Below are 144,179 nucleotides of genomic sequence, written 5' to 3' on the forward strand. Positions count from 1 at the left end.
TTCTATTAATTATTCAGCATGTAAAATACTTTTACAAAAATTTGAGCCCTAAATTTAAAAATTAGGAGAGATTATTTGTGGAATCTTAATAATTTTCTGAAATTGCTGCAAGGCATTTACCATCTATAGTCCACTATTTGGGTAAAAAATTCAAAACAGTAATTAGAACCAAACTATAAAAGGTGACAAAGATTTAAACAGTCAAAGAGAATTATAATCTAAAGCAGAGAAAAAAATTGGTTTAGTGGAAATAAAATTATAGGATGCACATACGGATTGTTTGGAACTGAAGTTTGGTTACATTCAAGACATTTTTCTTGATACAGGGTTTTTCTGTAGCCTTGGAACATGTACTTGACGTAGCTCTTGTAGACCAGGCTGGCCTCAAACTCCACCTGCCTCTACCATCCAAGTGCTGGGATTAAAGGCATGAGCCACCACCTCATGGTCTTCATTCTAGGCATTTTAACCTCTATGCATTCCCCTATAGGAATTTTACTGCAGAGGAATGATATTATTTTAAAATCAATATTGTTACCATATAAACAGACAAAAAGCTATAAAGTTATGTGGAAAAACTCTGCATTGATATTAAAAAGAAAACTGAAACTTCATCTATTAGCAAGAATTGACCAAGGTTAAATTATAGACTGTTTTACTAATGTTAAAATTGAATCATAATGGACAGCAAGTAAACACTGGCAAAGTGCTTGCAGTAACTTCTTGGTAGAGATTAACAACAAATATCTCTTTTGCCATAATATTAATAATCATAATGATCATTCTGAGTCATTTCAGACTTAAGGAAGCCCTTTGAGTTCAAGCATGCCTGCTGTACTTCTTCCAGTAAACTTGAGGGCTGTGAATAACATCTGCGTTAGCCAACAGAAAAAGCATTTTGCCCAGCTGAAAGAGTCCATTTTTTCTATTAAGATTTGGGCTAGTGCAGGCCAGCCAAGGGCACTCCTTGTTAATGATTAGAAGCTGCTTAGCTGAATCAGATAATGCACAGGTTTGAACTGCCTCCAAGCACAGTGCAGGGAGGTGGGGAGCTGGCTATACTGCTTTTTGATCTGCTTTTTGGCTATATTTAGTATATATGCTGGCTGAGAAATAAACTCAGGCTGTTTTCTATTGACCTTTCATCCTCTAGGTCTAACCTATGATTCTGTCTTCATTTCTATTAATCTAACTTTTCCTAAGACTCAGCATCCCCTCCAAGGGAACCCTAGGTGAATTTTGCTAGACTGATTAAATGGGGTATAATGTCCCTGTAAGTCCTCAGACTGAATGCTGTTTCTACAAAACACTCAACCCTCAGCTCCTGTCTCGTACCACCTTATATTCCTCTCCGTGTCCAGACATGTCACTTCCTATCTGCAACTCCTTAGTGATAGGATTAAAGAAATGAGACACCAGCATTTGACTCTACAACAAACTAGTGTGACTACTGGGATTAAAGCTAAGTGTCAGCCTTGCCTGTGGTGTAAGGCTGGCCATGGCATCTGTTTTACTTCATGATCTTCAGGCAAGCTTTATTATTAAAATATAAATGAAAAAATAAAATTAAATAATTAGAAGCAAGCATCTGAGATCAAGAAGAGAAATGTAGAACTGTTTATCACCAAAGAGTATAAGAAATATTCTGAGTACAAATTGGTGAAGGTCCATCATTTTCAAAGACAGTGCATGATATGATTAAATTATAGTTCACAAAATCAGCAATATAGATGACACGATTGACAAACCAAGAGACAAACACAAATATATAAACATATACATATATATGTTTCTTTTTTTGGTTTTTTTTTTTTTGTTGTTGTTGTTGTTTTTCGAGACAGGGTTTCTCTGTGGTTTTGGAGCCTGTCCTGGAACTAGCTCTTGTAGACCAGGCTGGTCTCGAACTCACAGAGATCCGCCTGCCTCTGCCTCCCGAGTGCTGGGATTAAAGGCGTGTGCCACCACCGCCTGGCCTTTTTTTGGTTTTTTGAGACAGTGTTTCTCTCATATATATGTTTCTTAAAGTAGAATTATATATATATATATGTGTGTGTGTGTGTGTGTGTGTGTGTGTGTGTGTTTCTTAAAGAAGTACTGTAAGATTCAAATCAAAATCAATTCCCAAGAAATCACTGGCCATCATGCATCCTGTACACTCTTGTTCCCTCCTTTTTTTTTTTGTTTTTGGTTTTGGAGTAGAGACAGGGTTTCTCTGTGGTTTTGGAGTCTGTCCTGGACCTAACTCTTGTAGACCAGGCTGATCTGGAACTCACAGAGATCCGCCTGCCTCTGCCTCCCGAGTGCTGGGATTAAAGGCTTGCGCCACCACTGCCCGGCTCCTGTTCTCTCCTTTACCAATAATAGAAAATGGGTTTGGTGAAAAGGACTGTTTCACCAAAATTTACAATATTCTCTTTTTTTTAAATATTTATTTATTTATTTATTTATTTATTTATTATGTATACAATATTCTGTCTGTATGCCTGAAGGCCAGAAGAGGGCACCAGACCTCATTACAGAGGGTTGTGAGCCACCATGTGGTTGCCGGGAATTGAACTCAGGACCTTTGGAAGAGCAGGCAATGCTCTTAACCACTGAGCCATCTCTCCAGCCCCCTACAATATTCTCTTGAAGTCTTCTGATGTTTTTACTTTACAGAAAATAGTTTTGATTACTGAAAGCATCTCATTCTCTAATGATGAGGAAAATGATGTCTGTTAGGCTCACTACCATGTGGTTTCCTACAATTAGTGATTGAATCCAAGTCTGCACCACAGTGAGGAAATGAATTCTTTTAAAATGGAATTTCAAGAGAACAAATGTTTAAAGAATCAGTGTACGTGTAAAGCAACTTGCTTTACTCCAAATACTCTATAAGTCCCAAGCACTTTTGAAAATAAGGTTACTGATATTTTTGTGTGTTTGTGCATGACAGAGAATATCATACACATACACACTCACACACACAAACAGGTGACATACAGGAATGAAGGTTGCTGAATTGGGAATATTAGAGATTTGTTAACTGTAGGCCCATATTTATGTATGGTGTAGCAGCCAAGCATAAAAGCCATAGGCCTGGTATGAGCTGATCACGTAGCTCATCAGACAAGCTGTCTCTGTGTAACAATAGCAAGATTGTTTAGTTCCTTTCTTCTTTTGTTAGAAATGTAGATCTCCCGAGGAGAGGTGTTGGCTGAAACTTGTCAGGATATTTGGTGCCTATTTCTTGGAAATTTGGAGGAAGTCTATTTTTTTGTTTGTTTGTTTTTCGAGACAGGGTTTCTCTGTGGTTTTGGTTCCTGTCCTGAAACTAGCTCTTTTTTTTTGTGGTTTTTCAAGACAGGGTTTCTCTGTGGCTTTGGAGCCTGTCCTGAAACTAGCTCTGTAGACCAGGCTGGTCTCGAACTCACAGAGATCCGCCTGCCTCTGCCTCCCGAGTGCTGGGATTAAAGGCGTGCGCCACCACTGCCCGGCGAAAAACAGTGTTTTGAAAATAACTCCCATGCACTTTGTGCCTCCTGCAGGCAAGTATATTTTCTCATTTCTTCTCTCTTGGCTGTTGAGATCGTGATTTTGGGTAGTAAAACTGACTACCTCTGGGATTACCTAAAAATTGATTATGCCTGAGAGAGATTTTACTTAACGGTTTTTAAATGGGAAAACCTCCATTAATCTGTATAATTTGAGATGATAGGACCACCTTTAGCTGCTTGGTGGCAGTGCTCACTTTCAACACCATGACAATCATCTTCTTTCGTGACCTTAAAATTCTCTTCAGCTCTTAATATTTTTCCCTCTGGGACAGGAAATCACTCCACCAACCTAGATAAGCACAGTGCATAGTACAAGCCAGCTAGCCACATTGTGTCCTGGAGGAAAAAGGGAAAGTTCCTATGGAGTACATGATTGTGACATTGTCAGCCAGGCGATGGTGGCGCACGCCTTTAATCCCAGTACTCGGGAAGCAGAGGCAGGTGGATCTCTGTGAGTTTGAGACCAGCCTGGTCTACAAGAGCTAGTTCCAGGACAGGCTCCAAAGCCACCGAGAAACCCTGTCTGGAAAAAACAAAAAACAAAAAAAAAAACAAAAAAAAAAAAGATTGTGACATTGTCTGCTTTTGTAGCCAAGGGCTAGTGCTATTGAAATGCTTACCTTGGCCTATCTAGAAAAGATCTTTGAATGGGGTGAGAGGAATGGTCAGGAACCACTGTACTGAGTATTTAAGCACACTGTAGCCCTGTGGACAGTGTGCTTGTCATTCAGACTGCACTAGCCAATCAGGCCGTCCAGGTGACCTGCCAGTCAGCAACAGTGCAGGGCTCTTCCGGGAAGCCAAGTTCCAAGTCGGCTTTGCAGAGATGCTGTTTTCAGTGGTTTCGTGTGCTGGAAATTGATGAGCTGAGAGCTTTGGCGACCTGAGGAACCACAACATGGTGAGCGAGGGAATGCTGTCTCCAGATGGGGAGGAGCAGAGGGTGAGGTGCGGGAGACAGCATGGTGCGTCCTCCTGGGATCTGTGTGGGAACCTGCCGCCAGATTCTCTGTGCTGTGAAGTCCCATGTGGTCTTTGTTAATTCTTAGACCTAGGAACAGGCCTCTGTATAACTTTGCTCCTTGGGCTTGATTTGTTTAGAGAATTGGAAGCTGGGCACTGTGTGTACAAATGTTTTTTCTTGTCAACTTCAATATGTCATACTTAGAGAAGCCTAGTTTCTCCAGTATCTTCTTGAAATTGAGCACTTTGCCTTTAACCTTCGCACACAATCTCCATTTGTGTTTAACTATGTGGACGGTATCAAGGCATCTCACCTGTTGGGTAGCGCTGCACTTCTAAGCCGCAACGTAGAAGAGTTTCCAATGCCTTGGAAATAGTTCAGTCTCACAAAGTAGAATTAGCTGAGGGAGGACTGCCTCTAAATCACCCAGAAAATAAATGTGTTTTAATCAGGGCTGTTAGAGATTAGGATGCTAGGGCACACTTTGTTCAACTGGATTGTCCAGATATTTAGCTCCAAACTACTACAGAGAAGCCACCACGCCACCACTGATTTAAAACCAGACACCAGGCACATCCCCATATGAAAAAAAAAAAAAAAAAAAAAAACCTCTAACAAGCTTTTCAAGGAGGCTCTACAGGTTCCTAACCTACTTTAAGGCCTGATGTCGCTTAACCTTCCAGTTTTCTATTTGAGGAAAACACAGTTTTTCCACATTTGCAATATGCCACCAGGTGACATATACCTATTATCCAGTCAGAAAGTTTTATCATAATTTAGTGTTTTGGTTGTATCTCCACTAACAAAATATTTAACCCCTAAAGCAGTAGTCATTTATAGCAACTCTGGTACCAACATCAAAGGGGAAAACTGGTTTAAAAAATGGTGCAAAAGCTATTCTGGACTATAGAACAACATATCACAGAAGAGAATGAATACAAGTTTTGTGATTTTATATATATGTACTCCAAGAAGTTTATCAGTACTCAAATTATTTTTATTGCTGGATTAGCAATGAATTTTTGGGGATATATTCTCACTGGTCATATAAAATAGATTCGGGGAATATATTAAATTGGATTTCTAGATTAAATGTTTCATTTAAAGAATTATCTACAACAAATTTCATGTTTATGTATGAAAAGTTATCTAACCTTATATGAAAATGTCATGAAGTATTTTTCTACACTATACTAAATGTATTTCCCAAGAGGGAAAAATTAAAATATCTAAAATATACTAGATTAAGATTACAAGACCATTATAGATCTTATAAACATGCATCTGTTTACAGAATTAACCCTATACAAAATGTATTTTTCATTAGAGATCACAAAGAAATGAGTTGGGGACAATCATCCTTACACCACATTATCAACTCACTTTAACCACAAGTGTGTCCTTGGTATGTGAGTAGAAGAAATAGGTTCATTTACTCCTCATCAAATCTTCCACAGATTTACATAGAAGGTGAAAGTGCAGAAATGTGAAATATGTTACATGTATTTTCTTTCTTTCTTTCAAACCACATAGGAGCCTGAAATTACAAAATACTTAACTGGGCTTTAGTTATCTATACAGACTGCATGAATGTGAATTAAGTTCCCAAATTAGCACATCAAATAACAAAACCAGCCACAAAGCAGGCAGAAACATTAAACATTTTATATATGAGTTTTAAATCATTTAATTTCTATAGAACAATTTTATTCACAATATAATATGACAGAAATCACCACAGGATTGATAGACTGATTGCAATAGTATTGTATGCAGCAGCAGCAGCTTTGCATTTTTATAACTATTATTTGTTTATAAAAATTAGGCCTCTCCAGTCATGCTTCCCACATTTTTAGGTTTGCAGTGTAAGTTAACAGGGAATACACATAGTTCAAAGAGAAAATGTCTCATCATTTTGAATGTGGATTATCTCTATGAAAAATGAAATATACTACTAAACCCTGAAACATGCATGTCTAGATTTGCTTTTGTCCAATTTCAGGCCGTTTGCAGTCACATTCTATTTATATAATAGCAAGAGGATCTGTCACAATTGTGGTTGAATGAGCTGCGGTTGTAATGGTGGTGGCAACTGAAGTGGTACCATTGACTCCACCAATTGTCCTGGATTTGTGAGTGGGGCAGGAGCCACAGTGTTCATAGTTTCTACAATTTCTCCATTGGAAAAGAAAAACTGACACTGTTTCAAGGACAGGTTGATGGATTATAGTGGTAGACAGGAACTCCCGATTTTCAAAATCAGGTCTCATCAAAGTTGGCCAAAAGCAGATGGATAAGTTGTCTGCTGTCATTAGGTTTGATTTTATTTTGCTGACTAACCCTGTCCAAATGTGTTTAACCTTTTCAATTTTGTGGAGAACAGCTTTTTTTTTTGTAGTATATGTTTATTTCTTCCTTGACCCAGGGGTAGTTTAATAGAGCACTATTCAATTTCCACTATTCAATTTTGTGATTAGTGTTGTTGTTAAATTATAACATTAAAACATAGTGATCTGATAAAACCCAGGGGGTTATTCCAATTTTGTGTGTGTGTGTGTGTGTGTGTCAAGGGTTGCCTTGTTACCATGATCGTGGTCCATTTTAGAGAAGATACTACGAGGTGCTGAGAAGAAATTATATTTTGCGCTTGGGTGGAATATTCTGTAGATGTCTGTTGAGTCCATTTAAGTCAAGAAATCTGTTAGTTGTCTCATTTTTCTGTTATGTTTCTGTTTAATTGACCTGTTCATTGGGGAGAGTAGGGTGTTGAAGTCTCCTACTAGTAAGATGTGGGATTTGATGTGCATTTTAAGCTTTAGGAATGTTTCTTTTACATGTGTGGGTGTTCTTATATTCGGGGCATAGATGTTCAGGATTGAGACTTTATCTTAATGCATGGTTCCTGTTATGAATATGAAGTGTCCATCTTTCTGATTGACTTTACTTTGCAGTCTGTTTTGTTCACTATTATGATACCTATACTTGTGTGTTGCTTAGGTCCATATGATTTGAAAAACTTTTCCCAACACTTTACTCTTAGGCAATGTTTGTCTTTGAGGGTTAGGTTTGTTTTCTTTATATAGCAAAGTGATGGATCTTGCTTTCGGATCCATTCTCTAAGATTGTGCCTTTAAAAAAATATTTATTTATTTATTATGTATACAATATTCTGTCTGTGTGTATGCCTGCAGGCCAGAAGAGGGCACCAGACCTCATTACAGATGGTTGTGAGCCACCCTGTGGTTGCTGGGAATTGAACTCAGGACCTTTGGAAGAGCAGGCAATGCTCTTAACCTCTGAGCCAACTCTCCAGCCCAGCTTGTGCCTTTTTATAGTCAAATTGGGTCTATTGATAGTAAGAGATATAAATGACCAGTGATTGCTAGTTCCAGCTATGTTTCAGTAGTAGTGTTTGTATGTTTGCCTTCTTTGGTGTTTGCAGATGTAAGGTTATCTGTTGCCTGTGTTTACAGTTAGCTTCCTTGGTAAGTCCCTCTAGTACTTTCTGTATGACTGGACTTGTTAGGATAAGTATTGTTTAAATCTGGTTTTGTCATGGAATACATTGTTTTCTCCATTGATGGTGGCTGAAAGCTTTGCTGGGTATAGTAGTCTGGTTGGAAGCTTTGGTGGGTAGAGTAGTGTCCATGGTCTCTTAGTGTCTTCAGCACATCTGTCCAGGGCCTTCATGCTTTCAAAGTTTCCATGAAGAATTTGGGTGTTATTCTGATATGTCTGCTTTATATTGTACTTGGCCATTATCCTTTGCAGCTCTTAATAGTCTTTCTTCATTTTCTGTTTTGCATTTTGATCATTATATGTTGGGGGTACTTTTTTTGTCCAGTCTATCTGGTATTCCCTAAGCTTCTTATACCGTCATAGGTGTATCCTTTTTTGGGTTGGAAACATTTTCTTCTATGATTTTTTTTTGTTGTTACATATATTTTCTGTGCTTTGGAGTTAGTGTTCTTATCTTTCTTCTATTCCTATTATTCTTAGGTTTGGATTTTTCATGGTGTCCCAGAAATAATGTTTTGTGTAAGGAATTTTTGGATTTATTGTTTTCTTTGACCAATGATTCGATTTCTTCTATAGAATCTTCAGCACCTGAGATTCTCTCTTCTATCTCTTGTATTCTGTTGGTTACACTTCTCGCTGTGGATCCCATTTGTTTACCCAGATTTTCCATATACAACATTCCCTTTGTCTGTGGTTTCTTTATTGCTTCTATTTCAGTCTTCAAGTCTAGATTTGCTTGTTTCAATCAAATATTGATTTTTTTTTTCTTGGTTTCTTGGGTTTCTTTGAGAAATTTATTTATTTATTTATTTATTTATTTATTTATTTATTATGGACACACTATTCTGTTTGCATATATGTCTGTAGGACAGAAGAGGACACCAGCCCTCATTACAGATGGTTGTGAGCCACCATGTGGTTGCTGGGAATCGAACTCGGGTCCTTTGGAAGAGCAGGCAATGCTCTTAACCTCTGAGCCATCTCTCCAGCCCCTTTGAGAAATTTATTGATGTCTTCCATTCTTTTGCTTATGTTTTCCTCAATTTCTTTAAGGGGATTTTCATTTCCTCATCATCCTCACAAAGTTACACTAGAAATCATTTTCTTTCTTTTTTTTTTTTTTTTTTGGTTTTTTTGAGACAGGGTTTTACTGTGGTTTTGGAGCCTGTCCTGGAACTAGCTCTTGTAGACCAGGCTGGTCTCGAACTCACAGAGATCCGCCTGCCTCTGCCTGGGATTAAAGGCGTGCGCCACCACCCAGTTTGTTTTTGAGACCTGTTCTTGGCCTACTCTGTGTTTCAGAAAGCCACACCTCTGAGGTGTGTCTTTGCCCTCTGTCTTGGCCTGCTCTTTTGGTCTGCTCTCCTGGGTCACTCTCTTGGTCCAGTCTGTGCATTTAATTTAATGAACCATTTCCCAGAAAAGATCATGTTTCTCTCCTTGCTGTCCTTTCAATTTCCTATGAACCTTCAGTAAAAAAGGCTTTTCAAGATGAAATTCCTCATTGTATGTGATGAGTCTCAATATCCTTAACTAATTTTCTGACTTTTATGTCTACTGTGTTGTGGTTGGAATTAATCAGCCAACTTCCCACTTACACTGAAATGCTTTTATCATCATTATAGGCTTGATCTGTAAATCACCGAAAATAAAGAAGAAACAGTTGCTGTTCAGGGCTAAGGAGTTTTGTAGCCTGTAGTTTTAATTGTTTTGTTTGCTTGTCTGAGTAACCTTTGATGTGTGGCTCCAAATTCCTCAAAGTAAAATGAGGGGGGCTTCATTCATGGCTTTGTTTTTATGTTGTTGGATGATGACCCTGAATGTAGGCTTTTTAAATGTCAAGCATATGCTGCTGTGCTCAGCTTCTTACATATCTTAAATTTTAAATTTGACAGAGGGTTTCATTCTGATCCCCAGGATGCCATGTATTCATGACATTAATACTGCCTGAGCATCCTGAGTCAGTGAATTGCCGGTGCATGAACTTCTTCCTGCTTGATTAGCTTGCTTTTAATTTTTCACTCAATTTGACTATTTTATGGGTCTGCATGGATATGTACCATATGGGTACTTGGTCATCAGAGTGATCAAAGCTTCTCAGAAATCCTGAACTTAGAATAATAAATAATTGTGATCCCCATGTAAGTACTGACAATTGTGCCTACCTCTTTCAAGACCAGGAAGAGCTCAGTAGTACTCAGCCATATTTCCAGAACTGTGTTAATTTGTTATGCCCAACATTTATATTGCTAATGTTTTCATCTGTCCATTTATAATTATTTTAAACATAAAGTACCTTTTCATAAAATGTTTGTGGTATTGCAGTTTAAAATAGGACACTTCAGCTGTCTGGAAGATGAACACAGAACTGGAGTGAATGCATAATTCTTTGTAGGAACTTCAGTACACAGCTCTGAATTCTTTCTGTGTGATTTGTTTATTTCACTGATTTTTTTAAGGTTTATTTAATTATTATATATATACAATGTTCTGCCTATATGTCTGCCTGCAGGCCAGAAGAGGGCACCAGATCTCATTGCAGATGGTTGTGAGCCACCATATGGTTGCTGGGAACTGAACCCAGGACCTCTGCAAGAAGGATCAGTGCTCCAAACTGCCAAGCCATCTTTACAGCCCTGTTTCACTGATTTTTGCAATGGAGACAGGGTCTTAATGTGTACTTCCACCTGTCCTGGACATGATTTCATAGACTTGGCTGGCACTCATCTCAGAGACAAATCTACACACCTCTGCTTTATGAGTGTTTTGCTTAAAGGCATGAGTCAACATACCCAGTTTGTCCACCGTATTTTTTTCTATTTTGTAATTAGTATTTCTTCATACAATTTTCTTCATACAATTTTCTGAGTGATTCCTGTTGATCCGTTTCCTTGACTATCTTTATTAATAGACAGTTCTTTTGTTGTTGATATCCCATTCGAAGGGTACAAAAATAACAGACATGACTCTTCTATTCAATTTCCTTCTAAAGTGTCTGCTTCGGAGCTGGAGAGATGGCTCAGAGGTTAAGAGCATTGCCTGTTCTTCCAAAAGGTACTGAGTTCAATTCCCAGCAACAACATGGTAGATCACAACCATCTGTAATGAGGTCTGGTGCCCTCTTCTGGCCTGCAGGCATACACATAGACAGAATGTTGTATACATTATAAATAAATAAATAAATATATATATATATTTTTAAAAAGTGTCTGTCTCTGTCATGGAATAATAGTGGGGAACATCAGAATTTTATGACTATAGTGTTAAAGAAGTATGCATTTACAATGTTGTCACCATCATGCTTCTCTTATACACATGAATGAACTATTTTAGAGGGCAGTGACCTATGATGATGTGCATATCAGCTTCAGTCAGGAAGAGTGGAATTTGCTGGATCCTTCCCAGAAGAATCTCTACAAAGATGTGATGCTGGAGAACTACAGGAACCTTGCTACTATAGGTGAAATTAAATTTCCTTCATGATTCAAAATAAGGGGATAATTTTTTCTTGGTTAATGATGTTCTTCTGTAATTTTATTTAGAAAGAATAAGAATTAGTTGAATAGAGCAGACATAGTTCTAAGGGTCCCTTCATATAACATCTTAAATACTTGGGGGCTGGAGAGATGGCTCAGTGGTTAAGAGCATCGCCTGCTCTTCCAAAGGTCCTGAGTTCAATTCCCAGCAACCACATGGTGGCTCACAACCATCTGTAATGAGGTCTGGTGCCCTCTTCTGGCCTGGAGACGTACACACAGACAGAATATTGTACACATAATAAATAAATAAATATTTAAAAAAAAAAAACATCTTAAATACTGCACAATTTTTAATAATATAACATACATTTACTGGCATTATATTTTAGGATGTAATTGGGAAGACCATAACAGTGAAGAGCATTGTCAATTTTCTAGAAGACCTGAAAGGTAATTTTCATATACAAGCAGATAACAATGTGCCTCTGATGAAATTTTTATGTGTCTTAAAAGTTTTAGTTTAAAGCAATACTGATAACATGTACAGTTTTATCAAATTCTCACAAATCCCTATTTCATATATGTGAATTGCATTTGAATGACATTCTTTTAAGAAAGAAGTCAAGAAAACAATAGCTATAAAGATAACATCTTTTGAGGCATAGCACCATGAGAGCTTTGTTGTAGATCTGCAAATAAATTTCTTTCTTGCTACTCATAATACAAAAGTATATACATTGAAGAGATTATAAGTATATCTGTAAAACTTTGTACTAAGCCAATAGCCCATAGTAAATCTTTTATTACTTGTAATTTCTTGTGACTGTACTAACTTTAGTGAGAGAAGCAGTTAGAGCTGAGTCAAGTGGCAGTTGTTTTCGAGTAACCTTGATATCTATACCACAAGATTGTGAGGAACAGCAGGTCAAACCCTGAGAATTCAATGTGGAAATCTCTTATTTGTAATTCTTCTTTACTATGGATACCATACATTGCTCTTGATACAAGTGTATTAGCACAGGGATATGGAGAGATGTAGGATACCACTCTCTAAGAACAATTAGATAACTGGTAGTCCCCATGTTGAGTATACTTGTTGAATTTTAATTAAGTATACAAGTAACTGGTTTTCCACCCTTATTGTTAATACATGAACAAATTCAAACTGCAAAAAAGCCCTATAAGTTCTAGAAATGTGCAAATAATTCTGAGTGTTCTAGTCCACATAGCATATGCAATATGATTCACAGTAAAGGAGAAGTTATGAATATAAAAGCTCTGGGTTTATCCAGTTCTCTTCATATATATATATATATATATATATATATATAATCATATAGAAAAAAGATTCTGGATTCTGTAAAGGTAAAAAGGTAAGCCATAAAATAAAGGAATTGACCATTGGAGGTATCTTCCAAGTGGCAAAACAGTGCCTAATTAAAGAGCAAAACATGAGTTTAGACACAGTTATAAAAACTTAGTATCTGAATCCTCTTTATAATTGGAACATATTATAAAATTAATTCATACAAATGTGTAGCCACAACAGCGTATTGAATATGGTGAAGTTTTTATATGTGCCAATTATCTTTGCAGGATTGAAAGAACTCAAGCTGGAGAAAAACTTTCAGTAGATATTCAATGTTCTGAAGCCTTCACACATGCCAGTCACCTTAAATGGAATGAAAGAACACATACTGGAGAGAAATCCTATGAATGTAATCAGTGTGGGAATGCCTTTGCAGCTCAGAGTCATCTTCAAAACCATAAAAGAACACACACTGGAGAGAAACCCTATGAATGTAATCAGTGTGGTAAGGCCTTTGCAGTTCAGAGTTATGTTCAAATCCATAAAAGAACACATACTGGATAGAAACCCTATCAATGTAATCAGTGTGGTAAGGCCTTTGCATGGTACACTGGTCTTCAATACCATGGAAGAACACACACTGGAGAGAAACCATATGAATGTAATCAGTGTGGTAAGGCCTTTGCAGGTCAGAGTAATGTTCAAATCCATAAAAGAACACATACTGGAGAGAAACCCTATCAATGTAATCAGTGTGGTGAGGCCTTTGCATGGCACACTGCTCTTCAATACCATGAAAGAACACATACTGGAGAGAAACCCTATGAATGTAATCAGTGTGGTAAGGCCTTTGCTCAACACAGTAATCTTCAAACACATAAAAGATCACATATTGGAGAGAAACCATATGATTGTAATTATTGTGGTAAGACATTTGTAGATCAGAGTAATCTTCAAAACCATAAAAGAACACATACTGGAGAGAAACCCTATGAATGTAATCAGTGTGGTAAGACCTTTGCTCGGTATAATACTCTTAAATCCCATGGAAGAACACATACTGGAGATAAACCCTGTAAATGTAGTCAGTGTGGTAAGGCCTTTGCCCAACACAGTAGTCTTCAAAAACATAAAAGAACACATTCTGGAGAGAAACCATATGAATGTAATCAGTGTGGTAAGGCATTTTCAGCTTTAAGTAATCTTAAAAGGCATAAAAGATCTCACCCTAGGTAGGAACTCTTTGAATGTAATCAGTGGGGTAAGAGCTTTGCACAGCACAGTGATCTTCAAAAACATAAACAAATCTACAAAAGAGAGAAACTCCATGGATGTATTCAGTGTAGTAATGCCTTTGCAGTAATCTTCAAAGGCTTAAAAGTAACAGAAATAGTATTAATGAAATCAGTGTGTTAAAGCCCTTTCATGTCTTATTCATCTTCAAATGCAGGAATGTACACATACAGAAGAATAACCATGAATTGGATCTGTGTGGTAAATCCTTTGTCACAATAATCTCCAAATACATTAAACCATTCAGGATAGAAACTGTGAATTTGATGAATGTAGACTTCAAAAACATTACAAAAATCATACCCCAGTGAAACTCTATGAATAAATTCAATGTGATATTTTGTAATTTATACAGGAGTAAAACTTTTTGTGTGTAATCAATCTGATAAAGCTTTTGCAAATTACAATATCCTTTGGATACCTGAAGAACAACCCGAGGGCTTATTCTAAATTGTTTTTCAAGATCCTAAGCCAATACATTTACAGTCAGATAACTAACAGCATTCATTCTGTAGAAAAAAAGCTGATAGTGTCAATAATCTGTTCAATATGATAACACTTTAGTTTATTTGCACCAGCAAACTAATGGAAAAAACATATTATTTGGAGTTATGAAGTCCTACAGGCAGGAAAATCAGCCAGTCAAAGAATCACACCCTGTAATTGAAATGAGATCCAAGGGAAAACACTTTGTCCCTGAATCTAGAGCTAGTTATAAGAACATCACCCTAAAACAGAGCCAAAAAGTTAAAAAGAGCCAGTGAAGGAAACACACTTTGGCTCTCAAACCAGAGCCAAAGAAACACACTCTTCCCTTGTTCAAATGAGCACCAAAGCAACCAATCTCTGAGCACAAAATCCAGCCCATCTCTCTGGTTGTTCAAGCAGAGGGATTGAAATCTGACCAGTTCCCACCTTCAAAATCTCCTTAGAAGAGATCTGGTTTTAAGAAACCCTATGTGAACCCGGGCAATGGTGGCGCACGCCTTTAATCCCAGCACTCGGGAGGCAGAGGCAGGCGGATCTCTGTGAGTTCGAGGCCAGCTTGGTCTAGAAGAGCTAGTTCCAGGACAGGAACCAAAAAAAAAAAGCTACAGACAAACCCTGTCTCGAAAAAATATAAAAAAAATATTTTAATTGTTTTTATGTGGTGTGTGTGTGTGTGTGTGTGTGTGTGTGTGTGTGTGAGAGAGAGAGAGAGAGAGAGAGAGAGAGAGAGAGAGAAGAGAGAGAGAGAGAGAGAGAGAGAGAGAGAATGAGAGAGAGAATTTTTGGATTGATATTTTGTATCTTTAGAAAATTAAGACTTTGGGCCGGGTGGTGGTGGCGCACGCCTTTAATCCCAGCACTTGGGAGGCAGAGGCAGGCGAATCTCTGTGAGTTCAAGACCAGCCTGGTCTACAAGAGCTAGTTCCAGGACAGGCTCCAAAACCACAGAGAAACCCTGTCTCGAAAAAAAAAAAAATTAAGACTTTGGGTCTTCTTATACCAGGAATTACAGCAAACTTTTAAAAATCTGATCTTAGTCTTGGGAATGAATATTTCTTCGTCACCTCGCCATGACTTAGTGCTATAAATGTTTTAAATTCTATTTAGAACACTTTTAAGTCTGCAATAGGAAAGAAGTCATGAAGAAATTCCTATTCATGAAAAAATTTTAATGACATTAAACATCACCGATTTCTTCAGCTTCATGAAAAAATATTTTTTATCATAGCATTGAAAGAAGTAAATTACATACCACGTTCAGTCAAGACAGATGGAGGAGATCATTGTATTGTGGTTTCTATTTTAAAGTATTTGAGGGAGTCACTAACGTGTGCTGTATATGTGGCAAATCCATTAGTGAGGTTTATTTTGTAGACCTTATATTACTTCTATGACTTTAGTTTATCTTCTATTCTGTCTGTACCTAGTGATAGGTATTTTTCTACTGTAATGTATATAATGGAGCCTCCATCATATAATTTTTCCCATTGGTTATTTAAATACCAGGCCATGTTTGATCATGATTTACTCATAAGGGTGGTGGTTTGTGTTTCTGGTTTTGATTTTCATCTTTTCACAAATTCCCTTGAGATTTTGTTATTTGTTGTTCATCTTACCTTGGATGTCAGTAATGACTCAGGGATACATTTGAACTCAGGATGCTCATTTGTCTTCTGCTTGAGTACTAGTCCAGGGGTAGATGATGAACTTCCAATGTGCTGGGTTTTCAAGAGAATTTAACAATGTATATGTTAAAATGAGTAACAAAAGAAATTATAAGAAACATTAAATAATTCATGTGTGTATTAAAAGATTTTCATTTATCTGATATGGATGTACTAATGTATGAGAATCAGTAAACAACTGTGTATCTAATACCACAGCTTGATGTTCTATAGAAATTGAGGATAGGTTTCTAGTCTTACACACAACAGTCCTTTCCCCCTGAGCCATTTCAGTGGTGCTCAATTTCAATTTGAGGAAATATTACAAGCAAATTTGTTCGTTTTGAGGACTATGCATTTATTTATAACACTCTTAGAACCAAAATTATACACCAGAAAATTGCCACATTTAGTAAAGTTCATTGCTGCTATGTCTGACCTGGGTTCTATCTCTGCGTTATGCACCATACTTCAACAAATTTTCTCATATTTCTTCACTTCACAAGAAGTGCCATTGAGGTCATGTGCAGTCAAATAACTCCAAAGGTTTAATCACGAGAACTCACAAAGCAGAAGTAGATCATAGACCCCTGTTGGTTTTCCTGTCAGTGCTACATACACATCATGGCACGGGTGTATTCACACAGTCACACTTCAAACATTTATAAATGGGTGTAATTAACAATGCAAAGAAAATAACCTGTTATTGAGAACATATGAAATGATTTGGTCATTTAAATTATAGAATTTTGCGAAAAGTTACTATCCATCAAAACAATGATGCTCCTTTTTAAATCTTATTTTATTATTTTTTTCTCTGACTCAATGATAAGTCCTTTAGAAACACATATTTCAACTGGACTTACAGGTGTATGGCTATAATTATAGCACACCAGAGTGTTGGTGGGCCTGATCATAGTGAGGCCAGCTTCTTCCCCATCATAAATTCATGCCATCCATGGCTATGAGGAAGTATCCTGTCTCAAAAATTCTAAAAGAAAGAGCCTATCTCAAATAATATAACCTTTTGCTAATAAAATCTGGCTGGACTCAGACTGATTTCAACCAACTTTTTAGTATCTTTACTCACATAAAAAAAACTGATAACAATAACATAAGCATTATAGATATTCCATTCACATTCAATCCATTTTATCTTTTGACAACCATCTAGAGGGCATTTATGTGCTAAGACACAGAAGGAACAGTGGGACACCTTCACCTTCCACATTATAATGACATATGTGGTAACTGGACAGTTGTCTCAAAGTACTGCTCCTCTTGGGTACCCGAGTTTGGTTTATAGCCCCACAACCCAGGTACCAGTGGTGATAAAAAGGTGGTGTCTAATGCTCTGTCTGGAGTTACAGACAGCTGTGGGTACGTAGTATCAATGTTAGGCCCTGTGGATGAGTATCCAGTGTTCTAAATGCTGAGTCTTCAGCCTCATGAGCATGTCATTAATAATAGTGAGGTGGGAAAGGCTGATATAATAAGTTTATCTTTTCATCACCCTTCATGACCCAGAAGAACTAAAGATTGATAGTCCCAGAATCTAACTTAGACTTGGTTCTTTTAGAATTTCTGATCATTATGCATGATCAAAAAGATAGTTTTGCTCTGTAAATCTCCATCTGCCTAAGTGGTTTGATGTGCCTTTTTCTTTGTTGTTGTTGTTAGTTTTCTGTTTTGTTCTGTTTTTCAAGACAGGATTTCTCTGTAGCTTTAGATCCTGTCCTGATCTAGCTCTTATAGACCAGGCTGGCCTTGAAGTCACAGAGATCCACCTGCCTCTGCTTCCAAAGTGCTGGGAGTAAAGGCATGTGCAACCACTGCCTAGGTCCTCTTGTTCCTTTTTAAATTGTTCAGAGTATAACCTTGGGTCTGAACACAAAAGAGACTTAAAAATGACATTTTATATGGTATGCAAAATTTTTTTTCCAGGCTGGCTCCTCTTTTAAAAATTAACCACCCCAGGTGCATGCAGTTTTTAAAGAGATTTTTTTTATTAAACTTAATTTTGTGGAATAATTTATCCAGAGGAAGGTGCATTAATTTTAGAACATAAGTATCTCCAGTTTGTAGAATAATGTTTCTGAATCAAAAGTTCTTATTTTGGATCAAGTTCCCTTGATCCCACTCCATTGTTCCCCAGGGGAATGACCTTGTTCTCATGATTAAACCAACTAAATTTTTAGATTAAACAACTCATTCACCACTTAGTCATACAATTAAAAATTTGAGTCATATGGTCAACTTTCCATTTCAGTAATAGAAAAAGGATTTGTGTGTGGAGCATGATTTTTGCCTTCATACCATAATAGGTGGAATAGTTTACTGTGTACACTATAGGGGAAACACTGAAGTCAAACAGTTGTGGAGTCACCATTATGAAAGAAGACATGATTGTAGATGGATATGTGATTTTATTTTTTCCCAACATGTATTGATCCACGGCATGTCAATGAAGTCAGACCAGATTTCTGTATACATTGTGGGAAGGTTTATTGAGCCAAAGAATATGGAATTTGCGAGAAGGAACTCTCATACAGATGTGTTCAATCTTGCTGTCATTGTTCCGTCCATTCGCTGTAACTGCATGTGTCAGCTGACAGGTCTCAGCAGCTGACGGTACACATGAGCACAGGCTGAAGTAATAGCTTATTACTGCCGTTCCCTCAGTGCAGGGATTATTTTAACTTTTGGAAAGTCAATAGAGCTATGTTTTTTTAATTATATATTTTTTTAAAAAAACAATTGTGAGTTTTAATTTTTAAATTTGAATTCCTTTAAATTTATCCTTGCTCTAATCTCTTATTTCTTTCTGTCCCCCATTGTTTCCAGGTCATTAAGAATTTCTTTCTTGTGTTTACAAGTTATGTTGATTATTTATTTCTGTTTAGAGCAATGCCTCCTGTAGAGTAGGCTTGCCTTACACTATGCAGTTGAGAATTTTATTGAACTCACTATCCTTCTGCTCCCCAGCACCGGATAGAAAGTCCTTCAACTGCTTCAACACTGTGCCTCATCTGGTCAGTTAGAAAAAAATATATACCAGTAAATGAGTGCCCCCTTGTGTAAGAACTGAATTTAAAGGTCAACTTTAAACCATGTGCAGTCCAAGCACAAAAAGTTATAGACAGAAAGGAGCACAAATATTTCCATCTTTTGAAAGTAGTACACTTTAGAAATAAGTAGTTAAGATGATTGCTTGATGCATGGCCCTAATTAGTATTGTTAATAAAATCCCAGAGAAGATATTGGGGAACAGCTGTCAGAAGAGAGAAGCAACCAGCAGTCAAATTCACTTTCTACCTCTCCAAATCATCAGACCAAATGGGGGATGAGATCCTGTCTCCACCCACCTTATATTCCTGTCTTTATCTCCCAAATGCTAGAATTAATAGCATGAGCCACTTTCTGTCAGATCCTGTCATCCAATAGTGGTTACCTCCAGCCTCTAATCTCCAGGCAAGCTTTATTTATTAGAACAAACACAAAATATATTGTAATTGATAAATGTTCTGACTTGTCATTTCTAGATTACACAGACCAGGGACTTGAGAGTTTAGGTAAAGAATGGAACTTATTATGGAACCAAATTTCAGAAGGTCCACTAGTGTGAACAAAATAGACCTGGATAAAATGCTGTGAGCCTGCCTAAAAGAACTCTTATATTACAGGTTTAAGATGAACATTTTGAGAGAAAATGTATGGCTAAAACTTGTGCTCTAATATGAATCTTTCAACTCTAGGGCACATGGCCATAAAACCTATTTCAACTTTTTTTTAAAAAAATATTTATTTATTTATTTATTTATTTGCTCTGTATACAATATTCTGTCTGTGTTTATGTCTGCTGGCCAGAAGAGGGCATCAGACCTCATTACAAATGGTTGTGAGCCACCATGTGGTTGCCGGGAATTGAACTCAGGACCTTTGGAAGAGCAGGCAATGCTCTTAACCACTGAGCCATCTCTCCAGCCCCCCTATTTCAACTTTTTAAAATAAGTTTTTGGAGATAACAATTGCTTAGTTTCCCTCTGCTTCATCCTTCTTCTAAGCCCTTCCATAGCTTCTTCATTGTTTTCTAATTCATGGCCTCTTTTTGCTTTAACAGAAGTTACTGTTTAAATATGACCTTTGTTTGGCATCAGGATTTAGGAGTTACTATGCAGAGGATATTCTGCACTGAACATTGAGTGTGTAGTAGATTATGCACACAAGGAACACTGTATCTTGAAAAATAACAGGAAGTGCACTGAGAGACTGACAAGAGTTTCTACTAAAATACAAACTTTCTTGATGAGACTCCTGTCTTCCCCTAGGGTCTAAGGCCATAGCTGGAAAGCCTGTGCAGTCTAATCATTTGATCTCTGCTCATCTAGTAGGGGAGCTGCTATTTTCCTGAGGCCCAGAAGGGTGATTGTAAGAGGCACCATTGGGAAGTAGATTTTGGTATTCTTGCTTTCTCCTCTTATGGTGCTCTAGTTATGATGCTCTGGGGGAAATGTGAGGGAGACCGTAAGTCATGCCATGGTAAGTAGTGGTGCATTGCCTTCTGAACAGGAAAAGCAGGTTGGCTGAGCTGCCAGATCTGGGAGTTTGATGGCTCATAAGACAGTGTGGTTCTGTTCATTCATGTGCTGATCATGCACCCTGGACTCTAAACATTCTTGCGTGTGGATTTGGAAAATAGTGTAAAGAGACATAGAACGAAGACTGCAGTATAAGATAGTGACAAAGAATACATTCTTATTTTCATCTAAAAGATTCTACACTCAGTATTATGTAATGGAGAAAACAAACAGTGAAAATAATGCACGTTCCACAATTTAACAATGAATCTGAATGTGACATGAGATTGTGTAATATCATGGGAAATAGACTCTGATAGCAGGAGGTTGGGATTTCCCACAGATATCAACTAAAATTAAGTGACATCATGTTGTATTGTTAGAGTTGATGAAAATTACACATATTTAGTGTGTGTATTCTGGAGCTTTTGGACATACACCCCCATGGCCAGCACCTTTACCATAGGAAACACAGTGACTTGTAATGCCTAGACATTCTCTTTATATTCCTGTGTTTATGTGTCTTCATAATATACAGAGTACTCATAAAATGACATAAATTACTGTAGATCACAGCAATCTCCTCAGCATATTATGCATATTATTGAAATTAGAATGAAGAAGTATTCCTATACTTCTCATGTTTATGGCAGGTATTTCTGTGGTGGCTTAAATGTACAAATGACCTAAATGTTCGCATATAGAGGAACAGTGCTGTGCATGAGGTCACTGTGCTAAACCAAAATGAATGATGACAACAATGGTCAAAAAGCTCAGGCACTCCTAAAGTACTGTCACAGTCTGTATTGCGTTCATCATAAAACAAAATGTAATTACAGCTTAGGCTATGTCAAACCACCTATTTCTTCCATCTGCTTTTAATCAACTAGTGCAGTCTCATAAATCAGATGGAAGTGAGAGCTTCAGCAATGAAAAATGAGGGGCAGAAAAAAATAAATCTAGCTGCGGCAATCACTTTTAAATAGTTTTCTAATGTTCATTTAGTCAGTATGTGGAGAACAAAAGTATCAAGATTTTTGTAGAAATGTTTGTTATAAAGATGAGCTGCAAATGTGCTATTGTAATGTAAAAATGCAGGAAATTGCTTAATTTTGTTAGTTTGAGAAATTTTTGCCAGTGATTTATACTATACAAGAAGTAAAAACAAAGTTAAGAAACAGAATGTCTGTTTTGTTTGAATTTAAATAATGACAATAATTATAGTTTGACAAAAATATGCTAATCTTATACATTGAGTCTTTGTTTTCTTTTGTTGAAATAACCCACCTTAAACAGTAATCCTTTCATTTATGCTTTGTATACTGTTTAAATAATTAATATTTTAATGTATCAGTTAATAAATGATTAAAATATAATTAGCCTAGCAATACATAATACCATTACACATGCTTTTATATTATTTAAATAGTTACTCAAATAGTATTTCTCCTTAGAGGGAAGCAAGAGTATTCTTTTGGAATTAAATGAACAGTGACCTCTATAATATTCCACAATTCAAACAAGTAGAAGATAACACAAGAAAATGGCCTTGGGTTTGGTTCCGACATGATTTAACCCTCACATTGCTGAACTTGTACAAAGATATTACATTTGCCGGTGGTGCATGTTTAAGAAACAAATAAGTTCCAGCTGATTGCTTTTAAATCATCTGCAGTACTCCAAAGGAAGCTTTCTTATGCAGTCATTTCAGACTACCAACTGATTTGTAAGCCTTTGGGAGATCTTGCTGTCTTACTTCAATCCCTTGCCTCAATTTAATTAAGGTCTTTATCTGCACAAGTACACTTTATGTCACATTGTGAAGACCAGTGACATCATTTCTTTCATGTGCACATATTCTTGGATATATGCACGTATTTATTCATGTGCCACACTAGGTTATAGGTGGTTTATAATTGGCCAGTCTGAACAGCCACATTGTTTTCATTTATTGGTGGCACCACCTCGTGGTGTCAGTAAAGAAATCACTTTTGTAGGCTGACACATCAAAAATTTCTTTTATCCTTTCTTTTATTTATAGACTATTTATCCATCATGCATTTAACTAACTCATCATTTTGAACTATCAATAAATTGGACACAAAATTAGAAGTGCAAGAAATACTATTCCAGGGGCTGGAGAGATGGCTCAGCGGTTAAGAGCATTGCCTGCTCTTCCAAAGGTCCTGAGTTCAATTCCCAGCAACCACATGGTGGCTCACAACCATCTGTAAAGAGGTCTGGCACCCTCTTCTGGCCTTCAGGCATACAGACAGAATATTGTATACATAATAAATAAATATTTAAAAAAAAAGAAAAAAAGAAATACTATTCCACAGTAGAAGTCAGCAATCCTATCTTTGGCCCCAGAACTTTGTGGTAAATTTTAATAGGTTATACTGAATGTAACCAAATAGATCGGTGTACTGACTAAGAAAAGACATTTCTGGAAAGGATTTGAAGGTAATTCCCCATAATGGTGCCCAGAAACTATTCAAGAGGCAGCCATATTGAACAAAAGACCAGAGAGGGAGAGCAGCCACTTGTAAATTAATGGCCTTCACACCAGAGAGAGTCTGTCTTAGAGAATCAAATCAGGCTCCACACATTCTTTCAATTACAGAAATACAGGGAGAGCAGCCAGCAGGATCATAGCCTGGGCCCTCAGGTCAGGCGGAGAAAGAGGACACATAAGCACCAAATTAGGATCTCTTAAAAGAGCTGCCTTATCTGTCACCAATGCTGAGACAGGAAGCCCTCTGTTAAAGGGGACAAGCCTCTGGTCACTGCTATCAAACACAGCCCACCAAAAAAGGCAGTTACAAAGAAGCTGTGTTTGACTATGCTTTTAGGGTGTTTAGAATCTTTTCCCAAGTTATTTCAGATTTTTTTTTATTTATTATGTATACAATATTCCTTCTATGTATGCTCGCATGCCAGAAGAGGGCACCAGATATCAATACAGATGGTTGTGAGCCACCATGTGGTTGCTGGAACTTCAACTCAGGACCTCTGGAAGAGCAGTCAGTGCTCTTAACCTCTGAGCCATCTCTCCAGCCCCGTTACTTCAGATTTTATGTGAAAATTTTGCCTACGCATTGAAGGGTCATTTTTTTTAAATCTATTTTTATTGAGACCTGCATTTTTCTCTGCTCCCCTCCCCTTCGACTCTCTCCCAAGACCCCCATGCTCCCAATTTACTCAGGAGAATTTGTCTTTTTCTACTTCTCATGTATATTTCTCTTAGGGTCCTCATTGTTGTTGAGGCTCTCTGGAATTATGATTTGTAGACTGTGTTTCTTTGTTTTATGCATAAAAACCACTTATGAGTGAGTGCATGTGATAATTTTATTTCTGGATCTGGGTTACCTCACTCAAAATGATGTTTTCTAGTTTGATGCATTTGCTCACAAAATTCAAGACATTGTTATTTTCTGCTGTGTAGTACTCCATTGTATAAATGTACCACATTTTCCTTGTCCATTTTTTGGTTGGGGGATATTTAGTTTGTTTCCAGTATGTGAATGGAGAAGGTACCTTAGAGTAGGTACCCCACCAGTGGAGGAGTTTGAACTGGGAGGTGATGGTTAAGGAGAAAGGGCTTGCCATGAAGCAACTCAAAAAAGCTCAGGTCCGTAGGGGAATGTGGGGTGGCCCTGAGGCGAGAGCCAAGATAACCTGAGTTCAGTGAAGAGCTTGGTTAGTTGTTGTTTGATGAGTCCCATTGTCCAGGAGATGTTGAGAGCTTCTGACACTAGCTCCATGACCCTGAGCCACCGCATCTGCTGTTTCCCTGGAGACTGAAAACACTCCTATCCATCCTGTAAAAGCGTAAAATTGGTAAGGGAAACTTAAGGCCCGAGTGAGAATAAAAGTAATGGACTTACCCGCGACTTGTATCATGACCCTAGGCTAGGTGAAGGTTACGGGATAAACCAAATCTGGGCAGCCTCTGCAAGGCTCAGACGTTTGAAGGCCTGCACAGCTTCACTTGCCGATAGTGATGAGGCTGAACCTCCATGGCTTGGCATAGAGGACAAGCCTGTATTGTGGCATTGTGATTTCCAGTGTCCAGGTTGCTAGCAGATAGGGCAGAACCTCGGAGCAGGTGTAGTGCAATATCATGCCACAAGACCATTTAGGCCACACTTGATACAGCCATATGATTGGCTTCCCTTATCCCCCTTCCTGTGACCATAGGGCAGTTGCTAAGGCCTGGGCCTGTAGATTGTTGTAGCTTTGTCTGTCGGGAAGACTCAGCTGATTCTTCTCAGGCATTAAAAACTTTAAAGGCCATTTTCACTAATTCCCATATAGGAGTTTGGGGACCATCCTCAACTTTTTTTCCCTAATATCTGGTTCTGACTGAGGAAGCAGAATTATTAGTAGAAAAGGAAAGCAGCTACTTTTCTTTTTTTAAAAAAATATTTATTTATTTATTTATTATGTATACAATATTCTGTGTGTCTGCCTGCAGGCCAGAAGAGGGCATCAAATCTCATTTCAGATGGTTGTGAGCTACCATGTGGTTGCTGGGAATTGAACTCAGGACCTTTGGAAGAGCAGGCAATGCTCTTAACCACTGAGCCATCTCTCCAGCCCAAGCAGCTACTTTTCTACCTGATAGATTTGGAAGAGAAAAGGGAACAGGGGAGGGACTAGCCCAGTGTGCATAAGGGATCCAGGAGTGCAGAGAGGTGGGAGGGGGAGGGGGAGGTTGAAATTGACCTTGAACCTCTGAATTGGGAAAGGGAGGGGGAAAGAATGTTGCTCCATGGGAGGGGTTGGGAAGTGTGGGTTTCAGGGAGTTGGAGAGGGGCCAGTGCCTCTGGCACTGTGGTGCTGAGAGACACTGGCTACTAAGTGGGGGAGGGGGGGCAAGAGTGCAGAGGCCAAAAATCATGGACATATATATGTAAGCTCTGTTTATTTGTATCAGACAAGCTCAATTTAAAAAGATCTTTGTAAGAGGCTCATAGGGGCAACAACAGACCTGGCTTTGAACTGTAAGTGTCCATTTTAGTCTATGCCCAACCACGTGGCCTAAGTCCATTTTAGCATGTCCTCAACTGTATATTGGATGCCTGGTGTCCCAGGACAGACAGATCTCCAACTCAGCCAAGCCTGATCCCACGGGATTGACTGCCACCTGACTTGACTTCCCGGTGTGAGTTCATGACTTCAGCGGGAATCCGAAAACGACAAAAATAAGTATGAATGGGTCCCCTAGAACTCTATAGCATAGATAAGAAAAGGGACTCATCAAGACGCCGCTGTGGCCCAGAAGCCATTTGTCAGCGTGGTGTAGAGAGCTCAAACTATAGAGTAGGGGCCTTCCAACACATGGCCTGCGAAGTGGAAAGGGCCTGGCCTAGCTTGGCGGGAACCTCCAAAATGTTAGGAATATTCATTTTTTAAAAAATGTATTTATTTACTTTATTATGTACACAATTGTCTGTGTGTATGCCTGCAGGCCAGAAGAGGGCACCAGACCTCATTACAAGTGGTTGTGAGCCTCCAAGTGATTGCCAGGAATTGAACTCAGGACCTTTGGAAGAGCAGGCAATGCTCTTAACCACTGAGCCATCTCTCCAGCCCCTAGGAATATTTCTTACTACTAGCTCCCTGCCGACGCAAAATTCCCAATCAAGCCAAATCAAAACAAGCCAAATTAAGAAATATCCAGGTTTAATGGGCGATCTGTGCTCTCAGGGGGCCCTGAGCGGGAACCAGGAAGCCGCAGAAATGCTACCCCCAGGAGGAAGAGAGGGAGACCACGTGTTCCTCTTTTGGGGAATCACTTAAAGACCCTGCAGAGTGGTCCTGACCCATCCCTGGGGGTGGGGTCAGGACCTGGCCAGCTGGGAATTAGTGTCCAGACCAGGCCTGGGGGCTGGGATAGATGCGAGGAACTGGGGTCTACGCTCCCAACTTGACAGTTGTGTTTTGAGAGTGTGTTTCTTTCACTGGCACATTTTAATGTTTGGGCTGTTTTCAGGGAGATGATGTTTCTTTAACTAGTTCGAGATTCAGAGAAAAAGTGCTTTCCTTTGGCTCTGCTTTCAGGTCCAAGGTGTATTTCTTTGAGTAGCCATTTCTCTTACCCAAAAGGCTTCAAAAAAAGGTTTTGGCCATTAGTTTGCTGGTTCAAACAAAATAAAGAGATATCATAGTGCTTGAACAGATTTTTACACTATCCATTTTTATCTACACAATAACTGCTATTGGCTAACTGACTATATGTGTGTGGGCTTAAGATCTTTAAAAAATAAGTTATAAAAAGCCCTCCGTTTCTTCCACAGGTCCAAATGATTAGGGTAATATGCATAAGCTTTCTCAGATTGATTACACACAAAAGTCTTACTCCTGTATGAAGTACAAAACATTAAAACACTAAATTCACTTAGAGTTTCACTATAGTATGAGTTTTCTCATATTTTTGAAGAATACACACACCGAGTTCATAGTTTTCTGCAAGATGGTTTATTTTATGCATTTGGAGATGGTTGTGACAAAGGATTTACCACAGACTCCATTCACAGTTATCTCCCCTGTCTGTGTTCTTTTATGCATTTGAAGATAAGATGTGAATAGGCTTTCTCACACTACTATACATTCATAACGTTTTCCTCTACTGTGTGTTCTTTTATTACCTTGAAGAGTACAGTGGTCTCCAAAGGCCTAATCACACTGACTACATTCATAGGGGTTCTATCTAGTCTGTGATGTTTTGTATTTTTGAAGATGGCTGTTTTGTGCAACGGACTTACCAAAAATATTACAATCATAGGATTTCTCTCTAGAATGTGTTCTTCTATGCAATTGAGGATTACTGTGATGTGCATGGCCTTACAACACTGATTACATTCATAGAGTTTCTTTCTCTCCAGTAGTTTTCTTTTATGCAATTGAAGACTATTTTGATACGCAAAGGCCTTACCACATTCATTACATTCATAGGGTTTCTCTCCAGTATGTGTTCTTTTATGCAAATGAAGATGAGTATGTCGTGCAAAGGCTTTACCACACTGATACATTTATGAGGTTTTTCTCCAGTATGTATTCTTTTATGCTTTTGAAGACTACTGTTGTCAGCAAAGACCTTACCTCACTGATTACATTCATAGGGTTTCTCTCCACTATGTATTCTTTTATGCTTTTGAAGATTACTCTGATCTGCAAAGGCCTTACCACACTGATTACATTCATAGGGTTTCTCTCCAGTATGTGTTCTTTTATGCTTGTGAAGAGTACCATTTTCAGCAAAGGCCTTACCACACTGATTACATTCATAGGGTTTCTCTCCTGCATGTGTTTTCTTCTGCTTTTGAAGATCAGTTTGACATGCATAGGCCTTACCACACTGATTGCATTCATAGGGTTTCTCTCCAGTATCTGTTCTCTTATGCTTTTGAAAATCAGTTTGACATGCATAGGCCTTACCACCCTGATTGCATTCATAGTCTTTCTCTCCCGTATGTGTTCTTTTATGACTTTGATGAGTCTCATAAAGAACAAAGTCTTTATCACCTTGACGATATTCATAGGGTTTTTTTCCAGTGTGTTTTCTAAGCACTTGAATATGACTGTGATAAGCAAAGGCTTTACTGCATTGCTTACTTTTAGAGGGTTTTGCTCCATTATATGGGTTTCATTCCTTAGCAGGTCAGTGTCATAAGACAAGACTTTAACACCGTGAGTATACACTGAAAGTTTCTTCTCTCCATTTTGATTTTCTTCAATCCTACAAGGATAATTGGCACATTTAAAAGCTTTGCTACATTCAATACACTGCTGAACCTTGGTATTTGTATGAATTAATTTTATAACTTGTTCCAATTCTAAAATGGAATTAGTTATTAAGGTTTTATAACTCTGTATAAAATCATGCTTTCTTTTTAATTAGGGTTCAGTTTGCATCTAGGAAAATAAGTATAATGATCAATTCCTTTGTTTCATGGTTTACCTTTTGACATTTACAAAAACATTTTATATGTTATTATTCATATTTTAAAAGACAACTGATTAAACTGAGAGCTTTAAAAACTTTACTGCATTCATAAATTTTACTATACTTGAATCATATTATATTTGCTAAGTGAACTAGGACATTCAGAAGTATTTGCACAGACCTATAATTCATGGGGAATTTTTGTAATGTTTATATATTAATAATGATGGTAGAAAACCTTCATTATTGCATACTTGAATGAAATTCAACAAGTATACTCTACATGGGAACTACTGCTTATCTTCTTTTTGTTCTTAAGGAGAGGTATGTTAAATCTTTCCATATCCCTATGCTCATAAGCTTATATCAAGGGTACTGTATGATACACCTAGTAAAGGAAGAATAATTCACATACATGAAATGGAGGTATATGGATTTGTGAGGATTTAATAACCATCTATGCACTTATCTGTGCTTATTTGCACTGCTGCTTTTGTTTAAAAGTTCTAGGAGAAAGTGCGATCTCATCAGAGGCACATTGTTATCAACTTGCACATGAAAATTACCTTGCATGTCTTCTAGAACATTGCCAATGTTCTTCAGTGTAATGGTCTTCCCCAATGTATCCTAAAATACAGGACCAGAATATATGTTATATCATTGAACAATGTGCACGATTTAGCTTATTATCTTAAGTGCACCTAAGAACTATGACTGCTGTATTCACCTCATTCTTTTTCTAAATGAAATTGCAGAACAAAATCCTTAACCAAGGAAAAGTTGCTTCCATATTTTATTTTATTTTTTATTTTTTGGTTTTTTGAGACAGGGTTTCTCTGTGGTTTTGGAGCCTGTCCTGGAACTAGCTCTTGTAGACCAGGCTGGTCTCAAACTCACAGAGATCCGCCTGCCTCTGCCTCCCGAGTGCTGGGATTAAAGGCGTGCACCACCACTGCCCGGATGCTTCCATATTTTAAAACATGAAGGAAATTCATTTTTACCTATAGAAATGAGGTTCTTGTAGGTTTCCAGCATTACATCTTTATAGAGATTCTTCTGGGAAGGATTGAGCAAATTCCACTCTTCCCGGGTGAAGTTGATATGCACATCATCATAGGTCACTGTCTCCTAAAATATACCATAAATGTTCAAAATGGAAAGCATGACAGTGACAATGTTAGAAACATACTTCTTTTACAGTATAGTCATATGATTCTGGTGTTCCCCACTCTTATTCCATGACTTAGACAGTCACTTTAGAGGAAAATTGAAAAGCAGAGTGAACTCTGTCATTTCTGTACCCTTTGTATGGGATACCACCCCATAAGAGCAACATCTATTGTGAGGAAGAGGTATTGAAAAAGATCAACAGAAAAAAAAAAAAAAAGATCAACTGTATATAGTATGCATGAGAAAATTGTATAAAGAGTTACAGACCACACAAAAAAAGTAATATGGACACACTGGGTGTATTGGTGTATTGTGCCTTTAACCACAACACTCAGAAAACAGAGGTGGGTATATTTCTCTCTGAGTTGAATGCCAGTCAAGTCTAAGCAATCAGGTCCAGGACAGGTAGAAGTACACATTAAATTGTCTCCATTGCAAAAAACAGTGAAACAAAAAAACAAATGGGATAGAAATAACTTAAAGGTTGTTACTGAAGTTCTTACAAGTAATTTTGCATTTACTCCAGTTCTGTATTCATCTTCCAGACATCTGAAGTGCCATAATTTAAACTGTCATACCAATAACCAAAGCAGTTAAAATGGACAGATGAAAACACTAGAAATATAAATGTTGGTCACAAATAATCAACAGAGAGCTGGAGAAAAGGCAGAGGAATTCAGAGATCTTGCTGGTCATGAATGGAGGTGGGCACATTTTCCAGTACTTACATGGGGATCACAACTTTCCTTTGTTCCATGAACAGGAATTCTGAGATCTTTTGATCACTTCGGTGACTAGATACCCATGTAATGAATATCCATGCAGACATATAAAATAGTCATATTTGATTTAAGAAAAATCAAATCAAGCATAACCATCCAGAAGAAATTCATGCACCTCCAATAACTGACTCAGAATTCTAAGGCAGTGTTAATGCCATAAATACATGGTATCCTGGGAATCAGAGTGAAACCCTCTTTCAAATTTTAAAATCCAAGATATGCATGAGGCACTGCACAGCAGCATATAGTTGACATATAAAAAAACCTATATTACAAGGCTATCACCCAATAATATAAAAATGTATAGAGCCAGAAATGATGCCCCTCTCTACTTTCAGGAATATGGAGCCACACAGTAAGGGCTACTTCAACAAGCAAAGAAAAAAATTAAAATAGCAGGTTGCCAAACTCCTTAATAGCAACTGTTTCTGCTATATCTTATTTTAACCTATAGAATATAGGTAATATATAGAATATAGAAATCAAGCCTATAATCATGGCAAAAATATTTTAGTATAAGACGGAAATTGTCTAATTAATGACAAGCACAAAACAGTAGATACAAATATCAGGAAATTAGTTGAGTTTATTGAGACTCATCACATACAAAGAGGAATTTCATCTAGACAGGCTTCTCTTACTAAAGATCCACAGGAAATTGAAAGGAAGCCACAAAGGAAAGAAACTTTTTCAAATACATGATCTTTTCTGGGAGGTTGTTCATTCAATCAAGTACATTCTGACCCCGGCCACTATTGGCTCAAGGTCAACAATGGAAAAATTGCAGTTAGTCATTTCAAGGATAGACATTTAATGATCCTCATCTGCAATGGTCCCTACACTGTCCAAATGTGTAATGTCTCCTCTGGCACTCAAGACAATCTGTTGACAGCAACATCTTATAAAACCTGAAAACCTCTTTCTAACATCAGTGGCACAAAATACCATTAACATCCCAAAAGAGAAAAATAAAGACACAGTAAGGGAAGTTTGAACCAAGACTGAAGCAGAGCAGGATAAACATCAAATCCTGTAGCTCTCTTGTCAGATGTATGGCTTCAGTTTCAAATGACTTAAATGGCCCTATCCTTGCAACTTCTCATGCATTTCTCTCTTTGGTAACTTCCACTCACTATAAGCAGCTAGGTCTCCATGGAAGTTGTGTCATAACTTAGGTATCTTAACATCTTTGGGCTCAAAATGTAACCCAGGATGTTGTGAAATAACATTTTTAAGTGTGTTTTATTTATTTAAGCTGTGGAAAATTGTTTTAATGATGCAAGGAATTGCTGCATTGGTTTAGCTCTGTGAAGTTTTGATGCTTTGCCTATTTAAAATACCTGGTTGGTGTAAAAAAAAAGATTGAATGACCAATCGCATGGCAAGAAAGGACAAGCAGGGCTGCCAGGAAAAGAGAATACATGGGAAGGGAAATCTGGGAGGAAAACAGAAAGAAGAGGCAACAGGAGGAGAAAACAACAGGAACCTTTAATCCAACTACACAGCAAGCCATGGAGTAAGAAACAAAGAGAGGAATACAGAATAAAGATAAAGGCCAGGGGGAAATTGTAGAGAGAACAATTAAGTTAAATCAACATGCCTTGAAACAAATCAAAGTCAAGCATTTATAAGAAAAAAAATAAGCCTCCATGTGTGAAATTTAATTGAGAACTGGGTGGCAGGCCCTAAAGGAACAAGAGAGGAAAAGATACCACACCACACCCAGCTTCGATCCTCACAGCTTCGTGCAATGAACTCTCACTGTCTCCTCATTGGGCTTCTGACTCTGCCAAACACAGATGCCTGCAACAATGGTAAACTGTAACCATAAACTAAAAATCCATGATCTTAAATTGTGATTCTCTCATGTTCCCAAGACCAATACATTACTGGTGATGCTGAGAAATTAGATCTCTTAATTGCAAAGAACACTAACGAGCTTGGACCACAAGTGCAGACAGTTTTGAATGAAGTAGCTTCCTGAGACTATGAGTCACATTGCTACCCTAAAGTGAAGGTTTAAGTGTATGGAGTCTTACCCTTAGGGCACCTTGATAAGCTTCCACTGCAGAGTAATGGCTTTTCTTTAATGATAATTAACTCTTGGAAAATTCCTGCCTGCTTTAACACAAAATGCCCTTTGAAACTATCTTTTTATTTTCTTTTATTTCTGCCCTACTTGGATTTTTTTACTGTGCACCTAAATGAGTCATGAATGATAACCATTGAACAGCTTCAATATTCCGTTTAAGACATTAACCCATTACTTTTGAATTTGGCATTACTAAAGTTCTAGTGCATAGGCAGAAGAAGAAAAATTGTGGAGCCAAAATATCACACAAAAGTCTGGATGGTCATGACACACGCCTTTAATCCCAGCACTGGGGAGGCAGAAGCAGGTGAATCCCTCTGAATTTGAGGCCAGCCTGGTCTACAAGAACTAGTTCCAGAACAATAGGACTGTTTCACTGGGAAACCCTGTCTTGAAAAACCAAAAAGAAAAAAAATCAGACAAAAGTCCTCAGGATTGTTTTTTTTTTTATCAAGTTTATTTTCAACTGAAATCCTATGATCTCAATACCCATCTCTGCCATTACATTTTAATTTTCCTGGTCCTATAAGAACAGTTAATTATGTTCATGTTTCTTTTTTGTGTCACATAAAAATCTTGATATTTTCCACATTGTGGCAAAAGTCATCATTCCTATATTCTACTGACAAACAAAATCAACTTTTGTGTTGTAATTGTTTGTGCTGCCTGCTTTTATGCTACTGTGATTAAATACTCCAACTGAAAGCATCTCAGGCAGTAAATGGGATTATTTCATTGATTGTGTCAAATCACACTCAATCATTTTGGAAATGTAGGAGAAACTGCACGCTAACAATTGAAGGCAAAACACATTTGCAAAGACTGTTTACAGCCTTTCTCTTTTGCCTAGTCTCTACCTCATGCTCAGAATGCTCCATATCCCAGCACAGGTCCACCTTCTTAGGGGCTTCCTACATCAATCATCAATCAACACCATCTCTCACGGACACAGCAGTTTCTGGCTATTATGAACAGAGTCGAGCAAATGTCCTTGTGCTGGGATGGAAGAGCGAGTTTTGGGAATATGCGCAAGAGGGGGATACCTGAGTCATGGGGTAGATTGACTCTCAATATTCTGAGGATTTTTGCATATTGATTTTCACAGTGGCTGGATTTTTACAATTTTGCACCGCAAGAGCAATGAGTCCCCTTGCTCCACATCCTTGAAGCCTTAGCTGTCACTTGTGTTGTTGAACTTATCCTTTCTGTCAGGTTTATGATGAAATCTCCTGATGGCTAATGATACTGAACATATTTTAAATGTGTCTCATCTATTTTAGATTCCTCTACTGAAAATTCCATTTAGAGGTGTACCACACCGTATCTGAATTATTTGGTTGCTGTGTTGTTGCATGACTATTTTTTACCCTGAGTGAGGCAACCCAGAAGCACATAAATCAAAATGGTTTACTCAGTTATAAGTGGATATGAGCAGGTAAGTAAAGTACAACCATAGTAATCACAGTCAATCACAGTACAAGCCATAGATGCAGAAAGGCTAAGTAACAAGAACTGCTCTGGGGGACATGCATGGATTTCTCTGGGAAGACAGAATAGAATAGATTTTGTGGGTGCACTGGAGGCAGGTGGGGATGGGAACAAGAAAGATCAAGTAAGCAAGGGACAGAGATGACGTATAGGAGGGAGAGATGATAGGAATAATGGAGCTTTTTGCAGGAGGTATGGAAAGAGTACACTGCAAACTTCCAGAACTACAAGAAAGACACTATTGAAGATTCCTAGTAGTGAGGAATACAGAGGCTGAACCAGCCTTATTCTGTAATACATACGGCTCCCATTGGTGGGATTGGGACACAAAGTCAGTCACTAAACTGAGAACTATACTTGTTCTGCTAGCAAGATTCACTGGGGAAAAAGTGGCTTAGAGTTTGTGAAGTGAACAACCAATGACTGATCTTTTAGTCCAAGCTGTGAGAGGAAGCCAATGTCTGATACTGCCAGGATGGCCAGGAACCAGAGCTTGATGGCTTCCAGAATTAGGGTAGAACCAAATACAACTAAACAAGAAAAAAAAAATAAAATGATTCATATCTAAAATCATAGATAGATTCCCAGGAAAAATGCCACCAGAGAGAATTCTTCCAGCAGCTGATGGTTACACATGCACAGATCCCTACCCAAACATTACCTTGAGTTCTTGGAATCCTGTGGAAGGAAGGGGTAAAAAATGTAGGATCTGGGGGGTTTGTGGATCCCAGGAAAACCAAAGCTACAGAATCAACAAAACAAGTCTCATAGGGTCTCAGACAAAATGAAGTGAGAATCATGGAACATGAACAGCTCTGTGCATGCCCTGTGCATGCATGCTTTGGTTGTTAGCTTGGGGTGTTTGTGTGATTACTAACTGTAGAACTCTTGGTATCTCTTACTCTTGCCAATTTTTGTGACCTTTTCATTCCTATTCACTTGCTTTGTCCAGTTTTGATAAGGGATTTTTACCTAATTTTCTTGAACATTTTTTTAAAGATTTATTTATTTATTATCTATACAACATTCTGCCTCGATGTATGCCCGCACACCAGAGGAGGGTGCCAGATCTCAGTACAGATGGTTGTGAGCCACCATATGGTTGCTGGGAATTGAACTCAGGACCTCTGGAAGAGCAGCCAGTGCTCCTAACCTCTGAGCCATCTCTCCAGCCCTTTCTTGAACAATTTTATGAAGGGTTTCTTTGATATCCCTTGGAGGCCTTCTATTTTATGACAGATGAAAAAGGAGCAATGGACCTGGGGGAATGAGGACTGTGGAAAACTGGAAGTGGTGGAGGAACTGGACGCAGCAGTCAATATGTATTGTATGAGAAAAGAATAAATAAAAGAGAAAATAAAAAAATTAAATGCATTTAGTCTGAGTTTTTTGAGCTTCATAATCTGTAATAACCCAAAAAGCACAAATGTCTATAAACTCTTCTGGAATTCCAGCCAACCTCTTGTCTGACACATTTTGAAATTTCAAGTAACAAATTAAGGATTTCCAACATGCAATGGCATAGGATAAACTCCCATTCAGAAAAAGGAATATAGTTGTGCTTCAGCCCCAAATTCAAGCAGAAAATCCTTGCTCATGTGCACATCATCCCAGCCAGAAGAACAGGTAGGCAGTCCACCAATCTATGAAACTAACACACTCACTAAATTCCCAGATACAATCCCCAACAAGCTAGGGCTTGTTTGTCTGGAGGAGATTATATATTGTGGAATCATAATTCCATGAGTATGTGAACTTAGAGATAATATTAATAAAGCTCAAAATATGCCTGTCTAGGGTTGTAGAGCTGGCTCAGTAGTTTGGAGCACTGACTGCTCTTCCAGAGGACCTGGGTTCAATTCCCAGCATTCATGTGGCAGCTCACAACTGTCTGAAGATCCAGTTGCAGGGGATCTGACACCTTCACACCAATGCACATAAAATAAAGTTAAATAAACCATAAAAAACTTTAAATGCCTATTAAGTTTGACATGCAAGCAGGAGAAGGTGATTGTAAAGACTTAGATCATCAGTTGAAATTTGACATGGCAGTATATGCTCAACTTAATATTACAGCAAAAAAAAAGTCCTGGTACAAATTACCTTGCACTGGAAAGAAAACAAAAAAATTGTCTAAGATGAAACAGAAACCTGATGAATTGTTTCAAGATTTTGTTTCTCAATTGATGACAACTGTAGGGAGACAATTAAGAGATTCAGAGACTGAACATTACTTGAAAACAGTATATATGCTGTCTGAGAAATAAACTCGGAGCTGTTTGGTACTGGCCTTCAGTCCTATGGCCTTCAGTGGTTTAACCTATGTTTGTGTCTTCATTTCTCTTGATCTAAATTTTCCTCAGTCTCAGTGTCCTTTCCCAGGGAACCCTAACTGAATTCTGCTGGACAGACCATATGGAGTATTCTACCAAGCTTGAACAAAATTGACTACAGGTTCTGTATGATGTTGCCCTGAGATAAGGAATTTTGTTGCATATGCCTTCTATAAATAAAGAGATTAGCTAGATACATTCTACACTGTAAGGTACATTGCTTGGCTTTCAATGCAGAGCAAGGGTCTTCCGTTTAATGGTGTAAAATCCTTGAAAATCTCTCTTTTTCACCACTGGACTGTCATCTGAAATTACCTAATGCTTTTCTTTCTTTTCATTCCTTTCTATGTGTTTCTTTTTGACTGTAGACCTAATGCAGTCAGCAGTAATAACTATCCAACAGAAATAATATTTTTCTAAGATATCAGTCTATTACTCTATAATTGTGCCTTAATAACCTTCTTGGCATATAAAAATGTTAAGAAAGATTTGGGGCCAAAGAATCACAAAAATAATCTCTAGGAAAATTTTTATAAAGTCTTCTAAGCACCTGTAGTTACTTACCAGAACAATATCACCTAATAAACCCACAAGGAAAGAGGACAGACTTGGGCTGGAGGGACCAGAGCTAGATGATGCTAAGAAGCTTATTGACAGCAATCAGAATTTTTATATATTTATCAAGAACTGAAGTTAATGGCAATTTCTGGGCTCAAGACATTTATGGTTCCCCCAGATGCCATGAAGATTGTAAGCTATACAGGGAATACAAGTTCATTGTCTCAGACCAGTTGCCCTATAAAGCTTCTGAGCTTCCTTGACTACTAAGGGATTATAAAGAGAAACACAAATTAGCCTGAATGCCTCTGTGAGTGAGTCCATCAATCTGTCAGGAACTGGAAGTCACGCTGTGCCCCAGTAGCCATTGACTTAACCTGAAAACCCTGAGACACAGATCTCTCAGGACTGATAGTCCAGATCAACTCCTTTTTGCCCATTAAAATCCTATGACCCTGCCCTCCACTGCCTGCCAGCACTGTCAACGTTCCAGGCTTTCAGGTCCTACAAGAACAGTCAGTTACGCTCTGTGTAGAGCTTTCCTTGACTTTTGGATTTTTGCCATCTAAAGTCTCGATATCTTCAAAATTCTTCCTAAGTCCATATTTCCAAATCCATTGCAGCAACAAAATCCCTGTTGAGGCACCATTTTTTGTTGCTACTTTCATCTCTGTTGCTATAATTAAATTATCTAACCAAAAGAACTGTGGAAATGAACGGGTTTATTGGGTTGTTATGCCTAAGTCAGAGTACACCACTGTGGGAGTTTAGTATCAAAACTCAAGTTAATCACTGAAGGCAAAACATGCAGAACCATTGTTGCCTAATTTTCTCTTTTGCCTTGTCACTGTCTTGTGCTCAGCTAGCTCTCTTCATCAGACCAGGCCCACTTGCTTAGAGACATTGCCAACTCAGTGGAAGATCTTCCAACATCAATTGTCAATCGACACAGTGTATATCAGACACAGATCAGACATTCTGATCTGAGCACATGCCTAATTGATGTGCCCTCAGGGGAACCTTGGCTTTGTCATGTTGACAGCTGAGGCTGATAAGCACACAGACACAATATATGAGAAGGTTTTAGAGAACCAAAGACAATGTATTAGTCTAGTCAATGAGCTAAACAGCAAAGACTCAAACATGAAGACAGCAGCAACTAGAAAGCACAGACATGCCAGGAAATGGAAAGGGGTTAGCATCTAAGATCAATAAGAGAAAACTAAAACTGTTTATCCCAGAAACTATTATAAATGAACAATTAAGGATCAAATAGCATAAGCAATATTCTGAATACAAATTGGTGAAGGTCTATAATTTTCAAGAAAATGAATGATGTAATAAGTTTACGGTTCAAAAAAATAAAAAAATATAGATGACACCATTATAAAATACAATACAAGCACAGATCTACAAATATATATGTTATGTCCATTAAACATGAACTACAAGATATTCATCAAAATCAACCTCCAAGAAATCACTGGCATCCTATAGACTCCAGTTCTCTCCTTTAGCAATGATAGAAAATGGCTTGGGTGAGAAGGGCTGTTCTAAAAAAGTCAGAAGCTTCACTTGAAGTCTTCTGATGGTTTTACTTTGTAGAAAATAGTTTTGCTTATTAAAACATTTCATTCTCTTATGATAAAAAAATAATGTGTCTCAGGATAACTTAGATAACATTTTGTTACCTACAATTGGTGAATGAATGTAAGTCTGCATCCCAGTGAGGAAATAAAAACTTTTTAATAGAAATTTCAAGAGAACAGATTTTTGAAGAATCAGGGTACATGTAAAGCAAATTCCTTTGCCCTGACTTTAAGACACAAGCACCTTTGCAAACAAGGTTATTGCTATTTCTTGTGTATGTTTGTGTATGGGAGACAATGTCTTGCATATGTATACAGGTGACACACAGAAAAGGAGGTTGTCAGATCTGCTGGATTGGGAATAGTAGAGATTTATAAACCTCCCATCTTGAGTGTAACTATCTGAACTCAGGTTACTCACAAAAAGAATATGTGCTGAGCCACTTGCCAAGACACATGAAATCTTATATCCAATAAGTCAAGTCTATTAATATTGATAAAAACAAGAAAAACAAATCATAAATAAAGAAATAAAAAATGATCCTTAGGAAGATGATGCATCAAAATTAAGATTTTGTGTCTGGTAAATTTTCACAATTAAATGAATGGAATCCAATGAGTTTGTCCAACAATTTACAGCAGGAAAGCTGAATACAAAGCTACATCCACAGTGGAAACACAAAGAACACCCAAAGAGATTATGTATTGTTCATACCAACACTTAGGTAGCAAAGACTCAAATATGAAGATAGCAACATCTATAAAACACAGATACACCAGGAAATGGAAAGAGGCAAGCATCTAAGATAAAAAAAAAATGAGCCTCTCCAGGTAAACTATTCCCAAAACCAAAACTTAAGACTGATCACAGAAAATACTTTCTGAATAAAATTGGTGAAGGTCTACCATTTTAAAGAAAATGAATAATATAGTTAAATTACAGTCATACATTACAGAAAAAACCAGGTTCATATGACTTCTTTACTTTCCACAAATTCACATCAATCAAGAATGTTTATAAAATTTGTGAAAGAATAAGAGGGTTGGAGAGAAACAAAGAACAGAAGCAGTGAAATATTGTCAAGTTTAAATCAAAAGACCAAGGAAAACTTAGGTAAGGAAAAGTGTGAACTTGACCAATGTTACCCAGCTGCCTTTGATAAGAAGTGAACAGAAATTAAATAATCACAAACTTCACAACTTTCACAAAGGTTTTTCAAAGTGATCCTTAAACTGTTATTTCTGACCCCTAAGTTACTGATGTCTTCCAAAGAAAGAAGCCTCATGATATAAATGCTGTATTTCCAATGGGGGAGATTTCTTTCAATGGCTCTCCTGCCCATCATGCTTTCTTCTGGTTTCTGGGAAAGGCAGCCCTACTGATGACCAATCCCAAAACAAGCATAAAATGATTTAAAATGGATTCCTGCTACATGGAATATGGCAGGAGATGTGGATTGTGTACTATCTAATTGTCTAACACGATGCACACCTGAGAAGTTTCTGCACATCAGAAATTCCTTTTGTCTTCTGGAACTAAGCTTCACTGTATGGTACATCATTGTGGCTAGTAGCAACATCATGTTAAAAGCCTACAATACACGTATCGCTGTAAAATGTTTAATATCATCCTTTTCCTAGCAGGTACCAAAATATTTAAAACCTTTATAACACAAACCTGAAATTAGAATTAGATGAAAACTTCTGGAATCTAGACATTCAGTTTTTTAATCTCACTTCCCACTGCACAACAAAAGCAGTGACTATGTGGATACTCTGGAGAGTGATACAACCTGCATCATATTCTTCATTTCCAGGGCTCCAGAGTCTCCCTTTACCCTGTAAATCTCTAAAAAGGGAGGCTCAGAGAACAAGGGCCCCTTCCACCATGAACCACATGGACCAACATGACTACAGTCTGTCTCATGGTCCATTCAAGTCACAGCAGAAATGACAGTTCAACAGACCTGCTCTGAACACCTTCCACTCAACATGGTATAGCTTTTGGTCTTCCTACAACAGAGGCAGAAGAGAAACATGGAAAGAACCCAAACCTGCCACTAGTACTCCTGATTGCTAACCCTTCTCAGAATTCCTAATTGGCTAGGGTCAACTAACTGGGCCTCAGGATACTAGCAGCTCCTGTACAGGATGACTAGAGATTAAATGACTCAGACAGCACAGTTTTTTCAGTTCTGCCCTCCCAGCCCAGAAGACAGTTCCCTAGTTCACTTTGTATTTTAGTACACATTATTCCCCTCTCCTAGAGCAAATTCTGTTCCTCATCCAAAATAGAAGATCTGGGTAAAATGTTTTGGTCCCGCCAAACAGAACTGTTACTTTTCTGGATTAAGATTTTCATCTTTAGAGAAAATATATAGGACATCTTTAATGGGCTGTAATAAAAATCCCTAGTTTCTGGAACATATGGCCAAAATGTCGGTTTCAACTTTTGAAAATGAGTTTTGAGATTAAACCTGTATCATATTCACATTGTCTTTGCTCCCTCCAAGCCCTAACATGACCCCAATTGTTTTCTAATTCATGGTCTGCTCTTTAACAACAGTTACACATTAATAGTAGTTATTTTATGAATGTGATACTATAGATATAGCAATTAGGTTTAAAATAAGGTCTGTAACTTACCCAGATTCTTGATTGCCATGGTCTGTGCACATCAAACAATGGTCAATCAGAATAATCATACCGCATCTACAACGGACTGCTGATTCCACATAGTTAATCTCAACTACTGTTGAAGGAGGAAAGCTCTAACCCTCCATCTCTCCTCTGCCTTTCTGCACTGTGTCTCCACAGCTTCACAGTTGGTCAATGAGCTCAATCCTTGCACAGGTCCCTCTTCTTCTTAGTCCCCAATAAAAGTCAGAAAGATCAGCAGACACTCATTAACTCTTCTATTTTTCTTTCTCATTGCTAGTCAAGGCCAAACCTGGAAGAAGTTGCAGGTTTGTTTTCCCAGCACCGGGCAGCAGAGGCAGGATTACATGTTCAAAATGATTCTCAGTTACCTAACATGAGGCAAGCCTAAACTATAGGAGACATTTATCTACAAAGAAATCCAGTCAACATCATGAGAGAAATGAAATGAAACTAGTCATGACTTAGAAACATTGGAGAACAGAAACAAACAGAGATAAGAGCAGCAATACACTGAAATTAAATATTTGAAAATGATTCCAATAAGTGATTTCTAAATTGATAAAAATATTACACTTTTAAGATTAAAAAATCTTTGTATATTGACTTTGAAAAAGAGTAGGCCCTTCCCTAAGAGAGAACATCATTAATAAGAGATAGATTGATGTTGCCCATATGTAGGTGTTGGCTGCTGAGATAGGAAACCTTGACAAGAAGAGTTACAATAGTCACAATCAATGGCTTCTTTTCCAAATCTCTGAGCAGAAACAACTGTGTCAAGCAAGATCATTCATGTCTTCATAGGATTGTTTCCTAATTGCAAATTCAATGTTCATTGGCTCATGATAACCTTCCCAAAATGTTCACCACTCACCATCTGTTCTGTATACATTAACATGGCATTAATTAAAATAAACCATACTGGGAAATTACAAAATCACTCCCTGTACCACAGTCCAGTCCTTTTTCATAATGGTGGCACCAACACCTGATTGCCTATGCTGTGTCCCCTGCAGTATACAGAATAATCTATTCCTCCTATTGTGGTCTGAAGACAGAAGGAGTGCTCCATATGCAAATCCTTTTCCTGTGACTGCATAGAATAGTCAACTACATGACTCAAATGGATAATTTTAAAACTGGGAGGTGGAACAGTCTTTTTATTTAAGAATTTTGAAAATGTAATATAGAGAACAGCAAGGTCATTGCCCTGGACAGCAACAGACCAAGGCCACCTAAGTCAATATAACAGAAGTTGTCTCAGAAACAATTTTTCTAACAAGATGGAAATGCAGCTGTTCCATAGGACTGATATGCCTTTGCATTGAGAAACCACTTCACTCACTTAGGAAATTAATAAAGAAAAATCCGTTTAATGATGGCATGCATCCATCACTGGCTAATGCTCAAAGAGGAGCAAACTAAGAGAGATTTTGAGTTCCACATATGCTATTATCCTTGAGTGTCCTTTAGGTTCAGGCTCCAGGTTACACCTTGAACAACTGAAATAAAAACAGAAAACTTGCCAGGCTAGACATTTAGGCAGACAGGAGAGCTACACGACATGGTTATTCTCAGAATAATTTCTTAAGTACAAGGGTGACCTGAGACAGCAGGGAATTCTTCACTGACAGTGTTCTGACGTGAAGGTCACAGGGGATGAGAAAGACAGGACAAGTACAATGTAAAAAGGATAGAAGCTAGGTTAAGGTGGACTTGGAGAAGATATGGCCTATGCTTTGTAAGCTTCTTAAGAAAAGTAGTATCTTCCCAGGCAATGGTGGCACAGGCCTTTAATCCCAAGACTCAGGAGGCAGAACCAAGTAATCTCTGTGACTTTAAAGCAAGCCTGGTCTACAGAGATTGTTCTAGAATAGTCAAGACAGTCTAGGATAGTCAGGTCAGACCTACAGAGAAACTCTGTCCTAAAAAACAAAAAAACAAAAACAAAATAAAAAAGAGAGAAGAAGAAAAGCATACTGTATCTCGTATACTTCCAGGGAGTAAATGGAAAGAAATGGAAGAATTTTATGAAGTCAGTAGAAACTATTACACAATGGGAAAAATTTAGGAGGAGGCTAGTCAAACAATTCTACACAACAGGAATACAGGGCATCTCAAGAACTTTCCTACGTGCAGAGTTGGCTTGGGGACTGAAAATCATAGCTCCATATGCTAGGAAGAGTTGGTTTCTAAGAACCAGAAGAAACTTCTCCACAAAGGGCTTATCGCCAGACCATTACCAGTGCTTCCAAACATATTCCTGGTTTTAGATAAGGGGCTTTGTTTTATTATCAATACATCGGGCCCTAAGGGAAGGCTTCCAAGAATGTTCTTTCTCTCTGCCTGAGGTCCTAAATGAAAGCCTTGATTGACCAGGTCAGTCCGTACCAAACAGTATTTTGCTTTTCAAATATTTGTCAGCTGATGTCATTTTGCCCATCTGGTAGAACTATGCTTTTCTTACAAAGAAAGGGGAACTTTAAGGCACACCAGGCCTTAAGGTTGGTTGTGACCCTCTAATGCCTCCTTGAACAGCTTGTTAGAGGCCTGTTTTTTGACATGAGGAAGAACCAAGAAGTTTAAATGGCTTCTTTGAAATATACCTTCTTCTCAGTACCTCACTGATCCTTTCTAACATGGACCACAAACATGTTAACAAAGCAAACCTTGACACACAAAAAATGGAATAACCCCCTGTGTCTTACCAGATCACTATGTTTTAAAGTTAGGATTTAACAACACTAATCATAGAAAGCCTAAAACCTCATGGAAATTGAACAGTGATCTATTAAACCACCCCTAGGTCAAGGAAGAAATAAAGAAAGAAATTAAATACTTTGTAGAATTAAACAAAAATGATGGGACAGAATACCCAAATCTATGGACACTATGAAAGCAGTGCTAAGATGAAAGGTCATAGCGCTAAGTGCCTACATAAAGAAAGTGGAGAAAACTCACACCAGTTACTTACCAGCACACCTGAAAGCTCTAGAACAAAAAGAAGCAGACTCACCCAGGAGGAGTAGAGGATAGGAAATAATCAAATTGAGGGCTGAAGTCAATAAAATACCAAAATTAAATCAAGACCAGATGAACAATTCAAGTGAGCTTATAACCTGCAAGGAAAGAGAAGAAGTAATCAAAAGCCTTCCAACCAAAAAGAGCCCATGGAAAGACAGTTTCAGTTCAGAATTCTGTCAGAACCAAGAAGTAATAACTATACTCCTCAAAGGGTTCCACATAATAGAAACAGAAATAAGATTGCCAAACCCTTTTTATGAAGCTACAGTTACCCTTATACCAAACCACACAAAGATTCAAACAAGGAGAATTCCAGACCCATCTCACTGATGAACATACATGCAAAACTACTCAATAAAATACTAGCAAATCAAATCCAAGGACACATCAAAAAAATCGTCTACCATGATGAAGTCATCCTTCATCTCACAGATGCAAGGATGGTTCAACATACAAAAATCTATTCAGGGTCCTGCCCTCTTTAAGTTCCTACCATGACATCCTTTAATAGTGAACAACAATATGGCAGTATAAGCCAAATTATCTCTTTTCTCCCAATCTTGCATTTTGGTCATCGTGTTTCATCACAACAGAAACCCTAATTAAGACACCACATTCGGTTGATATGTATGAGAGACCTGCTCTTCTCTAAAGTTAAACAAAGAAGAGAGATTTGGGGGAAGGTTGGGACAGAGAGCAATGGTGGGAGGAAACACTGCAATCAAGATGAAAGAAGAATAAATAAAAGACAAATGAAAGAGAGGAATGAGGAAAACTGAGGGAAGATTGGGTCAAGGAAAGATGAAAACTTAGCAGGGCAAATGACAAATCTTGTGGCTCTATCTCAGGTATATGGGCTTTATTTCCAAAGGGTTTAGAAAGTTCTGTCCCTGCTGAAGCATTAGTCTAATTGACATTTAACAATAAGAAATCAGGAGTCAGAGAGCAGGGTAAGAAACTGAAAGATCAGAGAAGCAGTTAACCAGCAACTTGTGACTACCACCTCTTCAGTCTCTCCATGTTAGTAAAGTGCTAATATTCTCTTAGGCCTGCCTTAGGAATCCTGACTCCTATCTGTCCAGAGTCCTCCAAACCTCTATGGTAAATTTTGGTCAGGTAGTGATTAGCTCTGCTGTAATGCTAAGCAAGCTTTATTATCAGAATATAATCAAAATATCACGCATTTCCCTATTTGTCTAATTAAAAATGAAGGTTTTAACTAACACAGTAAAGCTATATACACTAAATACATTAACTATATATAAGATATAAAGGGGAGAATTATACTAACAATGTCCAATCCATTTGCATTTGGTAAATTTAGAGAAAATGTTTGATCATCTATCCTATCTTAGTAAGCCCAAGGTGTTGTACCTAAAGTACTTTTTATCCTAACTGGTATTACTAACCTTAAATAATGTTTCTGCCTCTTAGCCTTATATACATTATACATTTTTTAATTCATTTTTTTTCAATTTGTTAACATGCATAATTACAATTATTGAGCTTTTAGCTCCATCAGAGAACTCAGAGGGATATAATATTCCCTGAGTAAACAGGAAGTATAAAGCAAACAACATTTAAAATGAAGAAACAACACCACCTGTGTATGTAAAATAAATTTTTGTCAGGCTATAGTGGTGCATGCCTTTAATTCCAGCACTTTCACAGCAGAGGCAGATATATCTCACTAAGTTAGAGGCCAGCCTGTTCTACAAAGTGAATTCCAGGAAAGCCAGAGGAATGTGTCTTTAAAAAAAAAAAAGGAAACAAAATGTCTTTTTGTTTCACCTTGAAAACACACCTAACATGATTATAATAAGTGACTGTTAGGCCAATTTATTCTTTTGAAGAGGATATTTTATTTGGATGATGTGTTATTATTTAGATACCTCGGTTGTCTAGTGGTTTTTAGATTCCTTAGTTCAATGTTTTCATACTTTTGTAAAGACAAAACAAAACTCTGCCGGAACCCTACCTTTATGAAGATTTATTGTTGGAAATTATATTTAATCAAAAGGAAGACATCTGGTAATCTTACGAATTAGGTAAGATTGAATGGTAATGCTCTCTGATGAACTACTGTTTCTTTTACTCAAGGGATTTTTTATTTATTTATTTATTTATTTATTTACTTAATTATTAAAGATTTCTGTCTCCTCCCTGCCACCACCTCCCATTTCCCTCCCCCCCCCCAGTCAACTCCCCCTCCATCATCAGCCCGAAGAGCAGTCTCAAGAGATCTTTTTGTTTGAAGTTAATCTTTAAGGATTGAAGTGGTATCTATAACTTTATTCCCCAATTTAATTCATATCTTGGTTTTTATTCTGAATGCAATGTATCTTTAAACCATACAGGTTGGTTTAATTTAGCAGGGCTTTTTTATTATCTAATGTCTCCCCACAGCTGTTGTTTCCTTTTTACTAGCATTTAAAACTGTAAAAATTAATAATCTATTCTGTAACCTATCTTTATGGCCTTAATTCCTCCTTTCTGCTAACTGAGCATATATTTTAAGATGCCTGATGAAGTGTTAATCTAATTAATCTTTTCAATCCCAAAACAACCTAAAAATGGTTTAAAATCTGCTTTCTGCTACATGGCATAGAGCAGAATATGTGGATTGTGCCCTATCTACCTGTCTACCACACTGCACACCTGAGAAATCTCTGCACATCAGAAACTCCTTTTGTCCCCTGGAACTAAGCTTCACTGGATCCCACCATTGCAGCTAGTGGTAACACCATGTTAAAAGCACTCTACTCTACTATTGCTCTACCAGGTCCTAAACAATTTGTAATCTTTATAACACAAACCTGAAACTGGAATGCAATATTCAGAACTTCTAGAAACTAAACCTTCAGTTTTCTAATCTCTCTTCCCACTGCACAGCAAAAGCAGTGCCCATGTGTGTACTCTGGACAGAGATACAACCAGCATCATTTCCTTCCATTCCAGGGCTGCAGTATTTCTATACACAAAGAGGCTCAGAGAACAAGCACCACTGCCTACATGAACCACATGGACCAACATAACTGCAGTCTATCTCATGGTACTTCCCAGTCTCAGCAGAAATGACATTTCAACAGAACTGCTCTGAACATGCCCCACTCATTACAGGATTGCTTATGGTCTTCCTTACCACCCCCTACAGCAGAGACAGAAGAGAATCATGGAAAGAACTGACAAACTGTCTGCCCACTAGTACTCTTGATGTCTAACCCTGCTCAGAATTCCTCACTGGATAGGGCCACCTAGCCTAGCCTCTCACTATTAGCAGCTCCTCTACAGGAGGATCAGAGATCAAATGACTCAGACAGCACAATCCTTCCATCCAGTTCTGCCCTCCCAGCCCAGCAGACAGGGCCCCAGTTTAGACAGTTTGTATTAAGTACACATTTTTCCACTCTACTAGAGCACATCCTCTTTCTCATCTAAAGCACAGGGTCCTTTGTGTGCACATTCCATTACATATCCACTTTCCAGTTCAGCATCCCATTGGCTCAGAGATGGAAAATCCTACAGACAAACAGGTCACATTCATAACGTAACTACTGTTAGAGTGTAACTGTGGTTACTCTATAACTGTTGTTAAAATAGAATAGACCAGGAATTAAAAAACAATCCAGGGATCTTAGGGCTTGGAGGCAGCAAGGAGAATGTAAATATGATGTAGTTGTCATCTCAAAAACTATTTTGAAATCTTGGGACAGACTTTATGGTCATATACTGCAGAGACTAGGGATTTGTATTAGAGCACAGTAAAAATTTTTCATGTATTTTCTCTAAAGATCAATGTCTTAATAGAGAAAAGTCCTGTTAAGTAGAGCCACAACATTTTGCCCAGATCTTCTATTGTAGATGAACTACTGTAAGTATAGCAATTAGGTTTAAAGATAAGGTCACTCCCTTTCCCAGTTTCCTTTTGGCACTGGTCTGTGGACTGCAAACAATGGTCAATCAGGACATTCATAGAGCATCTACAGTTGACTACCTGATTTCACATAGCTAACCTCAACTACTTATGAAGGAGGAAAGTTTTCACCCTCAGTCCAGCCTCTCCTTTTCTGCACTGTGTCTCCACCAGCTTCAATAAACTCTTCCTCCTACTGTAGTCTGAGGACAGAAGGAATGCTCCACATGCAAATCCTTTCCCTGCAACTGCAATGCATAGTCAACTACATGACTCTCATTTATAATTTTAAAACTGTGAGGTGGTGCAATCATTTTTAAAGGAGTTTTGAAAGTCTAGTGTACAGGACAGCAAGGTCATTGCCCTGGACAGCAGCAGACCAAGGCCACCTGCATCAACATAAGAGAACTTGTTTCAGAAACTATTTTTCTAACAGGGTGGAAATGCAGCTGTTCTAGAATTAATATAACTTTCATTGAGAAATCACTTCACACACTGACAGTGGCAAACTGTAATGCCTCCTTGAAAGGCTTGATAAAGGTTGTTCTTTGATATCTGGAATCAACAGTGGATTCTTTGTAATAGTTTGGAGCCAAATATCTGGACAACCCAGTTGAGCAAAGTGTACCCTAGCATCCTAAACTCTAACAGCCCTGAATAAAACACATTTATCTTTTGGGTTATTAAGAGGCAGTCCTCCCTCAGCTAATTCTACTTTGTGAGACTGAACTATTTCCAAGGCATTGGCAAATCCTTTATATCACCAATTCTCCTCTTCTACGTTGCAGCTAAAAGTGCTGCGCTACCCAACTGGTGAGATGCCTTGATACCATCCACATAGTTAAACTTAAATGGAGATTGTATGTAAAGTTAAATGCAAAGTGCGCAATATCGAGAAGATTCTGAAGAACCTAGGCTTCACTGACTTTGGCATATTGAAGTTGACAAGATGTTTGTACACACAGCACCCTGCTCCCAATTCTTTAAGCGGATTAAACCCAAAGCGTAAAGTTATTCAGAGGTCTGTCCCTAGGTCTAGGAATTAACAGGACCACGTGGGACTTCACAATGCAGAGAATCTGGCGGCAGGTTCCCACGCGTATCCTGGGAGGATGCACCATGCTGTCTCCCGCACCTCACCCTCTGCTCCTCCCCATCTGGAGACAGCGTTCCCCTGCTCACCATGTTGTGGTTTCTCAGCTCGCCAAAGCTCTCAGTTTATCAACTTCCTGCAGCAGTAACTTCACCGGAACACAGAAAACAAATGGCGCCAGCTCCTCTGCAAAATCGAGACTGAATGCGGTGCCCGGAAGAGCCCTGCACAACATCTGACTGGCAGGTCACCTGGAGGGCCTGATTGGCTAGTGAGGGAGGCCTGAGTGACAAGAACACCTCCCACAGGACTGAAGTGCGCTTCACAAGACAGCACAGAGACTTTGGGCCTCTCCAGCCACCTGAGTCAAAGATCTTTTCTTGATTGGCCGAGATATGCATTTCAATAGCACTTGCCCTGGCTATGGAAGCCGACACCATCATAATCTTGCACTCCACAGGAACTTTCCCTTTTACCTCCAGAATACGACCTGGCCAGTTAGCTTGTACAGTGCATATGCATTTCAATAGCACTTGCCCCGGTTATAAAAGCCGACACCATCATAATCTTGCACTCCACAGGAACTTTCCCTTTTACCTCCAGAATACGACCTGGCCAGTTAGCTTGTACAGTGCACTGTGCTGTGCTAGGTGGGTGTAGGGATTCCCTGTCCCACAGGGGAAAGATGCCCAGAACATTAACAGCTAAAGAGAGTTTTAAGGTCACAAAAGGAGATGTTAGTTCTGTGGCTTCATGCTGAGGTCAGATAAACTGAAGATACTTTTTACATGGTTTTCACAGGGATTCACACAACGGAAAAGAGAAAAGGAGGAACCAGATCTCAAACAAGATGACTGATCTTTCCCCCATCAGAAGGCTGGATGATGGCTCCATTGCTTTATGGGTTTTATTACTGGAATTTGAAGCAAACTTCAGGAAAATGAATAATAATAAAAAGAGTAGTGTTCATGGAAATGGGAATATGTAGAGAATAATGGCGCTAGAAGGAACTGCAGTATTCAAGATTCTCTACATGAACAGGATTGGTAGAATGAATCTCAACATGTATGTAAAAAGTGGGCTTAGTATAATGTTTCACAAGCTGTGTTTCAGGTTGTCTAAAAATAGCTACTTAAAAATGACAATTAAAGAATTCCGTAGATTGCTTCTCAGCCTTTTCCCAAAGATCAAGTGAAGAATCCAGTAGTTGTTCAGCCCATGAGGCTTGATGTCTCAACTGATTTTAAGTATTCACCGAAATTTCAAAGAAGTAGTCTCTAGTACTAGTAAAGGAATGAGCTTGGTAGCCAGAGCAAGTTGATAAAAAAGAGACTTTTCTACTTCAATGTACTTTATATGCAATTGCTGCTACCAGAAGGTGAGAAGGTTAAAATTAGATCATAATCTTGTTTGATTCAGATTTTCTTCCTTTTGTGATTTCAAGACAGGTTTTTCTGTGTAGGTGTGGAACTCATTCGGTAGGCCAGACTGGTCTCAAACTCAGAAAATCCCAGTGCCTCTTGTTGTGCCCAGATTATGACCACCAGAGAGAGACCACCAGATAGGTCCAGACTGTAATAAGCAAGGTTTAATCAGCATAATGCAAACATGTTTGGAACTCATCTCCACCCCCATTACAGCAAGGTAGAGAGGAGTTGTATCTCCTCTGTGGGGTAAGCTTTTAAAGCCTTAACTACAAAGAGAATCTTTGATGTTGCCTTAGCATGGGTACAAGGACTTTTGCTTCCTCCCATTCTGTAAAGTCAGCTTTCTCCTTGTTCTTAGAGCAAGGCCACTGTCCTTGAGATAGGCCATCTTTAACAGCCTGTACCAGGTGGCTGGCTCGGCTGACCTAGGTGACCTTCTGCTTGGAATCTTGCAGGTGGGAGAGGGGAATTCCACTATCTTCCTGAGAAAACATTCTGCTAGGAAATTTCTTCTCTTCCCTTTGATAATAAGGGGTGAGGGTCCCACACCTCTTGCTCCTGTGTCAAGGTGTTAAAGGTGTGCATGCCCACCAAGCAGCTAAAGGTGGGTCCTATTATTTCAAGCTATCCAGATTAGTGGAGGATTTTCCCATTCCAAAATCTTTAAGTAAAATCTCTCTCAGGTATAATTAATTCTTTGTGTATTGATTAATTCCAGAGGTAGTCAGTTTGACCACCAAAAATAGCCATTTCTACAGCCAAGACAAAAGAAATGAAAACAAAATTATTCTTGCTGGAGGCACAAAGTGCAAGGGAGTTATTTTCAAAATAGTGTTTTTCCTCAACAAAGGAAGAATGGGGATTTTCCTTAGGATGTCTGAACACACTCATGATATGTTCTCCCTTTTCTTAAGCATGCTAAATTAACAAATCCACTAGTGAACATGATTCCAATGTAAAAACAGATATTTAGGAAATCTTACCACGAAGTCTTGTAGGAACATACGTAAATTAGACAAATGACGGAAAGAACTGTCTCTGGCATGTTTATATTTTACCATAAGGTCTTAGTTGAAAATCAAGTAGATGACATTGTGAAAAGTAGATTGTCAATCTTGATGATCAATCTAAAAGATAACTGTACCAACACCGTATATCTCACAGACACAAAAGATAGAGAACACAAAACCAGAAAACTTCAAGGAAAAGTCACCTAAAAGCCCTCTATACAGTGCTCCTGGATGAACGGTTATGATGATCTCTGTTACTCTCAGAGCAAAGCTGGTTTTGCTCTGAGCAGGGTGGCAAGACAGAAGGCCACAGCTGCTTCCATGCAAGGTAAGAAGGAGTCCATTTTAACTAGACCTGGCTTGCTGTCTGTCTCGGGGTCAGGACATCACTGTAGAGAATTTCATTTTTTTCTTTTCTCTAACCTTAAAAAAATCTTTAGTTATACAGTGTTTTGCTTGCATGTGCCTCTGCACAGTACCTACAGAGGGCAGAAGAAGGGATGAGATACCTGGGACTTGAATCAGAACAAATGGTGTGCTAGCATGCAGGGTCCAGGAATGGAATCAGGGTCCTCTGTGAAAACACCCAGTGATGAGCCATCTATCTAGCCCCTCTTTTTAATTTAAAATTAATCTTTAAAATTTGTTAATCAAAAGAAAATACATCATTTTTTTATTTCCTTATTCCATCCCTGCCACAATTCCCTTCCAACTTCATCCTTGTTAAGTGTGGGTAAATATGTATGCTGAAATACATAAATATGTTATACCCAAATCTGCAAAGTCTCCAAAAAGCCAACAAGGAGATCACGTCCTATACATAAAAGCAAAGAGCCTTTATTTTATGCAAGTTTGCAAACTCGGTCTCTCTGCATGTCCTGTGTATTGGAATAACTGGAGAGCTCTGAACTGAGTTAGAGTTTGGTTTTTATAGTAGTCAAGGTGGGGATGAGGAGTTTCTAAGGTTCAGGACCCCTGATTGGTTGACATTTACCTAGGGGTGTCCTGGTGAGTGTGTGCTGGCAGGTGATCCTATCTAAAATGGTTGGAATGTTAAGCATTTCCTTTGGATGGTCTATTTTTGGGTGGTGCTTGGGTAATCTCAGTTTATATTGATATAGATTTTTGTAAATTGATACAAATTTACAGTTGTTTTGTTAGAAAATTATATATATATATACATATATTTGTTTTTAATCTCAATCAAAGTATTGTACCTATATACCTTATATAACAATTCAATGCAAATGTGTAGGCCTTTAAAGTTATTATATCAACTAATTAGAATATCATGAAATATAAATTAGTAGTCATCAATTATAATCCATCTTGTAGTTATATTAGGTATATTTTCAAGGTCAAGCTGAGATATATTTTAGATAGTCTATGACAATTGGGCATGACTTACCATGGGTATGTTTTTCTCTGTAAATATGACCAAAAAAAGGGAGTAGAAGTTTATGTTCTCTCTTTGTTAGTCAGAACTGGTGCAATCCTGGCTGTTGGTCATCATAGCTCTTGGGAGAATTACAGGACAGGAGCATCTAGAACAGTGGCATCTACCTAGTTCTCTATTTCTGAGTTTATTTTTCCTTTGAACCCTGAATAGTTAAATACACTTTTGTGGTTTCTCACTTCAATAGGTAGCATGGTGGTGTGCACGCAGACTTGGTACTAAAGAAAGAGCTGAGAGCGCTACATCCAAATCACCAGGCAGCAGGTAGTGAAAAATACTTATATGTCCCTTGACCCAAGAATGAACAAGGAAAGGGGGCTACATTTACATAACTGAGTACTTCACAGTAAAATAATGACATCTTGAAATTTGCAGGCAAATGGATGGATCTAGAACACACTATATTGATTGAGGTAACCCAGACCCAGAAAGAAATATTGTATGTATTCACTCATAAGTAACATTTAGACATAAAGCGAAGAAACACCAGCCTAAAATTCACAATTCCAGAGAACCTAGACAACATGAGGACCCTAAAGAGGCATACATGAATCTAATATACAGGGGAAGTAGAAAAAGACAAAGTCATGACATCTGTTAGTTCTCAAACACAGTGGTGTTTGTTATACAGCTTGTTCCCACGCAATAGAAAAGAACTTTTTCTTTTTTTAATATTTATTTATTTATTATGTATACAATGTTCTGTCTGTGTGTATGCCGGCAGGCCAGAAGAGGGCACCAGACCTCATTCCAGATGGTTGTGAGCCACCATGTGGTTGCTGGGAATTGAAATCACGACCTTTGGAAGAGCAGGCAATGCTCTTAACCTCTGAGCCATCTCTCCAGCTCCTGGAAAAGAACTTTTTCAATCCTGCTATTGACATGATATTTTTATGAATTCTGATGTCATCATCACATTTCCAAACAATAATTATTTAGTTTCTACATTTCCTTATGCTAGAGGACCTGACAGACCCATATGGGATCTAATGTGTGCTATATATATATAAGACAAAGCCTATTCCTGATTATATCTTGAACCTGAAAAAACAATGGAGTCAATTCTACATCATCTGGTATTAATTATGTGGTTTCAATATCCAAAGTTACTTTTTCTGCATATTGCAAATCAATAACTTTGTTGAGAAGTCCTTTAAAATCCCTTAGTACAGAAAATAGAACGCTAAGACAAATAACTATTAAAGGGACTAAAGATAATCTAAGATAAACTATAATTATGCTCTAAACCTACATCATCCAAACCTCTCCAGAATCACAAAAGTTCTAATCAATTGATTATTCTTGCAGAAGGCCCAGTGTAGGTGTGGCATTCTTCTGGGAACAACTGTTCACAGTTGTTTAGTCCTGTGCCATTAGGCAGAAATTCACAATGACTGGAAAGGTTACCGAGAAGTTTCTTTATGTCATGGGGACTAGAAAGCAGAGAGAAGGAATACACGAAAGGCCAGGGAAATATATAACTTGCACGGCACATCTCCAGTGACCTACTTCCTCCAACTATACTCTAAAGATCACACTAACCCCAAATGGTACCACCATCTGGGAAAAACAAGTCAATAAGCATGTGAACTATGGGCTCAATTCAATTTCAAACTCTAACCATGGCAATGAACTCCTAAGCACTAAAGCTAGACTTCACAATTGCTAGCCATTCTGTGTCATCAGTTTATCTAACATCTATCCATCTGTTCACATTGTTTTCATAATCTGCTTTCTAGGAGATCGCAGTGGGGCATGGGGGGATGTTAAAGTCCGTAGTGCAAGAATTAGATACCTGATTTTGGGTTCCCAGCACCCAAATAAAATGTCAGGTTCTGGATGCCTATGCCTGTAATTCCAGGTCAGGGGAAGAAGCAGACAAGAAGATTCCTGGAATTTATTGATTAATTAGAGTAGGAGAATTTGAGCGCTCCACTTTGAGATACTGTCTCAAAAAAATTAGAAAGACAGATTGATAGGTACATAGATAGGTAGGGAGATAAAGCACTTGGAGTCCAATCTCACGGCTACATGGAACTATCTGACAAACTAAACCAAAACTAAACAATGCTGACAGAATATCTGTAGTTGAGAGGCCTGAGAAGACAGGTGAGATTTTCTTGTAAGAAGAAGGAACTCAGTTTGAGCCCAAGAATCCATGCTGAAGAGAAAACGAAAAAAGTCACAAGGACTTTTAACACTAGTAATGGGAAAGGGACATGGAGACAAATGAGAACCTGGGGCTTGTTGGTCAGCTAGCCTAGTCTACTTGGAAAGTTACAAAGCAATCAGAGACCCTATCTGAAAAGAAATAGAAAATAAAAGTTTGATCAAATCAAAGGCCTGAAACCAGAGATTCACTTCTGTCTTCCAAATATATACACACACATATATACAATCACATACTTATATTTCCACAAGTATATACACACAGAATGCCCAAACATACACACACAGTTGTACAATAGCACATACAAATTCATACAATAGTACATACAATTCATTGCTAGCTCTGACTGTGTCTTTCTATGGTTATTTATGCTGGTTTATATTTGTAACACACATGCTCAGCTTTGAGTAGGTCTGATGTAAAAAGGATATCAGCTTCATGACAGGTTTTGAATATTTTGCAAAGCAAATCTCATGTACAAGGAACATCTGTGGTGGGTTGATTATTCTGTTGTATACTCTGAAGAATTGTCACTCAATTTGCTTAAATAAAGCAATGACTGGCCAGCAGATAGGCATGAGACAGAGGGAGCATGTCTAGATTGTGTCATGCTAATAAATGTTTTACTATGTGGAGAATATGTGTTAACTTAAAAATGTGACAGGTAGTTAGTAATAAGCCTGATATATTGGTCAAGAATTTTCAATTATTAAAAGCCTTAATGTAGTTACTTTGAACTGGTATGTAGGAAAGAAAAGACTGTGAAGGCGTAAGTCACAAACAATGCCACACCAATTCGGGGTTATGATTATTAGGGTGGTATTTATTTAAAGGGGAAAAAACTTACAGATCACTGTCCCAGGCAACAGCCCTCTACGCAACCAGGAAAGGAGTCTAGTCACAGGCGGAGCAGGAAGTGAAGAGAGAGAGGAGAGGGAAGTGGCCGCTTTTTTAAAGGGAGAGAAACCACGCCCCAGTGGGCTGGTACCTCAGCGGTGATAGGCTGGAGGAGTGGGAGGACCTCCCGCAACAAGACTGTTTAAAAATGGCATTCGGGAAGAGCAGAGGCGTTCTGTAGGGCTGGGTTGAAAGCCTCTGTCTAATAGCATCCGCCTGACCCCCAGTTGGGGGGCACCTAGCCAGGGGCTGTCCTCCCTTACTCTAGCCTTGCATGTACTTGGTATTAACCTAGACGCAGAGAGCGGGTCTCGCTCGGGGGTCAGAGAAGGAGGAGAGTGACCAGTCCTGGGCCCTTCCTGCATACCTGGTGGCGACCTGAACTCCAGCCCTGGGGAGTGGGCAGGACCTCTAGCCACGCCTCGCTCCCTGCTTTTCCTCTCCTTCAGCGTTGTCTACTAGCTACTTTTCCTGCTCTCTGTCCCAGGAGACGAACGTTTGAGCCTGAGATGGCAGCCACCCTGCTCATGGCTGGGTCCCAGATCAGACTTAATGCCAATGCCTTCTCGACATTTCTAACCATGTCTCTAATTTCAAGAAGAAAGGCTGGGACTAAACTCCTAGATGCTAAGTAGTGAGGAAGCATTGTGTGATTTCAGGCCCCTGTGACATTTGAAGATATGGCCATGTACTTCACTCAGGAAGAATGGAGACCTCTGGATCCTACACAAAGAGACCTTTACAGGGACGTGATGCAGGAGAATTAAGGAAATGTTGTCTCACTGGACTGTCAGATCAGGAACGAGAACGAAACAACCCGAAAGAAGAGCTTAGTGAAGATGTGGAGTTTGTGACCATGTCCGAAGAGCCTATTGGGGATGCTGAGAAGAACCTGGAAAGCGAAGAAGTCTTTGAAAGTGGGGACAGGTCCGAAAGACAGTGGGGAGAGCTGACCGCAGAGGAGTGGGTCAGCTACCCTCTCCAGCAGGTCACTGACCTGCTGGCCCACAAAGAAGTTCACACAGGCATCCGCTATCACATATGTTCTCTGATGGAGGAAGGTCATTGGTTAAATAAAAAGAAACTGCTTGGCTCTCATTGGTTAGAAGATAGGTGAGAGGAGTAAACATAACAGAACGCAGGGAGTAAGAGGAAGTAAGCTCAGACTCCACAGCTCTCCTCTCAAGAGCAGACGCCTCAGAGAGACGCCATGCTCCCAGCTCCCGGGAAGATGGATGTGATGAAGCTCAGACCCAGGATGGATGTAGGCTAGAATCTTCCCGGTAAGCGCACCTAGCTGTGCTACATAGAATATTAGAAATGGGCTAGTCCAGGTGCGAGAGTTAGCCTAGAAGAGGCTAGATAGAAATGGGCCAAGCAGTGATTAAAAGAATACAGTGTCCGTGTAATTATTTCGGGGCATAAGCTAACCAATCAGGCTGCCGGGGTGCTGGGAACGCAGCCCCGCTGCTCTTTTTACTACAGTTCTCAGTGTGGGGAGGCCTTCAGTCAGATTTCAGACCTCAATCGACACCAAAAGCACACACGGGACACAGACCCTACAAGTGTTACAAATGCGGCAAGGGCTTCAGCCGCAGCTCCCACCTTATCCAGCATCAGAGAACACACACGGGCGAGCCACCCTATGACGGCAACGAGTGGGGGAAGAGCTTTGGAAGGAGCTCTCACCTCATTCAGCACCAGACAATCCACACCGGGGAAAAGCCGTACCACTGCAACGAGTGCGGGGAGAACTTCAGCCGCATCTCGCACTTGGTCTAGCACCAGCAGAGGCACAGGGGAGAGAAGCCCTACGAGTGCATGGCCTGTGGGAAAAGCTTCAGCCACAGCTCCCATCTGATCACACACCAGAAAATTCACACCGGGGAGAAGCCCTATGAGTGTAACGAGTGCTGGCAAAGCTTCGGGGAGAGGTCAGATCTGATTAAGCACCAGAGGACTCATGCGGGAGAAAAGCCCTACGAGTGTGTGCAGTGTGGAAAGGGGTTTACACAAAGCTCCAACCTCATCACCCATCAAAGAATTCACAGGGGAGTGAAGCCTTACGAATGTACCAAGTGTGACAAGAGTTTCAGCCGGAGCTCAGCTCTTATTAAACACAACAGAGTCCATACCGACTAAGTCCTATATTCCTGAGTAAGAAATGACTCGTGGAGGTAGTTATATTTGATTTGATATCAGTGAGCTTCCTTTAGATTGACTTTCCTTATTGTTGGCCACGTTTTCAAACATGGTAGAATACAACCCCTTTGAAATTCTGACCCACAGTGTTGGGGAAGTTTTCCCCTTCTCCAAAATAGTTTTCTTCACTGGTTTTATTACAAGAATCGCTTCATCAGAAGCAGCCCCCGTTCCTAGTAACTTGAAAGCTGAAGACCATAGGACAAGATGCTGGTGGATGCTTAGTCCTGGAAATGGAGTAGGTTTTTAAAAAGTTGTTTTTTCCTCTCGTATCTTTGGCCCCAAAAGACTGTAGTGGGAATGTAGAACTGGACTAGGGTGGCCGCAGCTGCTCTGGAAGAAGGCATGCGGACTTGTCCTGGGTAGCCACTGTTCACACACCGCAGTGGCCGGGCTCATGCACTTCCCTTCCAAAGGGCTTTTTCCTTGAGTAGCTCATATTGGTACCTTGCCTTCTTGTGCACAGGATTCTGCACGCTGAAAGCAGTGACTGAATCACTTCCCTTGTTTCTCACTTGTATATAGCTTGCACGCTTTTGAAAGCTACCCGAAGACACAGTGTGAAAGGAGAAGGGTACAAGGTTGAGGACCAAGGGCCCTTGGATGGTGGTGACCTTAGCAAGAGATACCCATTGATGCTGTCATTAATCAGGTTTATGAATTGTCTTCAGAAATCACTTTAGAGATCGCAGTGTGGAAACTGCCTTTAGGAAAGGACAGGACCGCAGGTGATGATGGAAGGAGTAGAAGTGGGTTGACTCCTTCAGGGAAGGGAGCACCGAGCCCTTCCCAGGGAGCGACAGTCCTTTCTGTGTCCTTTGCCATCTACCTTTAACAGTTAGGTCACTCGCCCTTGTACTGCTAACTCTAGGGTTTGATAGGGCCACGCCCCAGTCTTTATCATAGCTCGCTTAAAGGAATGTGTATGTGTAGTGAAGTGTGTATTCTAATAGCAGAGACCGAATTCCTAAGAATCAGCATGTTCTTACGTGATGTAGACCATAAGATAGAACTGTAGGCATACTCCATGTGAGAGAATTCCTTTACTTTTCTTGTGTTATGGGAAAGAATTTGAACACTGGTGCGCAGGCGTGCACTCTCCTGTAAGGCTTGGTTTTGTACAGAACTAAACTCTTGCTCGTATGTGTCCATCAGTTGTGAGACAATGACTGGACAGTTAGGTCCTTTGCCCTTTCTCAGACTGAGTTATCTTCTCCTGTGATGAAACCTCTTTGGCCTCATCAGAAGAAATGAATAAGCCTAAAGAGGAGTGTGTTTCCCGCCTCCAGGTACAAAGAGTTACAGTGAGAGTTGCCCAGTGTCGCCCAGTACCTCAGTTCTCTTTATCTCAGCCCAGGCAGGAATTATGAGTAGCCCGGATATTGGTGCTTACTCCGTCCCCTGGGGATGGAAGGGGATGGGGCCCAGTGCATTTTATGGTGCTTAGTGCAGACTTGCAAATGTTAACATGTTTTTTTTTTTCAAGAAACCTTTTTTTTTTTGCAGGGGTGGGGATTGGGGGTGGCACATGCCTTTAATCCCAGCACTTGGAAGGCAGAGGCTGGCAGATCTCTGTGAGTTCAAGGCCAGCCTGGTTTACAGGATAGAGTTCCAGGACAGCCAGGGCTACACAGAGAGTCCTTGTCTTGGAAAAAACAAAAAAATTTTTTGTTGAAGTTCTTTGGGATTTGGCATTTAGTGCTTTCACTACAGAGTCATTGTGAGTGAAGCTGGGTGACACCTACCGTGTCATTCACTAGTGACAGCCTCAAAAGCAACCAAATGAAAAGCACTCCGAGTGGCCCCTCCCATTTGAGCATGAACTTGGGGCAGGCACGTGGTTTCTATTCTGTACGACATCTCGCCTGCTGTGGGTATTCACATTTTAACCGTTAGGTGACTTATGTATTCTTGGTAACTAAACTCAGATATGGCATCTGTATGTAGCCAATGACTTGGTTGAGTCATTGTAAGTGTCTGCTTGGGAGTAGCTTTTAGAAGACAGCACCTCTGATCCAACTTCATTTTACCCCTTTCTCTACCCGGTCCCCATCCCCCCAGCCCTGCAACACCACCTCCAGCCTAAAGGTTTTGCTAGTGTGCCATTTGCTGCTTTTGCCTTGTAGACGAAAGGCTCAGGGAGGGTCTCTGATTGCCTTCCCATCTCCCCATACCTGTCTGCGCCAGCTGAGTGCCCTCCCTCCTGCAGTCATCCGCTGCCCACTCCCAGTGCAGAGCTCTGTGGAAGTCATGCCTCTGTCACACTTCACCAATGCTGTTTGCATGCCTGCTGTTTGCAGGCCCCTGGCTGCTCCTGCACATATCCAGACACTCTGTGCCTGTGTTCTGTGGTTGTGGAGAGCGGATCCCGTTGGTATTGGTCAGTTATCCTAGTGTCTTGTCTATGGCTGTATTATCCTAACAATATTCTATAATTAAAGGTATAATTTTTAAAGTAAAAAAAATAAAAATGGCATTCCAATGTGTGGCCAAAAATTTCAGATAAAATCTGAAATACCTTGGAAAAGGAATCTAAACACAAAACTACATAGACAAATGCAGCTTCTCGGTAACTGCCTTTATTTGGTGGGCTATGCTGGAGATCTGTGATCAGAGGCTCGCCTCCTATTACAGATGGCTTTCTAAATCAGCATTTGCAGAAAATAGGCAGTTCTTTAAAGAGACATCAAGTTTACTCATATGGTGTCTTCTTTCTCTTTCTGACCTGAGAGCCTAGGTTATGAACCTGCTGGCCACACCCCTGTATTTCTGCAAATCAAAGAATGTGTGGATCCCTGACTTGATTCTCCAGGACAGACATGCTCAGGAGTTAAGGTCATGTGTTTGTGGCTGAAGCCCACCTTTAGTCTTTTATTCAACATGACTGCATCTTGAATAGTTTCTAGATAGCATTATTGGGAATTACCTTCAACACCTTCACAGAAATGTCCTTTCTTAGTCACTGCACTGATCTTCTTTGCTACTGTGCACTATATCATACAGAAATTTACCATACAGTTCTGTGTTCAAAGATATGATTGCTGACTTCTACTGCAGAATGGTATTTTCCCCATTTTTAATTCTGTGTCCAATTTCTTGATAGTTCAGAATTTTGAGTTATTTAAATGCATGATGATTGATTATGGTCTATAAACAAAAGTCAGGATAAGAGAAAATTTTAAACTTTGAATATAAAAGTGATGTGTTTACTGTCATTAATAGGTGCCACCAATAAATGATAACAACATGATTGCTCTTTCTGGCCAGCCAAGAATGATCTACAACCTCGTAGAATGAACTTAAGCATGGGTACACCTGAATAGTAAGTATTTATGTTCCAATTGTGGCCAATTGCTTTGGTTAAATAGCCAACTATCTTTTATTTATATTTATTTATTTGTTTGTTTGTTTGTTTGTTTTTCGAGACAGTGTTTCTCTTTGGCTTTGAAGCCTGTCCTGGAACTAGCTCTGTAGACCAAGCTGGTCTCGAACTCACAGAGATCCGCCTGCCTCTGCCTCCCGAGTGCTGGGATTAAAGGCATGCACCACCATCGTCCGGCCGCCAACTATCTTTTAAAGACTTACATTTTCAGCTTGTTTCCTGATTATTTGTTTTGTTTTGTACTTTTCCCTCAGTTGAGGAATATTTGGGCTCAGAAATTCTTTAAGAAGAAAGACTGCCAGGCGATGGTGGCGCACGCCTTTCATCCCAGCACTCGGGAGGCAGAGGTGAGTTCGAGACCAGCCTGGTCTACAAGAGCTAGTTCCAGGACAGGCTCCAACACCACAGGGAAACCCTGTCTCAAAAAAAACCAAAAAAAAGAACAAAGACTAAATTAGTTTCCAATACTATCAGTCCTTTATTTCTTTTGGGCAAAGGATGAGTTAAGATGAACTTCGATCAGCCTTTTATACCTTACTGTTATAAATGACATGTTCATGAGGCTGAAAAGAAGGCTCAGCTCTTAGAACATTGGTGACTCATCCAGAGAATCTTTGATACCCAGCACCCATAAGACAGCTCACAACTGTCTGTTCCTCCAGTCACAGGAGAGTAGACACTGTCTTCTGGTCATCACTAGTACCTGAGATACACTTGCTACACTCACTGGTCAAACTCCTACATCTAAGTTGAATTTCATTCCTTTTTAAGGTAACAGGCACATAAAGAAAACCTATTTAAAATATAGAATCAAATACACATCTGTCTTTTCAGTATTTGCCCATTTTGTACCCTAAGAGGCCAGAAGAATGCACCCGATCTCCAGGACCTCCAATTACAGGGAGTTCTATCCAATCAGATATGGTGCTATGAGTCAAACCTGAGTACCCAAGAGGAGCAGTACTCCTGAGACAACTCTCCAGGTCCCACATGTGTCATTATAATTCTTAAGGTAGAGGAGTCACATTGTTCCTTCTGTCTCTTATCACTTGAAGGATAAAGTCCACTATAGATGGTTGTCAAAGATTCAATGGAAGGAATGTGAATGGAATTTGTATATTGCTTCTTATTTTCATTGTTAAGAGACTTCTCTTTATGTGAGGGAATATTTAAAATGTTGGTTGAAATCAGTCTGACTCCAGGCAGATTTTATTAGGAAAACTTCCATAATTTGGGAGTCTTTGTCTTTTGTGATGTTTTTGAGATAGGATATGTCCACATAGCCATTGATGCCAGGTATGCATTATGTGGAACAAGCTGGCATCAAACTCACTGAGATTGGACCCACCCACACTCCTGTGTTCTGTGATTAGAGCCATGCACCTCTATGTTGAGCTGAAATGTTTGTAAAGGACTTATTGAGTAAAAAAAAAAAAAAACATAATGAAAGACTTAAAAGGGAACATCATTGTTTTGATAAATAACAATATTTCTTCAAATTGTATTATTTAAATGGCCAAATAATTTCATATGTTCAAAATAATGAGTCATTGTTATTGCATTGTCAATTCCATCCATTTAAAAATGTTTGAAGTGTGCTTTTGTGACTACACCTGCGACATGATGTGCATGTAGCACAGATAAGAAAACTAACAGGGGTCTATGATCTACGTCCACGTTGTGAGTTTTAGTCCTTAAACCTTGGGAGTCATTTGACTGCAAATACACTGAAAGAAACTTCTTTTGGTTTAAAAATTATTTGTGAATGAGATGATGTAGGAGTGTGTATAAGTAACTGATGAAGTCAACAAATATGAAAAAATTCGTAAGAGTATTAGGGTAAACAAGATATAGAAGCCAGGTTATCAGACTTAGAGGCAATGAACTTTAATAAATGATGCAATTTTCTGGCATGTAATTTTGGTTTTGAGAAAGTATAAATACATGTCTTGTTCTCAGAATGAAGAAATTAAAAAAATCTGTGCTGGTAAGAATATTTTCACATGCATAGCAGATTGACTATTCAAATTGTCCCATGGTCCTCTCTTGTTGTATGAAATTGCATTTACAATTTGAAAAGAAAATAAGACTCTACTGTTGTAATATTTCTTCTAATTGAATTTGAGCACCAATGAGATGACTCAGTGGGAAAGGACTCTTATGGGCAAGACTAGAATCCCAACCTCGATTACATGTTGAATTTTTCAGGAAAATGGATGGAGCGAGAAAACATCATTTTGAGAGAGCTAACCCAGACACAGAAGACAATTATCACATGTAGTCAGTCATTAAGTGGATTTTAGTCATAAAGCAAAGAAACCCAGCCTACAAATCACAGTCCCAGAGAACTTAGACAACATGAGGACACTAAAGAGACATACAAAGTTCTAATATACATGTGAATTAGAAAAAGACAAGATCTCCCGAGTAAATTGGGAGGATGGGACCTTGTGAGAGTACTGAAGGGAAGGGAAGAGGCAGGAGGGGAGCAGCAAAAAAATGTAGAGCTCAATAAAGATCAAAAAAATTTACAAGAAAAGAACATTAAGTTATGGTGTCAGATAAACAGATGATTGCTGATTAGACTACGTTATTACATCTATAAAACATGAATGAAAATACTTCTTTAAATACACATAAGGTATTTAACATTTCTTATTATTTATTTTATCAGTCATTTTAATGTGAATACTGTCAAATTCTGTTGAAAAACCACATACATTTGGAGTTCATCATCGACCCTTGGACTTGTATACAGGGGGCAGACATATGAGCATCATGAATTCAAAATAATCCCTGAATTTTTCCTGACATCCAAGCTAGGATTAATAACAAACAAAAGCTGAAGGGAATTTCTGAAAAGATAAAAATCTAAACCAGAAACAACCCAAAACATTTACTCAAAAAGTATGTTCCCACATGGCCTGACACTTCAATAACCAATGGGAAACAAGTATGATGGGTTTACCATTCTATACATTATAGCAGAAAAATACCCATCACTTGGTAAAGGCACAAAAAAAGATGAACAAAATCCATAGAAGTAATATAAAGACTACAAAATAGAATTCACTAAATGGATTTGCCACACATATAGCTCACTTTAGTACATACTTCAAATATTTCAATGTAGAAACCATAATGCAATATTCTCCACCAGTCTTGATTAAACATGGTATGTAATTTACTTCCCTCAAGGTTATGATAAAAATTTTTACTTAAAGCTAGAGAAAACTGTGATTTCTAAAGAAATTAACCAATTGTTGTCATGAATTGAACTTTCTTTTTTCTAAGAGTGTGTTCCTATTTCCAGACTTCAAAAAGATATAAATAGACTAAAAATATATGAGGCACTAGAGTCATGCCTAGGTGAGAACTAATGTCAGATGTTTGACAGCTTCCTGTAATTTCTTCTGCAATAATATCCAAGGTATTATCTTTATGTGGATACAGAATGCACATTCAAATACACACAAATACACACACATACATCACATAACTACAATGAACAAAACTTTTAAGACAGTTTTTCACTCATGAAAACATTTCTCCTGTAAACATTCATTCATTTCTGTAAAAGAGGAGCTGAGAGTCATCGTACAGCTTACTTACACAATGAATTGGTTCATGTAAAGAAAAAGCAAACTTAGACTTGAAGTAAAAGAAATTAATTCTTCTAAGAAAGCTTTCCAGGCCGGGCAGTGGTGGTGCACAACATTAATCCCAGCACTTGGGAGGCAGAGGCTTTTCTAGGACAGGCCCCAAAGCTACAGAGAAACCCAGTCTCAAAAAACAGAAGAAAAAAAAACAAAAACAAAAAAAGAAGAAAGTTTCCCAGTAGAAATATCTGGTTCTGATCTCCTCTACTCTCAAGGGAATATTTCATAATATATGTCCAATTACTCTGTCATCTTCTGAACTAAGTTCCCAAACAGAGGCATCAATTGTATCTTGGCTCAACTCCAGGAGTTTCTGAAACATTCCATTAAAAGAGGTATTCACGTAAATCTTGAATCAGATTTATTTGAGAAGAAAACATGAGTATGAATACCTCTGCAAAGTGTGGAAAGGGACAGCTGCATGCTTAATGAGCATAAGGCTCAAATAGGACTTCTTAATAACCGAGAGCAAAGGAAATTTTGATGGTTGGAATTTGCTGGATTTCAATACCTGATCCAGAAAAAGCTCCGGGATGGGCTTGATTTTATGCCGAGGGATTCATTGCTTTTGTGCGCAGTGGACAAGGGTAGAGTTTGTTTTTATGGATCTGATTTGAGAGCCAAATTGTGTTTCTTTACTGGCCCCTTTTAACGTTGGCTGTTTTCAGAGAGATGTTGTTTCTTTAACGACTTCTAGATTCAGAGACAAGGTACTTTCTTTTGGCTCTGGTTTCAGGACCAATGTATGTTTCTTTAAATACCCTTTCTCCAACCAATAATGCTTCATAAAATGTTTGTCCATTAGTTTGCTACTTCAAACTAAAATAATAAGAGGTATCATGATGCTTGAACAAATTGTTGACACTATAAAGTTCTTTTCTATACAATAACTGTTTTTGTTTAAAGAATAATTTACAATAAGCCCTCAGTTTTTTCCTCAGGTCCTAAGATTATGGTAATATGCACCACAAACTTAATCAGATTGATTACACACAAAAAGTCTTACTCCTATATGAAGCACAAATCATTCTGACACTGATTTTCATAGAGTATCACTACAGTATGATTTTTCTCATGTTTTTAAAGAACACACATATTAAACTCAGGGTTTCTCTATAAGATGTCTTATTTTACATATTTGGAGATGATTGGGAAAAAGGATTCAGGACAGATTTCATTCACATGTATCTCTCCAGTATGTGTTCTTTTATGCAATTGAAGATGATTGTGACATGCAAGTCCTTACCACATTGATGGCATTTATAGGGTTTCTCTCCAGTATGGGTTCTTTTATGATTTTGAAGAGCACAGTTGTGAGCAAAGACCTTACTTCATTGATTACATTTAAAGGATTTCACTCCAGTATGTGTTCTTTTATGCCTTTGAAGATGACTGTGTTGAGCAAAGGCCTTACCACACTGATTACATTCATAGGGTTTTTCTCCAGTATGTGTTCTTTTATGTTTTTGAAGATGACTAAGATATGCAAAGGCCTTACCACACTGATTACATTCATAGGGTTTCTCACCAGTATGTGTTTTTTCATGGTATTGAAGGTGACTATGATGGGCAAAGGCCTTACCACACTGAATACATACATAGGGGTTCTCTCCAGTATGTGTTCTTTTATGCATTTGAAGAGTACCACGGTGAGCAAAGGCCTTACCACACTGATGACATTCATAGGGTTTCTCTCCAGTATGTGTTTTTTTATGACTTTGAAGAGTACTAGGTCGAGCAAAGGCCTTACCACACTGATTACATTCATAGGGTTTCTCCCCAGTATGTGTTCTTTTATGCATTTGAAGAGTACCACGGTGAGCAAAGGCCTTACCACACTGATGACATTCATAGGGTTTCTCTCCAGTATGTGTTTTTTTATGACTTTGAAGAGTACTAGGTCGAGCAAAGGCCTTACCACACTGATTACATTCATAGGGTTTCTCTCCAGTGTGTGTTCTTTTATGACTTTGAAGATGACTGTGTTGAGCAAAGGCCTTACCACACTGATTACATTCATAGGGTTTCTCTCCAGAATGTGTTCTTTTATGCTCTTGAAGATTACTAAGATATGCAAAGGCCTTACCACACTGATTACATTCATAGGGTTTCTCTCCAGTATGTGTTCTTTTATGGTATTGAAGGTGACGATGATGTGCAAAGGCCTTACCACACTGACTACATTTATAGGGTTTCTCTCCAGTATGTGTTCTTTTATGCATTTGAAGAGTACCATGTTGAGCAAAGGCCTTACCACACTGATTACATTCATAGGGTTTCTCTCCAGTATGTGTTCTTTTATGCATTTGAAGAGTACTAGGTCGAGCAAAGGCCTTACCACACTGATGACATTCACAGGGTTTCTCTCCAGTATGTGTTCTTTTATGACTTTGAAGAGTACTAGGTCGAGCAAAGGCCTTACCACACTGATTACATTCATAGGGTTTCTCTCCAGAATGTGTTCTTTTATGACTTTGAAGAGTACTAGGTCGAGCAAAGGCCTTACCACACTGATTACATTCATAGGGTTTCTCTCCAGAATGTGTTCTTTCATGCAATTGAAGGTAATCCAGATGTGCAAAGTATTTACCACACTGACTAAATTCATAAGGCTTCTCTCCATTATGTGCTCTTTTATGCATTTGAAGATTACTTTTCTGAGCAAAGGCCTTACCACACTGATTACATTCATAGGGTTTCTCTCCAGTACGTGTTCTTTTATGTGTTTGAAGATTATCCTGACATGCAAAGCATTTACCACATTGAAAACATTCATAGGGTTTCTCTCTAGTATGTGTTCTTTTATTCTTTTGAAAATGACTGTGATCAGCAAAGGCCTTACCAAGCGCATTAAATTTATATGATTTTTCTTCATTATGTGTTCTTTTATGACTTTGATGAGTTTCATAATGAACACAGTCTTTACCATCTTGACTATATTCATAGGGTTTCTCTCCAGTGGGTGTTCTTTCATGCATTTGATGATGACTGTGATAATCAAAGGCTTTACCACATTGCTTAATTTCACAGCATTTTTCTCTGGTATGTGTTTTTTCATTCCTTAGAAGGTGAGTGTCATAAGACAAGGTTTTAGCATAGTGAGAACATACTGAAAATTTCTCTCCAATTTGATTTCTTTCAATCCTGCAAGGATAATTTACACATGTAAAAGCTTTACCACATTCAATATACTGTTGAACCTCAGATCTGTATGAATTAATTTCATAATTTGTTCCAGTTGTAAAAATGAATCAAATATTAATGTCTTATAACTTCATTTAAAATCATGTTTTCTTCTTTCATTAGGAAAAATATTTGTGATGATAATTCCTTTGTGTCATGGTTTACCATTTCATCTATACCTATCTCTATATTTTTCTATGATTTTTTCACATTTTTTAAAAGAAATGCATACACTGAGTGCCTTACGATCTTTACTGCATTCATAAATTTTACTGTGAATCCTTATACATTGACTAAGTGAACTAAGACACTAAGAAGTATTGGCAGACTTAGAACTCATGGGGCTTTTTTTTTAATGTGAAGTTGTTTATGTATTAACAATGATGGTAAAATACCAATTACTGTATACTTGCACTTAATTGAACAAGTATACTCTCCATGGGAACTACAGTTTATCTTCTAATTGTTCTTAATGAGTCGTATGCTACATCTTTCCATATCCATATTCTCATATGCTTGTATCAAGAGTTCACATATGATATACATAGTAAGGAAGAATAGTAAATAAAAGATTTCCACATTGAATCCTCATGGTTTCACTTGCTGTTCCTCATAGACTTGTGGTATAGATATTAAGGTTTCTCCACAACAACTGCCCATTGACCCTTGACTCTAACTGCCACTTTCACTAAACTTAACAAGTCACAAAAAGTCTATGAGTAATCCAAGTCTTACCATGAGCTATTGATTTAGGAGAAAGTTTGCAGCTACACTCATCACTGAAATGTGTATAAAGTTATTGTCATAAGTAGCAAGAAAGAAATGGACTGGCAGATCTACTACATAGCCCTCACGTTGCTATGATTCAAATGGTGATTATCTGTTTAGTCATTGCTTCCTTGACTTTTTCTTTTTTTTTAGTTTTTTTCGAAACACGGTTTCTCTGTGGTTTTGGAGCCCATCCTGGAACTAGCTCTGTAGACCAGGCTGGTCTCAAACTCCCAGAGATCCGCCTGCCTCTGCCTCCCGAGTGCTGTTGACGTTTTCTTAAATGAATGCCTTGCACATGCAATTCACCTATGAGAAATTGAGGAATATGGATTTGTGAGAATTTAATAACCATCAATGCATTTAAAGCTGTGCTTATTTACAATGCTGCTTTTGATTCATTGTTCCAGGACATATTAGAAACTCATCAGAGGCATATTGTTATAAACTTGCACAGGAAAATTACCTTGTAGGTCTTCTAGAGCATTGACTATGTTCTTCAGTGTTACAGACCTCCAAAATGTACCCTGAAATACAGTACCAGAATATGTATGTTATATTATTTAATATTGTACAACAATTAGGTCATTCTCTTTTTTTAATTATTATTATTTTTTTTTGTTTTTCGAGACAGGGTTTCTCTGTGGTTTTGAAGTCTGTCCTGGAACTAGCTCTTGTAGACCAGGCTGGTCTCGAACTCACAGAGATCCACCTGCCTCTGCCTCCAGAGTGCTGGAATTAAAGGCGTGTGCCACCACTGCCCAGCTAGCTCATTATCTTAAGTGCACCTAAGAACTATGATTGTGTTACTCATCTCATTTTCTTCTTTCTAAATCAAATTACAGAACAACATTATAAGGCAAGGAAAGGTTGTCTCCATATTTTGAAACATGAAGGAAATTCATTTTTACCTGTAGTAGTGAGGTTCCTGAAGGTCTCCAGCATCACATCTTTGTAGAGATTTTTCTGGGAAGGACTCAGCAAATCCCACTCTTCCTGAGTGAAGTTGATATGTAGATCATCATAGGTCACTGCCTTCAAAAATATACCATACGTGTGTACATGTAAGCATGACAGTGACATCATTGGAAATGCATACTTCTTTGAAAGTACAGTTGTATGATTCTGGTGCTCCCCATTCTTATTCTGTGATATAGTCAGTTACTTTAGAAGTAAATTGAAAATTAGAGTCAATTCTGTCATTTCTATACAATCTGAATGGGATTTCACCTTATAAGAACAATATCTATTAACAGGGTGAGACAAGAAAAAAGATCAACAGTAAATTGTATGCATGAGAAAATTGTATGAAAAATTCCTCATTATAGAAAGAAAAAAAGATACACAAATGGGTGTATTGGTTTATTGTGCCTTTAACCACAACACTGAGAAAACAGAGGTGGGTATATTTGTCTCTGAGTTGAATGCCAGTCAAGTCAATGCAATCAGGTCCAGGAAAAGTGGCAGTACACATTAAGACTCTGTCTCCATTGCAAACCTCAATAAAACAAACAATGGGATAGAAAAACTAACAGGCTTTTATTGAAGTTTCTACAAAGAGTTGTTTTCACTCCAGTTCTGTAGTCTTCTTCCAGACCCTGAAGTACCCTAATATAAACTTCAATACCAATAACATTTTGTAGAAAAAGAACTTCCTGTATAAAACAGTTAAAAGTGGACAGATGAAAACAGTAGAAATATATATGTTGGTCATAAATAATCAACACAGACCTGGAGAGGGGGCAGATTAATTCAGCACTCTTGCTGATCTGGAATGGAGATGGACAAATTTGCCTGTACTTACATGGGGATTATAACTATCCATTTTCCAGGGTAAGGATTTCTGATATTCTTTGATCACTTTCATGGTACATATCCATGCAGGCATATAAAACAGTCATATTGATTTAAAAAAATCAAAGCAAGCATAACAAGCAAGAAGATGTTCATACAGCTGCAATTTAATGACTCAAAATACTCAGGCAGTATTAATGCTATCAATCCATGGGATGGTATCCTGGGAATCAGAGAGATACCCTCTGTCAAATTTTAAAATTCAAGATAAGCATGAAGCTCAGCACAGCAGCATATACTTGACATAAAAAATACCTGCATTCCAGGGCCATCATCCAATAACATCACAACAAATAGAGCGAGGAATGATGCCTCCCTTTACTTTCAGGAATTTAGAGCCACACAATGACTCAGATAAAACAGCAGGTTACCAAACACTTGAGCACTGAATAAGAACTCTTTCTGCTATATCTTATGTGATTTAGAGATTGAGCCCATAATGATGGTAAACACATTTCAGTATAAATAGGAATTTGGCTGATTAATGTCAAGCACAACACAGTAGATATAAATGTCAGGAAATTACTTTAGGGTATTGAAACTCATAGCATACAATGAGGAATTTTATCTAGAAAGGCTTCTCCTGGTAAGGATCCACAGAAAATTGAAATAAAACCAATAAGGAGAGAAAGTTCTTCAAATACATGATATTTTCTGGTGGGTTGTTTATTTAATCAAGTACATTCTGAACCCAGTCACTATTGGTCCATGGTCAACAAATGAAAGAAATCATTTCATCACTTAGAAGATTCACATTTAATGATCCTTAAAGAAGGACTCTTAGAAGAAATGCAATACTAGCTCAGAATTGAGAAATAGATGTTTATTTATTAGGGATAGACTCACAAATCAGAATCCTATGCTCAAACTGAGATCAGAAACCGAATCATGCAGCCAGAAAGAGGCTGGACTCATGCTCTATACTGGCCTATATAAGAGGCCATGCCTTAGTGGTCAGGAAACCACTGGCTGTAAGATTTCCTACAGCGCCTTCTCCTTTTGTTTAAATAAGAGAGTTCTAAGCCCAATACACAATTCTATACTATGAATAAGAACAATATATTCATTAATTATCCTATCCTAACTAGTTTATGTCTTGTATAATATATATATGTCTTGAAAAAAAAAACAACAAAAAAACAAAACCAAAACCAAATCCTGTACCAGAAAACCCATTGGAGAGAGTCTTAGTCCAGCAACAGATGGAGATAGAGACAAAGTCCCTCATCAGAGCACTGGACTGAGCCCCCAAGGTCCAGTTGAAGAGCAGAAGGAGGGAGAAAATGAGCAAGGAAGTCTGGACTGCGAGGGGTTGGTCCACTCACTAAGACAGTGTTCCTGTTCTAATGGGAGCTCACCAAATCCAGCAGAACCAGGACTGAGTGAGCATGCGATCAAACTGGACTCTCTGAATGTGGCTGAAAATGGGGGCTGACTGAGAAGGCATTGATAAAGGCACTGGGACTTGTTTCTACTGCATGTACTGGCTTTTTGGGACCCTAGTTCAATTGTCTATTTGGATGCAAAGCTTCCTAGGACTGGATGGGGGGGGGTGCTTGGACTTCCCACAGGGCAGGATTCCCTGCCCTCTCTTAAGGAGGGATGGGGAGGGAAGAGGGGGTGTGGGGGAGCGGGAGGGGAATGGGAGGAGGGGAGGAAGTGAATGGAAAAATAAAAAAAGAAACAAAAAAAAAAAACCAAACCACCAAAAACAAAAAACAAAAAGACTTCAAAGATACAGAAACCCCAGTCTTGTGAAAGTGAAAAGCAAAAAAACAAGCAATAAGTGAAGAAAATTAAAAACTGAAGTTTAAGAAATATACTCATGATCCATTGGACCCTGAATTCTACAAGTTCCATTCTGCCCTAAATCTCCAATTATACCCCTACAAACCCCTGCCACAACCTCAATGGAACACTGAAACACAACCTGCTACTCCTCAGAGGGGACCAAGAGGTGAGTGACTACCCATGCAGCAGGACACCCCACTCTCTAGGCCCTCCATACCAGAGCAAAACCCCAGGACCTCCCCCAGTGGCCTCAGCTTCCCTAGCCAGCTAGCCTTTGAGTTTCCTGAAAGGAGGCTGCTCCAACACCCCCATCCCATCCATTGAACCTTGAAAGCTACAAGTCCCATTGTGCCCCAAGCCCTCCTATCCATGCACCCGCAACCTAAGTGGAACTCTGCAGCACAGCCTGCTATTACACAGAAAGGACCAAGAGGTGAGTGATGACCCACCTAGCAGGACAACCTCTTTAGGACCTCCATACTGGGGCAAAACTCTGGGCCCAAACACTACCTGCTTCAGTTCACTAGCCAGCCAAATGGCAAGTTTCCTCCAGGTGTGCTGCTCAAACACCTCCATACCATCCATCAGACACTGAAAGCTACAAGTCTCACTCCACCACCAAAACTTCCCATGCTACCTCCCAGCACCTTGCAACTTCAGAGGAACATTAAAACACAAGATGTAGTTTCACAGGGTGGCCTAAGACAGGGACCCTGAAGCACAAGCTGTGACTGCACAGACTGGACCAAGAGTGTGACCCAGGAGTGCAGACCAAAAGAGCAGGCCAAGAAGAGAGAGTACCAAGACAGACCTCAGTGGCATGGCTCTCTGAAACACAGAGTTGGCCAAGAACAGGTCTCAAAGACACAAACCATCACTTTAAGGATTGGAACAAAAGGAAAAGACACTGCTGGCACCAATTGAAGGATGAGATGGATAGGTGCCAATGCAAGAATTCATCCAATAACATAGAAAGCAACATGGTAACACCAGAACCCAGTGGTCATACTACACAAAGACTTAGTCATCCTAAGCCAGGAGAAACAAAAGAAATGATTTTCGATGTAACTTTGTGAAAATGATGGGGTCCCCAATGTAACTCTAGGAGGATGATGAAGGAAATAAAAATTCCCTTAAAGAAACCAAGGAAAAGACAGACAACAAATTGGAAGACATCAAAGAAACCAAGAAAAAACAATCAAACAGATGAAACAAACAGCTCAAGACTTGAAGACTGAAATAGAGGCAATAAAGAAAACATTAATGCAGGGAATTCTGTATATGGAAAATCTGGTTAAACAAATGGGAACTATAGCAGGAAGTGTAACCAGCAGAATACAAGAGATAGAAGAGAGACTCTCAGATGCTGAAGATACTATAGAAATCAAATCATTGGTCAAAGAAAACAACAAATCCAACAAATTCCTTACACAAAACATCCTGGGAATCTGGGACACCATGAAAAAAATTAAAACCTAAGAATAGTAGGGATAGAAGAAAGAGAACAACACCAACTCAAAAGAACAGAAACTATATTTGACAAAAAAATCATAGAAAAAAACTTTCCCAACCCAAAGAAGAATATCCCTATGAAGGTACAAGAAGCTTAGAGAACACCAAATAGACTAGACCAAAAAAGTCTCCCCCAACATATAATGATCAAAATGCAAAATAGAGAACGAAGAAAGAATATTAAGAGCTGCAAAAGATAATGGCCAAGTATAATATAAAGGCAGACCTATCAGAATAACACCCAAATTCTCCATGGAAACCATGAAACCAAGAAGGCCCTGGACAGATGTGCTGAAGACACCAAGAGACCACAGACACCAGACCTACCAAAGCTTTCAGTCACCATAAATGGAAAAAATATGATATTCCAGGGCAAAACCAGATTTAAACAATACCTATCCACAATCCAGTCAAGCAGAAAGTACTAGAGGGAAAACTCCAACCCAAAGAAGCTAACTGTAAACACCGGCAACAGATATCCTAACACCCACAAACCCCAAAGAAGGGAAACACAAACACCGCTACTGAAAAATACCAGGAACTAGCAGTCCCTTGTTATTTACATCTCTTAATATCAATAGACTCAATTAACCTATAAAATGGTACAGGCTAAGAAAATGGATACAAAAGCAGGATCCATCCTTTTGCTTTATAAAAGAAACACACCAAGATGCTCACCTTCCCGGACCTGGGGGGAGCAGGGAGGACCTTGGACTTCCCATAGGGTAGGGAACCCTGACTGCTCCTTGGACTGGAGAAGGAGAGGAAGGGGGTTGTGGGGAGGGGAGGGAAGTAGGAGGAAGGGAGGAGGTGGAAATTTTCAATAAAAAATAAATTAATTAAAAAAAATTAAAACACACCTAAACCTCAAAGACAAACACTGCCAAAGAGTAAAGTGTTGGAAAAAGATTTTCAAATCAAATGGACCTAAGCAGCACACAAGTATAGGTATCCTAATAGCTAACCAAATAGACTTCAAAGTAAAGCCGATCAGAATAGATGAAGAAGGACACTTCATACCCATAACAAAAACAATTCATCAAGATGAAGTCTCAATCCTGAACATCTATGCCCCAAATATTAGAACACCCACTCATGTAAAAGAAACATTACTAAAGCTTAAATTGCACATCAAATCCCATACAAGAATAGTAGGAGGAAGTTGCTTTTTCGTCTCCACACTCCTGTTTCGCGGCCTGCGTCCTCTGGATGGCCTCGCAAAACTGCGACCCAGCTGCCGCCAGCATTCCGGCAGTTCGCAAGGGAGCCGAGCCCAGCGGGGGTGCCATCCCGGCCAGTGGGCAAGAGGCTACAACAGGAGCTGATGACCCTCATGATGTCTGGTGACAATGGGATTTCTGCCTTCCCTGAATCAGACAACCTGTTCAAATGGGAAGGGCCCATCCATGCATGGAGCAGCCGGCACAGCATATGAAGACCTGAGGTATAAACTCTCACTCGCGTTCCCTAGTGGCTACCCTTACAACGCACCCACGGTGAAGTTCCTCACACCCTGCTACCACCCCAACGTAGACACCCAGGGGAACATCTGCCTGGACATCCTCAAGGATAAATGGTCCGCGCTGTATGATGTCAGGACCATCTTGCTGTCTATCCAGAGCCTGCTAGGAGAACCCAACATCGATAGCCCATTGAACACACACGCTGCTGAGCTCTGGAAAACCCCCACAGCATTTAAGAAGTACCTGCAAGAAACCTATTCAAAGCTGGTCTCCAGTCAAGAGCCCTGTCACAAGCTTCTCCTTGTGTCGTCTTTTTTCTTAGATGGTCTGTCCTTTTCTTGATTTCTACGCTGTGGTGTTATTTTTGTTTTATTTGTCTTTTTAACTTAAGTCTGCTTAAGTTCTTACAATGTATATTAAATAAATACATGTTGATTGTTTTTGTATAAAAAAAGAATAGTAGGAGACTTCAACACCCCACTCTCCCCAGTGGGCAGGTTATACAGAAAAATAAGACAACTAACAAATGTCTTGACTTAAATGGAATCAATGGACATCTATAGAGCATTCCACCCAAACACAAAATATACCTTCTTCTCAGCACCTCAGGGAACCTTCTCTAAAATGGACCACAAACATGGTAACAAAGCAAACCTCAACACACACACAAAAAAATGGAATAACCCCCTGTGTCTTTTCAGATCACCATGTTTTAAATTTAGGATTTAGTAACAACACTAATCACAGAAAGCCTAAAAACTCATGGAAATTGAACAGTGCTCTAGTAAACCACCCCTAGGTCAAGCAAGAAATAAAGAAAGAAATTAAAGACTTTGTGGAATTCAACAAAAATGCTGGCACAGAATACCCAAATCTATGGGAAACTATAAAAGCAGTGCTAAGATGAAAGTTCATAGCACTAAATAAAGAAAGTATAGAAAACTCACACCAGTGACTTAACAGCACACCTGAAAGATCTAGAAGAAAAAGAAGCAGACTCACCCAGGAGTAGAAGATAGGAAATAATCAAATTGAGGGCTAAAGTCAATAAAATACCAAAATTAAATCAACACCAGATGAACAATTCAAATCAGCTTATAACCTGCAAGGAAAGAGAAGAAGTTATCAAAAGCCTTCCAGCCAAAAAAAAAAAAAAAAAAGCCTAGGGCAAGGCAGTTTCAGTTCAGAATTCTGTCAGAACTAAGAACTAATAACTATACTCAAAGGATCCACATAATAGAAATAGAAGTAAGGGCCGGGCGACGGTGGCGCACGCCTTTAATCCCAGCACTTGGGAGGCAGAGGCAGGTGGATCTCTGTGAGTTCGAGACCAGCCTGGTCTACAAGAGCTAGCCAGGACAGGCTCCAAAGCCACAGAGAAACCCTGTCTCGAAAAACCAAAAAAAAAAAAAAAAGAAAAAGAAAAAGAAATAGAAATAAGATTGCCAAACCCCTTTTATGATGATACAGTTACTCTTATACCAAACCATACAAAGATTCAACCAAGGAGAATTCCAGACCCATCTTACTGATGAACATAGAGGCAAAAATACTCAATAAAATACTAGAAAATAAAATCCAAGAACATATTAACAAAAACTCATTTACCATGATGAAGTCAGTTTCATCTCAGAGATGCAAGTACGGTTCAACATACAAAAATCTATTAAGAATCCTGCCCTCTAAAATATCCAAGTTATGTTAAAAAAAAATCCTGTCCTCTTTAAGTTCCTCTCCTAACATCTTTTAAGAGTGAACAACAGCCAGGCAGTGGTGGCACACACCTTTAATCCCAGCACTTGGGAGGCAGAGGCAGGCGGATCTTTGTGAGTTCAAGACCAGCCTGGTCTACAAGAGCTAGTTCCAGGACAGGCTACAAAACCACAGAGAAACCCTGTCTCGAAAAACTAAAAAAAAAAAAAAAAAAAAAAAAAAGTGAACAACAATAAGGCAGTACAGGCCAAATTAACCCTTTTCTCCTAATCCTGGGTTTTGGTCATCGTATTTCATCACAACAATAGAAACCACAATTAAGACACCATGTGTGGTTGATATGTATGAGAGACCTGCTATTTTCTAAAGGTAAACAAAGAAGAGAGATTTGGGGGAAGGTTGGGACAGAGAGCAATGGTGGGAGGAAAAACTGCAATCAAGATGAAAGAAGAATAAATAAAAGACAAATGAAAGAGTGGAATGAGGAAAACTGAGGGAAGATTGGGTCAAGGAAAGGTGAAAATTTAGCAGAGCAAATGACAAATCTTGTGGCTCTATCTCAGGTACATGGGCTTTATTTCCAAAGGGCTTAGAAAGTTCTGTACCTGCTGAAGCATTAATCTAATTGACATTTAACAATAAGAAATCAGGAGTCAGAGAGCAGGGTAAGAAACTGAAAGATCAGAGAAGCAGTTAACCAGCAAATTGTGACTACCACCTCTTCAGTCTCTCCATGTTAGTAAAGTGCTAATATTCTCTTAGGCCTGCCTTAGGAATCCTGACTCCTATCTGCCCAAAGTCCTCCAAACCTCTATGGTAAATTTTGGTCAGGTAGTGATTAGCTCTGCTGTAATGCTTAGCAGGCTTTATTATCAGAATATAATCAATATATCACACATTTCCCTATTTGTCTTATTAAAAGGTGAAGGTTTTAACTAACACAGTAAAGCTATATACACTAAATAGAATAACTATATATAATATGTACAGAGGAGAATTATACTAACAATGTCCAATCCATTTGCATTTGGTAAATTTAGAGAAAATGTTTGATCATCTATCCTATCTTAGTAAGCCCAAGGTGTTGTACCTAAAGTACTTTTTATCCAAACTGGTATTACTAACCTTAAATAATATTTCTGCCTCTTAGCCTTATATACATTATACATTTTTTAATTCATTTTTTTCAATTTGTTAACATGCATAATTACAATTATTGAGCTTTTAGCTCCATCAGAGAACTCAGAGGGATATAATATTCCCTGAGTAAACAGGAAGTATAAAGCAAACAACATTTAAAATGAAGAAACAACACCACCTGTCTATGTAAAATAAATTTTTGTCAGGCTATAGTGGTGCATGCCTTTAATCCCAGCACTTTCACAGCAGAGGCAGATATATCTCACTAAGTTAGAGGCAAGCCTGTTCTACAATGTGAATTGAGGAAAGCCAGAGGAATCTGTCTTTTAAAAAAAAGGAAACAAAATGTCTTTTTGTTTCACCTTGAAAACACACCTAACATGATTATAATAAGTGACTGTTAGGCCAACTTATTCTTTTGAAGAGGATATTTTATTTGGATGATGTGTTATTTTTTAGTTACCTCGGTTGTCTGTCATGGCCCGTGAGGGTCCAACATAAATTCCCTAATTCCTTCCACCGGCTGGAACGGAGTCGCAAGGAAAAGAACCGACACAGCTTACACCGTCATCATGGAAAAGGCCAGATCGCCGTTTATTGTCCAAACATTTTATATAACCACACCAAATTTAGCGGGGAGGGGGAAAACCAATTATGCCATCACCTAGGCAACCAGGTGCCTTGGCTCAAGTCACATCAGCGTCTAGCAGTCAGGTAGGCCCTGAATTAGCATCTCTATAAGACATCCTTCCAAATTACAAAAGGAAGGAAGCACCAAATATCTGAACTCTTAAGTCATCAGCTTCAGTCAAACATCTCTTCTCAGGTAATCCACATTTTAACAAAAGAAGCTAGGAGCAGGCATCCTGGCCTTTGTTAAGGGCAGAGACAGCTTGTCTGCAGAGCTACATGGTCAGCTCGGACCGGGCTAATGGCTTTTGTGCCATATCGAAATATGGGCCCACAGTTGTCTAGTGGTTTTTAGATTCCTTAGATCAATGTTTTCATACTTTTGTAAAGACAAAACAAAACTCTGCCATAACCCTATCTTTATGAAGATTTATTGTTGGAAATTATATTTAATCAAAAGGAAGACATCTGGTAATCTTACGAATTAGTTAAGATTGAATGGTAATGCTCTCTGATGAACTACTGTTTCTTTTACTCAAGGGATTTTTTATTTATTTATTTATTTACTTATTTATTAAAGATTTCTATCTCCTCCCCGCCACCACCTCCCATTTCCCTCCCCCTCCCCCAGTCAACTCCCCCTCCATCATCAGCCCGAAGAGCAGTCTCAAGAGATCTTTTTGTTTGAAGCTAATCTTTAAGGATTGAAGTGGTATCTATAACTTTATTCCCCAATTTAATACATATCGTGGTTTTTATTCTGAATGCAATGTATCTTTAAAGCATACAGGTTGGTTAATTTAGCAGGGCTTTTTTATTATCTAAGGTCTCCCCACAGCTGTTGTTTCCTTTTTACTAGCATTTAAAACTGTAAAAGTTAATAATCTATTCTGTAACCTATCTTTATGGCCTTAATTACTCCTTTCTGCTAACTGAGCATATATTTTAAGATGCCTGATGAAGTGTTAATCTAATTAATCTTTTTCAATCCCAAAACAACCTAAAAATGGTTTAAAATCTGCTTCCTGCTACATGGCATAGAGCAGAATATGTGGATTGTGCCCTATCTACCTGTCTACCACATTGCACACCTGAGAAATCTCTGCACATCAGAAACTCCTTTTGTCCCCTGGAACTAAGCTTCACTGGATCCCACCATTGCAGCTAGTGGTAACACCATGTTAAAAGCACTCTACTCTACTATTGCTCTACCAGGTCCTAAACAATTTGTAATATTTATAACACAAACCTGAAACTGGAATGCAATATTCAGAACTTCTAGAAACTAAACCTTCAGTTTTCTAATCTCTCTTCCCACTGCACAGCAAAAGCAGTGCCCATGTGTGTACTCTGGACAGAGATACAACCAGCATCATTTCCTTCCATTCCAGGGCTGTAGTATTTATATACACAAAGAGGCTCAGAGAACAAGGGCCACTGCCAACATGAACCACATGGACCAACATAACTGCAGTCTAGCTCATGGTACTTCCAAGTCTCAGCAGAAATGACATTTCAACAGACCTGCTCTGATACGCCCCACTCATTACAGGATTGCTTATGGTCTTCCTTACCACCCCCTACAGCAGAGACAGAAGAGAATCATGGAAAGAACTGACAAACTGTCTGCCACTAGTACTCTTGATGTCTAACCCTTCCTAGAATCCCTCACTGGCTAGGGCCACTCAGCTAGGCCTCTCAATATTAGCAGCTCCTCTACAGGAGGATCAGAGATCAAATGACTCAGACAGCACAATCCTTCCAGTGCTGCCCTCCCAGCCCAGCAGACAGGGCCCCAGTTTAGACAGTTTGTATTTAGTACACATTTTCCCACTCTACTAGAGCACATCCTCTTCCTCATCTAGAGCACAGGGTCCTTTGTGTGCACATTCCATTACATACCCACTCTCCAGTTCAGCCATCCTACTGCCTCAGAGATGGAAAATCCTGCAGACAAACAGGTCACATTCATAACATAACTAATGTAACTGTGTAACTGTGGTTACTTTGTAACTGTTGTTAAAGAAGAACAGACAGGGAATTAGAAAACAATCCAGGTATCTTAGGGCTTGGAGGCAGCAAGGAGAATGTAAATATGATGTAGTTGTCATCTCAAAAACGATTTTGAAAACTTGAGACAGACTTTATGGTCATGTACTCCAGAGACTAGGGATTTGTATTAAAGCACATTAAAATTTTTTTCATGTATTTTCTCAAAAGATCAATGTCTTAATAGAGAAAAGTCCTGTTAAGTAGGGCCACAACATTTTACCCTGATTCTTGTAGATGAACTACTGTAAATATAGCAATTAGGTTTAAAGATAAGGTCACTCCCTTTCCCAGATGCCTTTTTGCGCTGGTCTGTGGACTGCAAACAATGGTCAATCAGGACATTCATACAGCATCTACAATTGACTACCTGATTCCACAGAGCTAATCTCAACGACTTATGAAGGAGGAAAGCTCTCACCCTCAGTCTGACCTTTCCCTTCCTGTGCTGCGTCTCCACCAGCTTCACTAAACTCCTCCCCCTATTGTGGTCTGAGGACAGAAAGAATGCTCCATATGCAAATCCTTTCCCTGCAATTGTAATGCATAGTCAACTACATGCCTCACATGCATAATGTTAAAACTGTGAGGTGGTGAGATCCTTTTTGAAAGGAATTTTGAAAGTGTATCATACAGGACAGCAAGGTCATTGCCCTGGACAGCAGCAGACCTAGGGCACCTGAGTCAACATAAGAGAACTTGTCTCAGAAACTATTTTTCAAACAGGGTGGAAATGCAGCTGTTCTAGAATTAATATGCCTTTTTATTAACAAATCACTTCACACATTTAGGGTGCCAACCTGTAATGCCTCCTTGAAAGGCTTGATAGAGGTTGTTCTTTGATATGGAGATATGCATGGTGTCTGGTTTTAAATCAGTGGTGGCTTCTTTGTTTGTAATGGTTTGGAGCCAAATATCTGGACAATCCAGTTGAGCAATGTGTACCCTAGCAACCTAAACTCTAAGAGCCCTGTTTAAAACACATTTATTTCTGGGTGATGTAGAGGCAGCCCTCCCTCAGCTAATTCTACTTTCTGAGACTGAACTATTTCCAAGGCATTGGAAAATTCTTTACATCAGCAATTATCCTCTTCTACATTGCGGATTAGAAGTGCAGCGCTATCCAACAGGTGAGATGCCTTAATACCGTCCACATAGTTAAATATAAATGGAGATTGTATGTAAGGATGAATGCAAAGTGCTCAATATCGAGAAGATACTTGAGAAAGTAGGCTTCTCCGACTTTAGCACTTTAAAGTTGACAAGAAAGATGTTTGTACACACAGCACCCTGCTCCCAATTCTCTAAGCGGATTAAGCCCAAAGCACAAAGTTATTCAGAGTTCCATACCTAGGTCTAGGAATTAACAAAGACCGCATGGGACTTCACAATGCAGGGAATCTGGCGGTAGGTTCCCACGTGGATCCCAGGAGGACGCACCACGCTGTCTCCCGCACCTCACCCTCTGCTCCTCCCATCTGGAGACAGCATTCCCTCACTCACCATGTTGTGGTTTCTCAGCTTGCCAAATCTCTCAGTTTATCAACTTCCTGCAGCAGTAACTTCACCGCAACACAGGGAACCACCCGTGCCTGCTCCTCTGCAAAATCGAGACTAAATGCGGATGCCCGGAAGAGCCCTGCAGAACATCTGACTGGCAGGTCACCTGGAGGGCCTGATTGGCTTGTGAGACCTGAGTGACAAGAACACCTCCCACAGGACTGAAGAGGACTTGAAGAGACAGCACAGATATTTCAGGCCATTCCATCCACCTGAGTCAAATATCTTTTCTTGATTGGCCAAGATATGCACTTCAATAGCCCTTGCTCCTGGCTATAAAAGCCAACACCATCATAATCTTGCACTCCATAGGAACTTTTCCTTTTGCCTCCAGAATACGACGTGGCCAGTTAGCTTGTACAGTGCACTGTGCTGTGCTTGGTGAGTGTGGGGCTTTCCTGTCCCACGGGGGAAAGAATGCCCAGAATATTAACAGCTAAAGAGAGTTTTTAAGGTCACAAAAGGAGATGTTTGTTCTGTGGCTTCATGCTGAGGTCAGATGAACTGAAGGTACTTTTTACATGGTTTTCACAGGGATTCACACAACAGAAAAGAGAAAAGCAGGAGCCAGATCTCAATCAAGATGATTTGTCTTGTGCTGGAGAGATGGCTCAGTGGTTAAGAGCATTGCCTGCTCTTCCAAAGGTCCTGAGTTCAGTTCCTGGCAAACACATGGTGACTTACAACTATCTGTAATGAGGTCTGGTGCCCTCTTCTGGGCTGCATACATACAGACAGACAATTGTATACATAACAAATAAATAAGTAAATATTTTTAAAAAAAGATGATTGGTCTTTCCCCCATCGGAAAGCTGAATGATGACTCCATTGTTTATGGGTTTTATTCCTTAAATTCGAAGCAAACTCCAGGAATATGAATAATAATAAAAAGAGTAGTGTTCATGGAAATGTGAATATGTAGAGAATAATTGAGCTAGAAAAATGTCTTCATGAGCACTATTGTTAGCCAGGACATCTCCCTCCATGGTCAGGTGGATAAAATATACAACTGCAGTATTCAAGATTCTCTACATGAACAGGACAGGTAGAATGAATCTCAACATGTAAATAAAAAGTGGGACTAGTAGAATGTCTCATGAGCTGTGTTTCAGGATGTCTTAAAATAGCTACTTATAATAGAAGAATCCAGTAAATTTTGCTTCTCAGCCTTTTCCCAAAGATCAAGTCAAGAATCCAGTAGTTGCTCAGCCCATGAGGCTTGATGTCTCAACTGATTTTAAGTATTCACCAAAATTTCAAAGAAGTAGTCTCTAGTACTAGTAAAGGAATGAGCTTGGTAGCCAGAGCAAGTTGATAAAAAAGAGACTTTTCTACTTCAATATACTTTATATGCAATTGCTGCTACCAGAAGGTGAGAAGGTTAAAATTAGATCATAATCTTGTTTGATTCAGATTTTCTTGCTTTTGTGATTTAAGACAGGATTTTTCTGTGTAGGTGTGGAACTCATTCGGTAGGCCAGACTGGTCTCAAACTCAGAAAATCCCAGTGCCTCTTGTTGTGCCCAGATTATGACCACCAGAGAGAGACCACCAGATAGGTCCAGTCTGTAATAAGCAAGGTTTAATCAGCATAATACAAACATGTTTGGAACTCATCTCCATCCCCCTTACAGCAAAGTAGAGAGGAGTTGTAGCTCCTCTGTGGGGTAAGCTTTTAGAGAAATAACTACAAAGAGAATCTTTGACACTGCTTTGGCATGGGTACAAGGACTTTTGCTCCCTCCCATTCTGTTAAGTCAGCTTTCTCCTTGTTCTTAGAGCAAGGCCCCTGTTCTTGGGTTAGGCCATCTTTATCAGTCTGTACCAGGTGGCTGGGTGGGCTGAGCTAAGTGACCTTGTGCTTGGAGTCTCCTGGGTGGGAGAGGGGAATGCCACTATCTTCCTGGGAAAACATTCTGCTGGGAAATTTCTTTTTGCCCCTTTGAGAATAAGGGGTGAGGGTTCCACATACCCCACTCCTTTTGGTCCTAAGCTCAATCATGGGCTGGCTTTGCTAACATTGGCCAAATTGTCTTTTACAATTACAGAATTGTTTTTTATGGTTTTTTTTTTTTTTTACTTAGCATTTTAACCAGGGATAATTGGATGATGTATTCTTTTAACTGCTTCTAGCTGGCTTTAGGGCGTTGTTGATAAGGGTTAACAAAGGTGAATGAAATGCTAGTCAAAAAGAGAAAATTTTAGGAACGTTTGGTTTGTGGACTTTGTTGAAGAGGCAGGGAGCACTTACATCGACTAGACTGGTCCACATCAGTTTTTAACAAGTCCATGGTCCACAGTCATTTGGAGCAGGTTGTAGTAAGCAATTGATGCTTGTTTTTATCCACCAACCAAGGCAAAACCTGTTGAAACAAATTTAAACTAGGAACAGAAGTTAATACATTTGAAACTTTTAGGCCCATATTAAAATTCATATTATAGAAATAGCAAATAACAGATATCTATAAAACAGTAAAAATAGACTTATACCTTTGAGTCCCAGCAAAAACACAGAAAATCCTGAGCTTGTAACCTAACTAGTATATAGTCATTGTTTTATTGTTTATGAACTTTTATATCCTCAGATTTTATATATAATGAGCTAACAAGCTGGCTATAGCTTTGTGTAAGTATCTGGATATCCTTTTTGCTCTTAAATTGATATTATAGCTGGCCTAGCCATTAATACAGAAATCTTAGAAGGATAAATAAATTATATTTAAATACAGACAAACGGAAAAATGACAGAGACCAGCCCATATAAAGTCATACCCAGGTCTCCATAGCACTGGAGGCAGACGTATCAGAACAGCAGGCTTTACCAGACCTCTAGGGTGATTGGTTACTGTGGAAGAGTGATGTGGAAAAGACTGACCTTATTTTGTCTAGGCAAAAGTGGTGCAATCAATTCTCCAAGGTTCTACTGTTTGTTCACAGTCTGGGCTGGGTCCTGACAGCCAGTGCTGTACTGGGGGTCATGGTTCCCAGTGGTCAGCATAATTGTTATCCAGGTGGAGACATTGTGGGGTCCCATAGTCTTCTTTGGAGACCTTGGGTCACTGTTAGGATCTCAGGGTCTCTGTCTGACACAACCTTTTTAAATTTTATTTTAAATGCCATTTTTATAGATCTCTGAAGTATTTGGGGCTGCTTAGGTATCTCTCATTAGACAGATTTTATTTTAAATTACTTGTTTTAAGCTTTGGAACATATATAGGGGACTAAATAAGGCTTATCCCTGCATTTATATTAGTACTTTGAGGATGATTGATTATTAACTAGTATTTTTTTTTTTTTTGGTTTTTCGAGACAGGGTTTCTCTGTGGCATTAACTAGTATTTTTAACAGAGCAGAATTATATACCATATTTTTGTCAGCTTGAACCTTTAAATTAATGATTTTAGCAAAGACAATGAGAATAAAATCTAAATATTAACAATATGAAACATTTTATAAGCATATATGTTTTATAACCTAATTTATTGTAGCTGATGTTTTTGGTGACTATCACTTGGCATTGGTGTTTTTTCTCGTAACTTTTTTTGGGGAGTCTAGTCCCAGCTATTCTGGGTGGTAACTGACAATCTTATATATCAATAAAGAACAGCATAAAACAGTTTCTAACATTATATATATCAAAAAGACATTTAAATTTTTGTGAACCCAAATCTAATGACCAGAGCTCAGAGAAAAATTACAAGTACAAAACTTATAATTATCAAAGGCTAATTTTTTAATAAAACATACAAATGTTCTTAAGAAATAAACATGACGTTTTAACAAAACAAACAGAATTTAAAATAAACAGAATTAAACGTTAAACATTTAGGTACAAGAAAGTACAGCAAACATCTATTGGCCTTTTATAATTTTTTTTATATCTTTTGTGACTTTTTATATACCTTTTGTAATTTTTTATAACCCATTTTTCCCCTGTGGAAACAAAAGCATTTTTAGACATAATGTATCTTTGAAATTTATTTTTAAATCAATATTTTTTTAAGTTACAGGTTGATAAAATTTAAAACTTCTTGTAAGCAATATCAGGACAGGAAAGGGTTAAGAGGAGAAACTGCTGGGCAGCAGAAGAACCTTGAGTGTTATCACACTAAAGAACTTGGCTCAGACAAGAAAAGAGGCACAGAGAGTGTCCTTGGCTGCCAAAGCTTTTGTAAAAGAGTTTTTTTTAACCTTTTTTTGACCTTGATCTCAGATTCTCTGTTTTACATTTATCCAGGTTTTTAATTGCAAGCAGTCAATTCCATGTCACGCGCCTGCATGTCCCTCTCTCCTGTCAAATCAAAGGCCCTCAAGATACAGAGAGAGAACAAGGGAAAGGGGGCTGCCCTGTTCTGCTGCAGCCAGCCTCTCTGGCACTAGCTCCACCTCCTGTCTTCTGAAGAGGCATTCCTCTGCCCTCAGCAGGGTGCTTGACGACTTTGTAGCCTGCTCTGTCCCAGGTGACGCTGCTCCCTGGCCTTGGAGCCCTGCAAGCCCCAAAGATCCTCTGCCACGTAGCATTTTCCAGGCTCAAGGCTTAGCTCTAAGCATCCAGGCAGTGTATTCTCTGCCATCAGTCCTGGCTCAGGGCTAGGGATACAGACCCTAGATGGGCTGCTGTCAAGTCAGCTGTATTTTTACATTTAAGTTTTGTCTTATTTTTTCTTTTTAGTCCTCGTCAGTCCAGTCTTAAACATAATAAGCAAAGAGACAACAGTTTTCTGGAACTCCAGGGGATCATCATTAACCGGATGTAGTGGCCCCAAAGACATTCCAAGTCATAGGCATGCACCCCCTACCCTCTCCACACCCAGTTTCTTTCTGGTGCTCTATAAGATTTTGCCTCTCTCTTCTCCATCCCTAGGGTCTGCAGGGGAGGGGGCTGGGGCTCCAGAGGAGCTGAAGGATCCTCTAGGATAGAAGTTGAGAGAAATTAAAAACAAAGCAACAATTACCATAACATAACACAAAGAGATTTTGACAAATTCCTGGGACAAGACACAGTGACACTTTCTCCCACGGTGGAAGAAACCCAAACAGCTTTCTTTGAGGTAGCTGCAAACGACCCAGGGATGGGAGAATGCTGGCCCCTGTCTATTGACCCGGAACTGGGAGAATTCCCATCTGGGAGCAAAACTCCCAGTCTAAAAAAGACCTGGGGCCAGAAAGGCCCCTGTCTGGAAATGGAAGACAAGGCATCCCTTGCTGATCCAGGGTCTCTGTACAAGCGTGTCCGCTTCAGAGAACACCTGTCAATACCAAAATCCCAAATCAGCTGACCGGTACTAAACCAAAGCAACCATAGTCAGACAGACAAGATGACAGAGACAAAGAGAAAGAGACAAAAGACAAAGAGAGCTCTCTCACCGGTAGATGCTAATAAACGTCCAGACTTTCATCATTCCGGTGGAATCCCTGGGGTTCCAGGCCAATGCACTAAATGTTGTGCCCAGATTATGACCCCCAGAGAAAGACCACCAGAGAGGTCCAGACTTGAATAAGCAAGGTTTAATCAGCATAATACAAACATGTTTGGAGCTCATCTCCATCCCCCTTACAGCAAGGTAGGGAGGAGTTGTATCTCCTCTGTGGGGTAAGGTTTTAAAGATATAACTACAAAGAGATTCTTTGACACTGCTTTGGCATGGGTACAAGGACTTTTGCTCCCTCCCATTCTGTTAAGTCAATGAAAGACCCCCAGTGCTGGGGAGACTCTCACTCAAGTCTCGGGATAACACGACCCCCCTAGTAACTCACTAGAGACCGTCCTTGCTGCAATCACAGGAGGCTTTAATCGATGAGACGGGAACCAGTGCACTGGGGCCGAGACTCATAACCCACTCAGGGGAAGAGTTCGACCCCGAGTGACCTGGAGAAGGGGTTTTTATAGGAAGAAACCACAGCCCAGTAATCCCAAAGGGGCAGGGAGGGTGTCACGACAACTCCCTGCCTCTCAAGATCACTCAAGGTCATAATCAGCTAGTTCCTGAAACACAGTATTCCAAAAATACCTAATGATAATCACAAGGGGAAAACTCCCTGTTTCTCAAGATTATTCTCAAGATTACAATCGAACTTTATCTTCAGCTAGTTCATGAAACACAGTCATTGAACTGGCTAATGCTAGATTCCTGATTCTTCTCTTCCTGCTTAGATTTTCGGCTATTTTCTTCCTGCTGGGGGGGGGGGGGTCTGGATTTATCCAGGTCTTTCATCTCCCCACTTCTGCTAGTACCTAGTTCTAATCATAGAACTAGATTTTAATATCTTCTTGACCTTGTAAAGCACTATATTGGTGGCATAACATCAAAATCTGAACAGCACTTACTCCTTCTCTAATGAAGGTAATTAGTTTTAATTCATTAAAGTACCAAGGGGCCTGTATGAGGGCAACTACCCCGAGGCCCAGGATTTCTTAGCTTTCTCTCAGTCAAAAAATTCAAAGAAAACACAATAATATACATGATCCAGACTCTGTGTATATTCCATCTTTATGTGGCTTACTTATTTTTATTCTTTCTTTTTTTCTTTTTTTAATAATTTATTTAACTTTATTTTATGTGCATGGGTGTGAAGTGTCAGATCCATTGCAACTGGATCTTCACACAGTTGTGAGCTGCCATGTGGGTGCTAGGAATTGAACCCGGGTCCTCTGGAAGAGCAGTCAGTGCTCTTAACCACTGAGCCATCACTCCAGCCCCCTATTTTTATTCTTTCTCTTTAAAAACTTTACCTTTTTAAAAAGCATTAACTTTATTTTATGACTCTCTTTATTTTTTTTCTTCTGTCTTTCAATCCTACACACATCATTTAACACTATGACTTGTCTGCATTTGTCTTTATTGCATACCTATAATTATTTACTGTCCAGGGGTGCTTTTTCAAATGCTAAGCACTTCTTAAAAACTTAAGCTTCATCATTGCTAAGGAAAATACAGCAGAGCCTGCTTTCCCCACCCAGTCCAGCATGGCAGAGCTGCTTGCCACATATAAGCTGCACGCACTGTCCTAATTTCAGGGACACAGCCAGTGCATGCCACCATTAAGCAAGCTGCACCATGCTACTCACAAACCCCATCCAAATACCTGGTCTCCTGAAAAAGCCAGAGCTCATACTGGCAGCACGTCCCAGAAAGCTTTCATTTCAAAACAGTGCAGCTTCTTTTCTGCTGCTGCTGCTGAGTCAGGAAAACCTCTCTTAAAGGAGGTGCGGCATGCCACCAGCAAACGGCAAGAAGCTGTGTTAAAACTCTGCTTGTTTTTTTTTTCTGGAATTCCTTTTCAAGCCCTCTCAGGTTTTACATGGATTTAGTTGGCTATGTGGGCACCAATTTGTTGCAAAAAGAGGATGTATGGTTTAAGACCCCAAGCCAGGGCCAGTGTTTCTTTTTTCCTGCTGTCTAGAGATCTTGACATAGAAATCCCAACTTCTTATGATGCACCATGTCTCCCAGGGTGCTGTCATTCTTCCCTCTATGACAATAATAGACTAAACCTCTGAAATTAAATGTTTCCTTTTATGAGAGTTACCAAGGACCTGGTGTCTCTACAGAAAATAGAACCCTAAGACAAATGGCTATTAAAGGGGTTAAAGATAATCTAAGATAAACTATAATTATTCTCTGAACCTACATCATCCAAACCTCTCCACAATCCCAGAAAAATAATCAATTGATTATTCTTGCTGATGGCCCAGTATAGGTGTGGCACTCTTCTAGGAACTGTTCACAGTTGTTTAGTCCTGTGCTTTTAGGCAGAAAATCACAATGACTGGAAAGGTTACTGAGAAGTTTCTTTATGACATGGGGACTAGAACACAGAGAGAAGGAATACAGGAAAGGCCAGGGAAATATATAACTTGCACGACACATCTCCAGTGACCTACTTCCTCCAACTATACTCTAAAGATCACACTAACTCCAAATGGTGCCACCATCTGGGAAACAAGTCAACAACATATGAACTATGGGCTCATTTCATTTTCAAACTCTAACCATGGCAATGAACTCCTAAACACCAAACCAAGACTTCACAATTGATAGCCATTCTGTCTCATCATATATCAATCTGTTTATATAACATCTATCCATCTGTTCACACTGTTTTCATAACCTGCTTTCAAGGAAATGGCAGTGGGGCATGGGGGGATGTTAAAGTCCTGTGTGTAAGAATTAGATACCTGATTTTGGATTCCCAGAACCCACATAAAATGTCAAGTTCTGGATGCCTATGCCTGTGATCCCATGTAAGGGGAAGAAGCAGACATGAAGATTCCTGGGATTTGTTGATTAGCTAGAGTAGGAGAATAAGAGAGCTCCACTCTGAGATACTGTCTCAAAAAAAAAAACAAACAAACAAACAAACAAACAGAAAGATAGATTGATGGGTACATAGATAGGTAGGTAGAGAAATAGCAGAGGGAGATTGAGAAAGACTCTTCATATCAACCTCTGGCCTTCACATACACATATTTCACTTGGGGGCCAGTCTCAAGGCTATATGGCCTCAAACTCACTGAGATCGAACCCACCCGCACTCCCATGTTCTGTGATTATAGCCATGTACCTCGAAGTTGAGTTGAAATGTGTGTTTTTAAGGGACTTATCATTGAGTCATAAAAGCATAATGAAAGACTTAAAAGGAAACATCATTGCTTTGATAAATAACAATATTTCTTGAAATTCTATAATTTAAATCACCAAGTCATTTTGTATGTTCATAATCATGAGTCATTTTTATTGCATTGTCAATTCCATCCATTTAAAAATGTTTGAAGTGTGCTTTTGTGAATACACCTGCCATGTTGTGCATGTAGCACAAATAGGAAAACTAACAGGTGTCTATGATGTACTTCCACTTTGTGAGTTTTAGTCCTTAAACCTAGGGAGTCATTTGGCTGCAAATAACCTCAAAGACATTTCTTTGGGTTTAAAAATTATTTGTGAATGAGCTGATGTAGGAGTGTGTAAGTAACTGATGAAGTCAACAAATATGAAAAAAATTTGTAAGAGTATTAGGGTAATCAAGACATAGAAGCCAGGTTATCAGGCTTAGCAGCAATGAATTTTACTAAATGATGGAATTCTCTGGCATACAATTTTGGTTCTGAGAATGTATTACAAATACATGTCTTGTTCTATGAATGTAAAAATTAAAAAAATCTGTGCTGGTAAGAATATTTTCACATGCCAAGAGGATTGACTATTCAAATTATCCCATGTTCCTCTATTCCTGTATGAAATTACATTTCCAATTTGAAAAGAAAAGAATAATTTACTGTTGTAATATTTCTTCTAATTGAATTTGAGCACCAATGATATGACTCAGTGGGAAAGGACTGTTTTGTGCAAGACTAGAAACCTAACCTCGATGGCATCTTGAATTTTGCAGGAAAATAGATGGAGTTAGAAAACATCCTTTTGAGTGACGTAACCAAGACACAGAAAGACAATTATCACATGTACTCAATCATAAGTGGGTTTTAATCATAAAACAAAGAAAACCAGCCTACAACTCATAGTCCCAGAGAACTTAGACAACAATGAGGATACTAAGGAGACATACATAGTTCTAATATACATGGCAAGTAGAAACATTCAAGATCTCCTGAGTGAATTAGGAGCATAGGGACCTTGGGGGAGGATTGAAGGGGAGAGGCGAGGCAGGGAGGGGAGCACAGAAAAGTGTAGGGCTCAAGAAAGATCAATTAAAAAAATAAAAAAATAACATCAAGTTATAGTGTCAGATACACAGTTGATTGCTGATTATCCTACTTTATTATATCTATAAAGGATAAATTAAAATGTTTCTTTGTATACACACAAGGTATTTAATGTTTCATATACTTTATTTATTTTTTAAAAGATTTATTTATTTATTATGTATACAACATTCCTTCCATGTATGCTTGCCAGAAGAGGGCACCAGATCTCACCATAGATGGCTGTGAGCCACCATGTGGTTGCTGGGAATTGAACTCAGGACCTCTGAAAGAGCAGTCAGTGCTCTTAACCTGTGAGCCATCTCTCCAGCCCCATATAATTTATTTTATCAGTCATTTAACATAAATATTGTCAAATTCTGTTGAAAAAACACACACACACACACATTTGGAGTTCATCATCTACCCTTGGACTTGTATTCAGGAGGCAGACACATGGGCATCATGAATTCAAATTTATCCCTGATTCTTTTCTGACATCCAAGCTAGATTGAATAACAAACAACAAAATCTCAACAGAATTGGTGAAAAGATAAAAATCGAAACCGGAAACAACAATCCACCACATTTACTTGAAAAGTATGTTCCCACATGGCCTGACACTTCAATAACCAATGGGACACAAGTATGATGGGTTTACCATTCTATACATTACAGCAGAATAATACATTTGGTAAAGGCACAATAGAAGACTAACAAACTCCAATGAAGGAATATAAGGACTACAAAATAAAATTCACTAAATGGATTTGCCACATATAGCACACTTTAATACCTACCTCAAATATTTCAAAATAGAAACCAAAATGCCATGATTTCCATCAGTCTTGAGTGAACATGGCATGTAATTTACTTCCTTCAAGGCTATAATAAAAAATAATTTTACTTATAGCTAAACAAAACTGTGATGTCCAAAGACATTAACCAATTGTTTTCATCAATAGAACTTTCTTTTTTTTGAGTTTGTTCCTATTTCCAAACTTCAAAGTGATATAAATAGACTTAAATATTTAAGGCACTAGAGTTAGGCTAGGTGAGTGAAAAATGTTCATTCATAGAACTAAGGTCAGATGTCTGACAGGTTCCTATAATTCCTTCCGCAAGAAGATCCAAGGTATTAACTTTCTGTGGATACAGAATGCATATTCAAATACAGAGACATACACATACATCACATAATTACAATTAAAACAACTTTTAAGATAAATGATTTTTCACTCATGAACACTTTTCTCCTGTAAACATTCATTTCCTGTAAAAGAGGAGCTGAGAGGCATTTTACAGCTTACTTGCACAATGAATTGGTTCATGTGAAGAAAAACCAAAGTTAGATTTGAAGTAAGAGAAATCAATTTTTCTAAGAAAGTTTCCCAGTAGAAATATCTGGTGCTGATCTCCTCCACTCCCCTAAAGGAATATTAGGTAAGATATGTCCATTGTTTCTGTGCTCTTCTGGGCTGTTTCCAAACAGAGGTATCAATTGTCTCTTGGCTCAACTCCAGGAATTTCTCAACTATTCCAGTGAAAGAAGGTATTCACATTGTTAGGAATATTTTCCTAATGCGAGCTCTCCGCTGACACAAATTTCTAATCAAGCCAAATCAAAACAAGCCAAATTGAGAAGTATCCAGGTGTAATGGGAGTTTGGTCTCTTGGGTGGCCCCGAGGGGAAACCGGGAAGCTGCACAAATGAGACCACTGGGAGGGAAAAAAGGAGACCACGTGTTCCTCTTTTTGGGAGATCACTTAAATATTCTTGGGTGTGGTCCTGACCTCCCTCCAGGGAGGGATCAGGATTTGGCCTGCTGGGATTTGGAGTCCAAAGTGCTAACTCTAAGAGTTAGGGGTTTAGGACAGATGCAAAGGGCTGGGGATTCAGCTCCCAACTTAACATTCTAGACTCTTTGCATATAGGGGTGACAGAAAATTGGAGTGGTAATTATGACAAACATTTAGGCTCTCTTTGGAAAAAAGGGCATAGACTCATATCTGGCTACTTCCTATAGGCATGGGGTGATGTGGGAAAGGAGAAAGCTAGGTGTCCGTTCAGTGAGACGTGTGGCTGGAAAGGCAAACAGCAGGTATCTGTTCCTTGGGGGAGATGAGAAGGAAGGTATCTAGGAAATAATTTTTTTTTCGTTTTTTGAGACAGGGTTTCTCTGTGGTTTTGGAGCCTGTCCTGGATCTAGCTCTTGTAGACCAGGACATCTTGAACTCACAGAGATCCACCTGCCTCTGCCTCCCAAGGGCTGGGATTAAAGGCGTGCGCCACCATCGCCTGACTTTAGGAAATAAATTGTTATCACTAAAGACGAGTGTGCCAGAATGAGGAGCAGGTAGGACCTTTATTGTGGCATCATGGAAAACCAGAGATTTACTTGAGAGGGAAGAAAACATGAATATGAACATCTCAGCCAGTGTGGAAAGCGGCAGCTGCATACTGAATGAGCATAGGATTTCTTAGGACCAGACAGCATCAAAGAAGATTTTGAAGGTGAGAATTTGCTGGATTTCAATCCCTGAACCTGAAAAACTCAGAGATAAGCTTGATTTTATGCCAAGGTATTGGTTGTTTTTGTGCTCAATTGGACAAGGGTAGAGTTTGTTTTTATGATTCTGGTTGGAGATCCAAAGTGTATGTCTTTCACTGGCCCTTTTTAATGTTTTGGCTGTTTTCAGGAGGATGTTGTTTCTTTACCTAGTTCAGATTCAGAGACAAAGTGCTTACTGTTGACTCTGGTTTCAGGACCAATGTGTGTTTCTTTGAATACCCTTTCTCCAAACTATAATGCTTCATAAAAGGGTTTGTCCATTAGATTGCTAGTTCAAACTAAAATAAGAAGAGGTATCATGATGCTTGAACAGATTGTTGACACTATCAAATTATTTCTATACAATACAATAGTTAACTGACTGTAAGTGGCTTTAGATTTTAAGGAATAGTTTAAAATAAACCCTCAGGTTTTTTCCTCAGGTCCACAAGATTATGGTAATATGCACACACAAGCTTTATCAGATTGATTACACACAAAAAGTCTTACTAATATATGAAGCACAAAACATTATGACACTGAATTCATTTATAGAGTTTCACTACAGTATGGTTTTCCTCATGTGTTTGAAGAATAAACACATTAAGTTCAGAGTTTCTCTACAGGATGGCTAAATTCTGTTGTAATAGGAGCTGCGGGGCTGTGTCCCCAGCACCCGGAAGCCCCCATGGCTAGCTTTACCCGAAATAATTACACGGAAACTGTATTCTTTTAAACATCGCTTGGGCCATTTCTATCTAGCCTCTTCTAGACTAGCTCTCGCACCTGGACTAGCCCATTTCTAATAATCTGCTGTAGCCCACTAGCTGGCTTACCAGGAATAATCTTAACCTGCGTCTGCCTGGAGTGGGAGAATCATGGCGACTCACTGACTCAGCTTCTTTCTCCCAGCCTTCTGTTCTGTTTACTCCTCCCACCTATGTTTTAACCTATGAGGACCAAGCAGTTTCTTTATTGCTTAACCAATGAAATCAACAGATTGATATATGACACTCCCATCAAAATTCATATGGTTTCTCCCCAGTATGTGTTCTTTTATGCTTTTGAAGATGACTGTGTTGAGCAAAGGCCTTACCACACTGATTACATTCATAGGGTTTCTCTCCAGTATGTGTTCTATTATGCTTTTGAAGATTACTCTTAGCTGCAAAGGCCTTAGCACACTGATTACATTCATAGGGTTTCTCTCCAGTATGTATTCTTTTATGAACATGAAGATTCTTTTGATATGCAAAGGACTTACCACAATGATTACATTCATAGGGTTTCTCTCCAGTATGTGTTCTTTTATGCATTTGAAGATGATCCTTACGTGCAAATGCCATACCACACTGATTACATTCATAAGGTTTCTTTCCAGTATGAGTTCTTTTATGATTTTGAAAATTACAGTTTTGAGCAAAGGCCTTACCACACTGATTACATTCATATGGTTTCTCTCCGGTATGCATTCTTTTATGACTGCGAAGGTTATTTTGATATGCAAAGGCCTTACCACACTGATTACATTCATAGGGTTTCTCTCCAGTATGCATTCTTTTATGCAATTGAAGAAGACTGTGACGTGCAAAGGCCTTATCACACTGATTACATTCATAGGGTTTCTCTCCAGTATGTGTTCTTTTACGCATTTGAAGATGACTGTGATAAGCAAAGGCTTTATCACATTGCTTAATTTCACAGCATTTTTCTCCGGTATGTGTTTTTTCATTCCTTAAAGGATGAGTGTTATAAGACAAGGCTTTAGCACAGTGAGAATATACTAAAAACTTCTCTCCAGTTTGATTTCTTTCAATCCTGAAAGGATAATTGGCACATGTAAAAACTTTACCACATTCAATGCACTGTTAAACCTCATATCTATATAAATTAATTTCATATTCTTTCCAATTGTAAAAAGGGATTAAATATTAAGGTTTTATAACTTTGTTTGAAATCATGTTTTGTTCTTTCCTTAGGGGCCATTTTGCATCTGGAAAAATATTTGTGATAAATTCCTTTGTGTCATGGTTTACCATTTCATCTATATCTAGCCCTATATTTTTCTATGATATTTTTCACATTTTTTAAATATTTATTTATTATTATGTTTTACAATATTCTGTCTGTGTGTATGTCTGCAGGCCAGAAGAGGACATCAGACGTCATTACAGATGGTTGTGAGCCACCATGTGGTTGCTGGGAATTGAACTCAGGACCTTTGGAAGAGCAGGCAATGCTCTTAACCACTGAGCCATCTCTCCAGCCCTATTTTTCACATTTTTGAAGAGAACTGCATACTCTGAGTTCTTTACCAACTCAACTTTTCTGCATTCATAAATTTTACTATATTGTGAATTATACATTTCCAATGAACTAAGACACACAGAAGTATTTGCACAGACCAAGAACTCATGGGGGTTTTTGTGATGTGAGTTGGTTTATGTATTAACAATGATGGTAGAAAACCAATTACTTGTATAATTGGACTAAACTCAACAAGTATACTCTGCATGAGAAATACAGTTTATCTTCTAATTGTTCTATAGGAGAGATATGATAAATCTTTCCATATCCCTATGCTCATATGCTTGTGTCAAGAATAACATGATATACATAGGAAAGGAAGAATAGTGGAAGATTTCCACACTGAATTCTCACAATTTGACTTTCTGTTCTTCACAGACTTGCGGTATAGATATTAAGGTTTCTCCACAACATCTGCCCCTTGACCCTTGACTCTAACAGCTGCTTTCACTAAAATTAGCATAGTCACAAAAAGTATATGAGTAATACAAGACTTACCATGGGTTATTGATTTAGTAGAAAGTTTTGCAGCTCTACTCATCATCATTAAAATGTGTACACATTTTTTGTCATGAGTAGCAAGAAACCAATGGACCGGCAGATCAATAACATAGCTCTCGTGGTGCTATGAATCAAATGGTGATAGCTGTATAAATATTGCTTTCTTGACTTTTTCTTAAATGAAAGCCTTGCAAATGCAATTCACATACATGAAATTGAGGTATATGGATTTGTGAGAATTTAATAACCATCAATGCTTTAAAGCTGTGCTTATTTACACTGTTGCTTTTGTTTATGAGTTTATAATGTGTCCTAGGACATTATAAACTCATCAGAGACACATTGTTATGAATTTGCACAAGAAAATTACCTTGCATCTCTTCTAGAACATTGACTATGTTCTTCATTGTTACAGTCTTCCCAAATGTATCCTAAAATACAGTACCAGAATATGTAAGTGATATTATTTAACATTGTGCAACAATTAGCTTATTATCTTAAGTGCACCTAAGAATTATGACTGCATTATATACCTCATTTTCTTCTTTCTAAATCAAATTACAGAACAACATAATAAACCAAGGAAAAGTTGTCTCCTATTTTGAAACATGAAGGAAATTCATTTTTCCCTATAGCAGTGAGGTTCCTGTAGGTCCAGCATCACATCTTTGTAGAGATTCTTCTGGGAAGGATCCAGCAAATCCCACTCTTCCTGAGTGAAGTTTATATGCACATCATCATAGGTCACTGCCTTCAAAAATATACCACACATGTATACAATGTAAGCATGACAGTGACAACATTGGAAATGCATACTTCTTTGAAAGTACAGTTGTGGGCTGGAGAGATGGCTCAGAGGTTAAGAGCATTGCCTGCTCTTCCAAAGGTCCTGATTTCAATTCCCAGCAACCACATGGTGGCTCACAACTATCTGTAATGAGGTCTGGTGCCCTCTTCTGGCCATCAGGCATATACACAAGATAATATTGTATGCATAATAAATAAATAAATAAATATAAAAAAAAGAAAGTATAGTTGTATGATTCTGGTGTTCCTTACTCTTATTCTAAGACGTAGACAGTCACTTTAGAAGGACATTTAAAGGAGAGACAAATCTGTCATTTCTCTACACTTTAAATGGAATTTCACCTTTTAAGAGCAATGTCTATTAACAGGGAGAGACAAGAAAAAAATCAATAGTATATCATATGCATGAGAAAATTGTATGAAAAGTTACTGACTACAGAAGGGAAAAGAAAGATGGACAAACTGGGTATATTGATGCAATGTGCCTTTAATCACAACACTCAGAAGACAGAGGTGGGAATATTTGTCTCTGAGTTGAATGCTAGTCAACTCTATGCAATCAGGTCCAGGAAAGGTGGCAGTACACATTAAGACTCTGTCTCCATTGCAAACCTCAATGTAACAAACAATGGGGTAGAAAAACTGAAAGGCTTTTATTAAGGTTCTTACAAAGAACTGTTTTCACTCCAGTTCTGTGGTCTTCTTCCAGACCCCTGAAGTACCCTAATATAAACTGAAATACAAATAACATTTTGAAGAAAAACAACTTCCTGTATAAAACAGTTACAAGTGGACAGATGAAAACAGTAGAAATATAAATGTTGGTCATAAATAATCAACACAGAGCTGGAGAGAGGGCAGAGTAATACAGCGCTCTTGCTGATCTTGAACGGAAGTGGACACATTTGCCAGTAGTTACATGAGAATCACAACTTTCCATTTTTCCATGGTCAGGATTTTTGAGATCCTTTGATCACTCTGATGACCAGGTATCCATATGGTGCATATTCAGGCAGACATATAAAATACTCATAGTGATTTTAAAAAATCAAAGCAAGCATAACAAGCAGGAAACAGTTCATGCAACTGCAATTTAATGACTCAGAATACTCAAGCAGTATTAATGTTATGAATACATGGCATCCTGGGAATCAGAGTGATACCCTCTGTCAAATTTTAAAATTCAAAATGGACATGAAGCTAAGCATAGTAGCATATACTTGATATGAATAAAACCTACATTCCAGGGCCATCATCCAATAACAAAAAAAAAATAGAGCCAGGAATGATGCCTCCCTTTACTTTCAGAAATTTAGAGCCACACAATGACTCAGATAAGAAAACACAACAATTAAAACAGCAGGTTACAAAACTCCTTTGCACTGAATAGTAACTGTTTCTTCTATATCTTATGTGATTTAGAGATTGAGCCTATGATGATGATAAAAGCATTTCAGTATAAGTATGAAGGTGGTTGATTAATATCAAACACAACACAGCAGATATGAATGTCAGGAAATCCATGAGTATTGAGACTCATAGCATATAATCAGGAATTTCATCTAGAAAGGCTTCTCCTACTAAAGATTCACAAAAAGATGAAAGAAAACCCACCAAAGAGAAAAACTTGTTCACATACATGATATTTTCTGGGAGGTTGTTCATTCAGTCAAGTACATTCTGATTCCAGTCACTATTGGCTCATGGTCAACAATGAAAAAACTGCATTTAGTCATTTCAATGACTCACATTTAAAGATCTTTGAAGGACACTTAAAAGAAATTAAACACTAGCTCAGAATTGAAAAATAGATTGTTATTTATTTGGGGGTAGACTCACAAATCACAAGTCTATGCTTGAACAAAGATCAAAAACCGAACTGTGCATCCAGAAAGCGACCAGACTCATGCTCTACATTGGCATATATACTATAAGAGGCCACACCCCAGTGGGCAGGAAACCACTGGCTGTAAGTCTCTCTACAGCACCTCCCCCTTTTGTTTAAATAAGAGTTCTAAGCCCAATACAAAATTATATACAATAAGAACAATATATTCAATAATTATCCTATCACCTAACTAGATTAAGTTTTGTATAATAAATAACTTGACCAAGTCATGAGTGGAAATTAACTACAACTATCTAGTCTTCAACCCCACTGAAGATCCAAGAAGGGAAATAATATTACTTGAGTAAGCAGGAAGTGCAATCAAGCAACTTTCAAAATGTGCAACAAATTACAGAGACAACTGGCTACCTGGGCAATCATCCATATTCTCATTTGCAATGTTGAAGCAACCAACTTTGGCTAAGACCTAGAATAACTGACAGACCAATTTCAGAGGTAGGAAATTAACAGTCCTGCTTATTCATTTTCGGATACCATCTATCTTGTCAGTGGTTGAGACATGAACATTTCTTTGCCCAAAGGCCAGTTTATGTCATCATTGAGGTGGCAGTGGTAACAAGTTACGACGTGTTATGGTAAAAAATAAAAACAAAGAAGATTATATTCAGTTATCTTGTTCTGAGAAGAAAAAAAGAAGATATAGAAATTATAGGATAAATGATAGATTACTAAATTGGCTTTAAATCAAAACCAACCATTTTTATTAAATATTTTACATTATTATAGGTTTTTGTATATTAATACATATTTGAGGATATTTTTGTTATACTGTACATGTTTCTAATCTTGTTTAACATATTTTTATATATTTATGCAAATTCAAGGTTATTTTTGATAAAAACATACTGTACATATATTTCTACTCTTGTGTAAGGTTTTGTGCCCAACAAGTCACTTAACGATGTAAAATAAATCTCTAGCCCTGTTGCCAAATAAAGAGGTCCAGGCTCTTTCTAAGAGGGTATCTGACCCCAGAAAAACAGCCTACTGCAGGTTCCCAGGCTTACCGGGTCCTGTGGGGAGGAATTAGCACCAGCTTGGACCCCGCTGGCATGTGTGCCTCCACGGGAGGCCTTAGTTCCGTGACCCTGGCACTAGCACAGGCTACCTCCCCTGGGCAAGGGCCACAGATCTTTGGCGCGAGGCTTCACATGGCACCTGCAGAGGGGAGGCTGCCATTCAGTCCCTAGCACCTTAGTTTCCAGGGAGAACAAGCCTTCTCTTTGGAAAGGAGACCCTCCCCCACTCCGGGAACCCCATTGGGGATCCTCCCAGGACCTGGCTCCAGCCTCAGCTCCATCCACAGTGAGCTCCTAGCTGTATAGCACAAGCTTCCCACACCCCACCTCAGTACTCACAGCAAGCTAGCAGCTTTTCTCTGAATGGGATTCCAGAAGCCCCGCTTGGAACAGAAGTGGATGAAGGGAATCACAGTTGTGCCAAACTGGCACATTCCCAAAAACCCCCAAAGAGAGACTGGGGAGGGTATGATCAATGGCTGACTTGACTGGTGGGCTGGGAGGAAAGCTAGTAAACCATCAGAGGCCCCATGAGGAATCCATTCTAGGGAACTTTTCAGGTCAGGATTGGTGGGCCATCTGGAAGCCTCAACTTAGTTCCTTGGGAAGGCCACATCCTTCACCATGGGAGGCTCCTCTTGAGCCCTCACACTAAGCCCAAGGATTGGGGAGACCAGGCCTGGCTGAGGTGGCGCTGGGAAATGCTAGCTTTTTCACATAGGCAGTGGGCAGAAGTGGAAGAGGAAGGCCCTTGAAGACACTCCTGCTTGTAAAAGCTGGGAAGACCTTGGCATTGGCTGCTATAGGGGGAGGGAACACCCCGGACTGTCTAAGGAAGCCCTCCTCCCCCGAGTCCTCCTGCACCGTGCTGGTGGACTCCAGTCAGCACAGGGACTTCAGGGGCAAGCATTCCCCTCTCGTGCATGCTCCTGCCCCAGTCTCTACCTGCTGTAGCAGGGAGCTGTGTGCAGAGGTGGGCAGGATTACACAGCCCAAGAGGAGGGATGAGCCATCAGCTGGGCTTATTCCTGAGCAGCGACTAAGGGAGCCAAAGCCTTTGTTTGGTTTTAATACAGCTAAGATGGCTCTCCCGTTAGTGAGCTCCCCTGTGGAGTGGGGTGCGGAGGAGGCTCAGTGCCGTCCCAAGACCGGGCTCTGAAGGAAGAGTAATGCGCCCTGGGCTCGGGAGATGATGCTAGGAGTTCGAGCGTCAGCGCGCTGGCGACAATAGCGGAGGCTGCTTGGCCAGGCAGCATAGCTGGAGCCCTTGGCGAGCCTTCCCGGGCCTGTCTTTTCGCCTATGGTGACAGCGGAGGCAGCAGGGCCGGCAGTCGCAACAGAGAGCAGTGCGGTTCAGCAATGCAGCCCCGGCAAGACAAGGACAGCCAGGGCCTGCCGTGAGGTGCAGGACTCACGCGCTCCCCCCCCCCCCACATCGACCCTGGCCTGGGGGCGCTCCCCAGAAGGAGGGTCAAAGAGCAGGCGGTCGGACTGGGTGTCAGGCAGGGGAGGGGCAGACTGCCTTTATCAAGTCAGAGGGAAGCTGGCACAGTACCTGCCCTGTGCTCTGTGATGTAATGGTTTGACCCAGAGGAGGGGGGATTCTCTGCATAAGCTCTCCCAGGTGACAATATAGGGAACCTGATCCAGTTGGCCATAAGGGTCAGGCTGGAAGATTTTTTCTTTAACCTGCAAAACAGTATCTAGATTGAAGGCCCCGCCCTGTGGCCAGTCCAGTTTAAAAGTGGGCCATTCCAAGGAGCAGACCGCTTCCCAGCGTTACTTTCGTATTTCCAAAGACTCTATCTTTAACCTCCTTCCAATGATCTAAAGTCAGGGTCGATGGGGTGGTCACTTGCTGCCCCATGGTACCAGATTTAGACTCAAGTACAAACAGATATACAAAAGCAGAGATGCTCCATGAAAAAGACATGAAAAGTCAAAACCAAACTCAAAATCAGAAGCTGCTCACCACTACAGATTCAGATGGAGGTAAGCGACAAAAAGTCATGCCTCCTGGGAACTAGAGGAGTGACCTGGTCACTCTTAGCCCCTTCAGATTACTGGAGCATCCTCCAGATTTCATTCAGATACTGGCCCTACATAGGTACAATTTCTCAGAATACCAACGAACGCAAACTACAATAGTCACAGAAACAAAGCAGACAGGCAGACAAAGACAATATGAGCGCTCCTACCTCCATCTGGGCCTGGAATGGGTCTGGAAGCAACTCACTTCTCGGCCAATGCACCAAAATGTTGGACTAGAAGTCCAAACATCAGGGAGGAGTTGCTCCAGACACCACTCACATAACCATAATTGATGCAAAAGCAAGAGGAATTTATGCTGTTATGACAGGGTCCTTCAGGTTCGGGATATAAAGGACATCCGATAGCTGCTACAGCCCATCTTTTAAAGCGAAAAGCCACAGACACAAGGGGGGAACCTGAAGGTTGTTTTCCAAATTATTGGATTGGCTTATTCACAGGGTTACTAACAGTGACTGGTCTATTCCAGGGCAGGAGAATAGCTTCCTGATCAGGCGAGATAAGGAGGAGCATCTGTGAGCCATCCTGACCTTGTCCCAGTGACTAAATCAACACATCAGGAACTGAGTCAACATCTGTGGGTTGTCTTTGCCTCAATTCCCAGAATGGAGTTCTGTTTGAAGATTATTCACAAGGACACGGGAGGATGAGTAGTCAGGATGTGTGTGGGAGACTGTCGGGTTTCCAAATGCTGAGAGGCTTCAGAAAATGTCTTTAGAGCTGAGAGGCCTCAGAAATGCATTTAGAGTCCTTCAGCGATGTGCCTGGTGTCTGGTTTAAATCGGTGGTGGCTTCTTTGTCATGGTTTGGAGCCAAATATCTGGACAATCCAGTTGAACAATGTGTACCCTAGCATCCTAACCTCTAACAGCCCTGATTAAAACACATTTATCATCTGGGTGATGTAGAGGCAGTCCTCCCTCAGCTAATTCTTCTTTGTGAGACTGAACTATTTCCAAGGCATTGGAAAATCCTTTATATCAGCAATTCTACTCTTCTACATTGTGGCTTAGAAGTGCAGCGCTACCCAACAGGTGATATCCCTTGATATCCTCCACATAGTTAAATATAAATGGAGATTTATGTAAAAGTTAAAGGCAAAGTTCTCAATATTGAGAAAATACAGGAGAAATTAGGCTTCTCCGAGTTTGGCATATTGAAATTGACAAGAAAGATGTTTGTACACACACCGCCCTGCTCCCAATTCTCTAAGGTAATTAAGCCCAAAGCACAAGTTATTCAGAGTTCTGTCCCTAGATTTAGGAATTAACAGGACCGCATGGGACTCCATAGTACAGGGAATCTGGCGGCAGGTTCCCACACAGATCCCGGGAGGATGCACCATGCTGTCTCCCGCCCCTCACCCTCTGCTCCTCCCCATCAGGAGACAGCATTCCCTGGCTCACCATGTTGTGGTTCCTCAGCTCGCCAAAGCTCTGTTCATCATCTCCCTGCAACAGCAGATTCACTGCAGCACAGAAGCCACTGGCGCCAGGTCCTCTGCGAAGTCCATTCTGAAAGCGGACGCCCTGAAAAACCCGGCACTACTCCTGACTGGCAGGTCACCCAAAGGGCCTGATTGGCTAGTGAGGTCTGAGTGACAAGAACACCTCCCACAGAGCTGTAGTGTGCTTAAAGACACAGCACAGAGGTTTCTGGTCATTTCTTCCACCCCAGTCAAACATCTTTTCTAGACTAACTAAGGTATGCATTTCAATATTACTTTCCCTGGCTCCAAAAGTAGACACTGTCATAATCTTGCACTCCATAGGAACTTTCCCTTTTTCCTCCAGGACACACTGTGGCTAGCTAGCTTGTACAGTGCACTGTGCTAGGTGGCTGCAGGGATTTCCTGTCCCACAGGGGAAAGAATGCCCAGAATATTAACAACTAAAGAGAGTTTTAAGGTCATAAAAGTAGATGTTTATGCTGTGGCTTCATGCTGAGGTCAGATGAACTGAAGGTACTTTTTACATGGTTTTCACAGATATTTCACACAACAGAAACGAGAAAAGCAGGAACCAGATCTCAAACAAGATGATAGGTCTTTTCCCCATCAGAAGGCTGGATGATGGTTTTATTACTGAAATTTGAAGCAAACTCCAGGAAAATGAATAATAATAAGAAGGGTAGTGTTCATGGAAATGTGAATACACAGAGAATAATGGAGCTAGAAGGAATGACTTCATGAGCACTATTGTTAGCCAGCACATCTTCCTCCATGGGAGGTGAATAAAATATACAACTGCAGTATTCAGGATTCTCCACATGAACAGGACAGGGGGAATGAATTTCACCATGTATGTAAAAAGTGGGCTTATTAGAATGTCTCACAAGCTCTGTTTCAGGTGGTCTAAAAATAGCTACTTATAAATGACAATTAAAGAATTCAGTAGATTGCTTCTCAGCCTTTTCCCAAAGATCAAGTGAAGAATCCAGTGGTTTTTCAGCCCATGAGGCTTGATGTCTCAGCTGGTTTTAAGTATTCACCAAAATTCAAAGAAGTAGTCTCTAGTACTAGTAAAGAAATGAGCTTGGTAGGCAGAGCAAGGTGACAACAAAGAGACTTTTCTACTTCAATATACTTTCTATGTAACTGCTGCTACCAGAAGGTGAGAAGGTTAAAGCTAGATCATAGTCTTGTTTGATTCACATTTTCTTGTTTTTGTGATGTCAAGACAGGATTTTTTCTGTGTATGTTTGGAAATCATTAAGTAGGCCAGACTGGTCTCAAACTCAGAAAATCCCAGTGCCTCTTGTTGTGCCCATATCATGACCCCCATACAGAGACCACCAGAGAGGTCCTTTAAAATCCCTTAGTACAGAAAATAGAACACTAAGACAAATAACTATTAAAGGGACTAAAGATAATCTAAGATAAACTATAATTATGCTCTAAACCTACATCATCCAAACCTCTCCAGAATCACAAAAGTTCTAACCAATTGATTATTCTTGCAGAAGGCCCAGTGTAGGTGTGGCGTTCTTCTGGGAATAACTGTTCACAGTTGTTTAGTCCTGTGCCATTAGGCAGAAATTCACAATGACTGGAAAGGTTACCGAGAAGTTTCTTTATGACATGGGGACTAGACAGCAGAGAGAAGGAATACATGAAAGGCCAGCAAAATGTATAACTTGCACGGCACATCTCCAGTGACCTACTTCCTCCAACTATACTCTAAAGATCACACTAACCCCAAATGGTACCACCATCTGGGAAAAACAAGTCAATAATCATATGAACTATGGGCTCATTTCATTTTCAAACTCTAACCATGGCAATGAACTCCTAAGCACTAAAGCTAGACTTCACAATTGCTAGCCATTCTGTGTCATCTGTTTATCTAACATCTATCCATCTGTTCACACTGTTTTCATAACCTGCTTTCAAGGAGATGGCAGTGGGGCATGGGGGGGATGTTAAAGTCCTGAGTGCAAGAATTAGATACCTGATTTTGGGTTCCCAGCACCCCCATAAAATGTCAGGTTCTGGATGCCTAGGCCTGTAATTCCAGGTCAGGGGAAGAAGCAGACAAGAAGATTGGGATTTATTGATTAGCTAGAGTAGGAGTATTTGAGCGCTCCACTTTGAGATACTATCTCAAAAAAATTAGAAAGACAGATTGATAGGTACATAGATAGGTAGGGAGATAAAGCACTTGGAGTCCAATCTCACGGCTACATGGAACTATCTGACAAACTAAACCAAAACTAAACAATGCTGACAGAATATCTGTAGTTGAGAGGGCAGAGAAGACAGGTGAGATTTTCTTGTAAGAAGAAGGAACTCAGTTTGAGCCCAAGAATCCATGCTGAAGAGAAAACGAAAAAGTCACAAGGACTTTTAACACTAGTAATGGGAAAGGGACATGGAGACAAATGAGTACCTGGGGCTTGTTGGTCAGCTAGCCTAGTCTACTTGGAAAGTTACAAAGCAATCAGAGACCCTATCTGAAAAGAAATAGAAAATAAAAGTTTGATCAAATCAAAGGCCTGAAACCAGAGATTCACTTCTGTCTTCCAAATATATACACACACATATATACAATCATGTACTTATATTTCCACAAGTATATATACACAGAATGCCCAAACATACACACACAGATATACAATAGCACATACAAATTCATACAATAGTCCATACAATTCATTGCTAGCTTTGATTGTGTCTTTCTATGGTTATTTATGCTGGTTTATATTTGTAACACACACATTCTCAGCTATTAAGTAGGTCTGATGTAAAAAAGATATCAGCTTCGTGACAGGTTTTGAATATTTTGCAAAGCAAATCCCATGTACAAGGAACTTCTGTGGTGGAGTGATTATTCTGTTGTATAATCTGAAGATTTGTCACTCAACTTGCTTTAATAAAACAATGACTGTCCAGCAAGATAGGCATGAGACAGAGGGAGCATGTCTAGATTGTGTCATGCTAGTAAATGTTCAACTATGTGGAGAATATGTGTTAAATTAAAAATGTCACAGGTAGTTAGCAATAAGCCTGATATATTGGTCAAGTATTTTCAATTATTAAAAGCCTCGATGTACTTACTTTGAAGTGGTATGTAGGAAAGAAATGACGGTTTAAAAATGGCGTTCCAAGGCAGGCGGATCTCTGTGAGTTCGAGACCAGCCTGGTCTACAAGAGCTAGTTCCAGGACAGGCTCCAAAACCACAGAGAAACCCTGTCTCAAAAAACCAAAAAAAAAAAAAATGTCATTCCAATGTGTGGCTAAAATTATCAGATAAAATCGGAAATACCTTGGAAAAGGAATCTAAACACAAAACTACATAGTCAAATGCAGCTTCTCGGTAACTGCCTTTTCTTTGGTGGGCTTTGCTAGAGATCAGTGATCAGAGGCTTGCCTCCTTTTACAGATGGCATTCTCAATCAGCATTTCCAGAAAATAGGCAGTTCTTTTAAGAGACATCAAGTTTACTCATACAGTGTCGTCTTTCCCTTGCTGATCTGAGAACCTAGGTTAAGAACCTGCTGGCCACACCCCTGTATTTCTGCAAATAAAAAAAAAAATCAAAGAATGTGTGGAGCCCTGACTTGGTTCTCCAGGACAGACATGCTCAGGTGTTAAGGTCATGTGTTTGTGGCTGAAGCCCACCTTTGGTCTTTTATTCGACATGACTGCATCTTGAATAGATTCTAGATAGCATTATTGGGAATTACCTTCAACACCTTCACAGAAATGTCCTTTCTTAGTCAGTACACTGATCTTTGCTACTGTGCACTATATCGTATAGAAATTTACCATAAAGTTCTGTGTTCAAAGATATGATTGCCGGGGAAGAGAAGGAAATCTTTAATAAATAAATAAATTTTAAAAAAAAATTTAAAAAAGATATGATTGCTGACTTCTACTGCGGAATGGTATTTTCCCCATTTTTAGTTCTGTGTCCAATTTCTGGATAGTTCAGAATTTTGAGTTATTTAAATGCATGATGATTATGGTCTATAAACAAAAGTCAGGATAAGAGAAAATTTTAAATTGTGAATACAAAAGTGATGTGTTTGCTGTCATTAGTAGGTGCCACCAATAAATGATAACATGATTGCTCTTTCTGGCTAGCCAAGAATGATCCACAACCTTGTAGAATGAACTTAAGCAAGGGTACACCTGAATAGTGAGTTTTTATGTTCCAATTATGGCCAATTGCTTTGGTTAAATAGCCAACTATCTTTTAAAGACTTACATTTTCAGCTTGTTTCCTGATTATTTGTTTTGTACTTTTCCCTCAGTTGAGGAACATTTGGGCTCAGGAATTCTTTAAGAACAAAGACTAAGTTAGTTTCCAATACTATCAGTCCTTTATTTCTTCTGGGCCAAGATGAGTTAAGATGAACTTAGATCAGCCTTTTATACCTTACTATTATTAATGACATGTTCATGAGGCTGAAAAGAAGGCTCAGCACTTAGAACATTGGTGACTCATCCAGAGAATCTTTGATACCCAGCACCCACAAGACAGCTCACAACTGTCTGTACCTCCGGTCAGAGGAGAGTAGACACTGTCTTCTGGTCATCACTAGTACCTGAGATACACTTGCTACACTCACTGGTCAAACTCCTACATCTAAATTGAATTTCATTCCTTTTTAAGGTAACAGACACATGAAGAAAACCTAGTTAAAATATAGAATCAAATACAGATCTGTCTTTTCAGTATTTGCCCATTTTGTACCCTAAGAGGCCAGAGAATGCACCCGATCTTCAGGACCTCCAATTACAGGGAGTTCTATCCAATAAGATATGGTGCTATGAGTCAAACCTGGGTACCCAAGAGGAGCAGTACTCCTGAGACAACTCTCCAGGTCCCACATGTGTCATAATTCTTAAGGGAGAGGAGTCACACTGCTCCTTCTGTCTCTCATCACTTGAAGGATAAAATCCACTCTAGATGGTTGTCAAAGATTCAATGGATGGAATGTGAATGGAATTTGTATATTATTTTTTATTTTCATTGTTAAGAGAGCTCTCTCTATGTGAGGGAACATTTAAAGGTTGGTTGAAATCCATTTGATTCCAGCTAGATTTTATTAGGAAAACATCTTTAACTTGGGATAGGCTGTCCTTTGTGATCTTTTTGAGATAGGATATGTCCATGTGGCCATTGATGCCAGGTATGCATTATGTGGAACAGGCTGGCCTCAAACTCACTGAGATTAGACCCACAGAGACTCCATGTTCCATAATTAGAGCCATGCATCTTTAAGTTGAGCTGAAATGTTTTTAAAGGACTTACTGAGTCAAAAAACATAATGAAAGACTTAAAAGGGAACATCATTGTTTTGATAAATAACAATATTTCTTCTAATTGAATTTGAGCACCAATGAGATGACTCAGTGGGAAAGGACTCTTACGGGCAAGACTAGAATCCCAATCTCGATTACATCTTGAATTTTTCAGGAAAATGGATGGAGCTAGAAAACATCATTTTGAGGGAGGTAACCCAGATACAGAAGACAATTATCACATGTACTCACTCATTAAGTGGGTTTTAATCATAAAGCAAAGAAACCCAGCCTACAAATCACAGCACCAGAGAACTTAGACAACATGAGGACACTAAAGAGACATACAAAGTTCTAATATACATGGGAATTAGAAAAAGACAAGATCTCCTGAATAAATTGGGAGGATGGGACCTTGTGGGAATACTGAAGGGAAGGGAAGAGGCAGGAGGGGAGCAGCAAAAAAATGTAGAGCTCAATAAAGATCAAAAAAATTTACAAGAAAAGAACATTAAGTTATGGTGTCAGATAAACTGTTGATTGTTGATTATACTACTTTATTACATCTATAAAAGATAAATGAAAATGCTTCTTTGAATAAACATAAGGTATTTAATGCTTCTTATTATTTATTTTATCAGTGAAGACAGATTGATAGGTACATAGATAGGTAGGGAGATAAAGCACTTGGAGTCCAATCTCACGGCTACATGGAACTATCTGACAAACTAAACCAAAACTAAACAATGCTGACAGAATATCTGTAGTTGAGAGGGCCTAAGAAGACAGGTGAGATTTTCTTGTAAGAAGAAGGAACTCAGTTTGAGCCCAAGAATCCATGCTGAAGAGAAAACGAAAAAAGTCACAAGGACTTTTAACACTAGTAATGGGAAAGGTCATGGAGACAAATGAGAACCTGGGGCTTGTTGGTCAGCTAGCCTAGTCTACTTGGAAAGTTACAAAGCAATCAGAGACCCTATCTGAAAAGAAATAGAAAATAAAAGTTTGGGGGCTGGAGAGATGGCTCAGAGGTTAAGAGCACTGACTGTTCTTCCAGAGGTCCTGAGTTCAATTCCCAGCAACCACATGGTGGCTCACAACCATCTGTAATGATACCTGGTGCCCCCTTCTGGCCTGCAGGTGTACATGCAGGCAGAACGCTGTATACATAATTAATAAATAAATCTTTAAAAAAAAATAAATAGAAGTTTGGTCAAATCAAAGGCCTGAAACCAGAGATTCACTTCTGTCTTCCAAATATATACACACACATATATATAATCACATACTTATTTTTCCACAAGTATATACACACAGAATGCCCAAACATGCACACACAGTTGTACAATAGCACCTACAAATTCATACAATAGTACATACAATTCATTGCTAGCTTTGATTGTGTCTTTCTATGGTTATTTATGCTAGTTTATATTTGTAACACACATTCTCATTTATTAAGTAGGTTTGATGTAAAAAAGATATCAACTTTGTGACAGGTTTTGAATATTTTGCAAAGCAAATCCCATGTACAAGGAACATCTGTGGTGGAGTGATTATTCTGTTGTATCCTCTGAAGATTTGTCACTCAACTTGCTTTAATAAAACAATGACTGTCCAGCAAGATAGGCCTGAGACAGAGGGAGCATGTCTAGATTGTGTCATGCTAGTAAATGTTCTACTATGTGGAGAATATGTGTTAAATTAAAAATGTCACAGGTAGTTAGCAATAAGCCTGATATATTGGTCAAGTATTTTCAATTATTAAAAGCCTCTATGTAGTTACTTTGAACTGATATGTAGGAAAGAAATGACTGTTTAAAAATGGCATTCTGGAAGAGCAGAGGCGTTCTGTAGGGCTGGGTTGAAAGTCTCTGTCTAATAGCATCCGCCTGACCCCCAGTTTGGGGGGCACCTAGCCAGGGGCTGTCCTCCCTTACTCTAGCCTTGCATGTACTTGGTATTAACCGAGATGCGGAGAGCTGGTCTCGCTCAGGGATCAGAGAAGGAGGAGAGTGACCGGTCCTGGGCTGTTCCTGCATACCCGGCGGCCACCAGAACTCCAGCCCTAGGGAGTGGGCAGGGCCTCTAGCCGCCTCGCTCCCTGCTTTTCCTCTCCTTCAGCGTTGTCTACTAGCTACTTTTCCTGCTCTCTCTCCCAGGAGATGAACGTTTGAGCCTGAGATGGCAGCCACCCTGCTCATGGCTGGGTCCCAGATCAGACTTAATGCCAATGCCTTCTCGACATTTCTAACCATGTCTCTAATTTCAAGAAGAAAGGCTGGGACTAAACTCCTAGATGCTAAGTAGTGAGGAAGCATTGTGTGATTTCAGGCCCCTGTGACGTTTGAAGATATGGCCATGTACCTCACTCGGGAAGAATGGAGACCTCTGGATCATGCACAAAGAGACCTTTACAGGGACGTGATGCAGGAGAATCACGGAAATGTTGTCTCACTGGACTTTGAGATCTGGAGCGAGAACGAAACAAATTTGAAAGAGGAGCTTAGTGAAGATGTGGAGTTTGTGACCATGTCCGAAGAGCCTATTGGGGATGCTGAGAAGAACCCGGAAAGCGAAGAAGTCTTTGAAAGTGGGGACAGGTCCGAAAGACAGTGGGGAGAGCTGATCGCAGAGGAGTGGGTCAGCTACCCTCTCCAGCAGGTCACAAAGAAGTTCACACAGGCATCCGCTATCACATGTGTTCTCAGTGTGGGGAGGCCTTTAGTCAGATTTCAGACCTCAATCGACACCAATAAACGCACATGGGACACCAAGCCTACAAGTGTTAAGAATGCGGCAAGGGCTTCAGCCGCAGCTCCCACCTTAACCAGCATCAGAGAACACACACGGGCGAGTATCAAGGTTATGATAAAAATTTTTACTTAAAGCTAAAGAAAACTGTGATGTCTAAAGAAAGTATCCAATTGTTGTCATGAATTGAACTTTCTTTTTTCTATGAGTGTGTTCCTATTTCCAGACTTCAGAAAGATATAAATAGACTAAAAATATATGAGGCACTAGAGTCATGCCTAGGTGAGAACTATTGTTAGATGTTTGACAGCTTCCTGTAATTTCTTCTGCAATAATATCCAAGGTATTATCTTTAAGTGGATACAGAATGCACATTCAAATACACACAAGAAGATGCAGGGCTGGTTCAACATATGAAAATCTATTAATGTAATCCATCATATAAATAAACTGAAAGAAAAAAACCATATGATCATTTCATTAGAAGCTGAAAAAGCATTTGACAAAATTCAACACCCCTTTATGATAAAAGTCTTGGAGAAATTAGGGATACAAGGGTCATACCTAAACATAATAAAAGCTATATACAGCAAGCCGACAGCTAACATTAAGTTAAACGGAGAAAAACTCAAAGCCATCCCACTAAAATCAGGAACACAACAAGGATGTCCACTCTCTCCATACCTCTTCAATATAGTGCTTGAAATTCTAGCAATAGCAATAAGACAACATAAGGGGATCAAGGGGATTCGTATCAGAAAAGAAGAAGTTAAGCTCTCGTTATTTGCAGATGATATGATAGTACACATAAGCGACCCCAAAAACTCTACCAAAGAACTCCTACAGCTGATAAACACCTTTAGGATTGTGGCAGGATACAAGATCAACTCCAAAAAATCAGTGGTCTTCCTATACACTAAGGATAAGGAAACAGAGAGGGAAGTTAGAGAAGCATCACCTTTCACGATAGCCACAAATAGCATAAAATATCTTGGGGTAACTCTGACCAAGGATGTGAAAGATCTATTTGACAAGAACCTTAAGTCTTTGAAGAAAGAAATTGAAGAGGACACCAGAAAATGGAAGGACCTCCCTTGCTCTTGGATTGGGAGGATCAACGTAGTAAAAATGGCAATTTTACAAAAAGCAATCTATAGATTCAATGCAATCCCCATCAAAATCCCATCAAAATTCTTCTCAGATCTGGAGAAGACAATAATCAACTTTATATGGAAAAACAAAAAACCCAGGATAGCCAAAACAATCTTATACAACAAAGGATCGTCTGGAGGCATTACCATCCCTGACTTCAAACTCTACTACAGAGCTGCAGTATTGAAAACAGCTTGGTATTGGAATAAAAACAGAGAAGTCGACCAATGGAATCGAATAGAAGACCCTGACATTAACCCACAAACCTATGAACACCTGATTTTCGATAAAGGAGCTAAAAGTATACAATGGAAAAAAGAGAGCATCTTCAACAAATTGTGCTGGCAAAACTGGATGTCAACTTATAGAAGAATGAAAATAGATCCATATCTATCACCATGCACAAAACTCAAGTCCAAATGGATTAAAGACCTCAACATCAGTCCGAACACACTGAACTTGATAGAAGAGAAAGTGGGAAGTACTCTACAACACATGGGCACAGGAGACCACTTCCTACGTATAACCCCAGTAGCACAGACATTAAGGACTTCATTGAATAAATGGGACCTCCTGAGACTGAGAAGCTTCTGTAAAGCAAAGGATATTGTCGCTAAGAAACAAAGGCAACCCACTGACTGGGAGAAGATCTTCACCAACCCCGCAACTGACAAAGGTCTGATCTCCAAAATATATAAAGATCTCAAGAAACTAGACCGTAAAAGGCTAATCAATCCAATTATAAAATGGGGCACGGAGCTGAACAGAGAATTCTCAACAGAAGTCCAAATGGCCAAAAGACACTTAAGGTCATGCTCAACTTCCTTAGTGATCAGGGAAATGCAAATCAAGACAACTTTAAGATACCATCTTACACCTGTCAGAATGGCTAAAATAAAAAACACCAAGGATAGCCTTTGCTGGAGAGGCTGTGGAGAAAGGGGTACACTCATCCATTGCTGGTGGGAATGCAAACTTGTTCAACCACTTTGGAAAGCAGTGTGGTGGTTTCTCAGGAAATTCGGGATCAACCTACCCCTGGATCCAGCAATACCACTCTTGGGAATATACCCAAGAGAGGCCTTATCATACAACAAAAATATATGATCTACTATGTTCATAGCAGCATTGTTTGTAATAGCCAGAACCTGGAAACAACCTAGATACCCTTCAATAGAAGAATGGATGAAGAAAGTATGGAATATATACATATTAGAGTACTACTCAGCAGTAAAAAAACAAGGACTTCTTGAATTTTGCATGCAAATAAACGGAAATAGAAAACACTATCCTGAGTGAGGTAAGCCAGACCCAAAAAGAGGAGCATGGAATGTACTCACTCATATTTGGTTTCTAGCCATAAACAAAGGACATTGAGCCTATAGTTAGTGATCCTAGAGAAGCTAAATAAGGAGAACCCAAAGAAAAACACATAGGCATCCTCCTGAATATTAACCTTCATCAGGCGATGAAAGGAGACAGAGACAGAGACACACATTGGAGCACGGGACAGAAATCTCAAGGTCCAAATCAGGAGCAGAAGGAGAGAGAGTACGAGCAAGGAACTCAGGACCGCGAGGGGTGCACCCACACACTGAGACAAAGGGGATGTTCTATTGGGAACTCACGAAGGCCAGCTGGCCTGGGTCTGAAAAAGCCTGGGATAAAACTGGACTCACTGAACATAGCGGACAATGAGGACTACTGAGAACTCAAGAACAATGGCAATGGGTTTCTGATCCTACTGCACGTACTGGATTTGTAGGAGCCTAGGCAGTTTGGATGCTCATCTTATTAGAACTGGATGGAGGTGGGGGTTCCTTGGACTTTTTACAGGGCAGGGAAGCCTGATTGCTCTTCGGGCTGAGCAGGGAGAGGGACTTGGTTGGGGGAGGGGGAGGGAAATGGGAGGCGGTGGCGGGGAAGACACAGAAATATTTAATAAATAAATAAATTTAAAAAAAGAAAAAAAACAAATACACACAAGAGACACACACATACATCACATATCTACAATGAACACAAGTTTTAAGACAGTTTTTCACTCATGAAAACTTTTCTCCTGTAAACATTCATTCATTTCTGTAAAAGAGGAGCTGAGAGTCATCGTACAGCTTACTTACACAATGAATTGGTTCATGTAAAGAAAAAGCAAACTTAGACTTGAAGTAAAAGAAATTAATTCTTCTAAGAAAGCTTTCCAGGCCGGGCAGTGGTGGTGCACATTTTTAATCCCAGCACTTGGGAGGCAGAGGCATTTCCAGGACAGGCCCCAAAGCGACAGAGAAACGCAGTCTCAAAAAACAGAAGAAAAAAAAAAACAAAAACCAAAAAAAGAAAGTTTCCCAGTAGAAATATCTGGTGCTGATCTCCTCCACTCCCACGGAAATATTTCATAATATATGACCAATTCCTCTGTCATTTTCTGAACTAAGTTCCCAAACAGAGGCATCAATTGTATCTTGGCTCAACTCCAGGAGTTTCTGAAACATTCCAGTAAAAGAGGTATTCACATAAATCTTGAATCAGATTTATTTGAGAAGGAAGAAAACATGAGTATGAATACCTCTGCAAAGTGTGGAAAGGGGTAGCTGCATACTGAATGAGCATAAGACTCAAATAGGACTTCTTAATAACCGACAGCAAAGGAGATTTTGATGGTGGGAATTTGCTGGATTTCAATCCCTGATCCTGAAAAAGCTCAGGGATGAGCTTGATTTTATGCCAAGGGATTCATTGCTTTTGTGCTCAGTGGACAAGGATAGAGTTTGTTTTTATGGATCTGATTTGAGAGGCAAATTGTGTGTCTTTACTGGCCCCTTTTAATGTTGGCTCTTTTCAGAGAGATGTTGTTTCTTTAACTACTTCTAGATTCAGAGAAAAGGTACTTTCTTTTGGCTCTGGTTTCAGGACAAATGTATGTTTCTTTAAATACCCTTTCTCCAACCAATAATGCTTCATAAAATGTTTGTCCATTAGTTTGCTACTTCAAACTAAAATAATAAGAGGTATCATGATGCTTGAACAAATTGTTGACACTATAAAATTCTTTTCTATACAATAACTGTTTTTGTTTAAAGAATAGTTTACAATAAGCACTCAGTTTTTTCCTCAGGTCCAAAGATTATGGTAATATGCACCACAAACTTAATCAGATTGATTACACACAAAAAGTCTTACTCCTATATGAAGCACAAAACATTCTGACACTGATTTTCATAGAGTATCACTACAGTATGATTTTTCTCATGTTTTTAAAGAACACACATATTAAACTCAGAGTTTCTCTATAGGATGTCTTATTTTACATATTTGGAGATGATTGGGAAAAAGGATTCAGGACAGATTCCATTCACATGTATCTCTCCAGTATGTGTTCTTTTATGCTATTGAAGATGATTGTGACATGCAAAGTCCTTACCACATTGATGGCATTCATAGGGTTTATTGCCAGTATGTGTTCTTTTATGATTTTGAAGAGCACAGTTGTGAGCAAAGACCTTACCACATTGATTACATTCAAAGGTTTTCTCTCCAGTATGTGTTCTTTTATGCCTTTGAAGATGACTGTATTGAGCAAAGGCCTTATCACACTGATTACATTCATAGGGTTTCTCTCCAGTATGTGTTCTTTTGTGCCTTTGAAGATGACTGTGTTCAGCAAAGGCCTTACCACACTGATTACATTCATAGGGTTTCTCTCCAGTATGTGTTCTTTTATGCATTTGAAGAGTACCACGTTGAGCAAAGGCCTTATCACACTGATTACATTCATAGGGTTTCTCTCCAGTATGTGTTCTTTTATGCATTGGAAGAGTACCACGTTGAGCAAAGGCCTTATCACACTGATTACATTCATAGGGTTTCTCTCCAGTATGTGTTCTTTTATGGTATTGAAGGTGACTATGACGTGCAAAGGCCTTACCACACTGATTACATTCATAGGGTTTCTCTCCAGTATGTGTTCTTTTATGGTATTGAAGGTGACTAAGATGTGCAAATGCCTTACCACACTGATTACATTCATAGGGTTTCTCTCCAGTATGTGTTCTTTTATGGTATTGAAGGTGACAAAGATGTGCAAAGGCCTTACCACACTGATTACATTCATAGGGTTTCTCTCCAGTATGTGTTCTTTTATGCATTTGAAGAGTACCGCGTTGAGGAAAGGCCTTACCACACTGATTACATTCATAGGGTTTCTCTCCAGTATGTGTTCTTTTATGCTTTTGAAGATTACTCTGATCTGCAAAGGCCTTACCACACTGATTACATTCATAGGGTTTCTCTCCAGTATGTGTTCTTTTATGGTATTGAAGGTGACAAAGATGTGCAAAGGCCTTACCACACTGATTACATTCATAGGGTTTCTCTCCAGTATGTGTTCTTTTATGCATTTGAAGAGTACCGCGTTGAGGAAAGGCCTTACCACACTGATTACATTCATAGGGTTTCTCTCCAGTATGTGTTCTTTTATGCTTTTGAAGATTACTCTGATCTGCAAAGGCCTTACCACACTGATTACATTCATAGGGTTTCTCTCCAGTATGTGTTCTTTTATGCTTTTGAAGAGTACCGCGTTGAGCAAAGGCCTTACCACCCTGATTACATTCATAGGGTTTCTCTCCAGTATGTGTTCTTTTATGCATTTGAAGAGTACTAGGTCGAGCAAAGGCCTTACCACACTGATGACATTCACAGGGTTTCTCTCCAGTATGTGTTCTTTTATGGTATTGAAGCTGACTATGATGTGCAAAGTATTTACCACACTGATTACATTCATAGGGCTTCTCTCCATTATGTGTTCTTTTATGCCTTTGAAGAGTACCACGTTGAGCAAAGGCCTTACCACACTGATTACATTCATAGGGTTTCTCTCCAGTATGTGTTCTTTTGTGCCTTTGAAGATGACCTTGTTGAGCAAAGGCCTTACCACACTGATTACATTCACAGGGTTTCTCTCCAGTATGTGTTCTTTTGTGCCTTTGAAGATGACCTTGTTGAGCAAAGGCCTTACCACACTGATTACATTCATAGGGTTTTTCTCCAGTATGTGCTCTTTTATTCTTTTGAAGATGACTGTGATCAGCAAAGGCCTTACCAAGCAGATTAAGTTCATATGATTTTTCTTCATTATGTGTTCTTTTATGACTTTGATGAGTTTCATAAAGAACAAAGTCTTTATCATCTTGACTATATTCATAGAGTTTCTCTCCAGTGTGTGTTCTTTCATGCATTTGATGATGACTGTGATAATCAAAGGCTTTACCATATTGCTTAATTTCACAGCATTTTTCTCTGGTATGTGTTTTTTCATTCCTTAGAAGGTGAGTGTCAGAAGACAAGGCTTTAGCACAGTGAGAACATACTGAAAATTTCTCTCCAATTTGATTTCTTTCAATCCTGCAAGGATAATTTACACACGTAAAAGCTTTACCACATTCAATACACTGTTGAACCTCAGATCTGTATGAATTAATTTCATAATTTGTTCCAATTGTAAAAATGAATCAAATATTAATGTCTTATAACTTCATTTAAAATCATGTTTTCTTCTTTTATTAGGAAAAATATTTGTGATGATAAATTCCTTTGCGTCATGGTTTACCATTTCATCTATACCTATCCCTATATTTTTTCTATGATATTTTTCACATTTTTAAAAAAAACTCCATACACTGAGTGCCTTACAAACTTTACTGCATTCATAAATTTTACTATGAATCATTATACATTGGCTAAGTGAACTAAGACACCAAGAAGTATTGGCAGACTTAGAACTCTTTGGGCTTTTTTGTAATGTGAAGTTGTTTATGTATTAACAATCATGGTAGAAAACCAATTACTGTATACTTGGACTTAATTGAACAAGTATACTCTCCATGGGAACTACAGTTTATCTTCTAATTGTTCTTAATGAGATGTATGCTATATCTTTCCATATCCATATTCTCATATGCTTGTATCAAGGGGAACATATGATATACATAGTAAAGGAAGAATAGTAAATAAAAGATTTCCACATTGAATCCTCATGGTTTCACTTGCTGTTCCTCATAGACTTGTGGTATAGATATTAAGGTTTCTCCACAACAACTGCCCCTTGACCCTTGACTCTAATTGCCACTTTCACTAAACTTAGCAAGTCACAAAAAGTATATGAGTAATCCAAGTCTTACCATGAGCTATTGATTTAGGAGAAAGTTTGCAGCTACACTCATCACTGAAATGTGTATACAGTTTTTGTCATGAGTAGCAAGAAAGAAATGGACTGACAGATCGACTACATAGCTCTCACGTTGCTATGATTCAAATGGTGATATCTGTTGAGTCATTGCTTCCTTGACTTTTTCTTAAATGAATGCCTTGCAAATGCAATTCACATATGAGAAATTGAGGAATATGGATTTGTGAGAATTTAATAACCATCAATGCATTTAAAGGTGTGCTTACTTACACTGTTGCTTCTGATTAATTGTTCCAGGACATATTACAAACTCATCCAAGGCACATTGTTATAAACTTGCACAGGAAAATTACCTTTCAGGTCTTCTAGAACATTGACTATGTTCTTCAGTGTTACAGTCCTCCAAAATGTACCCTGAAATACAGTACCAGAATATGTATGTTATATTACTTAATATTGTACAACAATTAACTCATTATCTTAAGTGCACCTAACAACTATGATTGTGTTATTCATCTCATTTTCTTCTTCCTAAATCAAATTACAGAACAACATTATAAGGCAAGGAAAGGTTGTCTCCATATTTTGAAACATGAAGGAAATTCATTTTTACCTATAGTAGTGAGGTTCCTGTAGGTCTCCAGCATCACATCTTTGTAGAGATTTTTCTGGGAAGGACTCAGCAAATCCCACTCTTCCTGAGTGAAGTTGATATGTAGATCATCATAGGTCACTGCCTTCAAAAATATACCACACATGTATACAATGTAAGCATGACAGTGACATCATTGGAAATGCATACTTCTTTGAAAGTACAGTTGTATGATTCTGGTGCTCCCCATTCTTATTCTGTGATATAGTCAGTTACTTTAGAAGTAAATTGAAAAGGAGAGTCAATTCTGTCATTTCTATACACTCTGAATGGGATTTCACCTTATAAGAACAATATCTATTAACAGGGTGAGACAAGAAAAAAGATCAACAGTTAATTATATGCATGAGAAAATTGTATGAAAAATTACTCATTATAGAAAGAAAAAAAGATACACAAATGTGTGAATTGGTGTATTGTGCCTTTAACCACAACACTCAGAAAACAGAGGTGGGTATATTTGTCTCTGAGTTGAATGCCAGTCAAGTCTATGCAATCAGGTCCAGGAGAGGTGGCAGTACAGACTCTGTCTCCATTGCAAACCTCAATGTTACAAACAATGGGATAGAAAAACTAACAGGCTTTTATTGAAGTTTCTACAAAGAGTTGTTTTCTCTCCAGTTCTGTAGTCTTCTTCCAGACCCTGAAGTATCCTAATATAAACTGCAATACCAATAACATTTTGAAGAAAAACAACTTCCTGTATAAAACAGTTACAAGTGGACAGATGAAAACAGTAGAAATATAAATGTTGGTCGTAAATTATCAACACAGACCTGGAGAGAGGGCAGATTAATTCAGCACTCTTGCTGATCTTGAATGGAGATGGACAAATTTGCCTGTCCTTACATGGGGATTACAACTATCCATTTTTCCAGGGTCAGGATTTCTGATATCCTTTGATCACTCTCATGGTACATATCCATGCAGGCATATAAAACAGTCATATTGATTTAAAAAATCAAAGCAAGCATAACAAGCAAGAAGATGTTCATACAACTGTAATTTAATAACTAAAAATACTCAGGCAGTATTAATGCTATCAATCCATGGGATGGCATCCTGGGAATCAGAGAGATACCCTCTGTCAAATTTTTTTTAAAGATTTATTTATTTATTATGTATACAACATTCTGCCTCCATGTATGCCCGCACGCCAGAGGAGGGTGCCAGATCTCAGTACAGATGGTTGTGAGCCACCATGTGGTTGCTGGGAATTGAACTCAGGACCTCTGGAAGAGCAGCCAATGCTCTTAACCTCTGAGCCATCTCTCCAGCCCCCTCTGTCAAATTTTAAAATTCAAGATAAGCATGAAGCTCAGCACAGCAGCATATACTTGACATAAAAAATACCTGCATTCCAAGGCCATCATCCAATAACATAGAAACAAATAGAGCCAGGAATGATGCCTCCCTTTACTTTCAGGAATTTAGAGCCACACAATTACTTAGATAAGCAAAAAAAAAAAAAAAAACAATTAAAACAGCAGGTTACCAAACTCTTGTGCACTGAATAACAACTGTTTCTGCTCTTTCTTATGTGATTTAGAGATCGAACCTATAATGATGGTAATAGCATTTCAGTATAAGTAGGAAGTTGGCTGATTAATGTCAAGCACAACACAGTATATAAATGTCAGGAAATTACTTTAGGGTATTGAAACTCATAGCATACAATGAGGAATTTCATCTAGAAAGGCTTCTCCTACTAAAGATCCACAGAAAATTGAAATAAAACCAATAAAGAGAGAAAGTTCTTCAAACACATGATGTTTTCTGGGGGGTTGTTCATTCAATCAAGGACATTCTGAACCCAGTCACTACTGGTCCATGGTCAACAACTGAAAGAAATCATTTCATCACATCAAAGCTTCACATTTAATGATCCTTAAAGGACTCTTAGAAGAAATGCAATACTAGCTCAGAAATGAGAAATAGATGTTTATTTATTAGGGATAGACTCACAAATCAGAATCCTATGCTTGAACTGAGTTCAGAAACTGAATCATGCAGCCAGAAAAGAGGCTGGACTCATGCTCTATACTGGCATATATAGTATAAGAGGCCACGCCCCAGTGGTCAGGAAACCACTGGATGTAAAACTTCCTACAGCACATTCTCCTTTTGTTTAAATAAGAGAGTTCTAAGCCCAATACACAATTATATACAATAAATAAGAACAATATATTCATTAATTATCCTATCCTAACTAGTTTATGTCTTGTATAATAACTTGGCCAAGTCATGAGAGGAAAGTAACTTCAACTATCTAGTCTTTAACCCCATCAAAGATCCAAGAAGGGAAATAATATTACTTGAGTAAGCAAGAAGTGCAATCTAGCAACTTTCAAAATGTGCAACAAATTACAGAGACAACTGGCTCCCTGGGCAATCATCCAAAGTCTCATTTGCAATGTTGAAGCAACCAACTTTGGCAAAGACCTAGAATAACTGACTGACCACTTAAGGAGGTAGGAAATTTTTAAGAATCATCTTATCCTGTCTTGGCAAGATTTAACAGTCCTGCTTATCCATTTTTGGATATCATGTATTTTGTCAGTAGTTGAGATATGAACATGTCTTTGCCTAAAGGCCAGTTTTGCCAAGAAGAAAACAAGCTCCAAGTAAAATGACTGGTGCTCAACATTCTCTGGGGAATAGATCCGTGCTACCAGGAGCAATTGTGTCTCACTTCAACAGTACCCTAAGTTATTTAAATGTCATATTCTACAGCTCTTTGAAGTGGTTGAAGATTATTTATCTATGCAGAATATAATCTCTACTTATCTAAAAAACCTGACTAGTCTAACTATAAGTATGACAAACATAGATGACTATTGATCTATAATTCTCAATACCTATATAATTTAAAGACTAAGACTTCATATGAGAATATTATACAATAAACAACTGTGCAACAAATGAGGACAATGAATTCAAAATGTAACCAATGTATAAGTATCTTTATCAGAGGTAGAAATGTACATTGCAAAATGATAAATATATTTCAATATATAAAAATGTTTGAAGCAGAGGTAGAAACATGGATGCATTCAATATTCAATATAATTGAACATTGTATCAATGTACAACAATCTATACCAATGTAATTGCCTGTAAATTATAACTCACAAGCATTCACTCTATTACTCACTATTATTAGTGTGAGTAAGCTCACACTATTCTATTATGCCATCCAATTTCCCCTTTTTTTTTCAAAGAGATCATTGAGCCTATAAAATTTCCCTTCCAACCCACAACCCTATACCAATTATTATCAACCCTTCAATGATGTCCCTAACCCTGAGGACAACCTTTGTTGGGAGAGGGGATGTCATCTTTTAGAATTACTTCCAGCGGTCATGGGGGTGATATTCTTTCTATGGGAGCCTATGAAAGTAAAATGATGGTTAGGTTCCAAGATTACTATCTGGTATAATTGCAAATAGTCTCTGAGTACTTGGTAGGGTTATTCTGACTTCCTATTGGGAGGTCTGCCCAGAACGTTGGAAAAAAGTGCACCACTTCAGCTAAACAAGTTGGAGCCATCTTGATGAGCTGCTAGGCAAAACAGGTCTAGTAGTAGTGCTATCATCATCAAGATGTAATATCAAACAGGTTGAGTTGTTGTTCCTGGAAACTTCAAAAATTACTGCAGGAAAATTCATTGTTCATTGCGGAAAACTTAAACTTTATTTACATAGACATATGCAGACATATATATTCAATGACATGTACAATAGAGACAAAAATTAGATATGAAGAAAAGTAAAATTTTTTCTAAATTCTTTTTTTCTTTCTGTCCCATATTATGGCTCTTAACAGGAGACAGAATCTCTGATTTTTATTTTAACAACATGCTTGGATTTATAGAGAGACAGAGCCAGTGTCAAACTCCAAAGCCAACTCTATAGATTCATAAATATACATCCACCTACAAAAGGCACCCAATGAAATGAGGATAAAAGTGTAGATTATTGATTCTGCTCTTGTTGCGGGAGGTCCTCCCGCTCCTCCAGCCTATAGCTGCTGAGATACCTGCCCATTGGGGCGTGGTCTCTCTCCCTTTAAAAAAGTGGCCACTTCCCTCTCGTCTCTCTCTTCACTTCCTACTCCACTCGTGACTAGACTCCCTTCCTGGTTGCATAGAGGGCTGTTGCCTGGGACAGTGATCTGTAAATTTTTTCCCCTTTAAATAAATACCACCCTATTAATCATAATTCCAAACTGGTGTGGCATTGTTTGTGACTTACGCCTTCATGATCTAAAAAGAATAAAGGGGCATATATATGTATTCTGATAAGATAAAAGGGTGGATCATTAAAATTAATTTTAAAAAGTAACTACTGATTTATGTATTTTACATTGATATAGATATGGATGCTTCCTTTTGATACTAATTTGACATTGTTTTTTGTTAAAACATAATGTCTATAATTTTATATTCTTACTCAAGATATTTACCTAACACAACTCACTTAAGCATGTAATGAAAATATCTAGTCCTTGAAAGTTATTATTATCAGCTAGAATATGAAGTACTGCATGTTAGTACATGTTATTGCAATTGAAATTATATTCAAGTTAGGTAGGTTTTCAACATTATACAGAATTTTATTAGCTGATTCATATGTACATACATTAGAGAAAATGTTTGAAGAAGTAGAGCAAACTTTGTCTCATTGGGGATTACAAATTACTTCTGAAAATATACAAAAAATATACAAAAAAATATAAAAAAAATCATTCTAAGTGAGGTAAGCCAGACACAAATGACAGTGGTGTGAACTCCCTTATACATTAATATTAGTTGTAAAGGGTAATCATGCTACAACCCACAGACACAGAGAGGTTAGTTAACAACAAAGGCTCAAGCGGGGATACATGGATCTCCCTCAAAAGGGAAACTAGAATAGGTCTTCTTCTGGATTGATGGGGGTAGGTGGGGATGGGTATAGGAGAAAGCAGGATCAGGAGAGTTGGATGTAGTGAGAATGAAGAAAGTCTACAGGAATTGGAGAACATTTGGAAGTTGGTATGGTACCTAGTACAGTAAATACTCATTAGATTGTGTGAAAATGCCCCTAGCAAGGACTTGTAGGAAAGGGGAATAAGAAGCCTGTGGAGCCTTCTCTAAGCAGGCAAAGTTTTCTATGTTGGGACTGGGACACCAACCCAGCAACAGTATCTTCAATCTACAACTCATCCTGCTTGCAAGATATATTGAGTTACTTGTTCTTAGAACTTGTAGGAGTAAACAACAAATAACTCGTGAAACTTCAGGCCCATTCCATTAGAGGGAGACAATGCCCATACTAATTGGATGTCCAAGACCTGAGCTCACTACACTACAGGTCTATGATAGAGCCAAACAAGATAGGAAAAAAGTCCAAGAAATGATTTTTCATGATATTCTGCTATTCTCATAGAATGGTGCCTCAGCCAATTGTTATCAGACTGGCCTATTCCAGGAACTGAAAGCACCAGGAGCAGACACAGGCATTCAAACAATAAGAGGAGCTAAGGAGACCCTGCTGGCAATGGGGAGGAAGTACCATAGCAACCACCTCCCACCTTGGTTGAGGACACTAGGTTAACACAGCCCACAGAATCAACTAAGCTGGAGTTATTAGTGCTCACAGAGACTCGTGATCTTATAGGGGCCTGTGCTAAAAGCTTTGCATATACATTATCAGTACATACTTTGGTGTTTTGTGGGACCTGTAATACTGGGTGTGTATATGTGGGGTGTACTTTAACTCATTTGATAGTTCTTGAGACCCCTTTCCTCATACGGGGTTTTTATATTCAGGCTTGATATGGATTCTGCCTAGTCTTTATTTAACTTGTTGTTCCATGTATATGGGGGTTCCCATGGAGGGGAGGCTGAGGCTGAGGATAAATTAGATTAAGAGAAATGAAGACAGACTCATAGGTTAGATTATTGAGAGGATGAAAGGTCAGTAGGAAACAGCCCGAGTTTATTTCTCAGCCAGCATATACACTAAACACAGTCAAAAGGCAGATCAAAAGCAGTACAGTCAGCTCCCCACCTCCCTGCACTGTGCTTGGAGGCAGCTCAAACCTGTGCATTATCTGATTCAGCTAAGCAGCTTCTAATCACTAACAAAAAGTGCCTCTGGATGGCCTACACTAGCACAATCTTAAAAGAAAAAAAATGAGCTCTTTCAGCTGGGCAAAATGCTTTTTCTGTTGAGAAATGCAGATGTTACTCACAGCCCTCAAGGTTATTGGAAGAAGCACAGCAGGCATGCTTGAACTCAAAGGCTTTTTTAAGTCTGAAATGATTCCAGATGGAAACTGAGTCACACGTGGGCTCCCACATTGGACTGGGAATTTTATAGAGCTAAGAACTAGGGGCTGGATGCTGTGCTTCTCTGATCTTTCAGCTTTCAGCCCTACTCTCTGACTACAGCGTTTATAAATAAGATCAATTTGCACAACACCTAAAAACTAATTTTTAAAAAAGGGGTTCTTCTTAATTCCTATTCATGATTTTGGGTCTAAATCTCTACTAGCAAGTAACTAACAATTAAGTTTTTGAATTCTGTATGTAAATAATAAACTATGCTCTTTTAACCTCTTTGAGCTTTACTACATACAGCACTTAAAAGGTTTTCTATAGTAAACCACGATCATTCTTAACAGTGACCATTAAAATCTTGGGGCCCCACACCATTGATTCCTCCTAGAGTGTGGTAATGCCACTAAACTGACTGCTCCCCCCCCTCCAATGGTCAACTTTGGGCTATGAATTATTCAGGAAATTTCCAAGATTACTATCTAAGATGGTCCTCATGCACTACACTAACCAGAACTTGAGATAATTCCTCCACTTTCCCATTACACAAAGACTGGACAAGAGATAATACAGGCAATTCTCCCATGAATTGAAATTATCTTAGGTTTATTTCAGGGACCCTTATAGATAGATACCATTGCCCACAGACAACAAAAAATAATTTCAAAAGCATGGTTCCCATATTCCCAAGTGTTGGGGTAAGCAGTTTGGTCATCCATTAGGTCATGATTTATGTCATCATTGAGGTGGCGGTGGTAACAGGTTACTACGGGTTACGGTAAAAAATATAAACAAAGAAGATTATATTCAGTTATCTTGTTCTGAGAAGAAAAAGGGAAGGTATAGAAATTATAGGATAAATGATGGATTACTAAATTGGCTTTAAATCAAAACCAACTATTTTTATTAAATATTTTACATTATGATAGGTTTTAGTATATTAATACATGTTTGAGAATATTTTTGTTATACTGTATATATTTCCAATCTTGTTTAACATATTTTTGTATATTTATGCAAATTCAAGGTTATTTTTGATAAAAACATACTGTACATATATTTCTACTCTTATGTAAGGTTTTTGTGCCCAACAAGTCACTTAACGATGCAAAATAAATCTCTAGCCCTGCTGTCAAAATGAAGAGGTCCAGGCTCTTTACGGGACATTTGCTTTCTGACCCCAGTAAAACAGCCTACTGCAGGTTCCCAGGCTTACTGGGTCCTGTGGGGAGGAATTAGCACCAGCTTGGACCCCCGCTGGCATGTGTGCCTCTACAGGAGGACTTAGTTCCGTGACCCTGGCACTAGCACAGGCTACCTCCCCTGGGCAAGGGCCACAGATCTTTGGCACAAGGCTTCACATGGCACCTGCAGAGGGGAGGCTGCCATTCAGTCCCTAGCACCTTAGTTTCCAGGGAGAACAAGCCTTCTCTTTGGAAAGGAGACCCTCCCCCACTCCGGGAACCCCATTGGGGATCCTCCCAGGACCTGGCTCCAGCCTCAGCTCCATCCACAGTGAGCTCCTAGCTGTATAGCACAAGCTTCCCACACCCCACCTCAGTACTCACAGCAAGCTAGCAGCTTTTCTCTGAATGGGATTCCAGAAGCCCCGCTTGGAACAGAAGTGGATGAAGGGAATCACAGTTGTGCCAAACTGGCACATTCTCAAAGACCCCTAAAGAGAGACTGGGGAGGAAATGATCAATGGCTGACTTGACTGGTGGGCTGGGAGGAAAGCTAGTAAACCACCAGAGGCCCCATGAGGAATCCATTCTAGGGAACTTTTCAGGTCAGGATTGGTGGGCCATCTGGAAGCATCAACTTAGTTCCTTGGGAAGGCCACATCCTTCACCATGGGAGGCTCCTCTTGAGCCCTCACACTAAGCCCAAGGATTGGGGAGCACCAGGCCTGGCTAGGTGGCTTTTTCACATAGCTTTTTCACATAGGCAGTGGGCAGAAGTGGAAGAGGAAGGCCCTTGAAGACACTCCTGCTTGTAAAAGCTGGGAAGACCTTGGCATTGGCTGCTATAGGGGGAGGGAACACCCCGGACTGTTTAAGGAAGCCCTCCTCCCCCGAGTCCTCCTGCACCGTGCTGGTGGACTCCAGTCAGCACAGGGACTTCAGGGGCAAGCATTCCCCTCTCGTGCATGCTCTGGCCCCAGTCTCTACCTGCTGTAGCAGGGAGAACTAGCTGTGAGCAGAGGTGGGCAGGATTACACAGCCCAAGAGGAGGGATGAGCCATCAGCTGGGCTTATTCCTGAGCAGCGACTAAGGGAGCCAAAGCCTTTGTTTGGTTTTAATACAGCTAAGATGGCTCTCCCGTTAGTGAGCTCCCCTGTGGAGTGGGGTGCGGAGGAGGCTCAGTGCACTGAGGGAAGAGTAATGCGCCCTGGGCTCGGGAGTTGACGCTAGAAGTTTGAGCGTCAGCGCGCCGGCACCAATAGCGGAGGCTCCTTGCCCAGGCAACAGGCCTTGACACCGTCCACATAGTTAAATACAAATGGAGATTGTATGTAAAGGTTAAAGGCAAAGTGGTCCATATTGAGAAAATACTGGAGAAATTAGGCTTCTCCGAGTTTGGCATACTGAAATTGACAAGAAAGATGTTTTTACACACAGCGCCCTGCTCCCAATTCTCTAAGCCGATTAAGCCCAAAGCGCAAGTTATTCAGAGTTCTGTCCCTAGATTTAGAAATTAACAGGACCGCATGGGACTTCACAACACAGCGAATCTGGCGGCAGGTTCCCACACGGATCCCGGGAGAGCGCAGCATGCTGTCTCCCGCCCCTCACCCTCTGCTCCTCCCCTTCAGGAGACAGCATTCCCCAGCTCACCATGTTGTGGTTTTCCAGATTGCCAAAGCTCTCAGTTCATCATCTCCCTGCAACAGCAACTTCACCGCAGCACAGAAGCCACTGGCGCCAGGTTCTCTGCAAAGTCCGTTCTGAATGGGACGTCCTGAAAAACCCGGCACTACTCCTGACTGGCAGGTCACCCAAAGGGCCTGATTGGCTAGTGAGGTCTGAGTGACAAGAACACCTCCCACAGAGCTGTAGTGTGCTTAAAGACACAGCACAGAGGTTTCTGGTCATTTCTTCCACCCCAGTCAAACATCTTTTCTAGACTAACCAAGGTATGCATTTCAATATTACTTTCCCTGGCTCCAAAAGTAGACACTGCCATCTTCTTGAACTCCATAGGAACTTTCCCTTTTTCCTCCAGGACACACTGTGGCTAGCTAGCTTGTACAGTGCACTGTGCTAGGTGGCTGCAGGGATTTCCTGTCCCACAGGAGAAAGAATGCCCAGAATATTAACAACTAAAAAGAGTTTTAAGGTCATAAAAGTAGATGTTTATGCTGTGGCTTCACGCTGAGGTCAGATGAACTGAAGGTATTTTTTACATGGTTTTCACAGATATTTCACACAACAGAAAAGTGAAAAGCAGGAACGAGATCTCAAACAAGATGATAGGTCTTTTCCCCATCAGAAGGCTGGATGATGGTTTTATTACTGAAATTTGAAGCAAACTCCAGGAAAATGAATAATAATAAAAAGGGTAGTGTTCATGGAAATGTGAATATGTAGAGAATGTCTTCATGAGCACTATTGTCTGCCAGCACATCTTCCTCCATGGTCAGGTGAATAAAATATTCAACTGCAGTATTCAAGATTCTCCACATGAACAGGAGAGGTAGAATGAATCTCACCATGTACGTAAAAAGTGGGCTTATTAGAATGTCTCACAAGCTGTGTTTCAGGTTGTCTAAAAATAGCTACTTATAAATGACAATTAAAGAATCCAGTAGATTGCTTCTCAGCCTTTTCCCAAAGATGAAGTGAAGAACACAGTGGTTTTTCAGCCCACGAGGCTTGATGCCTCAGCTGGTTTTAAGTATTCACCAAAATTTCAAAGAAGTAGTCTCTAGTACTAGTAAAGGAATGAGTTTGGTCGCCAGAGCAAGGTGATAAAAAAGAGACTTTTCTACTTCAATATACTTTATATGCTACCAGAAGGTGAGAAGGTTAAAGTTAGATCATAGTCTTGTTCGATTCAGATTTTCTTGTTTTGGTGATTTCAAGACAGGATTTTTCTGTGTAGGTGTGGAAATCATTCGGTAGGCCAGACAGGTCTCAAACTCAGAAAATCCCAGTGCCTCTGGCTCTTGAGTCACAGTGTTAACAGTGTGCATGGCCACCAAGCAGCTAAAGGTGTATCCTATTATCTCAGACTATGCAGATTAATGGAGGATTTTCCCATTTAAAAACATTTAAGTAAAATCCCTCTCGGGTATAATTAATTCTTTGTCTACTAGTTAATTCCAGAGGAAGTCCGTTTGACTACCAAAAATAGCCATTTCAACAGCCAAGACAGAAGAAATGAGAAAAAAATTCTTGCCTGTAGAAGACATCAACAACTACGAGATTCTTCACTTGATCTTTGGGAAAAGGCTGAGAAGCAATCTACTGGATTCTTCAATTTTTATTGGTAGGCAGCTATTTTTCCCTTATCCCCCTTCCTGTGACCATAGGGCAGTTGCTAAGGCCTGGGCCTGTAGATTGTTGTAGCTTTGTCTGTCGGGAAGACTCAGCAGATTCTTCTCAGGCATTAAAAACTTTAAAGGCCATTTTCACTAATTCCCATATAGGAGTTTGGGGACCATCCTCAACTTTTTTTCCCTAATATCTGGTTCTGACTGAGGAAGCAGAATTATTAGTAGAAAAGGAAAGCAGCTACTTTTCTTTTTTTTAAAAAATATTTATTTATTTATTATGTATACAATATTCTGTGTGTCTGCCTGCAGGCCAGAAGAGGGCATCAAATCTCATTTCAGATGGTTGTGAGCTACCATGTGGTTGCTGGGAATTGAACTCAGGACCTTTGGAAGAGCAGGCAATGCTCTTAACCACTGAGCCATCTCTCCAGCCCAAGCAGCTACTTTTCTACCTGATAGATTTGGAAGAGAAAAGGGAACAGGGGAGGGACTAGCCCAGTGTGCATAAGGGATCCAGGAGTGCAGAGAGGTGGGAGGGGGAGGGGGAGGTTGAAATTGACCTTGAACCTCTGAATTGGGAAAGGGAGGGGGAAAGAATGTTGCTCCATGGGAGGGGTTGGGAAGTGTGGGTTTCAGGGAGTTGGAGAGGGGCCAGTGCCTCTGGCACTGTGGTGCTGAGAGACACTGGCTACTAAGTGGGGGAGGGGGGGCAAGAGTGCAGAGGCCAAAAATCATGGACATATATATGTAAGCTCTGTTTATTTGTATCAGACAAGCTCAATTTAAAAAGATCTTTGTAAGAGGCTCATAGGGGCAACAACAGACCTGGCTTTGAACTGTAAGTGTCCATTTTAGTCTATGCCCAACCACGTGGCCTAAGTCCATTTTAGCATGTCCTCAACTGTATATTGGATGCCTGGTGTCCCAGGACAGACAGATCTCCAACTCAGCCAAGCCTGATCCCACGGGATTGACTGCCACCTGACTTGACTTCCCGGTGTGAGTTCATGACTTCAGCGGGAATCCGAAAACGACAAAAATAAGTATGAATGGATCCCCTAGAACTCTATAGCATAGATAAGAAAAGGGACTCATCAAGACGCCGCTGTGGCCCAGAAGCCATTTGTCAGCGTGGTGTAGAGAGCTCAAACTATAGAGTAGGGGCCTTCCAACACATGGCCTGCGAAGTGGAAAGGGCCTGGCCTAGCTTGGCGGGAACCTCCAAAATGTTAGGAATATTCATTTTTTAAAAAATGTATTTATTTACTTTATTATGTACACAATTGTCTGTGTGTATGCCTGCAGGCCAGAAGAGGGCACCAGACCTCATTACAGGTGGTTGTGAGCCTCCAAGTGATTGCCAGGAATTGAACTCAGGACCTTTGGAAGAGCAGGCAATGCTCTTAACCACTGAGCCATCTCTCCAGCCCCTAGGAATATTTCTTACTACTAGCTCCCTGCCGACGCAAAATTCCCAATCAAGCCAAATCAAAACAAGCCAAATTAAGAAATATCCAGGTTTAATGGGCGATCTGTGCTCTCAGGGGGCCCTGAGCGGGAACCAGGAAGCCGCAGAAATGCTACCCCCAGGAGGAAGAGAGGGAGACCACGTGTTCCTCTTTTGGGGAATCACTTAAAGACCCTGCAGAGTGGTCCTGACCCATCCCTGGGGGTGGGGTCAGGACCTGGCCAGCTGGGAATTAGTGTCCAGACCAGGCCTGGGGGCTGGGATAGATGCGAGGAACTGGGGTCTACGCTCCCAACTTGACAGTTGTGTTTTGAGAGTGTGTTTCTTTCACTGGCACATTTTAATGTTTGGGCTGTTTTCAGGGAGATGATGTTTCTTTAACTAGTTCGAGATTCAGAGAAAAAGTGCTTTCCTTTGGCTCTGCTTTCAGGTCCAAGGTGTATTTCTTTGACTAGCCATTTCTCTTACCCAAAAGGCTTCAAAAAAAGGTTTTGGCCATTAGTTTGCTGGTTCAAACAAAATAAAGAGATATCATAGTGCTTGAACAGATTTTTACACTATCCATTTTTATCTACACAATAACTGCTATTGGCTAACTGACTATATGTGTGTGGGCTTAAGATCTTTAAAAAATAAGTTATAAAAAGCCCTCTGTTTCTTCCACAGGTCCAAATGATTAGGGTAATATGCATAAGCTTTCTCAGATTGATTACACACAAAAGTCTTACTCCTGTATGAAGTACAAAACATTAAAACACTAAATTCACTTAGAGTTTCACTATAGTATGAGTTTTCTCATATTTTTCAAGAATACACACACTGAGTTCATAGTTTTCTGCAAGATGGTTTATTTTATGCATTTGGAGATGGTTGTGACAAAGGATTTACCACAGACTCCATTCACAGTTATCTCCCCTGTCTGTGTTCTTTTATGCATTTGAAGATAAGATGTGAATAGGCTTTCTCACACTACTATACATTCATAACGTTTTCCTCTACTGTGTGTTCTTTTATTACCTTGAAGAGTACAGTGGTCTCCAAAGGCCTAATCACACTGACTACATTCATAGGGGTTCTACCTAGTCTGTGATGTTTTGTATTTTTGAAGATGGCTGTTTTGTGCAACGGCCTTACCAAAAATATTACAATCATAGGATTTCTCTCTAGAATGTGTTCTTCTATGCAATTGAGGATTACTGTGATGTGCATGGCCTTACAACACTGATTACATTCATAGAGTTTCTTTCTCTCCAGTAGTTTTCTTTTATGCAATTGAAGACTATTTTGATACGCAAAGGCCTTACCACATTCATTACATTCATAGGGTTTCTCTCCAGTATGTGTTCTTTTATGCAAATGAAGATGAGCATGTCGTGCAAAGGCTTTACCACACTGATACATTTATGAGGTTTTTCTCCAGTATGTATTCTTTTATGCTTTTGAAGACTACTGTTGTCAGCAAAGACCTTACCTCACTGATTACATTCATAGGGTTTCTCTCCACTATGTATTCTTTTATGCTTTTGAAGATTACTCTGATCTGCAAAGGCCTTACCACACTGATTACATTCATAGGGTTTCTCTCCAGTATGTGTTCTTTTATGCTTGTGAAGAGTACCATTTTCAGCAAAGGCCTTACCACACTGATTACATTCATAGGGTTTCTCTCCTGCATGTGTTTTCTTCTGCTTTTGAAGATCAGTTTGACATGCATAGGCCTTACCACACTGATTGCATTCATAGGGTTTCTCTCCAGTATCTGTTCTCTTATGCTTTTGAAAATCAGTTTGACATGCATAGGCCTTACCACCCTGATTGCATTCATAGTCTTTCTCTCCCGTATGTGTTCTTTTATGACTTTGATGAGTCTCATAAAGAACAAAGTCTTTATCACCTTGACGATATTCATAGGGTTTTTTTCCAGTGTGTTTTCTAAGCACTTGAATATGACTGTGATAAGCAAAGGCTTTACTGCATTGCTTACTTTTAGAGGGTTTTGCTCCATTATATGGGTTTCATTCCTTAGCAGGTCAGTGTCATAAGACAAGACTTTAACACCGTGAGTATACACTGAAAGTTTCTTCTCTCCATTTTGATTTTCTTCAATCCTACAAGGATAATTGGCACATTTAAAAGCTTTGCTACATTCAATACACTGCTGAACCTTGGTATTTGTATGAATTAATTTTATAACTTGTTCCAATTCTAAAATGGAATTAGTTATTAAGGTTTTATAACTCTGTATAAAATCATGCTTTCTTTTTAATTAGGGTTCAGTTTGCATCTAGGAAAATAAGTATAATGATCAATTCCTTTGTTTCATGGTTTACCTTTTGACATTTACAAAAACATTTTATATGTTATTATTCATATTTTAGAAGACAACTGATTAAACTGAGAGCTTTAAAAACTTTACTGCATTCATAAATTTTACTATACTTGAATCATATTATATTTGCTAAGTGAACTAGGACATTCAGAAGTATTTGCACAGACCTATAATTCATGGGGAATTTTTGTAATGTTTATATATTAATAATGATGGTAGAAAACCTTCATTATTGCATACTTGAATGAAATTCAACAAGTATACTCTACATGGGAACTACTGCTTATCTTCTTTTTGTTCTTAAGGAGAGGTATGTTAAATCTTTCCATATCCCTATGCTCATAAGCTTATATCAAGGGTACTGTATGATACACCTAGTAAAGGAAGAATAATTCACATACATGAAATGGAGGTATATGGATTTGTGAGGATTTAATAACCATCTATGCACTTAGCTGTGCTTATTTGCACTGCTGCTTTTGTTTAAAAGTTCTAGGAGAAAGTGCGATCTCATCAGAGGCACATTGTTATCAACTTGCACATGAAAATTACCTTGCATGTCTTCTAGAACATTGCCAATGTTCTTCAGTGTAATGGTCTTCCCCAATGTATCCTAAAATACAGGACCAGAATATATGTTATATCATTGAACAATGTGCACGATTTAGCTTATTATCTTAAGTGCACCTAAGAACTATGACTGCTGTATTCACCTCATTCTTCTTCTAAATGAAATTGCAGAACAAAATCCTTAACCAAGGAAAAGTTGCTTCCATATTTTATTTTATTTTTTATTTTTTGGTTTTTTGAGACAGGGTTTCTCTGTGGTTTTGGAGCCTGTCCTGGAACTAGCTCTTGTAGACCAGGCTGGTCTCAAACTCACAGAGATCTGCCTGCCTCTGCCTCCCGAGTGCTGGGATTAAAGGTTTGCACCACCACAGCCCGGATGCTTCCATATTTTAAAACATGAAGGAAATTCATTTTTACCTATAGAAATGAGGTTCTTGTAGGTTTCCAGCATTACATCTTTATAGAGATTCTTCTGGGAAGGACTGAGCAAATTCCACTCTTCCCGGGTGAAGTTGATATGCACATCATCATAGGTCACTGTCTCCTAAAATATACCATAAATGTTCAAAATGGAAAGCATGACAGTGACAATGTTAGAAACATACTTCTTTTACAGTATAGTCATATGATTCTGGTGTTCCCCACTCTTATTCCATGACTTAGACAGTCACTTTAGAGGAAAATTGAAAAGCAGAGTGAACTCTGTCATTTCTGTACCCTTTGTATGGGATACCACCCCATAAGAGCAACATCTATTGAGAGGAAGAGGTATTGAAAAAGATCAACAGAAAAAAAAAAAAAGATCAACTGTATATAGTATGCATGAGAAAATTGTATAAAGAGTTACAGACCACACAAAAAAAGTAATACGGACACACTGGGTGTATTGGTGTATTGTGCCTTTAACCACAACACTCAGAAAACAGAGGTGGGTATATTTCTCTCTGAGTTGAATGCCAGTCAAGTCTAAGCAATCAGGTCCAGGACAGGTAGAAGTACACATTAAATTGTCTCCATTGCAAAAAACAGTGAAACAAAAAAACAAATGGGATAGAAATAACTTAAAGGTTGTTACTGAAGTTCTTACAAGTAATTTTGCATTTACTCCAGTTCTGTATTCATCTTCCAGACATCTGAAGTGCCATAATTTAAACTGTCATACCAATAACCAAAGCAGTTAAAATGGACAGATGAAAACACTAGAAATATAAATGTTGGTCACAAATAATCAACAGAGAGCTGGAGAAAAGGCAGAGGAATTCAGAGATCTTGCTGGTCATGAATGGAGGTGGGCACATTTTCCAGTACTTACATGGGGATCACAACTTTCCTTTGTTCCATGAACAGGAATTCTGAGATCTTTTGATCACTTCGGTGACTAGATACCCATGTAATGAATATCCATGCAGACATATAAAATAGTCATATTTGATTTAAGAAAAATCAAATCAAGCATAACCATCCAGAAGAAATTCATGCACCTCCAATAACTGACTCAGAATTCTAAGGCAGTGTTAATGCCATAAATACATGGTATCCTGGGAATCAGAGTGAAACCCTCTTTCAAATTTTAAAATCCAAGATATGCATGAGGCACTGCACAGCAGCATATAGTTGACATATAAAAAAACCTATATTACAAGGCTATCACCCAATAATATAAAAATGTATAGAGCCAGAAATGATGCCCCTCTCTACTTTCAGGAATTTGGAGCCACACAGTAAGGGCTACTTCAACAAGCAAAGAAAAAAATTAAAGTAGCAGGTTGCCAAACTCCTTAATAGCAACTGTTTCTGCTATATCTTATTTTAACCTATAGAATATAGGTAATATATAGAATATAGAAATCAAGCCTATAATCATGGCAAAAATATTTTAGTATAAGACGGAAATTGTCTAATTAATGACAAGCACAAAACAGTAGATACAAATATCAGGAAATTAGTTGAGTTTATTGAGACTCATCACATACAAAGAGGAATTTCATCTAGACAGGCTTCTCTTACTAAAGATCCACAGGAAATTGAAAGGAAGCCACAAAGGAAAGAAACTTTTTCAAATACATGATCTTTTCTGGGAGGTTGTTCATTCAATCAAGTACATTCTGACCCCGGCCACTATTGGCTCAAGGTCAACAATGGAAAAATTGCAGTTAGTCATTTCAAGGATAGACATTTAATGATCCTCATCTGCAATGGTCCCTACACTGTCCAAATGTGTAATGTCTCCTCTGGCACTCAAGACAATCTGTTGACAGCAACATCTTATAAAACCTGAAAACACATTACCTCTTTCTAACATCAGTGGCACAAAATACCATTAACATCCCAAAAGAGAAAAATAAAGACACAGTAAGGGAAGTTTGAACCAAGACTGAAGCAGAGCAGGATAAACATCAAATCCTGTAGCTCTCTTGTCAGATGTATGGCTTCAGTTTCAAATGACTTAAATGGCCCTATCCTTGCAACTTCTCATGCATTTCTCTCTTTGGTAACTTCCACTCACTATAAGCAGCTAGGTCTCCATGGAAGTTGTGTCATAACTTAGGTATCTTAACATCTTTGGGCTCAAAATGTAACCCAGGATGTTGTGAAATAACATTTTTAAGTGTGTTTTATTTATTTAAGCTGTGGAAAATTGTTTTAATGATGCAAGGAATTGCTGCATTGGTTTAGCTCTGTGAAGTTTTGATGCTTTGCCTATTTAAAATACCTGGTTGGTGTAAAAAAAAAGATTGAATGACCAATCGCATGGCAAGAAAGGACAAGCAGGGCTGCCAGGAAAAGAGAATACATGGGAAGGGAAATCTGGGAGGAAAACAGAAAGAAGAGGCAACAGGAGGAGAAAACAACAGGAACCTTTAATCCAACTACACAGCAAGCCATGGAGTAAGAAACAAAGAGAGGAATACAGAATAAAGATAAAGGCCAGGGGGAAATTGTAGAGAGAACAATTAAGTTAAATCAACATGCCTTGAAACAAATCAAAGTCAAGCATTTATAAGAAAAAAAATAAGCCTCCATGTGTGAAATTTAATTGAGAACTGGGTGGCAGGCCCTAAAGGAACAAGAGAGGAAAAGATACCACACCACACCCAGCTTCGATCCTCACAGCTTCGTGCAATGAACTCTCACTGTCTCCTCATTGGGCTTCTGACTCTGCCAAACACAGATGCCTGCAACAATGGTAAACTGTAACCATAAACTAAAAATCCATGATCTTAAATTGTGATTCTCTCATGTTCCCAAGACCAATACATTACTGGTGATGCTGAGAAATTAGATCTCTTAATTGCAAAGAACACTAACGAGCTTGGACCACAAGTGCAGACAGTTTTGAATGAAGTAGCTTCCTGAGACTATGAGTCACATTGCTACCCTAAAGTGAAGGTTTAAGTGTATGGAGTCTTACCCTTAGGGCACCTTGATAAGCTTCCACTGCAGAGTAATGGCTTTTCTTTAATGATAATTAACTCTTGGAAAATTCCTGCCTGCTTTAACACAAAATGCCCTTTGAAACTATCTTTTTGTTTTCTTTTATTTCTGCCCTACTTGGATTTTTTTACTGTGCACCTAAATGAGTCATGAATGATAATCATTGAACAGCTTCAATATTCCATTTAAGACATTAACCCATTACTTTTGAATTTGGCATTACTAAAGTTCTAGTGCATAGGCAGAAGAAGAAAAATTGTGGAGCCAAAATATCACACAAAAGTCTGGATGGTCATGACATACGCCTTTAATCCCAGCACTGGGGAGGCAGAAGCAGGTGAATCCCTCTGAATTTGAGGCCAGCCTGGTCTACAAGAGCTAGTTCCAGAACAATAGGACTGTTTCACTGGGAAACCCTGTCTTGAAAAACCAAAAAGAAAAAAAATCAGACAAAAGTCCTCAGGATTGGTTTTTTTTTATCAAGTTTATTTTCAACTGAAATCCTATGATCTCAATACCCACTCTCTGCCATTACATTTTAATTTTCCTGGTCCTATAAGAACAGTTAATTATGTTCATGTTTCTTTTTTGTGTCACATAAAAATCTTGATATCTTCCACATTGTGGCAAAAGTCATCATTCCTATATTCTACTGACAAACAAAATCAACTTTTGTGTTGTAATTGTTTGTGCTGCCTGCTTTTATGCTACTGTGATTAAATACTCCAACTGAAAGCATCTCAGGCAGTAAATGGGATTATTTCATTGATTGTGTCAAATCACACTCAATCATTTTGGAAATGTAGGAGAAACTGCACGCTAACAATTGAAGGCAAAACACATTTGCAAAGACTGTTTACAGCCTTTCTCTTTTGCCTAGTCTCTACCTCATGCTCAGAATGCTCCATATCCCAGCACAGGTCCACCTTCTTAGGGGCTTCCTACATCAATCATCAATCAACACCATCTCTCACGGACACAGCAGTTTCTGGCTATTATGAACAGAGTCGAGCAAATGTCCTTGTGCTGGGATGGAAGAGCGAGTTTTGGGAATATGCGCAAGAGGGGGATACCTGAGTCATGGGGTAGATTGACTCTCAATATTCTGAGGATTTTTGCATATTGATTTTCACAGTGGCTGGATTTTTACAATTTTGCACCGCAAGAGCAATGAGTCCCCTTGCTCCACATCCTTGAAGCCTTAGCTGTCGCTTGTGTTGTTGAACTTATCCTTTCTGTCAGGTTTATGATGAAATCTCCTGATGGCTAATGATACTGAACATATTTTAAATGTGTCTCATCTATTTTAGATTCCTCTACTGAAAATTCCATTTAGAGGTGTACCACACCGTATCTGAATTATTTGGTTGCTGTGTTGTTGCACGACTATTTTTTACCCTGAGTGAGGCAACCCAGAAGCACATAAATCAAAATGGTTTACTCAGTTATAAGTGGATATGAGCAGGTAAGTAAAGTACAACCATAGTAATCACAGTCAATCACAGTACAAGCCATAGATGCAGAAAGGCTAAGTAACAAGAACTGCTCTGGGGGACATGCATGGATTTCTCTGGGAAGACAGAATAGAATAGATTTTGTGGGTGCACTGGAGGCAGGTGGGGATGGGAACAAGAAAGATCAAGTAAGCAAGGGACAGAGATGACGTATAGGAGGGAGAGATGATAGGAATAATGGAGCTTTTTGCAGGAGGTATGGAAAGAGTACACTGCAAACTTCCAGAACTATAAGAAAGACACTATTGAAGATTCCTAGTAGTGAGGAATACAGAGGCTGAACCAGCCTTATTCTGTAATACATACGGCTCCCATTGGTGGGATTGGGACACAAAGTCAGTCACTAAACTGAGAACTATACTTGTTCTGCTAGCAAGATTCACTGGGGAAAAAGTGGCTTAGAGTTTGTGAAGTGAACAACCAATGACTGATCTTTTAGTCCAAGCTGTGAGAGGAAGCCAATGTCTGATACTGCCAGGATGGCCAGGAACCAGAGCTTGATGGCTTCCAGAATTAGGGTAGAACCAAATACAACTAAACAAGAAAAAAAATAAAATGATTCATATCTAAAATCATAGATAGATTCCCAGGAAAAATGCCACCAGAGAGAATTCTTCCAGCAGCTGATGGTTACACATGCACAGATCCCTACCCAAACATTACCTTGAGTTCTTGGAATCCTGTGGAAGGAAGGGGGAAAAAATGTAGGATCTGGGGGGTTTGTGGAACCCAGGAAAACCAAAGCTACAGAATCAACAAAACAAGTCTCATAGGGTCTCAGACAAAATGAAGTGAGAATCATGGAACATGAACAGCTCTGTGCATGCCCTGTGCATGCATGCTTTGGTTGTTAGCTTGGGGTGTTTGTGTGATTACTAACTGTAGAACTCTTGGTATCTCTTACTCTTGCCAATTTTTGTGACCTTTTCATTCCTATTCACTTGCTTTGTCCAGTTTTGATAAGGGATTTTTACCTAATTTTCTTGAACATTTTTTTAAAGATTTATTTATTTATTATGTATACAACATTCTGCCTCGATGTATGCCCGCACACCAGAGGAGGGTGCCAGATCTCAGTACAGATGGTTGTGAGCCACCATATGGTTGCTGGGAATTGAACTCAGGACCTCTGGAAGAGCAGCCAGTGCTCCTAACCTCTGAGCCATCTCTCCAGCCTTTCTTGAACATTTTTATGAAGGGTTTCTTTGATATCCCTTGGAGGCCTTCTATTTTATGACAGATGAAAAAGGAGCAATGGACCTGGGGGAATGAGTACTGTGGAAAACTGGAAGTGGTGGAGGAACTGGACGCAGCAGTCAATATGTATTGTATGAGAAAAGAATAAATAAAAGAGAAAATAAAAAAATTAAATGCATTTAGTCTGAGGTTTTTGAGCTTCATAATCTGTAATAACCCAAAAAGCACAAATGTCTATAAACTCTTCTGGAATTCCAGCCAACCTCTTGTCTGACACATTTTGAAATTTCAAGTAACAAATTAAGGATTTCCAACATGCAATGGCATAGGATAAACTCCCATTCAGGAAAAGGAATATAGTTGTGCTTCAGCCCCAAACTCAAGCAGAAAATCCTTGTTCATGTGCACATCATCCCAGCCAGAAGAACAGGTAGGCAGTCCACCAATCTATGAAACTAACACACTCACTAAATTCCCAGATACAATCCCCAACAAGCTAGGGCTTGTTTGTCTGGAGGAGATTATATATTGTGGAATCATAATTCCATGAGTATGTGAACTTAGAGATAATATTAATAAAGCTCAAAATATGCCTGTCTAGGGCTGTAGAGCTGGCTCAGTAGTTTGGAGCACTGACTGCTCTTCCAGAGGACCTGGGTTCAATTCCCAGCATTCATGTGGCAGCTCACAACTGTCTGAAGATCCAGTTGCAGGGGATCTGACACCTTCACACCAATGCACACAAAATAAAGTTAAATAAACCATAAAAAAACTTTAAATGCCTATTAAGTTTGACATGCAAGCAGGAGAAGGTGATTGTAAAGACTTAGATCATCAGTTGAAATTTGACATGGCAGTATATGCTCAACTTAATATTACAGCAAAAAAAGTCCTGGTACAAATTACCTTGCACTGGAAAGAAAACAAAAAAATTGTCTAAGATGAAACAGAAACCTGATGAATTGTTTCAAGATTTTGTTTCTCAATTGATGACAACTGTAGGGAGACAATTAAGAGATTCAGAGACTGAACATTACTTGAAAACAGTATATATGCTGTCTGAGAAATAAACTCGGAGCTGTTTGGTACTGGCCTTCAGTCCTATGGCCTTCAGTGGTTTAACCTATGTTTGTGTCTTCATTTCTCTTGATCTAAATTTT

The 144,179-nt window shown here is 39.1% G+C and overlaps 1 protein-coding gene and 2 pseudogenes across 1 annotated transcript; 2 read left to right on the forward strand and 1 right to left on the reverse strand.

The window, feature by feature from the left end:
- The first annotated feature begins 6,579 nt into the window (after positions 1-6,579).
- LOC121458830 (zinc finger protein 436-like) lies at positions 6,580-58,583 on the forward strand. Its single transcript, XM_041668159.1, is given in 5 exon segments — positions 6,580-6,632; positions 13,095-13,998; positions 17,142-17,156; positions 51,031-51,046; positions 57,982-58,583. Coding segments are annotated over 5 exon segments (1,590 nt in total).
- Positions 58,584-66,862: 8,279 nt separating this feature from the next.
- On the reverse strand, positions 66,863-68,485 carry LOC121458831 (annotated as a pseudogene).
- Positions 68,486-76,001: 7,516 nt separating this feature from the next.
- On the forward strand, positions 76,002-76,597 carry LOC121458832 (annotated as a pseudogene).
- Positions 76,598-144,179: the final 67,582 nt, after the last annotated feature.

This window comes from Microtus oregoni, unplaced genomic scaffold (genome assembly GCF_018167655.1).
Source record: "Microtus oregoni isolate MIOR12 unplaced genomic scaffold, Mior012 000018F_ref0000195, whole genome shotgun sequence".
Classification (NCBI taxonomy): Eukaryota; Metazoa; Chordata; class Mammalia; order Rodentia; family Cricetidae; genus Microtus; species Microtus oregoni.